Source organism: Cricetulus griseus, chromosome X, assembly GCF_003668045.3.
Source record: "Cricetulus griseus strain 17A/GY chromosome X, alternate assembly CriGri-PICRH-1.0, whole genome shotgun sequence".
NCBI classification, from domain to species: domain Eukaryota; kingdom Metazoa; phylum Chordata; class Mammalia; order Rodentia; family Cricetidae; genus Cricetulus; species Cricetulus griseus.
Window position 1 is genome coordinate 33,717,024 of NC_048604.1, and position 144,179 is coordinate 33,861,202.

Consider the following 144,179-nt stretch of genomic DNA (forward strand, 5'->3'; position numbering starts at 1 on the left):
ATTGGTGGCACCCTATTGCTTGCTCAGTGTTGTCACTCAGGCTTTGATGCCCTCCTGCTCCAGGAACAGATTTTATTTGTGGGAATGAGACATTTGACATTGTGGATCCAATTACTTCAGGTACCAAAACCTAAGATGATATTATGATGGGTAAACGGCAGGGCTGAACAGTTTGTAGTTATCAACTACAGCAGTACTAAACACAATGGTGGTCTCAGTACCAGGATAAAGGCACATGTGACTCATGGCCGCCATATTGCTGGATCATTGAGATAACTATGACACCCTATTACCGCTGGATTTGCACAAATGTTAAATCTTACAACCTTTGAACTATGGTTGAAAAACCAAATATTGTAATTGTTTTTGAACAGACAAAGCATTTCAGTTTTGGAAGTCAGAATGCTAAAGGGAAGACATGTTTTGTAGACGGTAGACTCCAATGAAGCTGTTGGATCTCATGCTGCTGGCCACCAAGATCCAGCCACACTCTTCCATTTGTGAGACAGAAATTGACCAGGAAGAACTCTTTACAAACTGCATCTCAGAGATCTTGTCTGAATCCCAGTGCCGTATATTGATGCTTTCTGGTTTGATTTTCAAGGTCAGAGAGGCTGGTGTTTTCGCTGTCAGTAGAATTCTTTCCTAGCAGGCATAGAGTTAGGTTTGATCCCCAGAATTGCATTAAGCTGGCTGTGGTCTTGCAGACCTGTAGTACCTGTAATCATAGCACTGAACTACGAGATAGAGGCAGGAGGATCAAAAGTTCAAGGTTATCTGTGGATTTATAGCAAGTTTGTAGCTAGACTGGGTTATAGACCTGTCTCCAAACAAAACAACAAAACAAGGGGGGGGGTGTCAACAAGACGGTTCCACGGTGGGTAAAAGCAGTTGGCAGTCCAAACCTGAAGATCTGAGGACCTGTGTTTTATCCCTAGAACCTAGAGGAAGGAGAGAACTGAGCTAGGCCTGGCCATGCATCCACACTCAGCATACACAACACACAAAAGCATGACCAAATAATATTTTTTAAAGGTTAGAGGGGGGCCAGTGAGATGGCTCAGGGCTTAAAAAACTTGCCATGAAAAGACTGGTGACTTGAATTCCATCTCCAGATGCCAAAGTGGAGGGAAATGAACTGAATCCACCAAGTTATCTTTTGACCTCCACGTGAGAGTCATGGCATGCACACCCTTGAGAACATGCAAACACACACACACACACACACACACACACACACACACACACACACACACACACACAAATAATAAAATTTTAACATGTTTAAAAGCATAAGCAACTTCAGTTTCAACCCTCTACATCTCGAAGGATGTCAGACCTCATGCATTAGTCATTTATTAGTAGTAATTCAGAGCATATGTAATTTCTGTTTTTCATAATTTAATAGGCATACGAAAAACATTTCTATTATTTACAAAGGGGCCTCTCTAAATGTAAGATACATGCATAAATGTCATACTCTGTATTTTACTTTTCATTGCCTTCTTGAACAGGGACTTACATTTGGGCCAAGATAATCCCTTGCCATGAAAGACTCTGCTGTGCATTGTAGCACCTTTTTTTTTTTTTTTTGGTAGCGTCTCTGGCCTGTACTCATGAGATGCTCCATCAATCAGTTTTGACAATTAAACAAATATTGCTGACACAGTCACTTGCTCCCTGAGAGGCAAACAGAACCTGACTGACAGATAATCGATATCCTTGAATGTAAGCCTCATGGAAACAATTTTATAATAATTGTTTTGTTTAGTTAGGCACATTTGGATACATCTGTAATCACAGCACCTTTGAGGTGGAGGCAGGGAGAGCAAGAGTTCAAATCTAGCTATGTAACAACCTTGAGGTCAGCTGTGGCTATATGAAGTGCTGTTTCAAAACAATTTATTAAAATGTATTTATTTTACTCCTATATTTCCAATTCCTAACAGAGCAAATGACCTGGAGATGAGAACTTTTTAGTCCCAAGGCTAATTAGAGTAGTGTGGCTTCAAAATGCCCTTAGAATGAAGAAACCTGGTGTAGATTGATCATTTTGCCACTAGCCCCTTTCACCACCCCCACACACACTTGCTCTACTTCTAGCTTCTCCTAGATCCATTCCCTTCTGCCAACTTAATGTTTTTTTGTTTTTTGTTTTTTGTTTAATAGCCCATTGCCGTGGTAAAATCAACTTAGAGAAGAAAAAATGTGTATTTTAACTGGCCTTTTGAGGTTACAGACTGTTATGGTGAGGAAATCACAGCAATGGGAACTTGAAGCAGCTATGAATGCTTGTGTTTAGCCCATTTTCTACTTTTCCCACAGTAGAAATCACAGCCCAGGGAATGGTGCTACCCACAGTGGGTGGGTCTTCCTACTTCAGTTAACGATATTCCCCCCACAGGCATACCCAGAAGCAGTCTCCCAATTGATTCTGGACCTCATCAAGTGGTGAACTGACAGTAACCATCGCACCAGCCTTATACAGAAATACCACATAATTACAGCATCACTTTGTGGAATGTAGAACTATAAGGTTAATTGAACACAGAGGCCGAGAGGTCAAAGTCATACTTTGCTGATTTATCATATCAGGATCATTATTGCTTTGGACTCCAATTATCAGTGGTCAGGAAAAAAAATCATATTTATATTTAAATATTATTTGAGCTGGGGAGACAGCAGAGTAGTAGACCATGGCCTACGATGCTTAAGGCCCCAGGCTCTTTTTTTTTAATTACATTTTTTATTTTGTGTATTTGTGTACAGGCATACATATGGAAGAGGTTAGATGACAACTTGTAGAAGTCAGTTCTCACCTGGGCGTTGGTGGTGCACACCTTTAATACCAGCACTCGGGAGGCGGAGGCAGGCAGAACTCTGTGAGTTCGAGGCCAGCCTGGTCTACAGAGCGAGTTCCATGACAACCTCCAAAGCTACACAGAGAAACCCTGTCTTGAAAGAAAAAACAAAAAACAAGAAAAACAAGAAAAAAAAGGTCACTTCTCTCTTTCTACTACGTGAACACAGGGGTGATCTCATGTGGATGAAGCTTGGTGCCAAGTGCCTTTGCCTGCTGAGCTGTCTCACACTCCCAGGGCCCTAGGCTCTAGTTCTAGCACTGAAATAAATAAATAAAGAAATGCCAATGCTCATACACTTTATTATTTTTCATGTGCTTATAAAACCAACAACAGAAGATGTTAACACTTCACTTTCTGTTACAGTACCAATTTCTATAAAATGTAACAGTACAAAAGTTTTCTATTTTAGCAATACAATAGTTAAAGTTACTAACAGGGATTGGTTTTTGTGTAGAGAACTTTCTTATCAGCTATATAGGTTCCACAGCTTAAGGACTACAGTAAATTATATTTTCTCTCACATTGAAAAAAACCTTATCATTCTAAAGATAGCTGTTTCCTTAAAATGACCCACTTAAACCAGCTTTCTTTTTGCTCATCTCCTTATTCTCTTATGCAAACAGTGCTAAACAATTTTTACTTCCAAGTGCTTAGTATCAACAAAATCCTAGCATCAAACCCTACCTAAGAAAGTACTTCAATAATAAGTCTAAAGTCCAACATTCTAAGAATATATTTATGCTCCTAAGTATGGTTCAGTGCAATTAGCAGCTAACCCCTAATAGGAAAGGACAGTTCAGTCTTCCCGTCTTCCTTGTCCATTGTTCATATTGTTTAATCTGGCACGTCTCAAAGTCCTCAGTATGGTGAATCTAGTATGGAGAGACAGGTTAGTCTGTGAAAGAGACAAAAAGCTTTAAGTTAGTTTAACAAAATACTCTTGACTTGGGTTATTAAAAATAGACTAGGGAGCCAGTCCTGGCGGCACACACCTATATTTCCAGCCCTTGGGAGGTGGGGGCAGGAAGGCCAGGAATTCAAGGTCATCCTCAGCTATAATACAGGAGTCAGCCTGGGCTATGTGCGACCCTTAGTTCAAAAAAAAAAAAAGGAACAGGAGGGGGAGGGAGGGAGAGGGAAAGGGAGGGGGAGAGAGAGAAAGAGAGGGTGGGAGGGAGAGAGAGGAGAGAGAGAGAGAGAGAGAGAGAGAGAGAGAGAGAGAGAGAGAGAGAGAGAGAGAGAGAGAGAACACTAGGCAGCTAGGTCTGCTGGTGAAGGCAGGGTTAAAAGTCTTACTGGGCTACAGAGACAGTTCAAGGTCAACTTGGGCAATTTAGTGAGACCCTGCCTTGAAAAAAATGTACTTCCAGGCACAGTGACACATGAGTCTCAGCACTCAGGAAAACCAGGGTAGGCAGATCTCTATGTATTTGAGGCTAGCCAAATCTACATAGTCAGTTCTAGGCTACCCCGGTCTACTCAGTGAGATACTGTCTCAAAAACAAAAACAAAAAACAAGGTAGTGAGAAGGCAGGAAATATGGCTCCATGACAGAGCTCTTGCCTCATATGTGTGAAGCTCTGGTACCTCAATTCTCTGTATGAGAATAAGTTAAAGGGCAAAGAATCACCCAGGGGGTGGTTTAAGAAGATTCTGTGGGGGTGGGGTGAAATCTGTCTGTTTGAAGAATGTGCACAAGCTCTCCTTGAGACTCTAGAATCATAGGTAGTTTGCCTGATCCTTGGTTTAGTCCTGAGGTCTCTAGTTAGTCCATCCATTCTAAACAGCAGAATCAAACAGCTTTAACGGAAGAGTATGGAAGAGCATATTACCACAAAGACCAAGTAGCAATATGCTTTCACAGTCGAATGAAGGGCAGACTTTCTTCTACATGCTGGAATTCAAATGCATGAAATGCATGCCTCATAATCCAGGGTTTGACAATCTAATATATGACAGCAGTCCTAGGTACAAGCAACTTCCTATTGGTCTTACTGGTCTACAGCTGACTGGAGTACTTCAGAGACTGCCAAGTCAGACTTCATTCCAGTTTCATCTTATATACATAGTCACAAAGCCCAAGTTTCTTTCCTCATTTTTTAAACATACCCTTTTCAACATCACCTCAAAAGCTAAGTCAGAAACAGGGTTAGTATTGTTCTGTGACAGAGACTGTTTTCTGTTTTCCACTTACGATATACACACATGTACACACAGACACCTTTTATCTTGTCTTTGTTTTTCTAAGACTTGATATATAATTCAGCATGTCCTTGATCTCTCAATTCCTACAGTACCATGGCTTATTTATGAGTTACAGACTTCTATGCACAATATAATCAGAGCACAGATGGAATGGTATACTTTGATTGTTTCAGCTGATTGCTAAGTGAGGAATGGCAGAAAATTCTTTTAATTTCATTCCCTTATAAAAGTCTTTAGACATGTATTAGATTGCTTATTTGCTCTAGTACATAGTCTAGTGAATGAATGGTGGGGGATATCCTTTTGTGTATGTTTCTCTTATTGGTTGATGAATAAAATACTGATTGGTCAGTAGAGGCAGGAAGACAGGCGGGGCTAGGAGACGAGAATTCTGGAGAGGCAAGAGAAGTGGCAGTGAGAGACACCATGTAGAGACTGGGAAGATAGGAGGCACCAGGCATTCTCTGGCGGATAAGGCCATATAGAAATACATAGATTAGTAGTTACGGGTTAATAATTAAGAGAGAGCTAGCCAGTAAGAAGCCCTAGCCATTGGCCAACAGATTTTTGTTTTTGTTTTCATTTTCGTTTTCTGAGACAGGGTTTCTCTGTGGCTTTGGAGGCTGTCCTGGAACTAGCTCTTATAGACCAGCCTGGACTCAAACTCACAGAAATCCACTTGCTTCTACTTCCTGAGTGCTGGGACTAAAGGCGTGTGCCACCAACACACAGCTGGCCAACAGTTTTATAATTAATATAGCATCCATGTGTTTATTTGGGGCAAAGTGGTTGTAACCTCCATCTTCAAGTAAACATGGGTGGATGTTTCTTTGTGAGCATCATATTAAGACTTAATACAGCTACGGGAGTAACTGTATAGGAGTGTGGGCTAATTCATGCCATGACTGAGGTTTGTTTGAAAGTCTGGAGAGATGGCTCAGCAGTTAGGACCTGAGTTTATTTTTGAGCACCCACATCAGGTGGCTCATTAATGCCTGTAGCTCTAGTTCCAGAGATCAGCATCTGGCCTACACACACCCACACACATACACACACCCACACACACACACACGGGATGGGGCAGGCAAACAGACAGACGTTAAGTATAAATAATTAAGGTTGGCTTATTTTCCCAACTTTCCTGTTTTTCACAAAGGAAGAAGATAGGAAAAGACTTCTTGTGTATTAAGACATCCACAAGTTTCCTATATGTAAAAGATAACCTTATATATTTTAAGTTGACCTAAAATAAACATGGCTTCCTCAACATCTAGTGAGCAAATAGTTGTGCAATAGTATCGTAAGTACCCGATTATTGCGTGCTCCAATATTGAAGCTCAGTCGTACTCCTTTTGGGTGACGTGGAATAGTCTTAATTGTGGTGTATCTACCATTCAGGAATTCAGCATCAACTTCAGGTCTCCATAAACTGTTAATTAAAGCATAATAATTAACAAGTAGATAGTGGCCACAAAGCATAATAATTAACAAGTAGATAGTGGCCACTAATCAGATGACCAACTTTGAGGCCTTCAACTTAATTGTATGTAGGTCTTATTTCTAGAAGTCTAAAAGAAGGTATGAGCTTTATCACTGAACTATATTCCTAACCTTAGGTATTATTACTATTATTAATTTCCTTCACATCTTTAGAGTTTTTACCTGCTAGATAGGAATCCAGTTTTACTCTTAAGTATACTGTATTTTGTAGGAAGAAAATGGAACTGCAATTGCCTTAGACTAGGATGAGGAGAACATGGGTCTGAATGAAGAGTGACTCATAAACACTATGAAGTTGTAGGGACGACAGTAAAAATGTTCTAAAATCATACAATGAGGAAGACAACACATCTCTTAGTCTACCAAAAGCCACAGAGCTGTGTAGTTTAACTACATAGTATAAAAATTATAACTTAGTAAAATCATTAAAAGCTATGCTTATAATCCCAGCACTCAGTAGGTAGAGGCAGAACAATCAGGAGTTGATGAATATCTTTGGCAATAGAGTTTGAGGCCAGTGTTGGCACTATGAGACTGTCTCAAAAAACCCAAAGAAAACAGCTTCGTTCTATTTTCACCACTAAGACTACCTATTTTTCTGAGTCCCAACTAAGTGTAACATTCCCTTTCCCCATTTCTATTACTTCTTGGATAGTGGATAAAATCCTAAGCCTGTTAGGCCAGTTTGAAGCCTATTCATACCCATGAAGCTAACATTTTTGTAAGGGCTAAGGGTACAGAACAGTGGTAGAACACATGATTAGCATGTGTGAAGCCCTGAGTTCCATTTTCCTCACGGTAAGAATCCCAAGTAAAACAGTGAACAAAAAGTCAATGTGATAGCGCAAACCTAGAATTCCCTAAAGCAGGAGACTGAGGCAGGAGGATCTTGAGTTTAAGGGCAGTCTGGTTATATAGAAGTTAATACAAAAGCCAGTTTTAATTCCTGTAACATTTGTTGCGCCATGTTGCAAAGGTGTGTTCCATAAAGTGCCTCCCGGATGGCTGCTCATGGGTCTGGTTTATCTTTTGTCTTACAATGGCTCTTTGTGTCAGTAAACAGCACAACAAAAAGAAACTTTTTTTTTTTGAGACAGCATCTCATGTAGCCTAATTAGTTGAAAATGACCTTGAACTTTGGAAACTCTTGCTTCCATTTCCTGAGCGTTGGCATTGCAGGCATTGGCCAATAAGCCTGGTGTTATGCCCTTCTAGGGAATGAATCAAGATTCCTACATGTTAGACAAGCAGTACATCTCCAATCCAAGGAGGAATTTCTTAATGGGTAGCTAAAATAGTATCAGGGAATAGGTTGATCATATGTAGTCACACTTTACTATAACACAGCAAATGTCCAAATGCTGTGTAGTTGTCTTGATATTATTACTTGAGTTACTGTAGTCAGCAGTTCTATAGAAACAAGGTACTTTCTGTAACAACTATTAACAATATAAATATTGTTCCTATTAGGCTTTGAGTGGACCAAACACTGTTTTTTTTTTGGGGGGGGGTGAGAGTTCAATGAATAATTACACATACAATAGTTTCCTTTCTCCCTTCATACATCTCTCTCTCTCTCCCTACTGTTGCCTTCCTCCCTTCCTTTTACAGTGAGTGTTAGACATCAAACTCAGGGCTATGTAATTCCAGGCAAGCGCTCTACTGAGTCCTTCAATGTTAACATCCTCAAAAAATTGCTGTTGCATTCTTTCTGGCCTTTTCTTTTTTCCTCTAATACCATGCACCTGGGTTAGCCTAATGCAATCAGAGGACAAGGCCAAAAGTGGAAGTCAGGGTAATTGACAGTGAGGAGGTGATGATTTGGGTGAGATGTATGTGCGGGTTGTGTTGAAGTTGGAACTGGCATCTTACAAGACGGGGAGTGGGGTAGTTCAGGTTTTGTTTTTGAAGAATGGACTCTGGCTGACAAGCAGCAAGAAACTAGATTCTGCCAACCACTAGAATGATCTTGGAAGTAGGTACCTCTCCAGAACCTTCTAGTAAGAGGGCACCCAGGGCAGCACCATGATTTCAGACATGTGAGTCTAGCAGACAAGCAAACCTTGTCATCTGACCTGCCAATCTGGAAGATGATGGATGGGTCCTATTCTAAGCTGCTGTGTGTGGTAAAGATAAATGACAGGCAGGGACATTGTGGGGCAAGTTCCCAAGTGTATGTGGTGGCAGTGTGGTGATAGGGCTACTGATCTTTGAATGCCCTCAGCTCTCAAATCTGTATGTTGAGCAACTGTTTTAGCTAAAGCTCTTAGAGAAACTTTAATCCGTGACTCATTCATTCCAGTTGACCTTGAGTATACTTTACTTATTATTGTGCTAAATTCTCCACCTAGAGGCAGTTGGCAGTGTGTTTTTGTTAAACATATGATATGTGATCTCTGCTTGAGCATGTCGTATGCGTTAGCCTCCAAAACAGCAGTACTAAGAATGTCCTTTTTGGAGGCCAAGAACATCAGAAGTCAGTTCTGTTTCCTGGTTTCTTATTACCTCTTAGGCTTGCCTGGAAGCTCTGCAGGAGGAAATGCCTGAGACGGAGAGGAGGTGCTTAGATGCCACCTATTGGGTGACCTACTGGACTGACCATCATATTTACTTGCTTATACCTCTGAAATGTCCCCAGAGTAGCACCTTGACAGTTCCCTGCCCCTGGAGACCCGTTCTTCCTATAATATGCCCTCTGTGGCTCATGAACTGCACTTGTCAAATTTGTAAGACAAGAATTAGAAAGTCATTGGCTTTGGTGGCTCTTGTGTTTTCCAAAACTCTAGCCCTTCAAAGCTAAGCTCACCAAGAACTGAGAAAGAAAGGCTCTGAACTATCAAATATACCCAATTATTTCCTAAACCACTTACTATTCAAGTAATAAACTTCTTTCCACTCTTGCTCCCTGATTGTGGTTATCCTTTTCCTAAGATTGAATCCACTGCCCACAGCCATTGTATTTGTTTAAGCAACAAAAGAAAGTGAATATTCTAGCATTCCAAGAATTAAACTTCCTCTGTACTTGTAGTTGTGGAAAGGCAATACAGAACAATAAAATCTCATAGGGTTTTTTTTCCCTCAAGAAAGCGTTTCTCAGTGTAGCTCTGACTGTCCTAGAATTTGCTCTATAGACCAGGCTGTCCTTGAACTCACAGAGATCCACTTGCCTCTGCCTCCCTTGTGTTGGAATTAAAAGTGTGAACCACCAGTGCCCAGTCCCATAGGTTTTGTAGAAACACAAACTGTGTTTGAATGTACCTTCACACTTTTGTTACTTGTATAATTTGGGAAAGTTAAAAATCAAAAGAAAAACTACTTTCCTTGGCTGGAGTGGAACTCCACGACACAATGATAAGTCTTTTTACATCCTGTGTGCACATCATCCTAGGTTTGACCACCAGTAGTACCAGAAAAAAACAACTACGCTTTCTTCAGTTTCAATCTATCATTCTGTAATATGGAAATGCTAATACCTTACCACAGAGGAATTCTAGGGCTAAACTAAATTATGAATATAAAACTGCTTACTTAACAACTTTCAGTTATTGCACATGTATCTTTGGTTACACCCATTTCAAAGGTAGCATAGCAACATTTTTCTCCTTCCCACTTGCATAAATTCCCCTACCATCATTGAATGAGTTTTAGACAGCCACCCACAAATACCATCAAAAAAGACCAACTCCTAAATTCCAGTGCAAGAGGCCAAAATACACCATCCATAATTAGCCTTTTCTATAATCATTATATTGAACTAATCCTTTTGAGAAACACAAGAAACATGGGCAGCTGTAGAAACCAAATGAAAAAGTAAAAGTCACCCTTTTATGAGAGAAATGTACATCTTCAAAGGCAATCGCTATTTATAAGCATTTTCCCTTTTTGCCCCACGAAGAGAAGGAAAAGCAATAAATGCAGCTCTTGTTTTCCCTTCTTATCCTGACCATCTCCCTGAGCAGGCCTTTACCTGCATCTTTGTTTGTTTCAGGGAGGATGATATTTAAGTACAAAATTGGCCTTGTTCAAGTCTGCTGTTGTGGTAGGGACCATCACTACTTCCTACACATACAGCAGGTAGTCATGTTAAGAAATGTCTGTTTTGCTTATGTTTGCATTTTGACTGGTTTTTGTTACAGGAGTCTATATCAACTAAGATCTAAGAAAGAGTAAAGGAACACAGAATTCTTGCCTCCCTGAACCATCACAGGATAAGCCTTGCTACTATTGCTGCTAAAACAGGATGTTGATATTCGCCTAGCAGACCCTGTTATTACACAGAAGAGCTTCCAATCTTAAAATTGAAATAATGTCCCAACTTCTGCCTGCCCACTCTGGGAACTCCCGTCCTGGGGTCTGTAGGCAGATCGACTCAGCCCCTGAGGACCAAGGAACCCCGAGTCTGCTGAGATCGCTGGGCTACTCCTGCCCCACTCAGGGCAGAGGTGAGCTGCTTCAGCTCCTGCCTTGGGGCCAACTTCCGGCTGCCCACTCTGGGAACTACCGTCCTGGGGTCTACAGGCAGATTGACGTGGCCCCTGAGGACCAAGCAACCCAGAGTCTGCTGATATCTCTGTGCTAGTCCCGCTCCCACCCACCTGGAGAGCGAGTGCCTCAGACCCTCCTGCACCCACCTTGAGACCCATCAGAATATTGGACCCTCTTGCACCCACCGGAAAAGAACCTTGGACCTATACACACCAGGAAATGAAGAGACACCAATTGCACCCACTGGAAGAAGAGATGAGAAGACAACAATATAAGAACACATCCAACAGAAGGAAAACCAGTATGACACCACCAGAGCCTAAGGAATTTATACCAGCAAGACCTAAACATCCCAACACAAATGAAGCAGAAGGGAGCAACCTTGAAAACAACTTCATGCAGATGATAGAGACCCTAAGAGAGGAAAAGAGAAAATCCTTCAGAGAAATGGAAGGAAAGACAAACCAAAAGATCCAAGAAATCAAGGACATACAATTAAACAGCTGAAGGAAACAGCTCAAGACCTGAAAACTGAAATAGAGACAATAAAGAAAATACAAACTGAGGGAATGCTGGAAGTAGAAAAGCTGAGTAAATAATCAGGAACCACAGATGCCAGCATAACCAACAGAATACAAAAGATGGAAGACAGAATCTCAGACGCTGAAGATAAACTAAAGGACATAAATTCATCAAGCAAAGAAAATCTTTAGTCCAATAAATCTGTAACACAAAATACCCAAGAAATATGGGACACTGTGAAAAGACCAAACCTAAGGATAATAGGTATAGAAGAAGATGAAGAAACCCAACTCAAAGGTGCGGAAAACATATTCAACAAACTCATAGAAGAAAACTTTCCCAACCTAAAGAAAGACATGCCAATGAAAGTACAAGAAGCCTACAGAACACCCAATACAGTGGACCACAAAAGAAAACACCCAGTACAGTGAACCACAAAAGAAAGTCCCCTTGTCACATAATAATTAAAACACCAAACATACAGAATAAAGAAAGAATATTAAGAGCAGCAAAGGAAAAAGGAATATAAAGGCAACCTATCAGAATTACACCGGACTTCTCCATGGAAACTCTGAAAGCCAGAAGGACCTGAATAGATATTCTACCAACTCTAAGGGAACACAGATGCCAGCCCAGATTACTATACTCAGCAAAGCTTTCAATCACTATAAATGAAGAAAACAAGATATTCCATGACAAACCAGATTTAAACAATATGTAACCACTAATCCAGCCCTACAGAAAGTACTGGAAGGAAAACTCCAACCTAAGGAAATTAACTACACTCATAAAAACATAGGCAATAGATAATCCCACTTTACGAAAACCCAAAAGAAAAAGCAGGGTAAATCCACATACAATACCACTACCAACAACAAATGAAAAACAAACAAGAATAAACACTCAACGGTCCTTAATTTTCCTCAATATTAATGGTCTTAACTCGCCTATAAAAAGACAAAGGCTAACAGACTGGATACAAAGACAGAATGCATCCTTCTGCTGCATACAAGAAACATCAACTTCAAAGACAGACATTACTTCAGAGTAAGGGGTTGGGATAAGTTATTCCAATCAAATGGACCCAAGAAACAAGCTGGGGGTAGCTATCCTAGTATCTTAAAAAATTAGACTTCAAACTAAAATTAATCAAAAGAGATGAAGAAGGTCATTTCATATTCATCACAGGAAAAATCCATCAGAAAGAAGTCTCAATTCTAAACATCTATGCCCCAAATACAAAGGTACCAAAAGAAACATTATTAAAACTCAAATCACAAATAAGACCTCACACAGTTATAGTGGGAGACTTTAACACCCCACTCTCACCACTGGACAGCAAACAGAAACTTAACAAAGAGACAAAGAAACTAACAGAAGGTATGACCCAATTAGGATTAACAGACATCTACAGAACATTCCATCTCAACACAAAAGAATATACCTTCTTTTCAGCATCCACCTGTACCATCTCTAAAATTGACCACATACTCGGCACCACCTCAACAGGTACAAAAAAATTGGTTTACCACCTGTGTCTTATCAGACCACCATGCTTTAAAAATAGAATTAAAAAACAACACAAATGCAAAAAACCTACCAACTCATGGAAATTGAACAATGTGCAATTGCACCACTCCTGGGTCAAGGAAGAAATAAGAAAGAAACTAAAGACTTCCTAGAATTCAATGAAAATGAAGATACAACATACCCAATCTTATGGGTCACTTTAAAAGCAGTACTAAGAGGAAAGTTCATAGCTCTAAGTGCTCACATGAAGAAACTAGAGAATAGTCACACCAGAGAGTTGACATCACAGCTGAAAGCTCTAGAACAAATGGAACCAAATTCACCCCTAGGGAATAATCAAACTGAGGGCAGAAATCAATAAAGTGGAAACAAAGAAAACAATTCAAAGAATCAATGTAACTCGAGAAAATCAACAAGATAGACAAACCTTTATTCAAACTAACCAAAAGGCAGAGAGAGATCATGCAAATTAACAAAATCAGAAATGAAAAGGGGGACATAACAAACGGAAACTGAGGAAATCCAGAGAATTTTCAGGTCATACTTTGAAAACCTGTACTCCACAAAAAATTTGAAAATTTAAAGGAAATGGACAATTTTCTGGATAGATATCACTTACCAAAATTGAATCAAGAACAGATAAGCAACTTAAGCAGACCTATAACATCTAAAGAAATAGAAGCAGTCATAAAAGTCCCCCCCCCCCAAAAAAAAAACAGGGCCAGATGGTTTCAATACAGAACTCTACCAGAAATTCAAAGAAGAGCTAATACCAATACTCCTTAAATAGTTCCACACAATAGAAACAGAAGGTTCACTGTCAGACTCTTTTTACAAGGCTACAATTACCTTGCTACGCAAGCCACACAAAGACACAACTAAGAAAGAAAACTACAGACCAATATCTCTCATGAGCATAGGTGCAAAAATATTCAATAAATACTGGCAAACCTAAGTCATCCACCATGATCAAGTAGGCTTCATCCCCCAGATACAGGGTTGGTTCAACATCGAAAATCTCTCAATGTAATCCACCGTATAAACAGACTGAGGAGTCTGGTGGGAGTGCCAGCTCGTACAGCCACTTTAGCAATCAGCATGGCAACTCCTCAGGAAAATGGGAATCAGTCTACCACAAGATCCAGCAATTCCACTATTACGCATATACCCAAAAGAAGCCCATTCATACAACAAAGACATCTGTTCAACGATGTTCATCGCATTATTATTTGTAATAGCCAGAACCTGGAAACAACCTAGATGCCCCTCAACTGAAGAATGGATAGAGAAAATGTGGTATATTTACACAAGAGAGTACTACTCAGCAGAAAAAACAAAACAAAACAAAAAAAAGGAATCTTGAAATTCACAGGCAAATGGATGGAACTAGAAGAAACCATTCTGAGAGAGGCAACCCAGTAACAAAAAGACTGGGAAACCAGCATGGGACTGATCCAGACTCCCTGAATGTGGGTTTCATTGAGGAGACCTTGGAAATCTATGACGCCCCTTGTAGTGGATCAGTACTTATCCCTAGCATAGGATACTCCCTGAGCCTTGATATAAGGGGGTTGGCCTAGGCCCTATCCCAAAGGATATGACAGACTTTGAAGACCCCCTACAGAAGGCCTCACCCTCCCTGGGGAGAAGATATGGTATGGGATAGGTTGGGTATTAGCTGGGCGGGCAATGGAGGAAGGGAGGGAGAGCAACCTGGGATTAACATGTAAAATAATCTTCTTTTTAATTAAAATAAAAAACAAATGGCATGAAATATAAATTAATATATATTAAGTTTAGTAGATGGCTTTTATTTAAAACAACCTTAAGCGTTAAAACACCAATTCATCAAAGACTATAGAAAAAGTATCAAATGTTAGAAGATATTTTCAATGCATACATACAGTAAAGAATTCATTCTAGAGTATGAATAAATCCAAAAATGAGGAAAAATGAGCAGCAAAGTGTATAAACCAACACCTCACACAGATGTTAGCATGGTGAGTACATGTGAAAGAGGTACCTGTTAAAGTATATTTTAGGGAGATTACCAATGCTTATGGTTTTATTTACTTGAGTTTTGGTTACACCAATGTTTATAAGTATACATATTTTTAATGTTTCTGAATGTATTTTATCTCATATAATATGTATAAACTAATCAAAATATGTGGTGCATTACACAGTGGAGTACTACTCAGCAAAAACAAAACAAAATAAAAAAACAGTGGAATCTTGAAATTTGCAGGCAAATGGATGGAACTAAAAAAAATCATTCTGAGCGAGGTAACCCAGTCACAAAAAGACAAACATAGTATGTACTCACTCATATGTGGATTTTAGATATAAAGGAATACCAGCCTACAATCCACACTGCCAGAGAAGCTAGTAAACAAGGAGGACTCTAAGACAGACACATACATGGTCCCCTGGAGAAGGGGAAAGGGACAAAATCTCCTGAGCAAATTGGGAACATGGGGGGAGGGGAGAGGGAACTAGGAGAATGAGAAGGGGAGAAGAAGGGGTGAGGAGAACATGATGGGGCAGGGAGGTTGAGTTGCGGGAAGAACAAAAGAGAGCAAGCTAAGAGATACTATAATAGTGGGAGACATTATACATTTAAAGAGAAATCAGGCACTAGGGAAATGTATGGAGAGCTACAAAGATGACACCACTAACAATATAAGCTACAGAAGAGAGGCTACTTTAAATGCCCTCCCCTGATAATGAGATTGATGACTACCTTATATGCCATCCTAGAGCCTTCATCCAGCAGCTGGTGGAAGTAGAAGCAGAAACCCACAGCTAAATACTGAACTGAACTGTAATCCAGTTGCAGAGAAGGAGGAGTGATGAGCAAAGAGGTCCACACTAGACTGGTAAAACCCTCAGAAACAGCTCGCATGAACAAGGGAGAGCTCTTGGTTCCCAGACTGATAGCTGGGAAACCAGCATGGGACTGATCCAGACCCCGTGAATGTGGCTGTCAGTGAGGAGACCTTGGAAATGTATGGGGCCCCTTGTAGTAGATCAGAACTTATCCCAGCATAGGAATGGTCTTTGGGAGCCCATCCCACATGGAGGGATACTCCCTGAGCCTAGACAAAAGGGGGTGGGCCTAGGCCCTATCCCAAAGGATATGATAGACTCTGAAGACCCCCTGTGGAAGGGCTCACCCTCCCTGGGGTGCAGAAAAGGTATGGGATAGGTGGGGCGTTAGTTGGAGGGGAGGGAGAGGGACCTGGGATTGACATGTAAAATAATCTTTTTTCTAATTAAAATAAAAATTTAAAAAATTGAAATAAAGAAAAAATCCAAATAGTTTTGATTTTTCCAGTGACAATTCCTGTAGAGAGATATATCCAGTTTCGATGCAATTTCAATGATATTGAAGATATATCATCAGAGTATGACATATAAAAGTCTTAAATAAAAATAAAACCAAGCCAGGCTGCTATAATTAAGACTTTTCTAATTCTGACTAGGATTATTTTTTGCAATTTGTTAATTATTTTTTGCAATTTCTCAAGGTCAGATTGTAAGGCTCTAGGATGGATGTTATATTCAATGTCAGTTTTCATATTTTCCTCTTAAGAACTGTACAAAGTTCATCTAAAGTTACCTGTCAGAACTTTCGTCACTTTGATCAGAGCTGTAGCCTTCTTCTATCAGCTAAATGGAAAGAATTGAAACAAATTATTGAAATGACATCAGCACAAGGTGTTTTGTTTTTTAATATAAGTTGCAATTCTTAGCATTTAAACGACAATAATCCCTTTGTTTGATTCTTAATATTGTTAGCTCTGGCCTTTGCCATCTTGTAAACCTTTCCCACCTTGGTTAACTATGACAACTGCCAAACTAAAGTGACTGAATCCCTAGAACTAAATTAAATTGCATTTCTAGATTCTTGCTTACCCTATGCTTTCCAACACCGCCCCCCCCCCCCCCAGATACTGATCCTCTGACATTGTTTAACTGAACACTGACTGGTAACTCAGCAATGGCCAATATCAGGCCAAAAGGGAAGACTTTCCTATACTGTGTACTCATGTCTAAGAGGACCACAGGCTCTCCAGTTTCTTGAACTAGAGATATCCTTGATACATGTGTTTTCCCAAATATAGCCTGTGCAGTTACAGGGTCATGCAGTCCCATTTCTGTCTTTCACTCTTGCTGACCTTACAAGTGTACCATTCAATTTCTGATATTGTACACAGATGCAAGAATGTCAAAGGCAGTGTGCCCTTAGAGATAAATCAGTTTAAGCCTTCTAAATATGCTGGAAAATTGCAGTTGAGAATAATCAAGTGACTTCCCCAAGGCCCTGTAGTAGTGACCTAGAGAAATACTCTTAAATCTTGATGTGGCCTGGGTCCAAACATTATTTATCTGGATCTAAGGTAGTATCAGAGTTCCAAAAAAATCCACAAAGGGTTGTCTCAAAATTTGTATATTCAAACTTGAGACACTGATGGTCTTTGTAACAGCTAAAGTAGAAAACTGTACTATTCCAGTCATTTAGTTTTATTAAGTGTCATTTCTATACCAATTGGGAGCTTCCAGATTTTTGATAAAATTAGATGCTTTAAAACCATCAACTTATGTCTCTTGTTATTATAATTACTTTGTAAGTGATAACAGCTAAATAGAAGAAAGGATAATCACTTCATACAAATGTTAGTTGGCCCAGATCAACCAACAAGTAAATAGGCTGTTTAACAGAGGTCTGAGGTGGTGGTAGAGGTAGGGGTGGGGGAAGAGAACCTGACACTGACCATGATGGCACCTACCTGTTAGCCTTGCACTTAGTGGGCAGAGGCAGGGAGAGCAGAATTAAAGGCTGGGATTACAGGTGTGTGCTGCCATGCTTGAGTTTATGCAGTGTAGGTGATCAAAAGCAGTGACTAACTAGTCCATGCCTGGCAAAAACACTCTTCTAACTGAGCTATGTTCATTTCAGACAGGATCTTGCTATGTAGCACAGGATTGTCTTGAATTTAAGCTCTTTGTGTCTGAACTTCCTGAATGCTAGGATCTTAGGCGTCTTAACATCTTGCAGAAAACTTACAAGCAATTATACTAGAAGATTGGAAAGAATTTTTGTAAGCATATATAATATGATCTATGGATTTCCTTATACATTGATATTGTTAATTTATTTTTAAACTCATGAAAATAATCATTAATATAAATAAATGCCAAATTTTCAAAGAAGCAAAAAAGACACAAGAGGAAATCCTAGTTAAATGAAAATGATACATAAAACCACACAGACTTTTGAGGTAGAAAGTAGAAGGCATTGCACTTACCCCTCCATTCAGATTAATTAGCTCATTTCTGTGCCGTTCCTGATCAAATAAGTATTCAGTCTGTTCTCTTATTGTAGAAGTTCTGGTATTCATCACAAAGGGTAAAAATTCAGAAAAATAATTTTTACTAAAACGTATCACTGACAGATTAGTTAACATTTGTGAATGATTTATTTAATTTTATGTATGTATGTATGTATGTGTGTATGTGTGTGTGTATGTATACATGCATGCATCTCTGTCAGAGTATGACTATGTATTGATACATGTTCCTGTATACACATGGAGATGCCAGAAGAGGGCACAATCATTTTCCACCTATTGTTTTGAGGCAAGTTTTTCCCTGATACTGGGGCTTGCATTTTCTTGGCTAATCTGGAAGCCAGCAAGTCCCACTGAATAGTCTTGTCTCTCCCCATTTCAGCAACTGGGCTACAGGTTTGTATAGGACACCTGGTTTGTTGTGTAGGTTCAGGGACCCGAAGTCTTGTTTTCATGCTAGTACATCAAGTATTCTAAATTCTTAGCTATCTCTCTAGCCCCCTAAGATTTTTAAGGAGACATTTCAAATTAATTCTCTTTATGATATTGAAATGTAGAATAACCAGTTACTAGCTATATGTTGCATCTAGAAAACTTGCAAGTAAATGGATGGGATTAAGAAATATGCCAAGTGGGTAACCCAGACCCTGAAAGACAAATGCTGCATGTTCTCTATTTTTGTGGATATTCTGAATTCTTAGGTGAGAATATATAACCTTGAGTAACCTCAGAAGCCAGGAAAAAAAAACAAAGAAGCCACAGTGGGAGGAAGAGGTGCTCTAGAGAGGACTAGAGTAGGACATTGGTGCTGTGAAAGGGAAAGTGAGAAAACAGGTTGGGGATTTAACTGAAAAGTGGGGAGGAAATACAGAGAGAGAAGGATGGAAAAATAATTAACACTAAGAATATTTAATAAAGTCATAGGAAAACATAGTAATTTTGAGCTCCTGAAGTATATATATATTTAAAATATACATAAACATGTTTAAAAATATGTATGTAGTTTGAATGAAGTTATGCCATTTTAAGTGTCAATGCTCCCCACAAGGATCATAGACAATCTAAAAAAAAACCCCAGGGTTAAGCATAGGAAACCTCCCTTTCAATTGTTGGTCATGGGAGTAGAAGAGACTGCCAAAACAGTATAGGCTATTGATGTTGCCGTTGTTTGCTTTGCATAATTTGAAGGTAAGACCTTATTGCTGAAGACAGCACATACTTTAGATAGTGGGCTTGGAGAAAATGAGCTGCTCAAAGGCACATTTGCTCAGCTGAGGTTGTGGCTCAGAGGTAAATCATTTGCTTAACATGTACAAGGCCTTGGGCATAACAACAACAACAACCCACACACATATATATTATTTGCTAAAGACTTTTATAACTCCTTAGGAAGGAGATTAAGGAAGGAAACAAATTCATTATCATTATATTTTATCAATTTAACATAATTTGTCACTACATTACTTTGCCTACCAGTTTGAAAGATGCAAAGAAAACTAACTAGATACCAAGTAAACAACTTTCTTTATTGGGTAGCCCTCAGAGGAAAGGTCAGAAACTGGAATACAAACTTAGGTACTTCATGTGGATGTCAGTTGACACCATGAGCCACATAATTCGAATAATCTGAATTGGAACAATTTCTGAATTAGGAAAATACATATTTAGTTATTAAGATACAGAAATAGAATGCATGCCTATACATTTCCATATCCTTAAAAACATTGTACTAACATTGATAAATCATGGTTTTGTTTTTACCTGTCAATTTCAGGGTCAGATTCCGGTGATGTTTGGATTCTTCCAAATCTTTCTCTTTGACCACGATATCTCTCTTCAAGACTTCGAGATCTCCATGTACGGTTGTTATGAGCTCTCCTTACACGGCCACGATGAAGTCTCCCTAAGTGGTCATTATTAGCTCTCCCAGCATGGCTGTTACGAACTAGCCCTGTACGGTTGGGACGAGCTCTCCCTCTTTGGCCACGACGAGCTCTTCCTCTGTGACCACTATGAGCTAGCTCTGTGTGGCTTAGATGAGCTCTCTCTGCATGGTTGGGAAGAGCCAGCCCTGTGTGATTAAGATGATCTCTCCCTCTCTGGCCACGGCGAGCTAGCCCTGCACGGCTAAGACGAGCTCTTCCCATGTGGCCAAGACGGGGTCTATCTGAGTGGTCATGATGTGGTCTATCTAAATTGTCATGATAAGGTCTATCTGAGTGGTCATGATGTGGTCTACCTGCATGGTCATGATGGAATCTACCTGAGTGGTCAAGATGGGGTCTATCTGAGTGGTCATGATATGGTCTATCTGAGTATTCATGATGTGGTCTACCTGCATGGTCATGACGGGGTCTATCTGAGTGGTCATTTTGGAGTCTATCCAAGCGGTCAAGATGGGGTCTATCTGAGTGGTCATGATATGGTCTACCTGCCTGGTCATGACGGGGTCTATCTGAGTGGTCATGATATGGTCTACTTGCCTGATCATGACGGGGTCTATCTGAGTGGTCATAATATGGTCTATTTGCATGGTCATGATGGGGTTCATCTGAGAGTTCATCCTCAGGTCTATCCAAGTGGTCATGACGGGGTCTATCTGAGTGGTCATAATATGGTCTATTTGCATGGTCATGACGGGGTCTATCTGAGAGTTCATCCTCAGGTCTATCCAAGTGGTCATGACGGGGTCTACCTGAGTGGTCATGATATGGTCTAATTGCCTGGTCATGACGGGGTCTATCTGCGTGGTCATAATATGGTCTATTTGCATGGTCATGATGGGGTTCATCTGAGAGTTCATCCTCAGGTGTATCCAAGTGGTCATGACGGGGTCTATCTGAGTGGTCATAATATGGTCTATTTGCATGGTCATGACGGGACTCATCTGAGAGTTCATCCTCAGATCTATCTGAGTGGTCATAATATGGTCTATTTGCATGGTCATGATGGGATCCATCTGAGTGTTCATCCTCAGGTCTATCCAAGTAGGCATGACGGGGTCTATCTGAGTGGTCATAATATGGTCTATTTGCATGGTCATGACGGGGTTCATCTGAGAGTTCATCCTCAGGTCTATCCAAGTGGTCATGACGGGGTCTATCTGAGTGGTCATAATATGGTCTATTTGCATGGTCATGACGGGGTTCATCTGAGAGCTCATCCTCAGGTGTATCCAAGTGGTCACGACGGGGTCTATCTGAGTGGTCATAATATGGTCTATTTGCATGGTCATGACGGGGTCCATCTGAGAGTTCATCCTCAGGTCTATCCAAGTGGTCATGATGTGGTCTACCTACATGGTCATGACGGGGTCTATCTAAGTGGTCATCTTGGGGTCTATCCAAGTGGTCAAGATGGAATCTATCTGAGTGGTCATGACGAGGTCTATCTGTATGGTCATGATATGGTCTAGCTCCATGGTCATGACGGGGTCTATCTGAGTGGTCATAATATGGTCTATTTGCATGGTCATGACGGGGTCCATCTAAGTGTTCATCTTGAGGTCTATCCAAGTGGTCATGACGGAGTCTATCTGCGTGGTCATGATGTGGTCTACCTACATGGTCATGACGGGGTCTATCTAAGTGGTCATCTTGGGGTCTATCCAAGTGGTCAAGATGGAGTCTATCTGAGTGGTCATGATACAATCTAACTGAGTAGTCATGACGGGGTCTATCTGAGTGGTCATGTGGTCTACCTGAATGGTCATGACGGGGTCTATCTAAGTGGTCATCTTGAGGTCTATCAAAGTGGTCAAGATGGGGTCTATCTGAGTGGTCATGATATGGTCTATCTGAGTGGACAGGTGCTCTCCTGAAGGGGCTAGGAGATCTGGAGTGTCGGCCATGAGATCTGTTAATGGGGCGACCACGAGATTGGGAGTGGTCATGAAATCTCCTGAAGGAAACTTGATTTCCCTCTATTTGTGGTTGTCTCTCTTCAGATTGGTTTCCATTCCAACCTGATCGATCTTCACTGTTGTCATGTCTCATCTACAAAGGAGCCCAATTACATAACACAAATGAAATATATTGTCCATGGTTTGATTAAGTCATAAGTGTAATTTTCAAAGTCCTCCCTCCCTTCCTTTATTGAGGCATTGTCTAACTATATAGTATAGGTTAGGCTGGAAGTGCAGATTTTCATGAATGCTTGAATAGGCTTGTACTATCACACACGACTTCTCAAGACCATTTCTGTCTTTCTCCTAGAATTATACTATGACTTTACGTTTATATACTAGTTACCAGATGCAACTTAAAGACATGTCTGATGTACCACATCCCTTGCACAAGAGATTATACATATGTAACATAAGAAATATGGAAAACTAGCTATGTTATGAATTTTAATAATGAAACAAACAATGTGACTTTATAATTGAGATGAGAGACATTTTGTTGGGGGGTAAGGAGCTTAAGCTGGACAGAAACTGTATCCAAGCATAACCTTGAACTTCTGAAACTCCTACTCCCACCTCAAGTGCTATGATTAAAGATACATGCCACAACATCTGGTATTATATGGTACTGGGGATTGAATCCAGACCTTTATAAATGTTAAGGCAAGTACGCTACCAACTGAACTACTTCCACAGGCCCAAGAGTAATAAGTGTATTTAATGTTTTGTAACAGAACTTCTTAAGACCAAAGAAAAGCATTCTAAATTATTCTGTTGATTATTTTCCTGCCCAGTGGTCATTAAAAAACTACCTTCAATACAAAAAATTACTTAATTCTAAGAAGAAAAACAAAGAAAGTGGAATGTATGGTATAAACGAAGCAAAGGGTTGGGTTTGATACAGTTCAAATAAATTTATCCGGTAATAACTCAGCTTTTCTATCCTTTCAGTTTTTAAACCAAAAGGGCAGTATAGTGAATCACCAAAAAGGAAATTATGAAAACTTTGAAAAAATGTCTATGATGTCCAGAGTAAAAAAATACCATCATATGGACTGTGCTAAGAAAGCAAGATTTAGTGTATGTTGCTTAGCAAGGAAAACATCCCTTATATTTGGCATTACCATGTACTGCAACAACACTGTTAAATGCTAGTAGTAACTGCTAAGTATGAGGAAGGTATTAGCACAAAGAATATATATATATATATGTATATATATATATATATATATACACACACACACACACACACACATATAGTATATTGTAGTATATTGTGTGTATATATATACACAACTTGAATAAAAGAAAAGTATGAAAAATCAGCAGATTTGATACAGGAAAAATTCACAGCCACTCTTCAGTATTCCTATTGAAAACATGAATAAGTAAATTAGGTAGACTATCATGTTACCCTTTTAATTTTAAGTGACTAGTGTTGGGAGAACAGTGAGTAATCAGGAAAGACAAGATTGAGGCACATCTCCTGAAGACCCTTTTAACAGTGTCCAATAGTTTTATAAATGTTTATGTAAAGAGTATTTTCTGGGCTTGGGTTGTAGTTCAGTGGTACAGTGCATCATAAGCATGAGCAGGACTGTAGTTCCCATCTGTTGTATCCCTAAGAAATTATTTATGCCAAATTAGGTACTATAAGATTCCTAAATTTAAGAAAAGAAATAAATACTCATAAGAAAAGAATGTACACACACACACACACACACACACACGGGTTTATGTGCCCATGGTATATATGGGTGTATGTGCCATGGTGTGCATGTGGAAGTCAGAAGCCAACTTTGTATGAGCCTACTTTTTCCTTTGACTTCTACAAGGGTCCCAGAGATCCAATTGGGTTGGCTAGGCATGTGTGGCAAGCACCTTTACCATTTTCTTCTATTTGCAACCACAAACCTATCAAAAATAATTATAGAGACAAGATGTGGTAGCTGATGCCTATAATCCCAACACTTGAAAGGCTGAGACCACATATGTGTGAGTGCCCAGAGGCCAAAAGAGGGGTTGAAGCCCTTGGAGATGGAGTTACAGGAGGTTGTGAGCCACCTGATACCAGTGCTGAGAATTGAACTTGGATTTTCTGGAAGAGCAGCAAGGGCTCTTATCCACTGAAACATCTCTCTAGTCCTAAATTCTAGTTTACACAATTAATTTTAATACTACTAAAATATTTTTTACTGTAACTTAAGATCAAAAATTATGAGGACAAAAATGAGAATGATTCTGTAGGATAAATGACACAATCGCCAGCTTATGTTTTTACATTTTATAAATTCAAAATTCCTGATGATGATTGAAAATAAAGATAAAATATTTATTGAAATAGTTGTAGGGACAAAAAGTGAACCAATACCAAATTTAAATTAAAAACATGGTAGGAAGGAAAAATACTAAGAAGAAATCCCTGTTCTCAACAGAATTTAAAATTATTCTCATTATTATGAAATATGTTAACTAAGTATGGTGTTTAGAATGAGTGGCCCCCATAGGCTCATATATTCAAATGCTCCATCCCCAATTATTGGAACTGCTTGTGAAAGGACAACAGGATCATAACAATTCTTATAAGGCAAAGGATATCATTGGGGCCTGACTTATAGTTCAGAGGTTTACCGTTGTCATGGTGGGAAGCACGGTGGCACTCAGGCAGACATGGTGCTGGTAGAAGAAGCCTAGAGTTCTACATCTGGAATTGGCAGGCAGCAGGAAGAGAGAGTGACACTGGGTCTGGCTTGAGCATTTGAAACCTCAAAGCTATTGCTTGACACACTTCTTCCAACAAGGCCATAGCTACTCCAACAAAGCCACACCTCCTAATAGTGCTATTCCCTATGAGCTTGTGGAGACCATTTTCATTCAAACCACCAGAAAAATTAGGAGGCATTGTCATGTTGAAGATATGTCACTTGGTGGGGCTTTGAGGTTTCAAAAGTCCGTACCATTTCCAGTTTGTTCTCTCTCTCTGCCTCATGCTTGTGAATCAGATGTAAACTCTTAACTACTGTGTCAATGGCATGCCTGTCTTTCTGATATTACACTCCCCCGCCATGATGATCATGGATGTTAACCCTCTGGAACTGTGAGCTCCAATAAACTCTTATTTTTTCTAAGCTGCCTTGATCATGGTGTTTTGTTACAGGAATAGGAAAGCAATTAAGACACTTGACACGAGTATGGTCCCAGCGCTCTGGAAGACTGAGGCAGGACAACCATCACGAGCTCTTTGCCAGCCTTGGCTACATAGTGAATATTATAGTAGTTTGTCCTATATAGCAAGACCCTGTCTCAAAACAAAAACACACAAACATTTAAAAATCAACAATGTCACATTTCAGACTCTCGATTTCTGTTAACTCTTGGTATTGACTTACCAGAAGAAATGAAGGATGATTTTCTGGAAATCTTCGTCTGAAAAAATTATCGTTTCTTCCTCTACCACCACTTCTGAATCCTGTGTATTATTTTGACAACAGTTATTTTCTGTACCTTCATCAGTGAATTCAGCAACTTTCAGAATCAGCTATTAGAAGCTAGGCCTTGTTTTGGAAAACATTTACTCTTTCATCACTCTTACAGTGTCTGACTGTCACACTGAATTCTACAACAGTTTTTGCCATACTATCTATACTTCAAAGGGGCAATGTTCATTTAACACAATATTTAAGATTCAGTTATATATGGTACCAAAGTTGAGACATCTAAAATTAAAAATAATATGCCAGCATAAAAAAAAGTGTTCTTTTTATTAATCATACCAATATTTGCCTCAGTTATCTAATTTGATTTGGGTATAGAGATAGTTTAAGAAACACTTATAAAATACTTTGTGGGAATGTGGCTCAGTTGGCAGATTTCTTTCTTAGTATGCACAAAATACCTGAATTTGCTCCCCAAAACAACATAAAACTCAGTGTGCCCGCACATATCTGTAGTACTGGCACTTGACAGGTAGAGGCAAGAAGATCAGAAGTTTAAGCTTAGTTTTCCTTGGCTGCACAGTGAGTGGAAAGCTAGTACATAAGACCCTATCTCAGAAACATAAATTCAAAAACTAGGAACATCTGAAAAGCTTATAAAGATAAATTTTATGTTTTATTGTGTAATACATGAAAATATTTTCTTACCTGTCTTAGCTGTATTGCCCCTACAATAACTCCTCTCTCTGTTTCTCATTAGCGACTGAACTACTAAGAGATTCATATGAAGGCTGCAATAAATTTGGGTAAGCTTGAAGAGACTTATAATACACACTGTGTTAAGATGTTGCTAAACTAATGAGTAGATCAGAGAGACCCTCAATTGTTGAAAATATTTCTTTACAATGATAATCTGTATAGTGTGTTTATGTTCAAATGTGTTTATTTCTCCAAGCAATGCTGTTAGGGTATAGGAGATATTCTTCACATTCTACCTCATTCTCTTTACCCAGTAATATTCCTTTATAACAAAATGTGGTTGTGACAGTGGTTAGGCTATTGATCTTAACTCTCCTATATTACCTCCTAAAAGTATAGCAACCAGGCTAATCTAAAACAGTTATTACCTCCATTGTTAATTTCTCACCCTGCTCTCCATTAGAAAAGTAACTCATCACTTAAACATTTCTTTCATTTGACCTAGAATAAATTCCTACCAACCCTATACAAGTCCATGTCTGAGAGAAATGAAGTATGCAACAAAATGCAACATTAGTATACTAAAAGTTTTAGAATGTGCTTTACCTATTCCCCGATGATGCCTACGGATAGCCACTGGCCCTCGGAAGCTTGGTCTCTGTGTATCATCCTGCTCACTGTATTCTTCATCAGAGCTAAGGGCTTCTAGTTGTCTACGGAATCTAATTTCATCTGCATCAGAAATTACAGAAAAAATGAAGAAAATAGAAAGTCAAATGACAATAATTTGTTCTTAGACACATATCTATATCATACTTCATCATATTTCAGAACACACAGAACTGTTAAATGTTAAAAAAAAAAATCCCTAACACTAGTAATACAGTTGGAAAACCACAGTAATAGCAAACAAAATTACAGGCAGTTATGAAGCACCCAGTTTCCATGTGGGAACTGAACTCTAATCCTTTGAAAGAGCAAACACTATTTAAAAACAATTAAATATTTTCTTTCAAAATTAATTATTTGAAAATTTCATACAATCTATTTTGACCATATTTACCCTCCTCCAGAAACTCCTCTCAGACCCACCCCTTATTCCATACCCATTCAACTTTGAGTCTGCCTAATTTTAAAATTCATCAACTCCAATCTAAGATATACTGCTGGGTTATGTGTGAATGACATGCTAGGGCCATACCCTCAAAGCAAACTATCTCTAAGCAGCTATCAATTGCCAATAGAAACTGTCCAACTCTCCATGGCATGCTGGGATTCATCTGGCCTGAGGTACTGTTCATGGTGTCACAATCATTTCTCCAACTGCACAAGACTCAGCAAGTTCTAAATCACTCAGAAAGTCCTTGAAATTGACCAGATATATGTACAAGGTCTGTTCACCCAGTGCTATAAAACAATAGGGACTGCTGAGGAGACCTGGACTGGACTAGACAAGCTACTGTGAAGCTGTTGAGCTGCTTGCAAGTTTGCAGTGAGCTCCAGGGTTCTAGCATTCCTGAACTGTCATCAATGTCTCTTGTTCATACTTCAATTAGGAACTCCAATAAACTTAATGGTTCATTAAACTGAACTTCAGTGGTATCTTTATGTGTGACTATGTTCACCTTTCTCCAGGATTTATGTCACACAACATCATGTGTGTGTGCGTGCCCATGAGCGTGTATATAGGTGCACACATGCCATGGTACATACATGTGTGGAGGTCAGAGAACAACCTCATATGTCTGCACTCACTTTTCACCTTATTTGACATAGGGTCTGTTATTTGTTGTATATGTCAGCCTGGCTGGCCCTTGGAGCTTCTTGGTATTTCTCCATCTCTGCCTCTCATGCTGCTGTGATTATAGATGTGTGCTACTACAACGAGACATGTAGATTATGGACATTTAAAGCTAGGTTCTTATATTTGCAAGGCAAATGTTTATACTATAGAGTCATCTCCCCAGATGTTTTCCTATTTTTCTGCTTGCCTGTTTGAGAAAAGGTTTTGTTTTGTAGACCAAACTAGGCTCAAGGAGCACTTAACTTATCCATGACTCCTTATTGCTGGGGTTATGGGCATGTGCCACCACACTCAACAAGTTTCCTTAAATAATATGGAAGATTTTATGTCAAAGAAATTCATGATAACTTCATTTACAACAAACAAACAAAAAAGGCTATCAGGTCCTATTATCTCAATAGACAGATCATTTATAAGTGCTTTCACCTAGTTTCAGAGAAATAGCATCATTCCTGAGTAAATGCCAATGTAAGACAGTTGTATGTATTTTATCAACTACAACAAGTTGGACATGAGATGATACTTTGTAATCTGTCACCTTATGCACTCAGAGAGAGAACACTTACATAGTTAAAAGATTTCAGTGGTGTCATTTGCCACAGACAACTTAAGGCACCTGAAGTTTTAATCAAAACACACTCCAACTCATATCACTCCCTTTAAATCAGAAGTAAAATATATAAAATTGCTCCTCAAATCTACAAAGATGACACCAACTAACAATCTAAGCAACAGAGGAGAGGCTACCTTAAATGTCCTCTCTTGATACTGAGATTGATGCCTGACTTATATGTCATCCTAGAGCCTTCATCCAGCAGCTGGTAGAAGTAGAAGCAGACACCCACAGCTAAACACTGAACTGAACTGTAATCCAGTTGCAGAGAAGGACGAGTGATGAGCAAAGGAGTCCAGACCAGACTGGTGAAACCCACAGAAACAGCTGACCTGAACAATGGGGAGCTCTTGGTTCCCAGACTGATAACTGGGAAACCAGCATGGTACTGATCCAGCCCCCAGGAACGTGTGTGTCAGTGAGGAGACCTCGGAAATCCATGAGGCCTGCTGTAATACATCAGTACTTATCCCTAGCATAGCTGTGGACTTTGGGAGCCCATTCCACATAGAGGGATACTCCCTGAGCCAAGACACACGGGGGACCTAGGCCCTATGCCAAAGGATATGACAGACTCTGAAGACCCCCTACGGAAGGCCTCACCCTCCCTGAGGTGCAGAAAGGGTATGTGATAGGGAGGGTTTAAGTTGGGGGGGGGTGAGTGGAGGAGGGGAGGGAGAGGGAACTGGGATTGACATGTAAAACAATCTTGTTTCTAATTCAAATAAAAAAATGGAAAAAATGCTCCTCAAATACCAAGTAATCAAATCTGTTTAATTATCAGGTCATCTATAACTTTATAAAAAACAAGTTTAGTCTTTGTGATAATCAGTCAGTACCAAAGTAACCCTATGATTTTAAAAACCCCTTTCTTTTGAACACAGAATGTATGAATTTATTTTCTCATCAGTTTGGCCTAACTTCAAGTAACCCTTGAATCCCTAATACTATGAGTGAACAAACATTAAAACAAGAGAAGAAAATAATAGCGGTGCCATGAGAAGGGAAAAAAAAAACATTTCAAATGAGATGAGCTTTTTTTTTTCACCAACAAAATATTTTTATTCTGGTTATTTGGGAATTTCACATAATGAACCCTGATCCATTCCTCCAAGGTCCACTCCTCCACCCTTGTGCCCTTCCCTCAAAAGAAAACACAAGTACACCAAGTCCAATTTGTGTTAGCCATGCCTTCAATGGAGCATGGCCAGCCTCCCAATGGCCAGCCCTTCAAAGATAATTGAGTTCTCCCCCACCCCACCCCATTAGAAGCCATCAACTGTGAAAAGCTACACTTTAGCAGCTTTATCACAATAAACATTCTTTTCAATGTTTCTTTCCCTTATTTATTTATTTATTTATTTTATTTATTTTTTTTGCGGGGGTGGGGGATGGGGGGTGGGGTAGGGTAGAGGGTGAGGTGGGGGTGTGGGGGGGGTGGTGTTTGCCACAAAAGCCTTCTATGTCTCTCATTCTCAATTATGAGTCTGCAGCCATCAATACCACTGCAAAAGAAGCTTTCTTGCCCATAGCAGCCAAAGGCAGCAAGGATCACTGATTTCCACATGGTTTCTGAGGGTAGCATGGAACAAGGGCCATCAGCAGCAGCACAGATAATGGACAGCAACATGGCCCTTGGGGGCAGCACAGACCATGGACATCCACTTGTCCTCTGTGGTAACACAGACCATGAACATCAACATGGTCTTAGGCAGTGGCCCCACATTGCCTGAGGCCATGTTGATACTTGTGGTTGCTGTTATCACTAGAGCCCACGTTGGAGTCTGTGCTCTGTACAGTCACTGGAGGCCATGTTTGTGTTCATGGTCTGTGCTGCCACCTGAAACCATGTTGATGTTTATGGTCTGTTCTAGTGCTTAAGGCAAGGTCAATGCCAGTGGTCCACGTTGCCACAAGCATCTGGGAGATTCTTTTTCCAATAGGATGACTGCCTGCTGTAGTCTGAATTTGACAAATGGTTAGATGGTTCATATCTACTACCTGGTTAACATCATCAAGATATTTTGACTCATACTCATTGGTGTAGAAGAGAGAAGGCAGATATACACACTGAAATCCTCCCAAATAGACAAAAGACAGAACCTCTTGATTTGATAACACCTTATACTGTCACTTTTTTGTTTTATTTTGTTTTTCGAGACAGGGTTTCTCTGTGGCTTTGGAGGCTGTCCTGGAACTAGCTCATGTAGACCAGGCTGGTCTCGAACTCACAGAGATCCACCTGCCTCTGCCTCCCGAGTGCTGGGATTAAAGGCGTGTGTCACCAACGCCCGGCCACTTATTTATCTTTAATCTAAGGCTATATACTACCTGAAACAATAAAAGGTCATGAGATTTAGGTTTTCTTCAAAATGGCTACTGTTTTCACTTAATTTATATCTATAAGCAATAGTACTACTGGCTTTTCTATAAAGTATCAGCATCATGTAATATGGACTCAGCTTTTTAAAAATTATCTCCGCGCGCGCGCGAGCGTGTGTGTGTGTGTGTGTGTGTGTGTGTGCGCGCGGGCGCGCGCGCGCGCGAGCGTGCAAGTGTGCATTTGTGCCTGTGAAGTGTACACACATGTGTGAATGCGTGCATTCGTGCCTGCCTGTGAAAGTCAAGAGGTCCATGTCTGGTGTCATCCTCAATAATATTCTACCTTGGTTCTTGAGACAGGGTCTCTCATTCAAAATGGAGAACCCCAATATCCTGCTGTATGTGCCCTCCCACACCAGTGCTAGTATGGCAGGTACAGCATCATATCCAGGTTTTTATGTGTGTCCTCATGTGTGTGTACAGTAAGCACTTTACAAACTGACCTCCCAAGCTGCTGGGCACCATTTTAATGTATATATGACGTTAAAAAGAAATTGAATTTCCTCTGGTATTTTTCTATTTTTGTTACATTTATTTCACTATTTAATTACAGGTAAAGAAGTCACTGTGCCAGGAAAGATACACATACAGTGAAAAAGGGAACAGATCCATAGAGTATAGAAAGACAAGCCCCATTATAGACAAAAGCAGTATGTCTGGACAGTCTATCACACAGGGAAATGAAAATGTTAAAAAGATAGAAAGGAGAACATGAAAATTTTAGGCTTGAAAATAATCACTCACAATTTTGTTTCATTTCCACTATCTCCTAAGTTACCTTTCTTGAAATAAAACTAAAATACACAGTTAGCTCAAATGTAGAGTCTGAGGATCACCCTGAATTTGGAATGGAAACATCTAGCAGGAAAAACTAAACCTACCATTTTACAAATGAAAAATCAGAAACTCCAGAGAATACACACCACCAGGTTTATTGGCACGTGCCTGCAATACCAGCACTTGGGAAGTGGAGAACGGAGAATCAGGTATTAGGGGGACAACCTTGGATATATAGGGAGGGCGAGACTACCCCAGACTATATAAAGCTCATGTCTCAAGAAACAAGCAAAGAATACAAAAGTCAAAGAAATAGCCACACCTAGACAAATCCAAGAGAGGAAGTGATATGCAAAATATAGCTAATGACAGAATTAAAATTAGAACATTTTCCCCTGAACATTCAAAATTCATGCTAATGTACAATCATGACAGGGCTGGTAAAGGATTGCAATTTCACCAGGAAACCCCTTCCCGGTGTTCAAATATGTCTACAGATGCAACTACAAGGAGGAGGACTTTCTTCCAGGGAAAGATTCTGGTATTGTACCTCACAGTTAAATATACATAGGCATATGCACTGGCTTCTGTTTCACAATTTATAGAAACTGCAACAGTTACATGTAGTGAAAACAGAGCCCACCCAGTTCTGGCTCAAATTATAAACTATTACAAACTCCTGGAACCTAGATTTTTGTTTTGTTATGATACAAGGGCAAGCAGTGGAGTATGGAGGAGCCTTAGCCAAGACAAAGAGCCCAGACCTTGACATTTCCCTGCCCCACTGGTAGAAGCTGAGCACATTTCAGCAGCTGCAGGGACACATCTGAGTTCCTGGGTGTCTCCCAACTCCTGGTGTCGGCTGTTTATAAACCATGCCTCTATGGTAAAAGGAAAAACCGACTCTGGCTTTTGAGAGTCATCTGCTCATGTTTGAAGAGTATTAGGTTTGCATTTATTCATTTAAAAAATTCTTCTTGCAGATCCTGCCTAATTTTCACTTGACATTTTGGCTCTTCTAATTTATGAAAATTACCAAGTTTCTTGATACCATTTGTTAGAAGAAGTGGTTGTCCTCTATGCTTTTGGCACCCACTTGTAAAGAGGTTTGAGAGAAACCTGGTATAATTTGCTTTGTTATTTGGGGGTTCTTTTTTAGGATTTTATTTATTATGTATACAACATTCTGCTTCCATGTATATCTGCAGACCAGAAGAGGGCACCAGATCTCATAACAAATGGTCATGAGCCACCATGTGATTGCTGGGAATTGAACTCAGGACCTCTGGAAGAGCAGTCAGTGCTCTTAACCTCTGAGCCATCTCTCCAGCCCCTATTTTCGTGTTCTTTTGAGCCATTTGAATGTGTTTGACAGCAAAATTTATATCCCTGTCATATGGGAGTTCTTTTGAGATTTTGGGTTCTTTTTCTTCTGTAATTTGTCTGAGGAGAAAATCTTGTTTCTAGTACCTAGTAGAGAAGGGAAATAAAAATATATCAAGGAGTAGGTTTTCTTGGTTTCTGATTTATAATGTAAGGCAGGAACATATGCCTAAACAGATGTGACCATCAGGATGCCTGATCCCTGGGGGTAATTACTTACAGGAGGTTGAGAGAGATTTCTATTTCAAGAACTCTCCAAACCAATGGCATTATCACTACTGATAGGCCAAGAATAAACACTCCAGCAAACTCAGTTCCTGACAGGGACCTGGACAATGGTAGCTGTGAGCAACTTTCTGGAACTCTTCTGGCATCAGTTTCTGGGCTTTCTTACCTCCCTGTACCCTGGCCTGTATGTGTGTTTGGGAACATGTACATGTGTATACATAGGCCAGAGATTGACACTGGTTGTTTGTAGGGAGAAACCCTGATTAGAGGTACCGCCAACCACACCCACTTGGGCCTGGTCACATTCCACCAAAACAAGGTCTCATGCTGAACCTGTAGTTTTTTGTAAACCAGCTTACGTCTATCTCAGGCTTGAAAGCCACCTTACAGTAAAGACAAACCTATCAAAAACTTTAGCTTTTAGCGTTTTCGCTCAGGGTTCAAAAAATAGGAACTACAAATAAGTGAAGGAACTAAAATCTAAGGGAAAAAGGAATTGACACACAATTGTTCCTCTGCATGCTCCTTTATTCTTTCTCTTTTGTTCTTTCTTTCTCTGTTTGTCAGTCTCTCTCCCCAGTTCTTGGGGATACATATGTTTGCAATAGTAATTTGTTTTACAATACAATGTGAGGTGAGTTTCTCAGGGTCAGCAAGGCAGACAAGATTTACACACAGAGTAATAAACTAAAAAACTGCTAGGAGAAGCTTTTAGCATCAATTGCTTAGGGCTTTAGGTCAAAGAGAGGGTCTAAGTTTAATTTGCAGAAGAAACAAAACCTGGCGCCTTCCAGTAGTGACACAGGCCTTCAGGAAAGTTTATTTTTCCCTGAGAATGAGAGCAAGTGGGTTGATTCCCTTTGTCTTTATCTTCTCAGGGGAAATAGGAGGGAGCAGTAAATCTCTGAGCTAAAATCTTGAGTTAATAAAAGAAGTTAGAGAATCTTTTAGTGCAGGATTAGTTTAGGTTATCACTTCTCTATGTGCCAGTGAGGTAAAACCAGGGAATGCTTATTTTTTCTATCCATCTGGGAAGCTATGAATCAACAACTCTGGGCCTGTAGTAATTTTGTGTCCTTGGATATCTGGGAATGTCTTAGATGGAATATTTTTGCCTGGGCCCTAAACATTGACCAAATGCCTGTCAATAAGGATAATTGCAGGAAGGCAGATCTCTGCAATTACAATAGAGAGGGGAACAAGGACCTGATAGTAGGGAACAGGTCTCACACATAGCTAAGGAATGTAACATTTTACACATAGATAGAGAGTGTAATCAGTAAATTCCACTGCATGGGGGAATGTTACCAGTAAATGATCAGATAGTGCTAAACTGTGGAAATTAAATTCCAAATTTGTTGCAGAAAGGAATAAGCTACAGGAAGAATCTACAGCAAAAAACAGCCAATTCACACAAGACTACAATGCCAAATACAACTTTTGTATTGGTTTCATCCATAAGGAGAATCCTTAATTCTTCTGAGTTTCTCATGAGAGGATGGCTGTATAATTGCTGTGTGATCTTGCAGCTTGTAGCAAGATTAATTACTTTTTATGATTAAATCTGTTTCTCAAGGATTGGGCTATATTCCCTAATCCTCTGTAACCTTAACTACCAATGATTCTGTACTACTTGTTCCAGAAAATCTCAACTAAACCTGTTATCATCCAGGAAAACCTGGCCCTGCCCCTCGGGGACCTGACAGAATGTATCAGCTCTGCATGCATGGCAGGCAGTACACGGACTCTGTATGCAGGTGCAAAGGTCCCTTTAAGAGACAAGATCCGCCCACTCCTGATCTCTTTCCACCTTTTCTCTGAGGAGGCAGAGATCTCTCTCACTTTCTTGCTCTCCTTTCTCATTCTTCTCTCTCCCCTCACTCCCTTCCCTTCCCCTATTAAAAGATCCTCCCTGTGTTAAGTTCTGCCTGCATAATCTTTTTGTTCCTCAACTGCCGTGGGATCCGAAATCCCACCTCACACAGTATATCACAGCAATGCCTTTGTTTCAAAAGGTTATTATGACCACCTGTTGTTATGAACATCTTGTCACGACAACCTGTTTTTATGATCACCAGGTTATGACTAACTTGTAACCATTATCTTGTTTCAGAATGTTATTGTGATCAACTTGTTATGCTTATTTTCTGCTTCTGTAAACCTACCTATTTGCCTGCCAAATCCCCCATTTGGAAAGCCCCTACTCTTGACCTATAAAAATTTTCTCTCACCCATGTCCAATGCTGATGTCTTGAACTCAGCTTTTAGAGAAGTAAAGCCCATGTACATTAATAAAATTAAGCTTGCTTTAATTAATTTAGCCATGTTGATTTGTGTCAGTGGTCTTTCTCCTAGAATCTGTGGGATTACCATTTTACAGTAAGGTGGGAGTAGCTTGAAAGTTAGCTCCAGAATTTTCCTCTTTACCTTCCCAGCTCTGTGGTTTCAGGTGTACATGGGCACATGTAGCTTTTTACATAGGTGCTAGTGATCTGAACTCAGGCCATCATGCTCGAATGACAAAGAGTTTACTGATAGAACCAACCCCAGTCCCAGCTTTTGATTCTAACACCCTGTGATCTGCATGGCAGTATTGCATCTTTGTTACTGTGTGCATCAAACAGACTTCTGAGTATCACCCTAGAAATGCAACTCACCCTTTATAATATTTCTATGGAAGAGATTCTTTGTACATCTAACAAGTGGCACACAAATAAGCTACTAGATCATAACAACCCATTTCCCAGCTGTAAATTGTCTGCATGTGATTAAGTACCAACTGAATAACACAGAAAACAAATGCTTATGAGCAGCCATGAAAAGACAGACTGCTGTGCACTGCAACAGCTGCAAAAGCTTGGTGGCAGAGGCATGTGGGAGGCACAGAATTTGAATGAGGGGAAAGATCTGGGCACTCCAGGAAAGACAAACAACCCCAGAGTTTTCAGGAGGAAGTTCGCCAGGCTAAAACAGAAAATAAGTGCCTGAGAGTGAAGGTGGATAGGGTGGTGAAGTTATAAAAATAAGGAACTCCCCCCTCCCCCCGCCAAATCTCAAGTGTCAGTAAGGGCTAGAAAATATGACTCAAATAGTATTATGAACAGGGATGCGCTTGTAGGGAAGAACATATAATGCATATCACAGGATCATGTTAATTGACCAGATAAACAGCACTTATCAAGAGTATTAGAGTTTGACAATGTATGGAAACTGATGAACACTGTAAAATAATTATGCAATAATTTAGACCATCACTTCAATTATTTAAAAGGAACCCACCATTTTTCTGCCATTTGGGGAGGGGTGTATGTGTGCATGGTGTGTGTGCATGGTGTGTGTGTGTGTGTGTGTGTGTGTGTGTGTTTCCGTGTGCAAATGTATTTTGGAGACATAGGTTGGTGTTATGGTCCTCCTTGATTGTTCTCTACCTAATCAGTGCTGGGATCACACTTATATGCCACTATGTATTGTTTATGCTGTTCTGGGGCTCAAATCTAGGGATTCAAAAATGCTAGGTATATACTCTATGAGTAAAACTATAAGTGCAACCATTCCTTTTACCTCTTTTCAGCTGTGAGAAAGTACTTTACTATGCAGCCCAGGGGAGTCTTGACTTCACAATACTTTTGCCACGGGGATGACAGGAATGTGACACCACACTCAGCCACATTGTACCTGAGGATTCCCTGTAACTCCTAATTTTCCTGCCCCAGGCTCATTACATTTATGTGTTACCATGTATGGCTGTATATTATCTTTTTAATAGTGTTAATTGGGATTTATCTGAGAGTCTCATGGTCACTAGAAATTCACTGTGTCCCAAGCTCTGCCCAGACCATATGCATTAATGCTATATTTGTTTACATTATATAAGTTAAGTACCTGTGATTTCATAAATATTTCATATCATAGTCATATTACAGTCATAGATGATGCAGGTATGGTGCACATCTGACATCTCAGCACTTGTTAGAAGCAGAAGAATGAGGAACTCAAAGTCATCCTACCTACACTGGTAGTCTGAGGCCAGTGTGGACTAAATGAGACTTTTCGTTTTTTGTTTGTTTGTTTTTTGTTGCTTTTCTGAGACAGGGTTTCTTCTCTGTGACTTTAGAGGCTGTCCTGGAACTAGTTCTTGTAGACCAGGCTGGCCTCAAACTCACAGAGATCCACCTGCCTCTGCCTCCCGAGAGCTGGGACTAAAAGGCTGCGTGCACCACCAACACCTGTCTAAATGAGACTTTTCTTAGAAACCAAGCCTAATGAATGAAAACAGTTCCTCCATGAAATGATCCTGGCATAAAGGTTCATATCTATACTCTCAACACTTACAAGGTTGAAACAGGAGCTGGAGAGATGGTTCAGTGGTTAACAACATTGGCAGTTCCAGAGGTCCTGCCTTCAATTCCCAGCAACCACATTGTGGCTCAAAGCAATCTATAATTCAATCTGATGTCCTCTTCTGGCATGCAGGTATACATGCAGGGAGAACACTCACACATAAAATAATACATTAATGAACAAAACTTAAAAAAGGTTGGGGCAGGAGGCTTGACTTTTGATGCCAGCCTGGGCTTCATAGTGAGTTTCAGTACAGCCTGAATCACACAGTATGATTCAGGATAATCTGCCTCAAAATACAAAAGAAAATAAATACAGCAATGTTTAAATTGAAATATAAGAAAAAATATAATAAGACAGGGTATCTATGTTCACAAATTAGGAATGTACCATGAAACTAAAAGAAAAAGATTTAAAATGTATTTCCTAAAAAAAGAAAAAAAGAAAAAAAAAAAGGTTTGGCAATGATAAACCCCTAATCATTCCTATCAAACTATTTGAGTTCCTGTGTACAAAGCTAAAAAATACCCTACTGGTTAGACAAGAAAATGGAAATAGAAATATTGAAAATATTTAGACATTCTGCTAGGAGGGCAGGAGAGTTCTCAGTTTGTAACCATTTTCTATGTAATCTTCAGGGTCTGAGCTAGACTCCCAGAATTTCAGAAAAGATCCCATATGTTAAGAGAAATAGCTAAGAATTTAGAGTATTTGATGTACTAGCATGAAAACAAGAGTTCGGATCCCTGAACCTACACCACAAACCGGGTGTTCTACACAAACCTGTAGCCCAGTTGCTGAAATGGGGAGAAAAAAAGACTATTCATTGGGGATTGCTGGATCAGTGGGCAAGTGAACTTGCTGCCATGTCTGACCATCTAAGTTAGATCCATGGAAAGCACATCCTTAAAGGAGAAAAACAATCTGTGCAAGTTGTATTCTGACCCCCAAATGTGCACTACAGCATGGCACACAACTCTGACTCCCTACACAAATAAATAATAAATACAAAAAATGTTGCGAATACTAGTATATTAATCAGTGTGTGAATGACTCCTCATTAACAACATTGAAGGCTGACCTCTAGCATCCATATGTATGCAGATACCTGTGCACACATAATACAAAAACATACCACCTGTAGATATAAACCCGTACACACACACAAAAAAAAAAAAAAAACTAGGAAAAAAGCAAAAAAAAAAAAATCTATCGAGTAAATTTTAAGTAGTATATTAGTACTTTGAATTGAGTTGGTTTGTAATAATTTGTGACAGGAAAATGTTTACTCAAGTGTCTTCATGTGGCCTGTAAAAGTACTTAGTAGATTCCATTTTGTGCACAAGAATAGCACACAACACATATAGCAGAAAAAAGCAAAATAAGTAACCAACCCTGCCTAGTTGGGTAGCTCACAATAATAAATCCTGGGACTAAAAAAGGTAAAGGCAAGAATAGGCAATTGAAGAGCAGCCTAAACTATACAGCCAGACCCTGCAAAACAGCATCAAAAAGTAATTTTTGAAGCTTTGCTCACAAGTGGGTTCAGCAGCTTAGTTGATAAGAGTTCTTGACAAAACGGTGATTCCCAGATCAGAATAACATCAGGAAAGCACCTGCCTTGAATCCTGGCCATCCCAGGCCACACCACCCAGTGGAGCACAGCTGGGTCAAGTGAGCGCTTGTCTCAAATCTGTATCACATTAATTAAAAATCTTAATTTTAAAACTTTTTGTATGTGGTTTGAGACTATATATCTTTTTCCTAGGACTCAAGTGACCGACCATACTTTTCACCTCTGAGAGATTCCAACATTTTTGAAAAGTGGCGAATTTTCAAAGTAGCAAATTGTACATATTTTTATACTGGTCTTTCCATCTAGATTATTATGCATTTGATAAGAGGCCATTGCTTATTTAAAAAAGTAAATAAATAAAATAAATAAATATAGCCCTGTTTCAGCTAGCCCACTGATGGGTTGGGTTATAAGTGTGAGCGATCACACACAGCTTCATATGATGATTTCAATACGAAATTGTGCTTGAGCTTCAACCCTGGGGTCTCACTGACACAAACTAAGTGCTGTGGCACTGAGACATACACTGCCATCCTACATGTTTTCAAGGGTGGGAATTACGGGTATTACCATCATTTCAAGTTCCAAATGCTCCTGGGAACTTGATAGGCAAGTTCCTTGATAGGCAAGCACTCTATCCAATGAGCTACATTTCCTGCCTTCTCTTTGTAGTTTAGACAGTAAAAAGCCAGAAAAACTTAATCATGGGCCTATGGGAATATGTGTGTCTAAGTATCTGCATGGGTTTTTTTGTTTTCTGGGTTTTTGGTTCTATTTTACTTTTTCTTGGACTTTTGGGTGTGTTTTTTTCCAATTGCTGTTGTTTTATACTTGTTGTTATTTTAGATTCCTGTTTGTGTCATGAGAGAGAGAAAAAGTATAGATTTAAGGATGTGGGAGGATGATGTGGGATGAGCTATGGGAGGGTACAACATAATCAGAATATACTGTATGAAAAGAAATCCATTTTCAACTTTAAAAAATGACATTTGAAGGGATTCTAGGGAGCCTGAGCATGGCAAACATGGCTCTGCCTTGCTAAAAACCATGAGATTACATTCGTAAAGATAGCCACCAAGGTGAATGCCCTTATTTTGCCACTTCGTTGTCCTGAGGCTGACCACCAGGGTGAGGCTATCAATGTATTGAAGTCCAACAACCATAGCTCTCATTAGCACATCTGATTAACATGCTCAATTAAAATTAAACACCTCATCCTAGTATGGAGTTTTCCCTTTTACTTTATCATTTTTTTGAATTTTAAAAAGAATCTTTTCTGATTTTACCTACCAATTTCAGTTCCCACTAACTCAGTTCCTCCTGCTGCCCAATACTTTCTACTATCACACCCACCATCCACTCCTCAGAAAGGGTGAGGCTTCCCATGGGGAGTCAAGGAACTCTGGCACTTTACTTTGAGGCAGAACCAAGGCCCTCTCCCTTTATCTGGGCTAAAGAAAGTATCCTTCCAAAGTGAATGGGCTCCAAAAAGCCAGGTCAAGCACCAGGTATAAATCCGGGGACCACTGTCTATGGACTCATAGACTGCACAAGACACACTACAGTCACCCACACTCAGAGAGCCTAGTTTGGTCCTATGCAGGCTGCCACCCAGCTGTCTGTCCAGAGTCAGCTGCTTCTGTGGGTTTCATAAACTGCCATTTCCCTATGGGCCACACCTGTCTCCTCTTTATTCAGAGGCAGCCTTTATCCCACTTGCCGACTACTCTCACTGGCCTCTAGCCCTTCTCCCTCATGCTCTATATCTCCTGACTTTGTCCCTGTATTCCCTGCCCACTGTCCCTGTGGAGCAAATAAATCTCCTTTTTGCTAAGAACTTGGTGTTGAGGTGTGCTGAGCTGACACCTTTTCCTCTGAATATTCACCCCACTGTCTGAGAAATTCCAACTCTACACACATTCAGGAACCTTAGAAGGATGCAAACTGCACATATTTACTCAATGACCTTTTCATCTAGATCACCATGCCTTTAAAAAGAGGCTGTTGGTTCCAGATAAGGTTACGGCTGCCTCCTTTTCCACAGCACTGCCGATGGCTGTCGTCCTGCTCCCTTCCTCTTCCTAAGCTCTGCTCCCACTTGCTCTTCCACCCTTATCCTTTCGACAGGGGATTGCTGTCTTGCGCAAGCTACCTTCAAAACCTCCCAGGGCCAGCACTGCTCCTGCCTCAGCATCTGAGTGTTAGTATTCAGGCATCTGTACTGGCCTGCCCTTGGGGCTTTGACAGGCTAGACCCTCAGCTGCAGCAACTAAGAGCACCACCTGTGCAGTCACTACTTTCCCTTTTAAAAAGGCCCTGCCCACTTCCTGAATCTCTCTGCTTCTCCCTGTCTCTCCCCCTCATCTCTCTTCTGCTGCTGCTGTGCCCAAAAGGCCTGTCTCTGCTCTGCCCTCTCCCATATCCCATTCCTTAATAAAAAAATAATAAAAAAATCCTCCACTTGACCTCTGTCAAATGTAATCTTTCTGTCTTGCACCACTTTTTAAAATTACAGCACTGAGTATCTCAGAATGCTACTAAGCCTACTGTGTCCCTTCTAAATTCACTTCCTTTCTTCCTCCCTAGGCAAGATGGCCCTCTGCACCACCAGGCTGTTTCTACACTTCCTCTCCTCCTAAGTGCAGCCCCTTCTCCAGAACTGGGATCCCACTTTACTCCCCGGTTCATGCCTCTGTGGGACTCCTCCCGTCTATATACCCGGCCTCCCTTGTTCCGGCTGTTTCCTATTTTGGCACACTCATCTCTGCACTACCTGTCTCTCATTTGTATAGTCCTCGGATATTATACAAGAAGTTCAGCAGGGTACGAGTTCGAGGTTCAGAGAATACGCATGATATGTGGGATAACAATGAGGATCTGGACAAATGGTGAAAAGGGAACGACAGTAAGGAGTAATGGCGAGGGACAGACGTGAAGAAATGGCTTGGGCAGCAGATGGTCACAGTTGTTATAAAAAGGCAAAGAAATCCACCAATCTAATACCCGTTTTCAGTTTCCATTCCTAGAGCCCACAGAAAGCTATCTCTGGACTTGCATACGACAGTCACATGGGACATGACCTAGCAAGAGACTCCACCTCCTCATTTGAAAATACCTGCCATTTTAGTCGCCACCATTTTCACGAACTGTTAATCCGAGTGATTTTTAAGTTTCCCTAATAGAACGGAGGGGGGCATGGAGGACAACGGGCCCAGTACCAGACAGGGTGGAAGGTAGTTCTGAGGGGAAGACGACAGAACAGGGCACTGAATCTCTGCCCGACTGGCAAAGCTGCCATCAGGCGCCATTTTATGCAGCCTGTGTGGCGATGCTGAGGACTCCCCCGAAGCATCCTTCCGGACCAGTGGGGACCCCGAGGAGGGCGAGGGACCCCGAGGAGGGCGAGGGGACCAGAGGCTACATTCGCAGAGACACAACTAGAAAGAACCAGGTACCCTCACGGTTTGCTGTCATGTTGCCACCACCACCACGACCACGACTTGGACTCCAGCCATCTCCAAGAGGAATGTGCCAGGTGCCGAGGGAGGAGGAGTCTCTTCCTGGACCCTCCTCCCGCGCTCCACGGTTGGCTACTGGAGCCCTCCAATCACTGCCCGTCCTTGCCCTGTTGCCAAGGCTCAATGAGCAGACTTTAGTGTATGCCAGGCAACACCAGGCCTCCAATCGGGAGGGCGGGGCGGGGCAAAACCAGCTGCAGCCTGTCCACCAGGGTCCCTTTTTTTTTTTAATTTCCAAAGCAGGGTTTCTCTGTACTACTTTGGAGCCTGTCCTGACACTCGATCTGTAGACCAGGCAGGCCTCAAACTCACAGAGATCAGTCTGTCTCTGCCTCTCTCTGCCTCTGCCTCCCGAGTGCTGGTGTTAAAAGGCTTGTGCTCTAAAAGCCCAGCTACCACAGTGCTCTTGAGTGCCAGTTTGCACAAATCTGAGCAGGAAGAAACACACCGAATAGAAATAATCACTCAGTTTTTATACCTGTTCCTTAAATATTTTCCCTGGTTTATATTAAGACAATGTCATAATTAATCTTTGGCTTCAAACACTATTTTACCTGTAATTTTTTTCACTATTTTTCCTTTCAGATTATGCCTTAGACCCACAACTCAAAGTACCTATAATCTCACTGACCCAAAACATTTTTTGATCAACAAACCAACCATAGGGATAACAGTGCAATCCTATTCAGGAGTTCACATCAACAATTAGGGTTTACGACCTAGATGTTGGATCTGGACATCCAAAAGGTACAGCAGATATTAAAGATTGCTTTGCTCAACAATTAAACGCCTAGTGATCTGAGTTCAGCCCAGAGTAATCCAGGTGGCTTTCTATCTATTTACGTTTTATCCCAGTACCAAAGCATAAGAAATGGGGCCTTCTTAAAACAAGCAACCCAAAACAATTACCGAAATTATCTTACCATAGGACATTCCTATCAACCTGCCCTCCATAAGGGTACATTAGTGTGGAATAGACGGGAAATTGCTTGAAACTTAAAACCTTGTCCTCAGAGTGTCAGATCCACTTTCTAATGGTGCATTTAATCAATGTCTTTATACTCCCAATTCCTATCTGAATTGCAATAGCTTTTCTTTTCAGTTCATGTTCATGATTATCTTGTGTCCATGTTTGTTTGTTACTCAAGTGAGTGCCTGATGCCTGTACAGTCTAAAGGAGGACTAGAATCCCTGGGAACCTGGAGACACAGAGGGTTGTGAGCCAAGTGGTGCTGGGAATCAACTTTATGCCTTGAGGGACCAGCCCAGTGTTCTTAATCACTGAGCTGATTAAGATTCAGACCCCTATGTAGTCTGTGTGTGTGTGTGTGTGTGTGTGTGTGTGTGTGTGTGTACATCTATCTGCCTAGAGTCCATCAGCTCCATAAAGGTGTATTCCTTACATATTTTGGTAACAAATGTGATCATTACTCTTCTATATAAAAATCTACCCACTCTCACCTGTTTTTCTTCTTTTTAAATTACATATTTCCTTATTTGTTCGTGTGTGTGTGTGTGTGTGTGTGTGTGTGTGTGTGTGTGTGTGTGTCTGTGTGTCTGTGTATTTTTTTGTCTCCAAGCTTTCCTTTGAGGTAAATTTACAACTTCCAGTGCCTACATTTAAAGAATGCAGATAAGATTATACAAATAACTCATACACAGAAACTGGGGGAAAAAGAGCAAAGAAAAAAAATCCAAACACGAACTGAAGGGATCCTAGAGATGGAAATCATCGGTAAGCAAAGAGGAACTATAGAAGCAAGCATCACCAAAAGAACACAAGAGATGGAAGAGAAGATCTCTGGTGTAAAAGAGACAATAAAAGAAATTGATACACTGATAAAAGAAAATTTCACATCTAAAAAATTTCTGGCAAAACATGCAGGACATCTAGGATTATATAAAAAGATCAAACCTAAGAACATTAACACAGAAGGAGAAGAAAGCCAGCTCAAAATCCCAGAAATATTTTCAATATTATCATAGTAGAAAATCTTCCTAATCTAAAGGAGATGCTAGTAAAAGTACAAAATACTTACAGGACACCAAATACATTGTACCAAGAAAGAAAGTGCCATACCATAAAATAGTCAAGACACTAAACATAGAGAACAAAGAAACAACATTGAAAGCTGCAAGAAAAAAAAATCGTATAAAGGCCAATCTTTTAGAATTAGACCCAACTTCTCAATGAAAATTGTAAAACCCTGAAGTGCCTAGACAGTTGTCTTGCAGACACCGAGAGACCACTGAGGGAAAAAAAAATAGTATGCCCAGCAGAACTTTCAATAACCATAAATGCAGAAACTACAATTCCCTGATGAAGCCACCTTTAAAGAATACCTATCCACAATCCCAGCACTACATTACATACTAGAAGAAAAACTGTAATTCAAGGATGTTAACTATACTGCTGAAAATACAAGCAATATCCACCAGTGAAACAATAAGGAAAGTACACATAGGCAGGAGCGCTTTCTCTCTCTCTCTCTCTCTCTCTCTCTCTCTCTCTCTCTCTCTCTCTCTCTCTCTCTCTCTCTCAAACAGACACACACATAAACAATCACTACTACCAGCAAAATAGGAGGAATTAACAACCAATAGTCATAAATATGCCTCAAGATCAATGGACTCAGTTTCCCAATATAAAGATAGAAATTAACAGAACAGATACAAAAACAGGACCCATCCTTCTGCAGCATGCAACAAACACACCTCAACAGCAAAGACAGACAGAGTAAAAAGTTGGTAAGAGACTTTTCAAAGAAATGGACACAAGGAGTGAGCTGGTTTAGGCATTCTAGTATCTAACAAAAATGACTTCCAACCAAAATGATCAAAACAGATGCAGCGGGACAGACACTTCATAGTCATCAAAAGAATCTTACACCATGATGATGTCTCAATTCAGAATAACTAAACCTCCCCCCAAAAGGGTACCCAAATTTGTAAAAACAACAGTACTAAAGCTTAAACCACAGACCAAACCACTTACATTAATCGTGGGAGAGTTCAATATCCCAATCTCTACAACAGAAAGACCATCTAAACAGAAACAAAACTGAGAAATAATGAACTAGAAGTTATGACTTAATAGGACCTAACAGATATCTATAGAACATTTCACCATAAAAAAAGAGTACTCTTTCCTGTCAGCACCTCTTGGAACATCCTCCAAAATTGAACACACACTCGGCTATAAAGCAAACCTCAAAACTGACAAAAAATTGAAATAAAGAAATATATTTTATCTAACAATCATGGATTAACGCTGGATATCAACAGTAACAGAAACAAGAGATATCCTATGAACTCAAGGAAATGGAACTCCTAACACTGTAACTGAGTGACTATTGGATCAACACAGAAATAAAGAAATTAAAACACTTCCAGGAATTGAAGGAAAACTAATAAACAACTTGCTCAAACTTACAGAACATAATGAAAGAGGTGCTATGCAAAAAGTTCACAGCACTCCTTGTATTGATGAAGAAATTAGAGGGATCTCACACAAGCAAACTAACAGCACACTTGAAAGCCCTATTTCAAAAAGAGGTAAACACAGCCAAGAATAGATGACAGGAAATAAGCAACAGAGGGCTGAAATCAGTACAATAGACACAACAGAACAATATAATAAACCAATGAGACCATCAGTTGTCCTTTGAGAAAATCAGCAAATAAACCCTTATCCAAACTAATTAAAAGGCACAGAGAAAATGACCAAATAACCAAAATCAGAAACAAAATGGTAGTCATAACAAGAGACACTGAGGAATTATAATCTTTAGGTCACACGTGAAAAACTTGTACTCCACAAAATTGGAAAACCTGGAAGAAATAGATATACTGGAGAGAGCTGGACATCCGTCTCCGGGTAGCTGCGGGTATGGTGCTGATCACCTGGGAGCAAATTAAAAACGGGCAATGTTGAGAAAGGCAAGAAGATTTTTGTTCAGAAGTGTGTCCAGTGCCACACTGTGGAAAATGGAGGCAAACATAAGACTGGACCAAATCTCCATGGTATGATCGGGAGGAAGACAGGTCAGTCTGCTGGATTCTCATACACAGATGCCAACAAGAACAAAGGCATCACCTGGGGAGAGGATACCCTGATGGAGTATTTGGAGAATCCCAAAAAGTACATCCTAGGAACAGAAATGATCTTCACTGGAATTAAGAAGGGAGAGAGGGCATACCTAATAGCTTATCTTAAAAAGGCTACTAATGAGTAATCCTGATGCCTTGTTTATTACAAAACAAATGTCTAATGACTTTTAATGTGTACTATAATTTAATTTACACAAGAATATTCAGATCATCAATGGCTAACTAAGTTTTTGTTGGACAATCCAGATTTAAGTAAAACTTGACTTGTAGTAAAGTGGATACGTTCTGTTTTAAAATAACAATTCCAGTTGCATAAATACTATCACTTCTCTCCCTGTCTCAAGATAGGATTGGACTTAATTATTAAAGTTCTACCTTCCACAAAGATGGGGGTGTCACCTAAACCTATTGAATGGTTTTATACTTAAATATATACAACTGGGCACATCCTTCCCATTTTGTCAATCACATCTCCACACCTTGCATCTGATTTACTGTTCCTGGTAAATATACACAAAGTCCTGTTTGATTATGAGAGTGGCAAGATGGCAGGGGAAATGCGGGAGAAAAGGAAAGGGAACCGGGGAAATGCTTGAGCAGCCAAGTTGTAATAACTTGCAGCCAAGGTTGGGGGTGGGGAGGGGGACCTGGAGTCAATCATGAGGGAGCGACTAATCATTGCTTCTACAAACAACAAACAATGCACCAATCAAATGTCCATTCTGTGTCTTTCTGGCACTTCCATAAATACATCCTAAGAAAACTAACTTCAGGCTGGCAGTGGTGGCACATGCCTTTAATCCCAGCACTGGGGAAGCTGAGGCAGGTGCATCTCTGTCAGTTCCCAGGATAGCCTGATCTACAGATTGAGTTCCAGGATGGAAGGGCTCCAAAGCTACACACAGAAACCCTGTCTCAAGAAAAAAAACAAGGGCTGGAGAGATGGCTTAGAGGTTAACTGCTGGTCCAGAGATTCTGAGTTCAATTCCCAGCAACCACATGGTGACTCACAACCATCCCTTATGAGACCAGGTGCCCTCTTCAGGTCTGCAGATATACAAGGAAGCAGAATATTGTATACATAATAAATAAATAAAATCTTAAAAAAAGGGAAACAAACAACACAAAAACTACTAAAAGATAATGAGCACTTAGTTCACCTATGTGGTCCTGAGGGTCGTGACTCCACAAGAGGCCCCAGGTCCTCATTTGAAAATACCCGCCGTTTTAGTCCCGCCCCCTTTACCAACTGTTAATCCGAGTGATTTTTAAGTTTCCCTAATAGAACGGAGGGGGGCATGGAAGACAACGGGCCCAGGACCAGACAGGGTGGAAGGTAGTTCTGAGGGGAAGACCACAGAACAGGGCACTGAGTCTCTCCCCGACTGGCAAAGCTGCCATCAGGCGCCATTTTATGCAGCCTGTGTGGCGATGCTGAGGACTCCCCGGAAGCATCCTTCCGGACCAGTGGGGACCCCGAGGAGGGCGAGGGACCCCGAGGAGGGCGAGGGGACCAGAGGCTACATTCGCAGAGACACAACTAGAAAGAACCAGGTACCCTCACGGTTTGCCGTCACGTTGCCACCACCACCACGACCACGACTTGGATTCCAAGCCATCTCAAGCCATCTCCAAGAGGAATGTGCCAGGTGCCGAGGGAGGAGGAGTCTCTTCCTGGACCCTCCTCCCGCTCTCCACGGTTGGCTACTGGAGCCCTCCAATCACTGCCCGTCCTTGCCCTGTTGCCAAGGCTCAATGGGCAGACTTTAGTGTATGCCAGGCAACACCAGGCCTCCAATCGGGAGGGCGGGGCGGGGCAAAACCAGCTGCAGCCTGTCCAACAGGGTCCCCCCCTTTTTTTTTAAATTTCCAAAGCAGGGTTTCTCTGTACTACTTTGGAGCCTGTCCTGACACTTGATCTGTAGACCAGGCAGGCCTCAAACTCACAGAGATCAGTCTGCCTCTGCCTCTCTCTGCCTCTGCCTCCCGAGTGCTGGTGTGAAAAGGCTTGTGCTCTAAAAGCCCTGACACACCACAGTGCTCTTGAGTGCCAGTTTGCACAAATCTGAGCAGGTACAAACACATCGAAAAGAAATAATCGCTAAGTTTTTATACCTGTTCCTTAAATATTTTCCCTGGTTTATATTAAGACAATGTCATCATTAATCTTTGGCTTCAAATACCAATTATTTTACCTGTAATTTTTTTCACTATTTTTATTTTCAGATTATAGCTTAGACCCACAAATCAAAGCACCTATAATCTCACTAAATCAAAACATTTTTTTTTTTTTGTCTACAGACCAAGTTACGCTACAGACAACAGTGCAATCCTATTCAGGAGTTCACATCAACAATTAGGTTTACGACCTTGATGTTGGATCAGCACATCCAAATGGTCCACCAGATATTAAAGGTTCCTTTGCTCAGCAACTAAATTCCTATATATTCTGAGTTCAGCCCAGAGTAATCCAGGTTGCTTTCTATTTATTATTTACCCTAGTACCAAAGGCTAGAAATGTGGCCCTCTAAACAAAAGAAACCCAAAACAATTAATGATATTATCTTACCATAGTAGATTCGTATCAACCTGCCCTCTATAAGGATACATTAGGGTGGCAGAGACCAGACATTGCTTAAAATTTAAAACCTTGTTCTCAGAGTCTCAAATCCACTTTCTAACAGCGCATTTAATCAATGTCTTTATACTCCCAATTCCTATCTGAATTGCCATAGCTTTTCTTTTCAGTTCACACTCACGATTATCTTGTGTCCTTGTGTTTGTTTGTTACTCAAGTGAGTGCCTGGTGCCTGTGCAGTCTAGAGGAGGACTGGAATCCATGGGAATCTGGAGACACAGAGGGTTGTGAGCCAAGTGGTGCTGGGAATCAACTGTATGCCTTGAGGGACCAGCCCAGTGTTCTTAATCACAGACCTGATTCTCCAGCCCCTATGGAGAGAGAGAGGGGAGAGAGAGAGAGAGAGACAGAGAGAGAGAGAGAGAGAGAGAGAGACAGAGACAGAGACACAGACAGAGAGAGAGAGAGACAGACAGACAGAGAGAGAGACAGAGAGAGAGACAGAGAGAGAGAGACAGAGAGAGTGTGTGTGTATTTTTTTTTTGTTTCCAAACTTTTCTTTGAGGTAAATTTACAACTTTCAATGCCTCCCTTTAAAGAATGTGGATAAGCTTAAACAAATAACACATACTCAAAAATTGGGGGGGGGGAGTAAAAAGAAAAATCAAAACACAAACTGAAGGGATCCTGGAGATGGAAAACATCAGTAAGCAAAGAGGAACTATAAAAGCAAGCATCACCAACAGAACACAAGAGTTGGATGAAAGGATCTCAGGTGTAAAATAGAAATAAAAGAAATTGATAAAGGAAAATTTCACATCTAAAAGATTTCTGACAGGACATGTAGGATAATATAAAAAGATCACAAAATTTCCCCAATCTAAAGGAGATGCCTGTAAAAGTACAAAATACTTACAGAACACCAAATACATTGGACCAGGAATGAAAGTGCCCTGCCATGAAATGTTAGTCAAGACACTAAACATAGAGAACAAAGAAACAACATTGAAAGCTACAAGAAAAAAATATCATATAAAGGCAGATCTATTAGAACACTCCCAATCCAAACATTACTTCTGAGAGACCTTTGTTGTCCACAGGAAAGTTTCAAATATTTGTGTAATTTCATGTTTTTCTATGTCTTTGAAAGAGATAGTAATCAATGTTTGTTTTATGATAGCTACAAATATATTCAGTGGTTTTAAATGTGTCCTTACAAAAATTCATGAGAGCCAGAGTGGAGGCTTGAAGCAATAGGTACCTTGAGTCCAAACCTGGTTGGCTGAATAGTGAGGTCTTATGAAACAAAACCTAACAATAGCCACAAAATGGCTAAAGAAATTGTGGGAGAAGACTGCAGGACTGTGCACGAGGCAAGAGAGTGAGGGCAGAATGTGGAAAAGGGCAGAGTGAGAGTAAGGGGTTGGGGATACTACAGAGGATGAGGGCTGGGGAACATGACATGGACGGCGTGTGGTAGAGGATAGAGGGAACTAGGTATGAGCAGGGAAGACAGTACTGAAAGGACTAGGTGGAGAAAGGGTGTGGAGGTTTAGGATGTCCTGTTTCCTGGGCAAAGTAGGGATATGGGCATTGAGAATTTTTAAGTGCCTGGTATGGGTACAGTGATTGTCTGGCAAGGGGTCAGGCAATTGAATGGAATAACGATAGAGTAGGGTGTTAAAGGACAGGGTGTAGGAGAAGTTCAGGGTGGGCAGAGCAATGAGGACAAAGCACCTACAGTTTCAGCTACTCTAAAGTACTTCAGCCTCTTAGAGTAGAGACAGAGCCTTGAAGTGGTGATGAAATTAATGAAATATATGGAATGCTGGGAATACAGATGTGTGCTCATATGAAGCCTCTGGGAAAATATCTGAGCCTCTGGAATCAGGCCTAGTTTCAAAAAAATCAAACAAATCCCAAAGAAGAGGTCTTTTACATTAGTAATTATTTTAATATTTCTGTGCATTTCAATGCATCAAGAATCCAAGAATACTCAGATTATAAATCAATAAACTTTCTATCAAAACCATATATAGCTGCCTATAAATACGTGCAACATGTTAATTTAGGCACTATAATTTAATGCCAATGAATATTGACAACCTAAATCTTTTCCAAAATATTTTTATGTAAATGTGTATATTTGTCTGTGTGTGCCTATGCAACGTGAGTGACCCACAGAGGCAAGAAGTGTGTTTCTGATTCTCCGGAGATAAAATTACAGGTAGTCATGAGCTGCCTGATATCGGTGCTAGGAATGAACTCCTGTCCCCTTGAAGAGCACCAAGGGTCTGAATTGTTGAGCCATCTCCCCAGCACCCAAAACACCTAACGTGAAGACTCTCTATGTACAGATATCTGGGGGAATGTATATAGACTGTTAGAAGGAAGCCAGTGTTTAAAATCTAGTAAAGTTAAGAACAGTTGAAGGAAGTGAGACTACTTCTCAGCTAAGTAAATAACACTATCCACCCATTCTGGAATGTCCTCACAATTCCACATGGTAGCATACAGAGTATGGAATCTGAAGAAATCCCAGATTATAGAGTGTGGATCAAATCTCATATCATATATACTACATAAGGACCACCTGGAAAACTTACTAAAACACAACTTGCCTATTATACCATGTCCCAAGCTTGTAATCCCAGGTAGGGAGATCAGAGATTTGAAGCCTGCCTGGGATATAAAGTGAGTCCTTGCCTCAAGAGGGCCAGAAACATCTGTAAAAACAACATTAAAACAAACACACACACACACACACACACACACACACACACAACAAAAATTAATGAAAAAAGATGCTATGAGTTTTAAAGAGAGCAAGTCCAGTCATATGTGAACCTTTAAAGGAGGAAATGTAAAGTTTAGAAGTGAGTTAATTATATCATAGTATCAATAGTGACAGAAGTAATTTAAAAACTGGCTTCTGCATATGAGAGAACACAAGGAAAGCAACTACTTTCAACATGAGCCTTCCATCTATTTAGCTGAATTTCAAAATACCGTATGACACAAATCTTTGGTGTATGTCTAGAAAATTCAAATAAAGGTGATATTCAGTGATAGGAAGGCAGCTGGGTTGGTTTGTAGTGTGCTCACCTAGAATTCACAGAGCCCCAAGTTTGGTGCACAGAACGGAATTAAACTGAGCCAGACTGTGTAGTCTTACCAGAACTTAGGACTTTTAATAGGTTCAAGAGTAATCCTTGGCTACAATGGATGGTCAGCTTTGTGTGCATGAGCCTCTACATAAATAAATTAAAATATACACATAAATAAAAAATTGAAAGTGACTTTTCCGTGTCAGGGTCTCATGAAGCCCAGGCTAACTTCCTACATAGCTGAGGATGATCTGGAACTTCTGATCTTTCTGCCTCTTGTTAGCATGTAGAGGATACAGACATGCATTACCATACCTGGGTTATACAAGGCTGACAATCAAAATCAAGGCTTTGTGCATACTAGGGAAGCAGTCTAACAACTTAACTGTACTTTCAACTCTGAACAGATTTATTTCAAAACTCATATTTGAAGCAATTTCCCTGCTTCAGCATCTCCAAGTCCTGGGATAGTAAGTTACTATGATATTTTACCCACAGTGAATCTCTCTCTCTCTCTCTCTCTCTCTCCTCTCTCTCTCTCTCCTCTCTCTCTCTCTCTCCTGTGTGTGTGTGTGTCTCTCTCTCTCTTTAGATGTGTGTGTGTGTGTCTTTAGATGTGTGTGTGTGTGTGTGTGTGTGTGTGTGTGTGTGTGTTTAGATGTGTGTGTGTGTGTCTTTAGATGTGTGTGTGTGTGTCTTTAGATGTGTGTGTGTGTGTCTGTGTGTGTGTGTTTAGTGTGTGTGTGTGTGTGTCATGTGTGTGTGTGTGTGTGTAGATGTGTGTGTGTGTGTGTGTGTGTGTGTGTGTGTGTGTGTGTGTGTGTCTTGTGTGTGTGTGTGTGTGTGTGTGTGTGTGTGTGTGTGTGTGTGTGTGTGTGTGTGTGTCTTTAGATGTGTGTGTGTGTGTCTTTAGATGTGTGTGTGTGTGTGTGTGTGTGTGTGTGTGTGTGTGTGTGTGTGTGTGTGTGTGTGTGTGTGTGTGTGTGTGAGTGTTGCTTTCCACTTCAGTGTTTGAGATTGGGTCTCTCACTGAATCTGTACATCACTCCTTCATCCAAACTGGCTATCCAGCCAAGTCCTGGGAACCCTTATCACTCACTCTACCACAACCTCAGCTGTTACCACACCAGCACCCTGGGGAATCAAACTCAGATCCTCAAGCTTACCCAGCAAGCTCTTTAGCAACCGAGCAATCATCCCAGCCACATTACTAACAACTTTTGTTTGTTTCTTAGTTAATTTATTGAACTAGTTCATATTTTATATTTTTGTCATGTTTCAGAGAGTGTCTCATGGAGCCCAGTGTGTCCCTGAACTCACTAGTAGCTGAGGCTGACACTGAATTTCTCATTCTGCTGATGTGGTTAGGTTAATATTTTAAAAACAGCATTTTTTTTTTTTTTTTTTTTTTTTTGGTGAAAGCAGTAACTCTCCTTCCCTTGTCTACTGAAAGAGAGAATGAAACAGGAATGGTGGATACTTTAACATTAAGTTGTATTTTTTCTGGTATTGGGGACTAAACCCAGGGCTTTTGGTATGTTAATTAAGTACTCTATGACTGAGCTACATACCTAGGCCTTTTAAAATTTTAATTCTTCTGAGACAGGGTATTATTTAGCTCAAGCTTGCCTCAAACTTGCTCCATAGACGAAGACAGCTTTTTATGTTTGATCCTCTTCACTGTCTCCTGAATACTGGGGTCACAAATGTATGATACCATGGCTGATTAATGCTGCCTTGGGGATTATAATTTAGAAAAGCAGTGCCATGCCACAGGGTTCAAGCAGAGGGTTTTTTTATTGGAGGAAAGTGATCATAAAAAGGGGACAGGAGCAGCAGGAGAGAGGAAAGAGAGGCAGAGAAGGAGAGAGAGGGAGGTGGGAGGTGGGCAGGGCCCTTTTAGAAGGGAACATAACGAATGTGCACTTGTGGTACACAGGTGCAGCTGAGGGTGTATCCTGTCAGAACCCCAAGGGCAGGCCAGTACAGATGCCTGAATACCAACACTGTGGATTGAACTTGGGAGTTTTATGAATGCTAGGTACCTACTCTATGAACAAAACTATAACCTCATTCCCACCCTTTTTCTTTTTTTTAACTTTGAAAAAGTACCTTACTATGCAGCCTAAGGGGGTCTTGAACTCTCAATTCTCTTGCCACAGCCTCCAGAGAAGCAAGGATTACAGGAATGCAATACAGTCACACTAAATGTTTAAAAACAAGCATGTTTGTTACTTTCCTGTTGGAATAATCTTTTTGTATGCAGTGTAAAGATGTGTCTCTGTCCTTCCTCACCTGCCTAAGGCACCTTTTGATTGGTTTAATAAAGAGCTGCATAGCTGGCAGGAGATGATAGGCAGGACTTCTGGGCAGAGAAGGGAACTCTGGAAAAGAATCAGAGGCAAGGGATATTTGCCAACCAGATGTGGAGGAAGTTGGACATACCATATTGATGAGAGGTAATGAGCCATATGGTAGATCGTAGATTAATATAAATGAGTTAATTTAAGTTTTAAGAGCTAGTTGGGAATAAGTCTAAGCTAAGGCTGAGTTTTCATAATTAAAAAGTAGTCTCTGTGTTATTATTTTGGAGCTGGCGGTCCAAAGAAAGATCAGCTACAGTTTCCATGTCAGCTTCTGTGTGGTTCCCAGTGGCATGGAAATCTCTGCATAATATACCTCTTGGTATGCTAATAATCCAACATACATCATTTTGATTTTATATTTTAGTGGTGTGTGTGTGTGTGTGTGTGTGTGTGTGTGTATGTATGTATGTATGTATGTATGTATGTATGTATGTGTAAGTCTCTGTGGAGCCCATTCATTCTCTTTTTACTAATGTGAGACCTAGGTTGTCAGGCTTGATACTAGGTATACTGACAACTGAGTAGTATCACCTGTCCCCCTAACAATGTTTTGTTTTCTACTTGGAACACAGATATGAGAAAACTTCATATGACCTGATGCTTCTATCAATAATATGGGGCCCAGACTTCAGTGTTTAAAATATAAACACTAATAAAATTAGGTGAGTAGGAAATTTTAATTTAAATGTACTTCAGATTCAAAAGGGAAGGGAAAAGGGAGGGGGGAGGAAACTATATATTTGAAGTACATTATTGTTTTGTTGTTTCATTACAGGCTGTCCTGGAAATCACTGTATAGCTGAGGAGTCCCTGTTACTCCTAATCTTCCTATACCAGCCTCATTATATGCATGTGTCACTATGTCTGACTGTATATCATCTTTTTAAATGTGTTACCCTGGGGTTTAAATTCATTACCTCGAGCTTGAAAAGCATGCACTGTGTTAGCAGCTCAGATTAGCCCACATCCATTTAATGCTACATTACATTACCCTTTCTTTAAAACCAAACCAAATCACACAAGTGAAAAAAATCATGAAAGAGTGTGGCATTATGAATCATATCTAGAAACCTCAGTAGTTATTAGGTCAAGACGAGAGGAGTAACTTTGGAGGCCAGGCCATGCTACTTATTGAGCTTCAAGAGAGCCTGGTCACATAGTATGTTTCAAGTCAGCCTTGTCTCAAACAATAGAAAAAAACCAGTGCAGCAATCTTTAAACTGTATTATATGCAAATGACAGCTATCTGGGCCCACAAATAATAAATGTGCTATGAGACTGAAAAAGATTTAATGTATTACCCGAAAATATGAATAATTTTAGCAATGATATTCCTCTAATTCTTTCTACAAAATGATTTCCAAAGTTTCTACATGCCCAGCTATAATATCTTCCTAGTTAGATTAGACAATATTTATGTTTCTTATACATTCTGCTAGGAGGGCAGGAGAGATATCTCAGTTGGTAAATGCTTGCCATGCAACCTTTACATCTTGCATTGCTTATACAAATCCCATATTTGAGGGTCAGTAATATGAATAGAGAAAAGCAACTCCTGTAACTTGTCTTGTAATCCACACCTGTGCAGTGTAACAGATCATATACCATATGATCCCACAGAAATTAAATAGTAAACGTAAAGAAAATGGTTAGCATAGTGGTATGTATCTATAGTCCCAGAGATGAGGAGACAGATGTCAGACAATCCCTGGGACTCACTCGTCAGCCAACCTAGTCTACTCAGTCATCCTCAGGACCCAATGACAGAACTGTCTCAAAACGTGTGAATGGCTACATATGTGCAATCCTCAGGATTGACTGCTAAACTGCTGTATGCACATCCACATTCATTTACACCTACACAAACATGTGCCCTGTGCACATACAGACACACAGACACACACAAGTACACACATGAACACATAGAGGGAAGGAGGAAGGGGGGAGAGAGAGGGAGAGAGAGTGTGTGTGTGTTTAAGGGAAAAGAAAATGAAATTGTTAGAAAATGAAATAGTGAGTATTTAATACCTTAAATTGACATTTGGATTGGTATGTAATAATTTGTGACAATAAAAAGTTTTCTCTGAGTCAGACGGTGGTGGTGCACACCTTTAATCCCAGTACTTGGGAGGCAGAGGCAGTCGGATCTCTGTGAGTACGAGACCAGCCTGGTGTACAGAGTGAGTGCCAGGACAGGTTCCTACACAGAGAAACCCAGTCTCTAAAAAACAAAACAAAACAAAACAAAGTTTTCTCTAGTGTTTTCATGTGGTCTGTAAAAAGTACTTAATGGATCTATTTGGGGCACAGAAGTAGGACACAAAAAAAATTCAAAGCAGGAAAAAGCAAAGCAAAGGATCTGTCTGGTTTGGAAGCTCATAATAATAAATCCTGACACTAGAGGGCAGCAAAGGCAGACTAGGAAACTGAAGACCAGCCTGTGCTATACAGCCAGACCTGTCGAAAAACACAAGTCAAAGATCATAACTAGTTCAAAAGTGGAGAAGGCAACTGAGGGTTTGTAGCCAGTCCAATAATGGCAGACATGGCTCTGGTAGGCCTTACCCTTCTCCTCCATTTACTCCGCCTTGCTAAAAATTATTAGATTACATTCAAAAGGCTAGCCACCAGTGTCTATTTGGCCACTTCTTCCTCCTGAGGCTGACTACCAATCAAGGTCCAGCTATCAAAAGCCCCCTATAGCTCACCTAATTAACATGCTCAATTAAAATTAAACACCTCATCCTAACTCGGGGTTTCCCTTTTAACTTTTTAAACTGTCATTTGCCTATCTGTCTCCTCTTTATCCAGAGGGGGTCTTTATTTATTTTTTGGGGGGGGGGGGTTGAGACAGGGTTTCTCTGTGGCTTTGGAGGCTGTCCTGGAACTAGTTCTTGTAGTCCAGGCTGGTCTCAAACTCACAGAGATCCGCCTGCCTCTGCCTCCCAAGTGCTGGGACTAAAGGCGTGTGCCACCACTGCAGGACAAACATCCCTGCCCTTCTTCTCTCTCATCCTCTATCTCCTGTCTTTATCTCTTATTCCCTGTCCTCTGAGGCAATTAAATTTCCTTTGTGCTGACAAGTTGGTCTTGCAGTATCTTGAACTGCTGTTGAGGTTCCCTACAAAATGATTCCGAGACTCCGATAGGTATATGCCCCCCCACCCCCTGTGATCCAGTTCTTGAATATTCAGACCTCCTGATGCCCTATCTCTTCATTCAACAGTGGCTGACTGATAAATCTCCCACCCTTGCTGACCTAAACATTCCTCAGGCTATCAGACGACAGCTGTGGAGTATCTGGTGTCTCTGCTCTGCCCTGTGGGATTGGAGAGACTGCACCCCACTATGACCTTCACTGGTTTATGGTAAACTCCCTTGGACAGATGATAGGCACACTCTGTTAGCCTTAGATGGAAGTTTTCCTTTCACTTTTGGTGGCCACAGCACTGGAATCTAGTGTCTTAAGGGTCCAAAAAATCCTGTCTGACAGGTCCTGGATTTCTCCTCTCACTATTGTCCACCCCCCCAATGACAGAGCTTGAGTGATGACCCCTCCCTCCCAGAGGTCTCCTTAGGTATTCAAGACCAGTGGACGCCCTACCTCTCAGCCCTGGCCCAAGGCCACCCTTAGGAATGAAAATCCATTCTTTCCATCCTGACTGAAAACTCCAACACACTCAAAATTACTAATGCATCCTAACACTCAAAAATAGCCCTAATATTTCCTAAGAACCAAAAAAAATGACAACCTTTACACTTTGATGGGCATAAGGACTGAAACAAGAAGACATAGGACCCCCTTTCCCTCTCTTGAGACATAGCTTGTTTCCAACTATCCCTGTCTTTCCTTTCTAAAACATCCTATGCTGTCCCTGCTTATGTCTCAAACCTGCCTGTCCTGACTTGCTGGTGGCCACGTCAGAGGAGCAGCCAGGGGCAACTGAAATTTGAGGTGTCAGGCCACCAGGAGGCGAATCCTTGAAGGGTTAATCTCCGATAGGCAAGGTCCTGAGACCACAGACTTCAGAATGTCTTTTGCTTCTTCTGTGCCTTTTCATGTTTGCCGCTGCCATCTTTTTCTGGTGTCTGACATGGTGTGAGTGGGTGTGGAGAGATCCCCACTGCCTGTAATGTAGCATGTTTATCCCATTCTACTGTGCATTTTTACCTGTGGATTATTATGAAGATGATTTCCTTCTAAGCTGTACTGTTTAACTGAAGCAATGATTTTATACAGTAACTGTGCTAATTTAAGTAAGATTTTGATGATTGAGTGAGGGTTTTTAATAAATATAGTATGGAATTATGATAGAGGTTAGTTTAATGAAAAAATACAGGTAAAGGTAGGGTAAAATGTTGCCCCATGCCTCTGATAAAGCAGAGGCTGCAGAGGCTAAAAAATAAAACAAGGAAGTGTCACACAGCTAGAACACACGAGTTTCTATTGAGGAGCCTTACAGACTGTGGCTTAGGTTAATGACTAAGGAAAACAATTGAGTCCCAGTAGCCCAGCTACTTTAAATTCTGTTAATCTTAATGCTGGGAGATGTGTTCATAGGTTTTGGAGTTCATCATAGCTGAAACAAAGCTCTGAAAATAACTTAAAGTTAGACTAAGATGTTTTTGTCAAATAGCTTTGAGGTGAAAAATCCAAGAAAACAATCTGCAATTTCAGAAAGGCACATAGAAAAACATTTTTTACATGTATTCATTATAAGCATTCACTTGAAAAATACATGTAACCACACTGTAATTTTTATATTGCTTGCAAGATTTTGAAGGGGTATATAAGCTGTAAGGGAAAGAATGACAATAGAGTTAGAAGGAAACCACCAAGAATGAGAATTAGGAGGAAAACATCAAGCTAGTGAGAAGGAAAAACACCAAGATTGACAGAAGGAGCATTTGTGGATATAGATAAGAAAAGAGAATATAGGGCTGAAGAAATGGCTCAGCGGTTAAGAGCACCGACTGCTCTTTCAGAGGTCCTGAGTTCAATTCCCAGCAACCACATGGTGGCTCACAACCATCTGTTATAAGATCTGGTGCCGTCTTCTGGTGTGTAGATGTATATGGGAGCAGAATGTTGTATACATAATGAATAAATAAAATCTTTAAAAAAAGAAAAGAGAATATAGAATACAGAACAAGAATAAAGAAGAGAACCATCAATAGAGTGTGGGAGTGTTTTTCCCTTACCCCTCAGATAAAAATTCACAATATACTGACTCCATGGATTTCCTTTTGAGTCCTGTGCTACTGGAGGCCGGTCCCCCAAGTAGTGAAATCAACTGCTTCTCTGCCTGCTCCTAACCACAGCTCAGCAATCTGTACCTGTACCCCTTGCAGTCAAAACAGCAGAATCCTGCCTGCCAACTCTTTCCCTGGGACCATGGGAAAGCCCCGCCCTCTGCCTCAGGTGGCCAGCAGCCTTTTTAGAGACATGGCTGTCCTTTGCAGATTCCCTCTCCCAGACTGCTTTCTTCCCCAGTCACCTCCAGTCAAGGTGCTCTGCCACCATGGCCAATCTGCCCAGCCCAGTTCAGCCTGGCCAGTACGGGAAGAGTCAATGCCCCAATTCAGCCTTTCCAAGTCTCTTTAGCAACTGGTAACCCAAACAAAATGGCTGTGTCAATCAGCCTCACCTCCTCCTGTTCCCTTGCTTGCTTTTCCCATTCCAAAAAGACCCCATCATTATGCACCCCACACACACCTGACACTATGTCCCTGCCTAGTCCATTCCCAGCTCTTTGTCACTGGCTCCTATGCCAGCATACTTATATTGTTAAGGCCAGCCAAACTGCCATCCTACCACTTTCTCAGCGTAATGCTTTTCTGGCCTGAAACTCCTCCTGAAGCTTACACAAACACACATTCCTCAAATCTCTTATCTCTTAATTCTGTCCCACACTGCCAAAACTTCCCTTCAACAAAATTTCATTCTTCCACCCTCCCTCCTCAAACTACACACATCTAATACAAGGTTAAGACTAAAATCAGGTAAACTTAAAACCTCAAACTCCTCAGACATCTGCTTAATATGGCATTTAAAATGTTCAACGAAAAACTTCCCACAATAAATAGAGACCCTCATCCTAACAAGAAAACTTTAAGGTCTCCAAAGAAAACAGATGGGTTACCACACCAGCAACTCCACCTTGGACCCAAGTAATACAAACCACTGAGAAAAACTTACCCATGCCTCACCTGCTGCCAGGAACCTGCACAAACTGTGGATACTTTTGGACTAACTGCTGTACTCTGCCTCTTAAAGTAAGGTCAATTTTCCCAAATTCTTCCTCTATGGGAAAATTTCCTCAGACCTGAGTCTGACAGCCAAAGGCTTGTTGTTTGCTTGACATCCACTTTCTTTCCTCAGGCTTCAAAGATCATGGCTATAGATCCCAACCCTGTCTTCATCACTTCTTCTGAAGCTGCAAGACTGCTACCCCCTACCCGCCCCTTCCACAGAGGCACTGGAGCTACTGGAGCTTTCTCTTGTCTGGCAACCGAAGACCAATTACACAATCCTCAAATGACTAACTAAGGAAGTCTGTCATTTTAATGAATGCAAAACCCATTTAAATTATACTTCCTACTCAAATTTACCCTTTTCAGATCTCTGAAAACTGTGATGGCTGACTGGAGCTTTAACAATAAATGCCCAGTCGGTCCATTTCATATGTACAGTTTACCTTGCTGACTGGATTAACACTAACAAAGATTAGAGTTTCTAAAGGTTATTAAAATAAATGGACGAGTAGCCTGGCGTTGGTGGTGCATGCCTTTAGTCCCAGCACTAGGGAGGCAGAGGCAGGTGGATCTCTGTGAGTTTGCAAACAGCCTGGTCTACAAGAGCTAGTTCCAGGACAGGCTCCAAAGCCACAGAGAAACCCTGTCTTGAACCACCCCCCCCAAAAAAACCCAAAACAAACAAATAAAAAGAGGACAAGTTACAAATGATACAAGTTATGAAGGTCTAAAAAGTAATTTATAAAATATATAGATATGAAGTTATGACAGTCCAAAAATGTGTTACAGTCTGAAAATATGAAAGTTTAAGTAAACTGTAAAGGCTTAATCAAGTCATTTATGAGTCCAAGATAGTAATTGAACTATATGAAAAGTTGTTTCAGATTTTTCTTTTTTGTGGTTTTGTTTTTTGAGATGGGGGTATCTCTGTGGAACAGCCCTGGCTGTCCTGGAACTCCCTTTGTAGAACATGCAGGCCTCGAACTAACAGAGATCTGCCAGGATCTGCTGGGGTTAAAGTGGTGCACCCTCTCCCCCTTCAGACATTTTATTTCTCTCTGTACTTTTGAGTCCCATTCACCCCCCTCCCTCATCTATAGTCAGAATACACAGCCAGTCCTGCAAGACCCCTCCAGACTTCTCCCTTAACTTGCTCCTTTCAAGTTTTTCCCACTCCATTCCCTCATGTCCTCTTCCCTAACCATGAAAGGCTATCTCTCCAGAACTGACATGAATTTTGCCTTTTTCTTCACAACAGCTCCCATCCACTTCCTTTGCTCAGGCTTCAAAGATCATGGCTATAGATCCCAACCCTGTCTTCATCACTTCTTCTGAAGCTGCAAGACTGCTACCCCCTACCCCCCCTTCCACAGAGGCACTGGAGCTACAGGTCATGCCCCTCAGGCCCTAACCACACCTCTGCACCTTGGGGACACACGTAACTGTTGATAACATGTCATGCCACCACTCCCTGTTATTAGCCACACCCTTTCCTCTCACAAAGAACTAGATGAACAGCTGTCCTTTTCAGATTCTCTCTCCCAGCCTGCTTTTCTCCTCAGTCACCTCCAGTCAGGGTCCTCTGCCACCATGGCCAATCTTCCCAGTCCACTCTGCACAGTGGAGTCCATACTGGCTAGAGCTTTCAGGTAATACTTGTTCCCCAATTAAAATTATATAGCCAATCTAAATTTTCCTGGCACCTCGGAACTCTCAAACAGAATCCAGATAAGTTCTCCTGCCTAAATCCCACACCTGAGGGTGTGATCTCTTCCGTTTCCTTGTCTTGGGACTATTCTTACAAACTACTAGGACGATGAACATAAAAGTTCCAAAGTACATCCAAAATATTTTTTCAATAAATCCCTCAACTTTACCTGTCTGAACAAATTTCAGATCATCTATAGACAGCTCCAGGTACTCCAGTGCCAGCCACAGCTCTTTCCTTAACCTCAGCATCTTGCATACCCTCATACACTATAGTTCCCTAGCCTCAGTTGGTCCTGCAAAGCGTGGACGCTGACTGACACTGACTATTTTTCCTGACCTTGACCAACAACCCAGCTTCCTTGGTTCCCCTAAAAATATTATCCAATGTCAGGAGGAAGCATCCAAAGAGATGATATCCACTTACCCAACACCCAGCAACCCAATCATAAAACAGAAAAGCACCGCAAACTTGTCACTGGAAGGCCTTGCCCTTTTCCCCCATTCCCTCTGCCTTGCTAAAAATCATGAGATTACATTCCTAAAGATAGCCACCAAGGTGAATGCCCTTATTGAGACACTTCCTCCTGAGACCAACCACCAAGGTGAGGCTATCAAATTTATTGGGAGTCCACAATCAAAAACCCCCTTTGGAACACTTAATTAACATGCGCAATTAAAATTAAACACCTCATCCTAGTATGGGGTTTATCCTTTTATCATTTTTAAATGATAAAAACAATCTTTTCTCAAGCTGGGCGTTGGTGGCCCACGCCTTTAGTCTCAGCCCTCAGGAGGTAGAGGCAGGCGGATCTCTGTGAGTTAGAGACCAACCTACACGAGCTAGTTCCAGAAAGCCTACAAAGCCACAGAGAAACCTTGCCACCATTCTCAGTCCCCACTACCTTGCCTCTTCTTGCTGGCCCCTATCATACAATACACCTTATCCACATCTCACAGAGGGTGAGGCTTCCCATGGGGAGTCAAGGAACTCTGGCACTTTACTTTGAGGCAGAACCAAGGCCCTCTCCCTTTATCTGGGCTAAAGAAAGTATCCTTCCAAAGTGAATGGGCTCCAAAAAGCCAGGTCAAGCACCAGGTATAAATCCGGGGACCACTGTCTATGGACTCATAGACTGCACAAGACACACTACAGTCACCCACACTCAGAGAGCCTAGTTTGGTCCTATGCAGGCTGCCACCCAGCTGTCTGTCCAGAGTCAGCTGCTTCTGTGGGTTTCATAAACTGCCATTTCCCTATGGGCCACACCTGTCTCCTCTTTATTCAGAGGCAGCCTTTATCCCACTTGCCGACTACTCTCACTGGCCTCTAGCCCTTCTCCCTCATGCTCTATATCTCCTGACTTTGTCCCTGTATTCCCTGCCCACTGTCCCTGTGGAGCAAATAAATCTCCTTTTTGCTAAGAACTTGGTGTTGAGGTGTGCTGAGCTGACACCTTTTCCTCTGAATATTCACCCCACTGTCTGAGAAATTCCAACTCTACACACATTCAGGAACCTTAGAAGGATGCAAACTGCACATATTTACTCAATGACCTTTTCATCTAGATCACCATGCCTTTAAAAAGAGGCTGTTGGTTCCAGATAAGGTTACGGCTGCCTCCTTTTCCACAGCACTGCCGATGGCTGTCGTCCTGCTCCCTTCCTCTTCCTAAGCTCTGCTCCCACTTGCTCTTCCACCCTTATCCTTTCGACAGGGGATTGCTGTCTTGCGCAAGCTACCCTCAAAACCTCCCAGGGCCAGCACTGCTCCTGCCTCAGCATCTGAGTGTTAGTATTCAGGCATCTGTACTGGCCTGCCCTTGGGGCTTTGACAGGCTAGACCCTCAGCTGCAGCAACTAAGAGCACCACCTGTGCAGTCACTACTTTCCCTTTTAAAAAGGCCCTGCCCACTTCCTGAATCTCTCTGCTTCTCCCTGTCTCTCCCCCTCATCTCTCTTCTGCTGCTGCTGTGCCCAAAAGGCCTGTCTCTGCTCTGCCCTCTCCCATATCCCATTCCTTAATAAAAAAATAATAAAAAAAATCCTCCACTTGACCTCTGTCAAATGTAATCTTTCTGTCTTGCACCACTTTTTAAAATTACAGCACTGAGTATCTCAGAATGCTACTAAGCCTACTGTGTCCCTTCTAAATTCACTTCCTTTCTTCCTCCCTAGGCAAGATGGCCCTCTGCACCACCAGGCTGTTTCTACACTTCCTCTCCTCCTAAGTGCAGCCCCTTCTCCAGAACTGGGATCCCACTTTACTCCCCGGTTCATGCCTCTGTGGGACTCCTCCCGTCTATATACCCGGCCTCCCTTGTTCCGGCTGTTTCCTATTTTGGCACACTCATCTCTGCACTACCTGTCTCTCATTTGTATAGTCCTCAGATATTATATAAGAAGTCCTGCAGGGTACGAGTTCAAGGCTCAGAGAATAGCGATGACACGTGCAATGACAAAGAGGATATGGACAAAGGGCCAGAAGGGGACAACAGTGATTAGTAATGGGTAGGGACATAGGTAAAGCAATGGCAAGGGCCGGAGTTGGTCATAGTTGCTACAAAAAGACGAAGAAATCCACCAATCTAATTCCCGCTTTCAGTTACCATTACTAAAGCCCACAGAAAGCTATCTCTGGACTTGCATATGACAGTCACATGGGTCATGACCTAGCAAGAGACTCCACCTCCTCATTTGAAAATCCCCACCATTTTAGTTCCCGCCCCCTTCACCAACTGTTAATGCCAGTGATTTTTAAGTTTCCCGTCTAGAACGGAGGGGGGCATGTAGGACAACGGACCCAGGACCAGACAGGGTGGAAGGTAGTGCTGAGGGGAAGAAGACAGGAGAACAGGGCACTGAGTCCCCGACTGGCAAAGCTGCCATCAGGCGCCAATTAATGCAGCCTGTGTGGCCATGCTGAGGAGTCCCCGGAAGCATCCTTCCAGACCAGTGGGGACCCCGAGGAGGGTTCGGGACCCCAAGGAGGGCGAGGGGACCAGGGGCTACATTCGCAGAGACACAACTAGAAAGAACCAGGTACCCTCACGGTTTCCCGTCACGTTGCCACTGCCACGACCGCGCCTTGGATTCCAAGCCATCTCCAAGAGGAATGTGCCAGGTGCCGAGGGAGGAAGAGTCTCTTCCTGGACCCTCCTCCCGCTCTCCACGGTTGGCTACTGGAGCCCTCCAATCACTGCCAGGACTTGCCCTGTTGCCAAGATACAAAGGGCAGAGTTTAGTGTGTGCCAGTTAGCACCAGGTCTAGAATAGGGAGGGCAGGGCAGGGCAGGGCAAAAAAGAGCTGCAGCATGATTTCCAAGGTGCTGTATTGGTTTTATTTTGTTGTTTTACGAAACAGAAATTCTCTGTGTAACTTTGGAACCTGCGCTGGCACTCGCTCTGTAGAAAATGCGAACTTCAAACTCACACAGATCCTCCTGCCTCTCCCTCTGCCTCCCGATTGCTGGCTGTAAAGGCTTGTGCTCCAAAAGCCCAGCTTCCACAGCGCTCTTGAGTGCCAGTTTGCACAAAACATAGCAGGTAGAAACCCAGCGAAAAGAAATATTCGCTCAGTTTTTATACCTGTTCCTTAAATATGTACCCTGGTTTATATTAAGACAATGAATGCCATCATTATTATTTGGCTTCAAATACTAATTATTTTACAAGTAATTTTTTCACTACTTTTCTATAAGCATAAAAGCTTAGACACACCAGACAAACCACCTATAATCTCATTGACCCAAAACATTTTTTGATCAAAAGACCAAGTTACCCTAGGAATAACAGTGCAATTCTATTCAGGAGTTCACATCAACAATTTAGGGTTTATGACCAAGATCTTAGATCAGGACATCCAAATGATCCAGGAGATAAAAAAAATGCATTTGCTCAACGATTAAAGTCAAATGTGATCTCCATTCACCCCAGATTAATCCACATTGCTTTCTATCTATTTACGTTTTATCCAGGTTGCTTTCTATTTATCATTTATCGCAGTACCAAAGGCTAAGACATGGGGCCTATTTAACACAAGCAACCCAAAACAATTAATGAAATTATCTTATCATAGTACATAGATATCAACCTGCCCTCGATAAGGGTACATTAGGGTGGCAGAGACCAGAAATTTCTTAAAATTTAAAACCTTGTTCTCAGAGTGTCAAATCGACTTTGTAATGGTGCATTTAATCAATGCCTTAATATTCCCAATTCCTATCTGAATTGCCACAGCTTTCCTTTCCATTTCCCCTTCCTGATTATCTTCTGTCCAAGTTTGTTTGTTACTCAAGTGACTGCCTGATGCCTGTACAGACTAGAGGAGGACTGGAACCCCTAGGAACCAGGAGACACAGAGGGTTGTGAGCCAAGTGGTGCTGGGAATCAACTGTGTGCCTTTAGGGATCAGCCCAGTGTTCTTAATCACTGAGCTGATTCTCCAGACACCTAAGTTGTGTGTGTGTGTGTGTGTGTGTGTGTGTGTGTGTGTGTGTGTATGTGTGTGTATGTGTGTGTATGTGTGTTTTGTCTCCAAAATTTCCTTTGAGGTAAATTTACACCTGCAGTACCTCCCTTTAAATAATCTGGATAAACTTATACGAATAACTCATACTCAAAAATAGGGAGGAAAAGAAAACAGAAAAGATGCAAACACAAATTGAACGGATCCTAGAGATGGAAAACATCAGGAAGCAAAGAGGAACTATAAAAGCAAGCATCACCAACAGAACACAAGAGTTGGAAGAAAGGATCTCAGCTGTAAAACAGCCAATAAAAGAAATTGATACACTGATAAAGGAAAATATCACATCTAAAAAATTTCTGACAGGACATGTAGGATTATAAAAAAGATCAAACTTAAGAATATCAAAACAGAAGGAGAAGAAAGCCAGCTCAAAATCCCAGAAATATTTTCAATATTATCATAGTAGAAAAGTTTCCATATATAAAGCAGATGCCTGTAAAAGTACAAAAAGCTTACAGGACACCAAATACATTTTCCCAGGAAAGAAACTGCCCTGCCATGAAATAGTCAAGACACTAAACATAGAGAACAAAGAAACAACATTGAAAGCTGCAAGAAAAAAAAAATATCGTATAAAGGCCGATCTTTTAGAATTACACGCGACTTCTCAATGGAACTTGTAACAGCCTGAAGTGCCTGGACAGTTGTCTTGCAGACACCGAGAGACCACTGAGGGAAAACAAAATTAGTATGCCCAGCAGAACTTTCAATCACCATGAATGCAAAAACTACAATTCTCTGATGAAGCCACCTTTAAAGAATACCTATCCACAATCCCAGCACTACATTACATACTAGAAGAAAAACGGCAATTCAAGGATGTAAACTACACTCCTGAAAACACATGCAATAATTAATATCAACTAGTGAAACCATAAGAAAAGTACACACAGATAAGAGCGTTTCCTCCCCACCCCCATCTCAATGGATGCAAAAACAGGATCCATCCATCTGCATCATAGGAGAAACATACCTCAACAGCAAAGACAGACAGAGTAAAGAGTTTGAAAAAGAATTTTCAAGCAAATGGACCCAAGGAGTGAGGTTCGTTGGCCACTCGAATATCTATCAAAACTGACATCCAAACAAAATCATCAAAAACAAATGCAGAAGGACACTTAATAGTCATCAATAGAAGCTTACAGCATGATGTCTCAAAGTATACCCCCCAAAAGAAGGGTACCCAAATTTGTAAAAGCAACCGTACTAAAGCTTAAACCAAATACCAAACCCCATACATTAATCCTGGGAGAGTTCAATATCCCAATCTCACCAATAGAAAGACCATCTAGAGGGAAACTAAAGAGAGAAATGATGGAACTAGAAATTGTGGCTTAATGGACCTAACAGATATCTACAAAACATTTCACCAAACAAAGAAGAATACTCTTTCCTCTCAGCACCTCATGGAACTGTCTCCAAAATTGAACACAGCCACGGCTATAAAGCCAACCTCAAACTTCTCCAGATAATTGAAATAAAGCCATATATAATTTCTAACCATCATGGATTAAAGCTGGATATCAACAATAACAGAAATAAGAGATATCCTATGAACGCAAGGAAATGGAACTCCTAACACTGTACTGAGTGACTAATGGATCAACACAGACATAAAGAAATTAAAGACTCCCAGGAATTGAAGGAAAACTAATGCACAACTTACCCAAACTAACAGAACACAATGAAAGAGATGCTATACAAAAAGATCACAGCAATCAGTGTATTGATGAAGAAATTAGAGGGATCTCCCACAGGCAACCTAACAGCACACTTGAAAGCCCTATTTCAAAAAGAGGTACACACACCCAAGAATAGTAGATGGAGGGAAATAAGCAACAGAGGGCTGAAATCAGTACAATAGACACAACAGAACAATATAATGAACCAATGAGACCATCAGTTGTCCTTTGAGAAAATCAGCAAAATAAACAAACCCTTATCCAAACTAATTAAAAGCCACAGAGAAAATGCCCAAATTAACAAAATCAGAAACAAAACGGGGTCCTAACAACAGACACCGAGGAATTATAAAGAATATGCAGGTCACACTTGAAAAACCTCTACTCCACAAAACTGGAAAAACTAAAATAAACAGATATACTGAACCTAACAGAAAAGAGTAGGTGATAGTCTGGAGTGTGTGGCACAGGAATCAATTTTCCTGAACGACAGTGCAGGCTCTACGATCAACAATTGAAAAAAATGAGACCCCAAAAAACTGAAAAGGTTCTGTAAGACAAGTGACACTGTCAATATGAGAAAAAGCCCGCCGAGGGAATGAAAAAAATAACAAGGGCACTTGGGAGGTAGAAGGCAGTGGATCTCAGCCAGTTTGAATCCACCCTGATCTAAGAAGTACCAGGACAGCCAGAACTGGTGCAGGGAACCCCTGTTTTTTTTTTTTTTTTAAAGGGGGGAGGGGTAGGCGGCGGGAAATGATCTTCACCATCCCCATATCACAAGGGGCTAGTCTTAGCCAGACTGGTTATGGACTGTTCTGTTCATATCTTGGGAGGCCTACCCTTTTGTGAAGGGAGTGGGGATGCCCAGGGAAGGGATTGGGAGGAGGGAAGGGAGGAAAAACTGTGGTCAGAATCATAGGGGAAAAGGGCTAGCCAAAGAAACACACCCTGACTAGACCCAAAGACACACTGGCCCTGCAACCAGAACAAAAAGAAAAATGCACCCTGACCATGCAACCGATGCCAAACAACACATTTTGTGCCTGGAATCAGAGCCACTGAAAGAAATACACAATGGCCCTAGCTTTGTCATCTCTAGCTCTGTTCTCTACTGTCTGCCTGCTCTGTTCCTCTCCCTTTAGGTTATGCTAGGTTTCTGTGTCCATCCCTTTTTGTAGTTGGGTGCTTTCACTATGCTGCACCCTTCACACTGTGTGCTGCTCCTCCCATTTCTATACCCTGCCCTCCTTGCACCTCTATTCTTCCCATTTTGGCATTCACATCTCCTCTGCACCTTGCGTCTGATTTACTGGGCCTGGTAAATGTACACAATGTCCTGTTTGATTATGACACTGGCAGGAAGGCAGGTGAAACCCAGGACATAAGAGAAGGGAGCCTGGGGGAAATGCTTGAGCAGCCGAGTTGCAATCACTTGCAGCCTAGGATGGGGGCGGGCAGGGGGACTGGAGTCAATCCTGGGGCAGCGGCTAATCATTGCTTCTACAAACAACAATGCACCAATGCAATGTCCATTCTCTGTCTTTCTGGCACTTCCATACATACTGCCTTAGAAAACTATCTCCAGGCTGGTGGTTGTGGCACGGGCCTTTAATCCCAGCACTCGGGAAGCAGAGGCACGTGGATGTCTATCAGTTCCAAGGAGAGCCTGCTCTACAGATTGAGTTCCAGGATGGAAGGGCTCCAAAGCTACACAAAGAAATGCTGTCTCGAGAAACGAAACAACAAAATATAAAAGATAATTGGCACTTGGCTTAACCTATGTGGTCCTGGGGGTCGTGACTCCACAAGAGGCCCCAGGTCCTCATTTTAAAATACCCGCCGTTTTAGTCCCCGCCCCCTTTACCAACTGTTAATCCGAGTGATTTTTAAGTTTCCCTAATAGAACGGAGGGGGGCATGGAGGACAACGGGCCCAGGACTAGACAGGGTGGAAGGTAGTTCTGAGGGGAAGACGACAGAACAGGGCACTGAGTCTCTCCCCGACTGGTAAAGCTGCCATCAGGCGCCATTTTATGCAGCCTGTGTGGCGATGCTGAGGACTCCCCGGAAGCATCCTTCCGGACCAGTGGGGACCCCGAGGAGGGCGAGGGGACCAGAGGCTACATTCGCAGAGACACAACTAGAAAGAACCAGGTACCCTCACGTTTTGCCGTCACGTTGCCACCACCACCACCACGACCACGACTTGGACTCCAGCCATCTCCAAGAGGAATGTGCCAGGTGCCAAGGGAGGAGGAGTCTCTTCCTGGACCCTCCTCCCGCTCCCCACGGTTGGCCTCTGGAGCCCTCCAATCACTGCCCGTCCTTGCCCTGTTGCCAAGGCTCAATGGGCAGACTTTAGTGTATGCCAGGCAACACCAGGCCTCCAATCGGGAGGGCGGGGCGGGGCAAAACCAGCTGCAGCCTGTCCACCAGGGTCCCTTTTTTTGTTTGTTTGTTTTAGTTTCCAAAGCAGGGTTTCTCTGGACTACTTTGGAGCCTGTCCTGACACTCGATCTCTAGACCAGGCAGGCATCAAACTCATAGAGATCAGTCTGCCTCTGCCTCTGCCTCTGCCTCTACGTCTGCCTCGGCCTCCCGAGTGCTGGTGTGAAAAGGCTTGTGCTCTAAAAGCCCAGCGCTACCACAGTGCTCTTGAATGCCAGTTTGCACAAATCTGAGCAGGAAGAAACACACCGAATAGAAATAATCGCTCAGTTTTTATACCTGTTCCTTAAATATTTTCCCTGGTTTATATTAAGACAATGTCATCATTAATCTTTGGCTTCAAATACTAATTATTTTAACTGTAATTTTTTCACTATTTTTCTTTTCAGATTATAGCTTAGACCCACAATCAAAGCACCTATAATCTCACTGAACTAAAACATTTTTTTTTTTGTCAACAGACCAAGTTACCCTACGGATAACAGTGCAATCCTATAGAGGAGTTCACATCAACAATTTGTGTTCGCGACCTAGATGTTGGATCAGGACATCCAAATGGTGCAGCAGATATTAAAGATTCCTTAGTTCAATAATTAAACTCCTATGTAAACTGAGTTCAGCCCAGAGTAATCCAGGTTGCTTTCTATTTATCATTTATCCCAGTACCAAAGGCTAGGAAATGGGGCCTTCTTAACAAAAGCAACCTAAAACAATTAATGATATTATCTTACCATAGGAGATACGTATCAACCTGCCCTCATTAGGGTGGCAGACACCAGAAATTGCTTAAAATTGAAAACCTTGTTCTCAGAGTGTCAAATCCAGGTTCTAACAGTGCATTTAATCAATGTCTTTATACTCCCAATTCCTATCTACATTGCCATAGCTTTTCTTTTCAGTTCACACTCACGATTATCTTGTGTCCTTGACTGTTTGTTACTCAAGTGAGTGTCTGGTGTCTGTGCAGTCTAGTGGAGGAATGGAATCCATGGGAATCTGGAGACACAGAGGGTTGTGAGCCAAGTGGTGCTGGGAATCAACTGTGTGCCTTGAGGGAAAAGCCCAGTGTTCTTAATCACTGAGCTGTTTCTCCAGACCCCTATGTGGGGTGTGTGTTTGTGTGTGTGTGTGTGTGTGTTTGTGTACATATCTATCTCCCCAGAGTCCATCAGATCCATAAAGGTGTATTCCTTATATATTTTGGTAAAAAATATGATCATTACTCTTCCCTATAAAATCTACTCACTCTCACCACTTTCTGCTTTTTAAATTACATATTTCCTTGTTTGTTCACGTGTGTGTGTGTGTGTTTTGTCTCCAAACTTTCCTTTGAGGTAAATTTACAACTTTCAGTACCTCCCTTTAAAGAATCTGGATAAACATATGCAAATAACTCACACTCAAAAATAGGGGGGGAAAGAAAAAGAAAAACACAAACACCAATTGAAGGGATCCTAGAGATGGAAAACATCAGGAAGCAAAGAGGAACTATAAAAGCAAGCATCACCAACAGAACACATGTGTTGGATGAAAGGATCTCAGCTGTAAAAGAGACAATAAAAGAAATTGATACACAGATAAAGGAAAATTTCACATCTAAAAAATTTCTGACAGGACATGTAGGATTATAAAAAAGATGAAACCTAAGAATATCAAAACAGAAGGAGAAGAAAGCCAGCCCAAATCCCAGAAATATTTTCAATATTATCATAGTAGAAAATTTTCATAATCTAAAGGAGATGCCTGTAAAAGAACAAAATACTTACAGGACACCAAATACATTGTACCAGGAAAGAAAGTGCCCTGCCATGAAATAGTCAAGACACTAAACATAGAGAACAAAGAAACAACATTGAAAGCTGCAAGAAAAAAAAAATATCGTATAAAGGCCGATCTTTTAGAATTACACCCGACTTCTCAATGGAACTTGTAACAGCCTGAAGTGCCTGGACAGTTGTCTTGCAGACACCGAGAGACCACTGAGGGAAAAAAAAAATTAGTATGCCCAGCAGAACTTTCAATCACCATGAATGCAAAAACTACAATTCTCTGATGAAGCCACCTTTAAAGAATACCTATCCACAATCCCAGCACTACATTACATACTAGAAGAAAAACGGCAATTCAAGGATGTTAACTACACTCCTGAAAATGCAGGCAATAATATCAACTAGTGAAACCATAAGAGAAGCACACACAGGCAGGAGCGTTTTTCTCTTTCTCTTTCTCTCTCTCTCTCTCTCTCTCTCTCTCTCTCACATACACACACACACACACCACACACACAGACACACAGACACACACACACATAGAGAGAGACATGCACACACATACACACACACACACACACACACACACACACACACACACAGAGCCAATGATTGCTACCAGCAAAATAGAAAGGAATTAACCAATAGTCGAGAATACGCCTGAAGATCAATGGACTCAGTTACCCAATAAAACGATAGAAACTAACAGAATGGATGCAAACTGGATCCATCCATCTGCATCATGCGAGAAACACACCTCAACAGCAAAGACAGACAGAGTAAAAAGTTTGAAAAAGACTTTTTAAGCAAATGGACCCAAGGAGTGAGATTCCGTGGCCATTCGAATATCTAACAAAACTGACATCCAAACAAAATCATCAAAAACAATTGCAGAAGGACACTTAATAGTCATCAATAGAAGCTTACAGCATGATGTCTCAACTCAGAATAAGTATACCCCCAAAAAAGGGTACCCAAATTTGTAAAAGCAACCGTACTAAACTTAAACCTCATACCAAACCCCATACATTAATCCTGGGAGAGTTCAATATCCCAATCTCACCAATAGAAAGACCATCTAGACGGAAACTAAATAGAGAAATGATGGAACTAGAAACTGTGCCTTAATGGACCTAACAGATATCTACAAAACATTTCACCAAACAAACAAGAATACTCTTTCCTCTCATCACCTCATGGAACTGCCTCCAAAATTCAACACAGCCACGGCTATAAAGCCAACCTCAAACTTCTCCAGATTATTGAAATAAAGCCATGTATCTTTTCTAACCATCATGGATTAAAGCTGCATATCAACAATAACAGAAACAAGAGATATCCTTTTAGGATCAAGGACATGGAACTCCTAACACTGTACTGAGTGACTATTGCATCAAAACAGAAATAAAGAAATTAAACACTCCCAGGAATTGAAGGAAAACTAATGCACAACTTACCCAAACATACAGGACACAATGAAAGAGGTGCTATACAAAAAGATCACAGCAATCAGTGTATTGATGAAGAAATTAGAGGGATCTACCACGGGCAACCTAACAGCACACTTGAAAGCCCTATTTCAAAAAGAGGTACACACACCCAAGAATAGTAGATGGAGGGAAATAAGCGACAGAGGGCTGAAATCAGCACAATAGACGCAACAGCACAATACAACGAACCAATGAGACCATCAGTTGTCCTTTGAGAAAATCAGCAAGATAAACAAACCCTTATCCAAACTAATTAAAAGCCACAGAGAAAATGCCCAAATTAACAAAATCAGAAACAAAATGGGGTCCTAACAACAGACACCGAGGAATTACAAAGAATATGCAGGTCACACTTGAAAAACCTCTACTCCACAAAACTGGAAAAACTAAAATAAACAGATATACTGAACCTAACAGAAAAGAGTAGGTGATAGTCTGGAGTGTGTGGCACAGGAATCAATTTTCCTGAACGACAGTGCAGGCTCTACGATCAACAATTGAAAAAAATGAGACCCCAAAAATCTGAAAAGGTTCTGTAAGACAAGTGACACTGTCAATATGAGAAAAAGCCCGCCGAGGGAATGAAAAAAATAACAAGGGCACTTGGGAGGTAGAAGGCAGTGGATCTCAGCCAGTTTGAATCCACCCTGATCTAAGAAGTACCAGGACAGCCAGAACTGGTGCAGGGAACCCCTGTTTTTTTTTTTTTAAGGGGGGGAGGGGTAGGCGGCGGGAAATGATCTTCACCATCCCCATATCACAAGGGGCTAGTCTTAGCCAGACTGGTTATGGACTGTTCTGTTCATATCTTGGGAGGCCTACCCTTTTGTGAAGGGAGTGGGGATGCCCAGGGAAGGGATTGGGAGGAGGGAAGGGAGGAAAAACTGTGGTCAGAATCATAGGGGAAAAGGGCTAGCCAAAGAAACACACCCTGACTAGACCCAAAGACACACTGGCCCTGCAACCAGAACGAAAAGAAAAATGCACCCTGACCATGCAACCGATGCCAAACAACACATTTTGTGCCTGGAATCAGAGCCACTGAAAGAAATACACAATGGCCCTAGCTCTGTCATCTCTAGCTCTGTTCTCTACTGTCTGCCTGCTCTGTTCCTCTCCCTTTAGGTTATGCTAGGTTTCTGTGTCCACCCCTTTTTGTAGTTGGGTGCTTTCACTATGCTCCACCCTTCACACTGTGTGCTGCTCCTCCCATTTCTATACCCTGCCCTCCTTGCACCTCTATTCTTCCCATTTTGGCATTCACATCTCCTCTGCACCTTGCGTCTGATTTACTGGTCCTGATAAATGTATACAATGTCCTGTTTGTTTTTGAGACTGGCAGGAAGGCAGGTGAAACCCAGGACATAAGAGAAGGGAGCCTGGGGGAAATGCTTGAGCAGCCGAGTTGCAATCACTTGCAGCCTAGGATGGGGGCGGGCAGGGGGACTGGAGTCAATCCTGGGGCAGCGGCTAATCATTGCTTCTACAAACAACAATGCACCAATGCAATGTCCATTCTCTGTCTTTCTGGCACTTCCATACATCCTGCCTTACAAAGCTATCTCCAGGCTGGTGGTTTTGGCACGGGCCTTTAATCCCAGCACTCGGGAAGCTGAGGCACGTGGATGTCTATCAGTTCCAAGGAGAGCCTGCTCTACAGATTGAGTTCCAGGATGGAAGGGCTCCAAAGCTACACAAAGAAATGCTGTCTCGAGAAACGAAACAACAAAATATAAAAGATAATTGGCACTTGGCTTAACCTATGTGGTCCTGGGGGTCGTGACTCCACAAGAGGCCACAGGTCCTCATTTTAAAATACCCGCCGTTTTAGTCCCGCCCCCTTACCAACTGTTAATCCGAGTGATTTTTAAGTTTCCCTAATAGAACGGAGGGGGGCATGGAGGACAACGGGCCCAGGACTAGACAGGGTGGAAGGTAGTTCTGAGGGGAAGACGACAGAACAGGGCACTGAGTCTCTCCCCGACTGGCAAAGCTGCCATCAGGCGCCATTTTATGCAGCCTGTGTGGCGATGCTGAGGACTCCCCGGAAGCATCCTTCCGGACCAGTGGGGACCCCGAGGAGGGCGAGGGACCCCGAGGAGGGCGAGGGGACCAGAGGCTACATTCGCAGAGACACAACTAGAAAGAACCAGGTACCCTCACGTTTTGCCGTCACGTTGCCACCACCACCACGACCACGACTTGGACTCCAGCCATCTCCAAGAGGAATGTGCCAGGTGCCGAGGGAGGAGGAGTCTCTTCCTGGACCCTCCTCCCGCTCTCCACGGTTGGCTACTGGAGCCCTCCAATCACTGCCCGTCCTTGCCCTGTTGCCAAGGCTCAATGGGCAGACTTTAGTGTATGCCAGGCAACACCAGGCCTCCAATCGGGAGGGCGGGGCGGGGCAAAACCAGCTGCAGCCTGTCCACCAGGGTCCCTTTTTTTGTTTGTTTGTTTTAGTTTCCAAAGCAGGGTTTCTCTGGACTACTTTGGAGCCTGTCCTGACACTCGATCTCTAGACCAGGCAGGCATCAAACTCATAGAGATCAGTCTGCCTCTGCCTCTGCCTCTGCCTCTACGTCTGCCTCGGCCTCCCGAGTGCTGGTGTTAAAAGGCTTGTGCTCTAAAAGCCCTGACACACCACAGTGCTCTTGAGTGCCAGTTTGCACAAATCTGAGCAGGAAGAAACACACCGAATAGAAATAATTGCTCAGTTTTTATACCTGTTCCTTAAATATTTTCCCTGGTTTATATTAAGACAATGTCATCATTAATCTTTGGCTTCAAATACTAATTATTTTAACTGTAATTTTTTCACTATTTTTCTTTTCAGATTATAGCTTAGACCCACAATCAAAGCACCTATAATCTCACTGAACTAAAACATTTTTTTTTTGTCAACAGACCAAGTTACCCTACAGATAACAGTGCAATCCTGTAGAGGAGTTCCCATCAACAATTTGCGGTCGCGTCCTAGATGTTGGATCAGGACATCCAAATGGTGCAGCAGATATTAAAGATTCCTTAGTTCAACAATTAAACTCCTATGTAAACTGAGTTCAGCCCAGAGTAATCGAGGTTGCTTTCTATTTAAAATTTATCCCAGTACCAAAGGCTAGGAAATGGGGCCTTCTTAACAAAAGCAACCTAAAACAATTAAATGATATTATCTTACCATAGGAGATACGTATCAACCTGCCCTCATTAGGGTGGCAGACACCAGAAATTGCTTAAAATTGAAAACCTTGTTCTCAGAGTGTGAAATCCACGTTCTAACAGTGCATTTAATCAATGTCTTTATACTCCCAATTCCTATCTACATTGCCATAGCTTTTCTTTTCAGGCACACTCACGATTATCTTGTGTCCTTGATTGTTTGTTACTCAAGTGAGTGCCTGGTGTCTGTGCAGTCTAGTGGAGGAATGCAATCCATGGGAATCTGGAGACACAGAGGGTTGTGAGCCAAGTGGTGCTGGGAATCAACTGTGTGCCTTGAGGGAAAAGCCCAGTGTTCTTAATCACTGAGCTGTTTCTCCAGACCCCTATGTGTGTGTGTGTGTGTGTGTGTGTGTGTGTGTGTGTGTGTGTGTGTGTGTGTGTTTGTGTACATATCTATCTCCCCAGAGTCCATCAGATCCATAAAGGTGTATTCCTTAAATATATTTTGGTTAAAAATATGATCATTACTCTTCCCTATAAAATCTACTCACTCTCACCACTTTCTGCTTTTTAAATTGCATATTTCCTTGTTTGTTCACGTGTGTGTGTGTGTGTGTGTGTGTGTGTGTGTGTGTGTGAGTGTGTTTTGTCTCCAAACTTTCCTTTGAGGTAAATTTACAACTTTCAGCACCTCCCTTTAAAGAATCTGGATAAACTTATACAAATAACTCATACTCAAAAATATGGGGGGAAAGAAAAAAGAAAAATGCAAACACCAATTGAAGGGATCCTAGAGATGGAAAACATCAGGAAGCAAAGAGGAACTATAAAAGCAAGTATCACCAACAGAACACAAGAGTTGGATGAAAGGATCTCACCTGTAAAAGACACACTAAAAGAAATTGATACACAGATGAAGGAAAATTTCACATCTAAAAAATTTCTGACAGGACATGTAGGATTATAAAAAAGATGAAACCTAAGAATATCAAAACAGAAGGAGAAGAAAGCCAGCTCAAAATCAAAGAAATATTTTCAATATTATCATAGTAGAAAATTTTCATAATCTAAAGGAGATGCCTGTAAAAGAACAAAATACTTACAGGACACCAAATACATTGTACCTTGAAAGAAAGTGCCCTGCCATGAAATAGTCAAGACACTAAACATAGAGAACAAAGAAACAACATTGAAAGCTGCAAGAAAAAAAAAATATCGTATAAAGGCCGATCTTTTAGAATTACACGCGACTTCTCAATGGAACTTGTAACAGCCTGAAGTGCCTGGACAGTTGTCTTGCAGACACCGAGAGACCACTGAGGGAAAAAAATTAGTATGTCCAGCAGAACTTTCAAAAACCATAAATTCAAAAACTACAATTCTCTGATGAAGCCACCTTTAAAGAATACCTATCCACAATCCCAGCACTACTTTACATACTAGAAGAAAAATGGCAATTCAAGGATGTTAACTACACTCCTGAAAATGCAGGCAATAATATCAACTAGTGAAACCATAAGAGAAGTACACACAGGCAGGAGCGTTTTCTCTCTCTCTCTCTCTCTCTCTCTCTCTCTCTCTCTCTCTCTCTCTCTCTCTCACACACACACACACACACACACACACAGAGCCAATGATTGCTACCAGCAAAATAGAAAGGAATTAACCAATAGTCGAGAATACGCCTGAAGATCAATGGACTCAGTTACCCAATAAAACGATAGAAACTAACAGAATGGATGCAAACTGGATCCATCCATCTGCATCATGCGAGAAAAACACCTCAACAGCAAAGACAGACAGAGTAAAAAGTTTGAAAAAGACTTTTTAAGCAAATGGACCCAAGGAGTGAGATTCCCTGGCCATTCGAATATCTAACAAAACTGACATCCAAACAAATTCATCAAAAACAAATGCAGAAGGACACTTAATAGTCATCAATAGAAGTTTACAGCATGATGTCTCAACTCAGAATAAGTATATCCCCCAAAAGAAGGGTACCCAAATTTGTAAAAGCAACCGTACTAAAGCTTAAACCACATACCAAACCCCATACATTAATCCTGGGAGAGTTCAATATCCCAATCTCACCAATAGAAAGACCATCTAGACGGAAACTCAATAGAGAAATGATGGAACTAGAAATGGTGCCTTAATGGACCTAACAGATATCTACAAAACATTTCACCAAACAAACAAGAATACTCTTTCCTCTCAGCACCTCATGGAACTGCCTCCAAAATTCAACAAAGCCACGGCTATAAAGCCAACCTCAAACTTCTCCAGATAATTGAAATAAAGCCATATACCTTTCCTAACCATCATGGATTAAAGCTGCATATCAACAATAACAGAAACAAGAGATATCCTTTTAGGATCAAGGACATGGAACTCCTAACACTGTACTGAGTGACTATTGCATCAAAACAGAAATAAAGAAATTAAACACTCCCAGGAATTAAAGGAAAACTAATGCACAACTTACCCAAACATACAGAACACAATGAAAGAGGTGCTATACAAAAAGATCACAGCAATCAGTGTATTGATGAAGAAATTAGAGGGATCTCCCACGGGCAACCTAACAGCACACTTGAAAGCCCTATTTCAAAAAGAGGTACACACACCCAAGAATAGTAGATGGAGGGAAATAAGCGACAGAGGGCTGAAATCAGCACAATAGACGCAACAGCACAATACAACGAACCAATGAGACCATCAGTTGTCCTTTGAGAAAATCAGCAAGATAAACAAACCCTTATCCAAACTAATTAAAAGCCACAGAGAAAATGCCCAAATTAACAAATCAGAAACAAAATGGGGTCCTAACAACAGACACCGAGGAATTACAAAGAATATGCAGGTCACACTTGAAAATGCTCTACTCCACAAAACTGGAAAAACTAAAATAAACAGATATACTGAACCTAACAGAAAAGAGTAGGTGATAGTCTGGAGTGTGTGGCACAGGAATCAATTTTCCTGAACGACAGTGCAGGCTCTACGATCAACAATTGAAAAAAATGAGACCCCAAAAAACTGAAAAGGTTCTGTAAGACAAGTGACACTGTCGATATGAGAAAAAGCCCGCCGAGGGAATGAAAAAAATAACAAGGGCACTTGGGAGGTAGAAGGCAGTGGATCTCAGCCAGTTTGAATCCACCCTGATCTAAGAAGTACCAGGACAGCCAGAACTGGTGCAGGGAACCCCTGTTTTTTTTTTTTTTTTAAAGGGGGGAGGGGTAGGCGGCGGGAAATGATCTTCACCATCCCCATATCACAAGGGGCTAGTCTTAGCCAGACTGGTTATGGACTGTTCTGTTCATATCTTGGGAGGCCTACCCTTTTGTGAAAGGAGTGGGGATGCCTAGGGAAGGGATTGGGAGGAGGGAAGGGAGGAAAAACTGTGGTCAGAATCATAGGGGAAAAGGGCTAGCCAAAGAAACACACCCTGACTAGACCCAAAGACACACTGGCCCTGCAACCAGAACAAAAAGAAAAATGCACCCTGACCATGCAACCGATGCCAAACAACACATTTTGTGCCTGGAATCAGAGCCACTGAAAGAAATACACAATGGCCCTAGCTCTGTCATCTCTAGCTCTGTTCTCTACTGTCTGCCTGCTCTGTTCCTCTCCCTTTAGGTTATGCTAGGTTTCTGTGTCCACCCCTTTTTGTAGTTGGGTGCTTTCACTATGCTGCACCCTTCACACTGTGTGCTGCTCCTCCCATTTCTATACCCTGCCCTCCTTGCACCTCTATTCTTCCCATTTTGGCATTCACATCTCCTCTGCACCTTGCGTCTGATTTACTGGTCCTGGTAAATGTACACAATGTCCTGTTTGATTATGACACTGGCAGGAAGGCAGGTGAAACGCAGGACATAAGAGAAGGGAGCCTGGGGGAAATGCTTGAGCAGCCGAGTTGCAATCACTTGTAGCCTAGGTTGGGGGCGGGCAGGGGGAATGGAGTCAATCCTGGGGCAGCGGCTAATCATTGCTTCTACAAACAACAATGCACTAATGCAATGTCCATTCTCTGTCTTTCTGGCACTTCCATACATCCTGCCTTACAAAGCTATCTCCAGGCTGGTGGTTTTGGCACGGGCCTTTAATCCCAGCACTCGGGAAGGTGAGGCACGTGGATGTCTATCAGTTCCAAGGAGAGCCTGCTCTACAGATTGAGTTCCAGGATGGAAGGGCTCCAAAGCTACACAAAGAAATGCTGTCTCGAGAAACGAAACAACAAAATATAAAAGATAATTGGCACTTGGCTTAACCTATGTGGTCCTGGGGGTCGTGACTCCACAAGAGGCCACAGGTCCTCATTTTAAAATACCCGCCGTTTTAGTCCCGCCCCCTTACCAACTGTTAATCCGAGTGATTTTTAAGTTTCCCTAATAGAACGGAGGGGGGCATGGAGGACAACGGGCCCAGGACTAGACAGGGTGGAAGGTAGTTCTGAGGGGAAGACGACAGAACAGGGCACTGAGTCTCTCCCCGACTGGCAAAGCTGCCATCAGGCGCCATTTTATGCAGCCTGTGTGGCGATGCTGAGGACTCCCCGGAAGCATCCTTCCGGACCAGTGGGGACCCCGAGGAGGGCGAGGGACCCCGAGGAGGGCGAGGGGACCAGAGGCTACATTCGCAGAGACACAACTAGAAAGAACCAGGTACCCTCACGTTTTGCTGTCACGTTGCCACCACCACCACGACCACGACTTGGACTCCAGCCATCTCCAAGAGGAATGTGCCAGGTGCCGAGGGAGGAGGAGTCTCTTCCTGGACCCTCCTCCCGCTCTCCACGGTTGGCTACTGGAGCCCTCCAATCACTGCCCGTCCTTGCCCTGTTGCCAAGGCTCAATGGGCAGACTTTAGTGTATGCCAGGCAACACCAGGCCTCCAATCGGGAGGGCGGGGCGGGGCAAAACCAGCTGCAGCCTGTCCACCAGGGTCCCTTTTTTTGTTTGTTTGTTTTAGTTTCCAAAGCAGGGTTTCTCTGGACTACTTTGGAGCCTGTCCTGACACTCGATCTCTAGACCAGGCAGGCATCAAACTCATAGAGATCAGTCTGCCTCTGCCTCTGCCTCTGCCTCTACGTCTGCCTCGGCCTCCCGAGTGCTGGTGTGAAAAGGCTTGTGCTCTAAAAGCCCAGCGCTACCACAGTGCTCTTGAATGCCAGTTTGCACAAATCTGAGCAGGAAGAAACACACCGAATAGAAATAATCGCTCAGTTTTTATACCTGTTCCTTAAATATTTTCCCTGGTTTATATTAAGACAATGTCATCATTAATCTTTGGCTTCAAATACTAATTATTTTAACTGTAATTTTTTCACTATTTTTCTTTTCAGATTATAGCTTAGACCCACAATCAAAGCACCTATAATCTCACTGAACTAAAACATTTTTTTTTTGTCAACAGACCAAGTTACCCTACGGATAACAGTGCAATCCTATAGAGGAGTTCCCATCAACAATTTGTGTTCGCGACCTAGATGTTGGATCAGGACATCCAAATGGTGCAGCAGATATTAAAGATTCCTTAGTTCAATAATTAAACTCCTATGTAAACTGAGTTCAGCCCAGAGTAATCCAGGTTGCTTTCTATTTATCATTTATCCCAGTACCAAAGGCTAGGAAATGGGGCCTTCTTAACAAAAGCAACCTAAAACAATTAATGATATTATCTTACCATACGAGATACTTATCAACATGCCCTCATTAGAGGGGCAGACACCAGAAATTGCTTAAAATTGAAAACCTTGTTCTCAGAGTGTCAAATCCAAGTTCTAACAGTGCATTTAATCAATGTCTTTATACACCCAATTCCTATCTACATTGCCATAGCTTTTCTTTTCAGTCCACACTCACGATTTTCTTGTGTCCTTGTTTGTTTGTTACTCAAGTGAGTGCCTGGTTTCTGTGAAGTCTAGAGGAGGAATGGAATCCATGGGAATCTGGAGACACAGAGGGTTGTGAGCCAAGTGGTGCTGGGAATCAACTGTGTGCCTTGAGGGAAAAGCCCAGTGTTCTTAATCACTGAGCTGTTTCTCCAGACCCCTATGTGGTGTGTGTGTGTGTGTGTGTGTGTATGTGTGTGTGTGTGTGTGTGTGTGTGTGTGAGTGTGTGTGTGTACACATCTATCTCCCCAGAGTCCATCAGATCCATAAAGGTGTATTCCTTAAATATATTTTGGTAAAAAATATGATCATTACTCTTCCCTATAAAATCTACTCACTCTCACCACTTTCTGCTTTTTAAATTACATATTTCCTTGTTTGTTCACGTGTGTGTGTGTGTGTGTGTGTATGTGTGTGTGTGTGTGTGTGTGTGTGTTTTGTCTCCAAACTTTCCTTTGAGGTAAATTTACAACTTTCAGTACCTCCCTTAAAGAATCTGGATAAACATATGCAAATAACTCACACTCAAAAATAGGGGGGGAAATAAAAAGAAAAACGCAAGCACCAATTGAAGGGATCCTAGAGATGGAAAACATCAGGAAGCAAAGAGGAACTATAAAAGCAAGCATCAACAACAGAACACAAGTGTTGGATGAAAGGATCTCAGCTGTAAAAGAGACAATAAAAGAAATTGATACACAGATAAAGGAAAATTTCACATCTAAAAAATTTCTGACAGGACATGTAGGATTATAAAAAAGATGAAACCTAAGAATATCAAAACAGAAGGAGAAGAAAGCCAGCCCAAATCCCAGAAATATTTTCAATATTATCATAGTAGAAAATTTTCATAATCTAAAGGAGATGCCTGTAAAAGAACAAAATACTTACAGGACACCAAATACATTGTACCAGGAAAGAAAGTGCCCTGCCATGAAATAGTCAAGACACTAAACATAGAGAACAAAGAAACAACATTGAAAGCTGCAAGAAAAAAAAATATCGTATAAAGGCCGATCTTTTAGAATTACACGCGACTTCTCAATGGAACTTGTAACAGCCTGAAGTGCCTGGACAGTTGTCTTGCAGACACCGAGAGACCACTGAGGGAAAACAAAATTAGTATGCCCAGCAGAACTTTCAATCACCATGAATGCAAAAACTACAATTCTCTGATGAAGCCACCTTTAAAGAATACCTATCCACAATCCCAGCACTACATTACATACTAGAAGAAAAACGGCAATTCAAGGATGTTAAGTACACTCCTGAAAATGCAGGCAATAATATCAACTAGTGAAACCATAAGAGAAGCACACACAGGCAGGAGCGTTTTTCTCTCTCTCTCTCTCTCTCTCTCTCTCTCTCTCTCTCTCTCTCTCTCTCTCTCTCACATACACACACACACACACCACACACACAGACACACAGACACACACACACATAGAGAGAGACATGCACACACACACACACACACACACACAGAGCCAATCATTGCTACCAGCAAAATAGAAAGGAATTAACCAATAGTCGAGAATACGTCTGAAGATCAATGGACTCAGTTACCCAATAAAACGATAGAAACTAACAGAATGGATGCAAACTGGATCCATCCATCTGCATCATGCGAGAAACACACCTCAACAGCAAAGACAGACAGAGTAAAAAGTTTGAAAAAGACTTTTTAAGCAAATGGACCCAAGGAGTGAGATTCCCTGGCCATTCGAATATCTAACAAAACTGACATCCAAACAAAATCATCAAAAACAAATGCAGAAGGACACTTAATAGTCATCAATAGAAGCTTACAGCATGATGTCTCAACTCAGAATAAGTATACCCCCCAAAAAAGGGTACCCAAATTTGTAAAAGCAACCGTACTAAAGCTTAAACCACATACCAAACCCCATACATTAATCCTGGGAGAGTTCAATATCCCAATCTCACCAATAGAAAGACCATCTAGACGGAAACTCAATAGAGAAATGATGGAACTAGAAATGGTGCCTTAATGGACCTAACAGATATCTACAAAACATTTCACCAAACAAACAAGAATACTCTTTCCTCTCAGCACCTCATGGAACTGCCTCCAAAATTCAACAAAGCCACGGCTATAAAGCCAACCTCAAACTTCTCCAGATTATTGAAATAAAGCCATGTATCTTTTCTAACCATCATGGATTAAAGCTGCATATCAACAATAACAGAAACAAGAGATATCCTTTTACGATCAAGGACATGGAACTCCTAACACTGTACTGAGTGACTATTGCATCAAAACAGAAATAAAGAAATTAAACACTCCCAGGAATTGAAGGAAAACTAATGCACAACTTACCCAAACATACAGAACACAATGAAAGAGGTGCTATACAAAAAGATCACAGCAATCAGTGTATTGATGAAGAAATTAGAGGGATCTCCCACGGGCAACCTAACAGCACACTTGAAAGCCCTATTTCAAAAAGAGGTACACACACCCAAGAATAGTAGATGGAGGGAAATAAGCGACAGAGGGCTGAAATCAGCACAATAGACGCAACAGCACAATACAACGAACCAATGAGACCATCAGTTGTCCTTTGAGAAAATCAGCAAGATAAACAAACCCTTATCCAAACTAATTAAAAGCCACAGAGAAAATGCCCAAATTAACAAAATCAGAAACAAAACGGGGTCCTAACAACAGACACCGAGGAATTACAAAGAATATGCAGGTCACACTTGAAAATGCTCTACTCCACAAAACTGGAAAAACTAAAATAACCAGATATACTGAACCTAACAGAAAAGAGTAGGTGATAGTCTGGAGTGTGTGGCACAGGAATCAATTTTCCTGAACGACAGTGCAGGCTCTATGATCAACAATTGAAAAAAATGAGACCCCAAAAAACTGAAAAGGTTCTGTAAGACAAGTGACACTGTCAATATGAGAAAAAGCCCGCCGAGGGAATGAAAAAACTAACAAAGGCACTTGGGAGGTAGAAGGCAGTGGATCTCAGCCAGTTTGAAGCCACCCTGATCTAAGAAGTACCAGGACAGCCAGAACTGGTGCAGGGAACCCCTGTTTTTTTTTTTTAAAGGGGGGAGGGGTAGGCGGCGGGAAATGATCTTCACCATCCCCATATCACAAGGGGCTAGTCTTAGCCAGACTGGTTATGGACTGTTCTGTTCATATCTTGGGAGGCCTACCCTTTTGTGAAGGGAGTGGGGATGCCCAGGGAAGGGATTGGGAGGAGGGAAGGGAGGAAAAACTGTGGTCAGAATCATAGGGGAAAAGGGCTAGCCAAAGAAACACACCCTGACTAGACCCAAAGACACACTGGCCCTGCAACCAGAACTAAAAGAAAAATGCACCCTGACCATGCAACCGATGCCAAACAACACATTTTGTGCCTGGAATCAGAGCCACTGAAAGAAATACACAATGGCCCTAGCTCTGTCATCTCTAGCTCTGTTCTCTACTGTCTGCCTGCTCTGTTCCTCTCCCTTTAGGTTCTGCTAGGTTTCTATGTCCACCCCTTTTTGTAGTTGGGTGCTTTCACTATGCTGCACCCTTCACACTGTGTGCTGCTCCTCCCATTTCTATACCCTGCCCTCCTTGCACCTCTATTCTTCCCATTTTGGCATTCACATCTCCTCTGCACCTTGCGTCTGATTTACTGGGCCTGGTAAATGTACACAATGTCCTGTTTGATTATGACACTGGCAGGAAGGCAGGTGAAACGCAGGACATAAGAGAAGGGAGCCTGGGGGAAATGCTTGAGCAGCCGAGTTGCAATCACTTGCAGCCTAGGATGGGGGCGGGCAGGGGGACTGGAGTCAATCCTGGGCCAGCAGCTAATCATTGCTTCTACAAACAACAATGCACCAATGCAATGTCCATTCTCTGTCTTTCTGGCACTTCCATACATACTGCCTTAGAAAACTATCTCCAGGCTGGTGGTTGTGGCACGGGCCTTTAATCCCAGCACTCGGGAAGCAGAGGCACGTGGATGTCTATCAGTTCCAAGGAGAGCCTGCTCTACAGATTGAGTTCCAGGATGGAAGGGCTCCAAAGCTACACAAAGAAATGCTGTCTCGAGAAACGAAACAACAAAATATAAAAGATAATTGGCACTTGGCTTAACCTATGTGGTCCTGGGGGTCGTGACTCCACAAGAGGCCCCAGGTCCTCATTTGAAAATACCCGCCGTTTTAGTCCCCGCCCCCTTTACCAACTGTTAATCCGAGTGATTTTTAAGTTTCCCTAATAGTACGGAGGGGGGCATGGAGGACAACGGGCCCAGGACCAGACAGGGTGGAAGGTAGTTCTGAGGGGAAGACGACAGAACAGGGCACTGAGTCTCTCCCCGACTGGCAAAGCTGCCATCAGGCGCCATTTTATGCAGCCTGTGTGGCGATGCTGAGGACTCCCCGGAAGCATCCTTCCGGACCAGTGGGGACCCCGAGGAGGGCGAGGGACCCCGAGGAGGGCGAGGGGACCAGAGGCTACATTCGCAGAGACACAACTAGAAAGAACCAGGTACCCTCACGTTTTGCCGTCACGTTGCCACCACCACCACGACCACGACTTGGACTCCAGCCATCTCCAAGAGGAATGTGCCAGGTGCCGAGGGAGGAGGAGTCTCTTCCTGGACCCTCCTCCCGCTCTCCACGGTTGGCTACTGGAGCCCTCCAATCACTGCCCGTCCTTGCCCTGTTGCCAAGGCTCAATGGGCAGACTTTAGTGTATGCCAGGCAACACCAGGCCTCCAATCGGGAGGGCGGGGCGGGGCAAAACCAGCTGCAGCCTGTCCACCAGGGTCCCTTTTTTGTTTGTTTGTTTTAGTTTCCAAAGCAGGGTTTCTCTGTACTACTTTGGAGCCTGTCCTGACACTCGATCTGTAGACCAGGCAGGCCTCAAACTCGTAGAGATCAGTCTGCCTCTGCCTCTGCCTCTGCCTCTGCCTCTGCCTCCCGAGTGCTGGTGTGAAAAGGCTTGTGCTCTAAAAGCCCAGCTACCACAGTGCTCTTGAGTGCCAGTTTGCACAAATCTGAGCAGGAAGAAACACACCGAATTGAAATAATCGCTCAGTTTTTAAACCTGTTCCTTAAATATTTTCCCTGGTTTATATTAAGACAATGTCATCATTAATCTTTGGCTTCAAATACTAATTATTTTAACTGTAATTTTTTTCACTATTTTTCTTTTCAGATTATAGCTTAGACCCACAATCAAAGCACCTATAATCTCACTGAACTAAAACATTTTTTTTTGTCAACAGTCTAAGTTACCCTACGGATAACAGTGCAATCCTATAGAGGAGTTCCCATCAACAATTTGCGTTCACAACCTACATGTTGGATCAGGACATCCAAATGGTGCAGCAGATATTAAAGATTCCTTTGTTCAACAATTAAACTCCTATGTAAACTGAGTTCAGCCCAGAGTAATCCAGGTTGCTTTCTATTTATCATTTATCCCAGTACCAAAGGCTAGGAAATGGGGCCTTCTTAACAAAAGCAACCTAAAACAATTAATGATATTATCTTACCATACGAGATACTTATCAACCTGCCCTCATTAGAGGGGCAGACACCAGAAATTGCTTAAAATTGAAAACCTTGTTCTCAGAGTGTCAAATCCAAGTTCTAACAGTGCATTTAATCAATGTCTTTATACACCCAATTCCTATCTACATTGCCATAGCTTTTCTTTTCAGTCCACACTCACGATTTTCTTGTGTCCTTGTTTGTTTGTTACTCAAGTGAGTGCCTGGTTTCTGTGAAGTCTAGAGGAGGAATGGAATCCATGGGAATCTGGAGACACAGAGGGTTGTGAGCCAAGTGGTGCTGGGAATCAACTGTGTGCCTTGAGGGAAAAGCCCAGTGTTCTTAATCACTGAGCTGTTTCTCCAGATGTGTGTGTGTGTGTGTGTGTGTGTGTGTGTGTGTGTGTGTGTGTGTGTGTGTGTGTGTGTGTGTGTGTGTGAGTGTGTGTGTGTACACATCTATCTCCCCAGAGTCCATCAGATCCATAAAGGTGTATTCCTTAAATATATTTTGGTAAAAAATATGATCATTACTCTTCCCTATAAAATCTACTCACTCTCACCACTTTCTGCTTTTTAAATTACATATTTCCTTGTTTGTTCACGTGTGTGTGTGTGTGTGTGTGTATGTGTGTGTGTGTGTGTGTGTGTGTGTTTTGTCTCCAAACTTTCCTTTGAGGTAAATTTACAACTTTCAGTACCTCCCCTTAAAGAATCTGGATAAACATATGCAAATAACTCACACTCAAAAATAGGGGGGGGAAAGAAAAAGAAAAACGCAAACACCAATTGAAGGGATTCTAGAGATGGAAAACATCAGGAAGCAAAGAGGAACTATAAAAGCAAGCATCACCAACAGAACACAAGTGTTGGATGAAAGGATCTCAGCTGTAAAAGAGACAATAAAAGAAATTGATACACAGATAAAGGAAAATTTCACATCTAAAAAATTTCTGACAGGACATGTAGGATTATAAAAAAGATGAAACCTAAGAATATCAAAACAGAAGGAGAAGAAAGCCAGCCCAAATCCCAGAAATATTTTCAATATTATCATAGTAGAAAATTTTCATAATCTAAAGGAGATGCCTGTAAAAGAACAAAATACTTACAGGACACCAAATACATTGTACCAGGAAAGAAAGTGCCCTGCCATGAAATAGTCAAGACACTAAACATAGAGAACAAAGAAACAACATTGAAAGCTGCAAGAAAAAAAAATATCGTATAAAGGCCGATCTTTTAGAATTACACGCGACTTCTCAATGGAACTTGTAACAGCCTGAAGTGCCTGGACAGTTGTCTTGCAGACACCGAGAGACCACTGAGGGAAAACAAAATTAGTATGCCCAGCAGAACTTTCAATCACCATGAATGCAAAAACTACAATTCTCTGATGAAGCCACCTTTAAAGAATACCTATCCACAATCCCAGCACTACATTACATACTAGAAGAAAAACGGCAATTCAAGGATGTTAAGTACACTCCTGAAAATGCAGGCAATAATATCAACTAGTGAAACCATAAGAGAAGCACACACAGGCAGGAGCGTCTCTCTCTCTCTCTCTCTCTCTCTCTCTCTCTCTCTCTCTCTCTCTCTCTCTCTCTCTCACATACACACACACACACACCACACACACAGACACACAGACACACACACACACACACACACACATAGAGAGAGACATGCACACACACACACACACACACACACACACACACACACACACACAGAGCCAATCATTGCTACCAGCAAAATAGAAAGGAATTAACCAATAGTCGAGAATACGTCTGAAGATCAATGGACTCAGTTACCCAATAAAACGATAGAAACTAACAGAATGGATGCAAACTGGATCCATCCATCTGCATCATGCGAGAAACACACCTCAACAGCAAAGACAGACAGAGTAAAAAGTTTGAAAAAGACTTTTTAAGCAAATGGACCCAAGGAGTGAGATTCCCTGGCCATTCGAATATCTAACAAAACTGACATCCAAACAAAATCATCAAAAACAAATGCAGAAGGACACTTAATAGTCATCAATAGAAGCTTACAGCATGATGTCTCAACTCAGAATAAGTATACCCCCCAAAAAAGGGTACCCAAGTTTGTAAAAGCAACCGTACTAAACTTAAACCACATACCAAACCCCATACATTAATCCTGGGAGAGTTCAATATCCCAATCTCACCAATAGAAAGACCATCTAGACGGAAACTAAATAGAGAAATGATGGAACTAGAAATGGTGCCTTAATGGACCTAACAGATATCTACAAAACATTTCACCAAACAAACAAGAATACTCTTTCCTCTCAGCACCTCATGGAACTGCCTCCAAAATTCAACACAGCCACGGCTATAAAGCCAACCTCAAACTTCTCCAGATTATTGAAATAAAGCCATGTATCTTTTCTAACCATCATGGATTAAAGCTGCATATCAACAATAACAGAAACAAGAGATATCCTTTTAGGATCAAGGACATGGAACTCCTAACACTGTACTGAGTGACTATTGCATCAAAACAGAAATAAAGAAATTAAACACTCCCAGGAATTGAAGGAAAACTAATGCACAACTTACCCAAACATACAGAACACAATGAAAGAGGTGCTATACAAAAAGATCACAGCAATCAGTGTATTGATGAAGAAATTAGAGGGATCTCCCACGGGCAACCTAACAGCACACTTGAAAGCCCTATTTCAAAAAGAGGTACACACACCCAAGAATAGTAGATGGAGGGAAATAAGCGACAGAGGGCTGAAATCAGCACAATAGACGCAACAGCACAATACAACGAACCAATGAGACCATCAGTTGTCCTTTGAGAAAATCAGCAAGATAAACAAACCCTTATCCAAACTAATTAAAAGCCACAGAGAAAATGCCCAAATTAACAAATTAGAAACAAAATGGGGTCCTAACAACAGACACCGAGGAATTACAAAGAATATGCAGGTCACACTTGAAAATGCTCTACTCCACAAAACTGGAAAAACTAAATTAAACAGATATACTGAACCTAACAGAAAAGAGTAGGTGATAGTCTGGAGTGTGTGGCCAGGAATCAATTTTCCTGAACGACAGTGCAGGCTCTACGATCAACAATTGAAAAAAATGAGACCCCAAAAAACTGAAAAGGTTCTGTAAGACAAGTGACACTGTCAATATGAGAAAAAGCCCGCCGAGGGAATGAAAAAACTAACAAGGGAACTTGGGAGGTAGAAGGCAGTGGATCTCAGCCAGTTTGAAGCCACCCTGATCTAAGAAGTACCAGGACAGCCAGAACTGGTGCAGGGAACCCCTGTTTTTTTTTTTTTTTTAAAGGGGGGAGGGGTAGGCGGCGGGAAATGATCTTCACCATCCCCATATCACAAGGGGCTAGTCTTAGCCAGACTGGTTATGGACTGTTCTGTTCATATCTTGGGAGGCCTACCCTTTTGTGAAGGGAGTGGGGATGCCCAGGGAAGGGATTGGGAGGAGGGAAGGGAGGAAAAACTGTGGTCAGAATCATAGGGGAAAAGGGCTAGCCAAAGAAACACACCCTGACTAGACCCAAAGACACACTGGCCCTGCAACCAGAACTAAAAGAAAAATGCACCCTGACCATGCAACCGATGCCAAACAACACATTTTGTGCCTGGAATCAGAGCCACTGAAAGAAATACACAATGGCCCTAGCTCTGTCATCTCTAGCTCTGTTCTCTACTGTCTGCCTGCTCTGTTCCTCTCCCTTTAGGTTATGCTAGGTTTCTATGTCCACCCCTTTTTGTAGTTGGGTGCTTTCACTATGCTGCACCCTTCACACTGTGTGCTGCTCCTCCCATTTCTATACCCTGCCCTCCTTGCACCTCTATTCTTCCCATTTTGGCATTCACATCTCCTCTGCACCTTGCGTCTGATTTACTGGGCCTGGTAAATGTACACAATGTCCTGTTTGATTATGACACTGGCAGGAAGGCAGGTGAAACGCAGGACATAAGAGAAGGGAGCCTGGGGGAAATGCTTGAGCAGCCGAGTTGCAATCACTTGCAGCCTAGGATGGGGGCGGGGAGGGGGACTGGAGTCAATCCTGGGGCAGCGGCTAATCATTGCTTCTACAAACAACAATGCACCAATGCAATGTCCATTCTCTGTCTTTCTGGCACTTCCATACATACTGCCTTACAAAGCTATCTCCAGGCTGGTGGTTGTGGCACGGGCCTTTAATCCCAGCACTCGGGAAGCTGAGGCACGTGGATGTCTATCAGTTCCAAAGAGAGCCTGCTCTACAGATTGAGTTCCAGGATGGAAGGGCTCCAAAGCTACACAAAGAAATGCTGTCTCGAGAAACGAAACAACAAAATATAAAAGATAATTGGCACTTGGCTTAACCTATGTGGTCCTGGGGGTCGTGACTCCACAAGAGGCCCCAGGTCCTCATTTGAAAATACCCGCCGTTTTAGTCCCCGCCCCCTTTACCAACTGTTAATCCGAGTGATTTTTAAGTTTCCCTAATAGAACGGAGGGGGGCATGGAGGACAACGGGCCCAGGACTAGACAGGGTGGAAGGTAGTTCTGAGGGGAAGACGACAGAACAGGGCACTGAGTCTCTCCCCGACTGGCAAAGCTGCCATCAGGCGCCATTTTATGCAGCCTGTGTGGCGATGCTGAGGACTCCCCGGAAGCATCTTTCCGGACCAATGGGGACCCCGAGGAGGGCGAGGGACCCCGAGGAGGGCGAGGGGACCAGAGGCTACATTCGCAGAGACACAACTAGAAAGAACCAGGTACCCTCACGGTTTGCCGTCACGTTGCCACCACCACCACGACCACGACTTGGACTCCAGCCATCTCCAAGAGGAATGTGCCAGGTGCCGAGGGAGGAGGAGTCTCTTCCTGGACCCTCCTCCCGCTCTCCACGGTTGGCTACTGGAGCCCTCCAATCACTGCCCGTCCTTGCCCTGTTGCCAAGGCTCAATGGGCAGACTTTAGTGTATGCCAGGCAACACCAGGCCTCCAATCGGGAGGGCGGGGCGGGGCAAAACCAGCTGCAGCCTGTCCACCAGGGTCCCTTTTTTTGTTTGTTTTTTTGAATTTCCAAAGCAGGGTTTCTCTGGACTACTTTGGAGCCTGTCCTGACACTCGATCTGTAGACCAGGCAGGCCTCAAACTCACAGAGATCAGTCTGCCTCTGCCTCGGCCTCCCGAGTGCTGGTGTTAAAAGGCTTGTGCTCTAAAAGCCCTGACACACCACAGTGCTCTTGAGTGCCAGTTTGCACAAATCTGAGCAGGAAGAAACACACCGAATAGAAATAATCGCTCAGTTTTTATACCTGTTCCTTAAATATTTTCCCTGGTTTATATTAAGACAATGTCATCATTAATCTTTGGCTTCAAATACTAATTATTTTAACTGTAATTTTTTTCACTATTTTTCTTTTCAGATTATAGCTTAGACCCACAATCAAAGCACCTATAATCTCACTGAACTAAAACATTTTTTTTGTCAACAGACCAAGTTACCCTACGGATAACAGTGCAATCCTATAGAGGAATTCCCATCAACAATTTGCGATCACAACCTACATGTTGGATCAGGACATCCAAATGGTGCAGCAGATATTAAAGATTCCTTAGTTCAACAATTAAACTCCTATGTAAACTGAGTTCAGCCCAGAGTAATCCAGGTTGCTTTCTATTTATCATTTATCCCAGTACCAAAGGCTAGGAAAAGGGGCCTTCTTAACAAAAGCAACCTAAAACAATTAATGATATTATCTTACCATAGGAGATACGTATCAACCTGCCCTCATTAGGGTGGCAGACACCAGAAATTGCTTAAAATTGAAAACCTTGTTCTCAGAGTGTGAAATCCACGTTCTAACAGTGCATTTAATCAATGTCTTTATACTCCCAATTCCTATCTACATTGCCATAGATTTTCTCTTCAGTTCACACTCACGATTATCTTGTGTCCTTGACTGTTTGTTACTCAAGTGAGTGCCTGGTGTCTGTGCAGTCTAGTGGAGGAATGCAATCCATGGGAATCTGGAGACACAGAGGGTTGTGAGCCAAGTGGTGCTGGGAATCAACTGTGTGCCTTGAGGGAAAAGCCCAGTGTTCTGAATCACTGAGCTGTTTCTCCAGACCCCTATGTGGTGTGTGTGTGTGTGTGTGTGTGTGTGTGTGTGTGTGTGTGTGTGTGTTTGTGTACATATCTATCTCCCCAGAGTCCATCAGATCCATAAAGGTGTATTCCTTATATATTTTGGTAAAAAATATGATCATTACTCTTCCCTATAAAATCTACTCACTCTCACCACTTTCTGCTTTTTAAATTGCATATTTCCTTGTTTGTTCACGTGTGTGTGTGTGTGAGTGTGTTTTGTCTCCAAACTTTCCTTTGAGGTAAATTTACAACTTTCAGTACCTCCCTTTAAAGAATCTGGATAAACATATGCAAATAACTCACACTCAAAAATAGGGGGGGAAATAAAAAGAAAAACGCAAACACCAATTGAAGGGATCCTAGAGATGGAAAACATCAGGAAGCAAAGAGGAACTATAAAAGCAAGCATCACCAACAGAACACAAGTGTTGAATGAAAGGATCTCAGCTGTAAAAGAGACAATAAAAGAAATTGATACACAGATAAAGGAAAATTTCACATCTAAAAAATTTCTGACAGGACATGTAGGATTATAAAAAAGATGAAACCTAAGAATATCAAAACAGAAGGAGAAGAAAGCCAGCCCAAATCCCAGAAATATTTTCAATATTATCATAGTAGAAAATTTTCATAATCTAAAGGAGATGCCTGTAAAAGAACAAAATACTTACAGGACACCAAATACATTGTACCAGGAAAGAAAGTGCCCTGCCATGAAATAGTCAAGACACTAAACATAGAGAACAAAGAAACAACATTGAAAGCTGCAAGAAAAAAAAATATCGTATAAAGGCCGATCTTTTAGAATTACACGCGACTTCTCAATGGAACTTGTAACAGCCTGAAGTGCCTGGACAGTTGTCTTGCAGACACCGAGAGACCACTGAGGGAAAAAAAGTTAGTATGCCCAGCAGAACTTTCAAATACCATAAATGCAAAAACTACAATTCTCTGATGAAGCCACCTTTAAAGAATACCTATCCACAATCCCAGCACTACATTACATACTACAAGAAAAACGGCAATTCAAGGATGTTAACTCCACTCCTGAAAATGCAGGCAATAATATCAACTAGTGAAACCATAAGGGAAGTACACACAGGCAGGATCGTTTCTCTCTCTCTCTCTCTCTCTCTCTCTCTCTCTCTCTCTCTCTCTCTCTCTCTCTCACACACACACACACACACACACACACACACAGAGCCAATCATTGCTACCAGCAAAATAGAAAGGAATTAACCAATAGTCGAGAATACGCCTGAAGATCAATGGACTCAGTTACCCAATAAAACGATAGAAGCTAACAGAATGGATGCAAACTGGATCCATCCATCTGCATCATGCGAGAAAAACACCTCAACAGCAAAGACAGACAGAGTAAAAAGTTTGAAAAAGACTTTTTAAGCAAATGGACCCAAGGAGTGAGATTCCCTGGCCATTCGAATATCTAACAAAACTGACATCCAAACAAAATCATCAAAAACAAATGCAGAAGGACACTTAATAGTCATCAATAGAAGCTTACAGCATGATGTCTCAACTCAGAATAAGTATACCCCCCAAAAGAAGGGTACCCAAATTTGTAAAAGCAACCGTACTAAAGCTTAAACCACATACCAAACCCCATACATTAATCCTGGGAGAGTTCAATATCCCAATCTCACCAATAGAAAGACCATCTAGACGGAAACTCAATAGAGAAATGATGGAACTAGAAATGGTGCCTTAATGGACCTAACAGATATCTACAAAACATTTCACCAAACAAACAAGAATACTCTTTCCTCTCAGCACCTCATGGAACTGCCTCCAAAATTCAACAAAGCCACGGCTATAAAGCCAACCTCAAACTTCTCCAGATAATTGAAATAAAGCCATATATCTTTCCTAACCATCATGGATTAAAGCTGGATATCAACAATAACAGAAACAAGAGATATCCTATGAACTCAAGGACATGGAACTCCTAACACTGTACTGAGTGACTATTGCATCAAAACAGAAATAAAGAAATTAAACACTCCCAGGTATTGAAGGAAAACTAATGCACAACTTACCCAAACATACAGGACACAATGAAAGAGGTGCTATACAAAAAGATCACAGCAATCAGTGTATTGATGAAGAAATTAGAGGGATCTCCCACGGGCAACCTAACAGCACACTTGAAAGCCCTATTTCAAAAAGAGGTACACACACCCAAGAATAGTAGATGGAGGGAAATAAGCGACAGAGGGCTGAAATCAGCACAATAGACACAACAGCACAATACAACGAACCAATGAGACCATCAGTTGTCCTTTGAGAAAATCAGCAAGATAAAAAAACCCTTATCCAAACTAATTAAAAGGCACAGAGAAAATGCCCAAATTAACAAATCAGAAACAAAATGGGGTCCTAACAACAGACACCGAAGAATTACAAAGAAAATGCAGGTCACAATTGAAAATGCTCTACTCCACAAAACTGGAAAAACTAAAATAAATAGATATACTGAACCTAACAGAAAAGAGTAGGTGATAGTCTGGAGTGTGTGGCACAGGAATTAATTTTCCTGAACGACAGTGCAGGCTCTACGATCAACAACTGAAAAAATGAGACCCACCAAAAACTGAAAAGGTTCTGTAAGACAAATGACACTGTCAATATGAGAAACAGCCCGCCGAGGGAATGAAAAAAATAAGAAGGGCACTTGGGAGGCAGAAGGCAGTGGATCTCACCCAGCTTGAAGCCACCCTGATCTAAGAAGTACCAGGAAAGGCAGAACAGGTGCAGAGAACCCCCTTTTAAAAAAAAAAAAAGGGGGGAGGGATAGGCGGCGGGAAATGATCTTCACCATCCCCAAATCACAAGGGTCAAGTCTTAGCCAGACTGGTTATGGACTGTTCTGTTCATATCTTGGGAGGCCTACCCTTTTGTGAAGGGAGTGGGGATGCCCAGGGAAGGGATTGGGAGGAGGGAAGGGAGGAAAAACTGTGGTCAGAATCATAGGGGAAAAGGGCTAGCCAAAGAAACACACCCTGACTAGACCCAAAGACACACTGGCCCTGCAACCAGAACAAAAAGAAAAATGCACCCTCACCATGCAACTGATGCCAAACAACACATTTTGTGCCTGGAATCAGAGCCACTGAAAGAAATACACAATGGCCCTAGCTCTGTCATCTCTAGCTCTGTTCTCTACTGTCTGCCTGCTCTGTTCCTCTCCCTTTAGGTTATGCTAGGTTTCTGTGTCCACCCCTTTTTGTAGTTGGGTGCTTTCACCATGCTCCACCCTTCACACTGTGTGCTGCTCCTCCCATTTCTATACCCTGCCCTCCTTGCACCTCTATTCTTCCCATTTTGGCATTCACATCTCCTCTGCACCTTGCGTCTGATTTACTGGGCCTGGTAAATGTACACAATGTCCTGTTTGATTATGACACTGGCAGGAAGGCAGGTGAAACCCAGGACATAAGAGAAGGGAGCCTGGGGGAAATGCTTGAGCAGCCGAGTTGCAATCACTTGCAGCCTAGGATGGGGGCGGGCAGGGGGACTGGAGTCAATCCTGGGCCAGCAGCTAATCATTGCTTCTACAAACAACAATGCACCAATGCAATGTCCATTCTCTGTCTTTCTGGCACTTCCATACATACTGCCTTACAAAGCTATCTCCAGGCTGGTGGTTGTGGCACGGGCCTTTAATCCCAGCACTGGGGAAGCTGAGGCACGTGGATGTCTATCAGTTCCAAAGAGAGCCTGCTCTACAGATTGAGTTCCAGGATGGAAGGGCTCCAAAGCTACACAAAGAAATGCTGTCTCGAGAAACGAAACAACAAAATATAAAAGATAATTGGCACTTGGCTTAACCTATGTGGTCCTGGGGGTCGTGACTCCACAAGAGGCCCCAGGTCCTCATTTGAAAATACCCGCCGTTTTAGTCCCCGCCCCCTTTACCAACTGTTAATCCGAGTGATTTTTAAGTTTCCCTAATAGAACGGAGGGGGGCATGGAGGACAACGGGCCCAGGACTAGACAGGGTGGAAGGTAGTTCTGAGGGGAAGACGACAGAACAGGGCACTGAGTCTCTCCCCGACTGGCAAAGCTGCCATCAGGCGCCATTTTATGCAGCCTGTGTGGCGATGCTGAGGACTCCCCGGAAGCATCCTTCCGGACCAGTGGGGACCCCGAGGAGGGCGAGGGACCCCGAGGAGGGCGAGGGGACCAGAGGCTACATTCGCAGAGACACAACTAGAAAGAACCAGGTACCCTCACGGTTTGCCGTCACGTTGCCACCACCACCACCACGACCACGACTTGGACTCCAGCCATCTCCAAGAGGAATGTGCCAGGTGCCAAGGGAGGAGGAGTCTCTTCCTGGACCCTCCTCCCGCTCCCCACGGTTGGCTACTGGAGCCCTCCAATCACTGCCCGTCCTTGCCCTGTTGCCAAGGCTCAATGGGCAGACTTTAGTGTATGCCAGGCAACACCAGGCCTCCAATCGGGAGGGCGGGGCGGGGCGGGGCAAAACCAGCTGCAGCCTGTCCACCAGGGTCCCTTTTTTTGTTTGTTTGTTTGAATTTCCAAAGCAGGGTATCTCTGGACTACTTTGGAGCCTGTCCTGACACTCGATCTGTAGACCAGGGAGGCCTCAAACTCATAGAGATCAGTCTGCCTCTGCCTCTGCCTCTGCCTCTGCCTCTGCCTCTGCCTCTGCCTCTGCCTCCCGAGTGCTGGTGTGAAAAGGCTTGTGCTCTAAAAGCCCAGCGCTAACACAGTGCTCTTGAATGCCAGTTTGCACAAATCTGAGCAGGAAGAAACACACCGAATAGAAATAATCGCTCAGTTTTTATACCTGTTCCTTAAATATTTTCCCTGGTTTATATTGAGACAATGTCATCATTAATCTTTGGCTTCAAATACTAAATATGTTAACGGTAATTTTTTTCACTATTTTTCTTTTCAGATTATAGCTTAGACCCACAATCAAAGCACCTATAATCTCACTGAACTAAAACATTTTTTTTTTTTTGTCAACAGACCAAGTTACCCTACGGATAACAGTGCAATCCTATAGAGGAGTTCCCATCAACAATTTGCGTTCGCGACCTAGATGTTGGATCAGGACATCCAAATGGTGCAGCAGATATTAAAGATTCCTTTGTTCAACAATTAAACGCCTATGTAAACTGAGTTCAGCCCAGAGTAATCCAGGTTGCTTTCTATTTATCATTTATCCCAGTACCAAAGGCTAGGAAATGGGGCCTTCTTAACAAAAGCAACCTAAAACAATTAATGATATTATCTTACCATACGAGATACTTATCAACCTGCCCTCATTAGAGTGGCAGACACCAGAAATTGCTTAAAATTGAAAACCTTGTTCTCAGAGTGTCAAATCCAGGTTCTAACAGTGCATTTAATCAATGTCTTTATACTCCCAATTCCTATCTACACTGCCATAGCTTTTCTTTTCAGTTCACACTCACGATTATCTTGTGTCCTTGACTGTTTGTTACTCAAGTGAGTGTCTGGTATCTGTGCAGTCTAGTGGAGGAATGCAATCCATGGGAATCTGGAGACACAGACGGTTGTGAGCCAAGTGGTGCTGGGAATCAACTGTGTGCCTTGAGGGAAAAGCCTAGTGTTCTTAATCACAGAGCTGTTTCTCCAGACCCCTATGTGGGGTGTGTGTGTGTGTGTGTGTGTGTGTGTGTTTGTGTACATATCTATCTCCCCAGAGTCCATCAGATCCATAAAGGTGTATTCCTTATATATTTTGGTAAAAAATATGATCATTACTCTTCCCTATAAAATCTACTCACTCTCACCACTTTCTGCTTTTTAAATTGCATATTTCCTTGTTTGTTCACGTGTGTGTGTGTGTGTGTGTTTGTGTGTGTGTGTGTGTGTGTGTGTTTTGTCTCCAAACTTTCCTTTGAGGTAAATTTACAACTTTCAGTACCTCCCTTTAAAGAATCTGGATAAACTTATACAAATAACTCATACTCAAAAATAGGGGGGAAAAGAAAAAGAAAAACGCAAACACCAATTGAAGGGATCCTAGAAATGGAAAACATCAGGAAGCAAAGAGGAACTATAAAAGCAAGCATCACCAACAGAACACAAGAGTTGGATGAAAGGATCTCACCTGTAAAAGACACACTAAAAGAAATTGATACACAGATGAAGGAAAATTTCACTTCTAAAAAATTTCTGACAGGACATGTAGGATTATAAAAAACATCAAACCTAAGAATATCAAAACAGAAGGAGAAGAAAGCCAGCTCAAAATCCCAGAAATATTTTCAATATTATCATAGTAGAAAATTTTCATAATCTAAAGGAGATGCCTGTAAAAGTACAAAATACTTACAGGACACCAAATACATTGTACCTTGAAAGAAAGTGCCCTGCCATGAAATAGTCAAGACACTAAACATAGAGAACAAAGAAACAACATTGAAAGCTGCAAGAAAAAAAATATCGTATAAAGGCCGATCTTTTAGAATTACACCCGACTTCTCAATAGAACTTGTAACAGCCTGAAGTGCCTGGACAGTTGTCTTGCAGACACCGAGAGACCACTGAGGGAAAACAAAATTAGTATGCCCAGCAGAACTTTCAATCACCATAAATGCAAAACGACAATTCTCTGATGAAGCCACCTTTAAAGAATACCTATCCACAATCCCAGCACTACATTACATACTAGAAGAAAAATGGCAATTCAAGAATGTTAACTACACTCCTGAAAATGCAGGCAATAATATCAACTAGTGAAACCATAAGAGAAGTACACACAGGCAGGAGCGTTCTCTCTCTGTCTCTCTCTCTCTCTCTCTCTCTCTCTCTCTCTCTCTCTCTCTCTCTCTCTCTCTCTCTCACACACACACACACACACACACACACACACAGAGCCAATCATTGCTACCAGCAAAATAGAAAGGATTTTCTTGTGTCCTTGTTTGTTTGTTACTCGAGTGAGTGCCTGGTGTCTGTGCAGTCTAGAGGAGGAATGGAATCCATGGGAATCTGGAGACACAGAGGGTTGTGAGCCAAGTGGTGCTGGGAATCAACTGTGTGCCTTGAGGGAAAAGCCCAGTGTTCTTAATCACTGAGCTGTTTCTCCAGACCCCGTGTGTGTGTGTGTGTGTGTGTGTGTGTGTGTGTGTGTGTGTGTGTGTGTGTGTGTGTGTGTGTGTGTGTGTGTGTACACATCTATCTCCCCAGAGTCCATCAGATCCATAAAGGTGTATTCCTTATATATATTTTGGTAAAAAATATGATCATTACTCTTCCCTATAAAATCTACTCACTCTCACCACTTTCTGCTTTTTAAATTGCATATTTCCTTGTTTGGTCACGTGTGTGTGTGTGTGTGTGTGTGTGTGTGTGTGTGTGTGTGTGTTTTGTCTCCAAACTTTCCTTTGAGGTAAATTTACAACTTCAAGTACCTCCCTTTAAAGAATCTGGATAAACATATGCAAATAACTCATACTCAAAAATAGGGGGGAAAAGAAAAAGAAAAACGCAAGCACCAATTGAAGGGATCCTAGAGATGGAAAACATCAGGAAGCAAAGAGGAACTATAAAAACAAGCATCACCAACAGAACACTAGTGGTGGATGAAAGGATTTCAGCTGTAAAAGACACAATAAAAGAAATTGATACACAGATAAAGGAAAATTTCACATCTAAAAAATTTCTGACAGGACATGTAGGATTATAAAAAAGATGAAACCTAAGAATATCAAAACAGAAGGAGAAGAAAGCCAGCCCAAATCCCAGAAATATTTTCAATATTATCATAGTAGAAAATTTTCATATTCTAAAGGAGATGCCTGTAGAAGTACAAAATACTTACAGGACACCAAATACATTGTACCTTGAAAGAAAGTGCCCTGCCATGAAATAGTCAAGACACTAAACATAGAGAACAAAGAAACAACATTGAAAGCTGCAAGAAAAAAAATATCGTATAAAGGCCGATCTTTTAGAATTACACCCGACTTCTCAATAGAACTTGTAACAGCCTGAAGTGCCTGGACAGTTGTCTTGCAGACACCGAGAGACCACTGAGGGAAAACAAAATTAGTATGCCCAGCAGAACTTTCAATCACCATAAATGCAAAACGACAATTCTCTGATGAAGCCACCTTTAAAGAATACCTATCCACAATCCCAGCACTACATTACATACTAGAAGAAAAATGGCAATTCAAGAATGTTAACTACACTCCTGAAAATGCAGGCAATAATATCAACTAGTGAAACCATAAGAGAAGTACACACAGGCAGGAGCGTTCTCTCTCTTCTCTCTCTCTCTCTCTCTCTCTCTCTCTCTCTCTCTCTCTCTCTCTCTCTCTCTCTCACACACACACACACACACACACACACACACACACACACACACACACACACACACACACACACACACACACACACACACACATAGAGAGAGACATGCACACACACACACACACACACACACACACACACACACACACACACACAGAGCCAATCATTGCTACCAGCAAAATAGAAAGGAATTATCCAATAGTCGAGAATATGCCTGAAGATCAATGGACTCAGTTACCCAATAAAACGATAGAAACTAACAGAATGGATGCAAACTGGATCCATCCATTTGCATCATGCGAGAAAAACACCTCAACAGCAAAGACAGACAGAGTAAAAAGTTTGAAAAAGACTTTTTAAGCAAATGGACCCAAGGAGTGAGATTCCCTGGCCATTCGAATATCTAACAAAACTGACATCCAAACAAAATCATCAAAAACAAATGCAGAAGGACACTTAATATTCATCAATAGAAGCTTACAGCATGATGTCTCAACTCAGAATAAGTATACCCCCAAAAAAAGGGTACCCAAATTTGTAAAAGCAACCGTACTAAACTTAAACCACATACCAAACCCCATACATTAATCCTGGGAGAGTTCAATATCTCAATCTCACCAATAGAAAGACCATCTAGACGGAAACTCAATAGAGAAATGATGGAACTAGAAATGGTGCCTTAATGGACCTAACAGATATCTACAAAACATTTCACCAACAAACAAGAATACTCTTTCCTCTCAGCATCTCATGGAACTGCCTCCAAAATTCAACACAGCCACGGCTATAAAGCCAAACTCAAACTTCTCCAGATAATTGAAATAAAGCCATATATCTTTCCTAACCATCATGGATTAAAGCTGCATATCAACAATAACAGAAACAAGAGATATCCTTTTAGGATCAAGGACATGGAACTCCTAACACTGTACTGAGTGACTATTGCATCAAAACAGAAATAAAGAAATTAAACACTCCCAGGTATTGAAGGAAAACTAATGCACAACTTACCCAAACATACAGAACACAATGAAAGAGGTGCTATACAAAAAGATCACAGCAATCAGTGTATTGATGAAGAAATTAGAGGGATCTCCCACGGGCAACCTAACAGCACACTTGAAAGCCCTATTTCAAAAAGAGGTACACACACCCAAGAATAGTAGATGGAGGGAAATAAGCGACAGAGGGCTGAAATCAGCACATAGACGCAACTGCACAATACAACGAACCAATGAGACCATCAGTTGTCCTTTGAGAAAATCAGCAAGATAAACAAACCCTTATCCAAACTAATTTAAAGGCACAGAGAAAATGCCCAAATTAACAAATCAGAAACGAAATGGGGTCCTAACAACAGACACCGAGGAATTACAAAGAATATGCAGGTCACACTTGAAAATCCTCTACTCCACAAAACTGGAAAAACTAAAATAAACAGATATACTGAACCTAACAGAAAAGAGTAGGTGATAGTCTGGAGTGTGTGGCACAGGAATCAATTTTCCTGAACGACAGTGCAGGCTCTACGATCAACAATTGAAAAAAATGAGACCCCAAAAAACTGAAAAGGTTCTGTAAGACAAGTGACACTGTCAATATGAGAAAAAGCCCGCCGAGGGAATGAAAAAAATAACAAGGGCACTTGGGAGGTAGAAGGCAGTGGATCTCAGCCAGTTTGAAGCCACCCTGATCTAAGAAGTACCAGGACAGCCAGAACTGGTGCAGAGAACCCCTTTTTTTTTTTTTAAAGGGGGGAGGGGTAGGCGGCGGGAAATGATCTTCACCATCCCCATATCACAAGGGGCTAGTCTTAGCCAGACTGGTTATGGACTGTTCTGTTCATATCTTGGGAGGCCTACCCTTTTGTGAAGGGAGTGGGGATGCCCAGGGAAGGGATTGGGAGGAGGGAAGGGAGGAAAAACTGTGGTCAGAATCATAGGGGAAAAGGGCTAGCCAAAGAAACACACCCTGACTAGACCCAAAGACACACTGGCCCTGCAACCAGAACTAAAAGAAAAATGCACCCTGACCATGCAACCGATGCCAAACAACACATTTTGTGCCTGGAATCAGAGCCACTGAAAGAAATACACAATGGCCCTAGCTCTGTCATCTCTAGCTCTGTTCTCTACTGTCTGCCTGCTCTGTTCCTCTCCCTTTAGGTTCTGCTAGGTTTCTATGTCCACCCCTTTTTGTAGTTGGGTGCTTTCACTATGCTGCACCCTTCACACTGTGTGCTGCTCCTCCCATTTCTATACCCTGCCCTCCTTGCACCTCTATTCTTCCCATTTTGGCATTCACATCTCCTCTGCACCTTGCGTCTGATTTACTGGGCCTGGTAAATGTACACAATGTCCTGTTTGATTATGACACTGGCAGGAAGGCAGGTGAAACGCAGGACATAAGAGAAGGGAGCCTGGGGGAAATGCTTGAGCAGCCGAGTTGCAATCACTTGCAGCCTAGGTTGGGGGCGGAGAGGGGGACTGGAGTCAATCCTGGGGCAGCGGCTAATCATTGCTTCTACAAACAACAATGCACTAATGCAATGTCCATTCTCTGTCTTTCTGGCACTTCCATACATACTGCCTTACAAAGCTATCTCCAGGCTGGTGGTTGTGGCACGGGCCTTTAATCCCAGCACTCGGGAAGCAGAGGCACGTGGATGTCTATCAGTTCCAAGGAGAGCCTGCTCTACAGATTGAGTTCCAGGATGGAAGGGCTCCAAAGCTACACAAAGAAATGCTGTCTCGAGAAACGAAACAACAAAATATAAAAGATAATTGGCACTTGGCTTAACCTATGTGGTCCTGGGGGTCGTGACTCCACAAGAGGCCCCAGGTCCTCATTTGAAAATACCCGCCGTTTTAGTCCCCGCCCCCTTTACCAACTGTTAATCCGAGTGATTTTTAAGTTTCCCTAATAGTACGGAGGGGGGTATGGAGGACAACGGGCCCAGGACCAGACAGGGTGGAAGGTAGTTCTGAGGGGAAGACGACAGAACAGGGCACTGAGTCTCTCCCCGACTGGCAAAGCTGCCATCAGGCGCCATTTTATGCAGCCTGTGTGGCGATGCTGAGGACTCCCCGGAAGCATCCTTCCGGACCAGTGGGGACCCCGAGGAGGGCGAGGGACCCCGAGGAGGGCGAGGGACCCCGAGGAGGGCGAGGGACCCCGAGGAGGGCGAGGGGACCATAGGCTACATTCGCAGAGACACAACTAGAAAGAACCAGGTACCCTCACGGTTTGCCGTCACGTTGCCACCACCACCACGACCACGACTTGGACTCCAGCCATCTCCAAGAGGAATGTGCCAGGTGCCAAGGGAGGAGGAGTCTCTTCCTGGACCCTCCTCCCGCGCTCCACGGTTGGCTACTGGATCCCTCCAATCACTGCCCGTCCTTGCCCTGTTGCCAAGGCTCAATGGGCAGACTTTAGTGTATGCCAGGCAACACCAGGCCTCCAATCGGGAGGGCGGGGCGGGGCAAAACCAGCTGCAGCCTGTCTACCAGGGTCCCTTTTTTTTTTTTTTTATTTTCCAAGGCAGGGTTCTCTGTACTACTTTGGAGCCTGTCCTGACACTCGATTTGTACACCAGGCAGGCCTCAAACTCACAGAGATCAGTCTGCCTCTGCCTCCCCGGAGTGCTGGTGTTAAAAGGCTTGTGCTCCAAAAGCCCAGTTACCACAGTGCTCGAGTGCCAGTTTGCACAAATCTGAGCAGGTAGAAACCCGCCGATAAGAAATAATTGCTCAGTTTTTATACCACTTCCTTAAATTTATTCCCTGGTAAGACTATGTCATCATTATTATTTTTTCCTTCAAATACTAATTATTTTACCTGTAATTTTTTCTCTATTTTTCTTTTCAGATTATAGCTGAGACCCACAAGACAAAGTACCTATAATCTCATTGACCCATACATATTTTGATCAAAGGATCAAGTTACCCTAGGAATAACAGTGCAATCCTATACAGGAGTTCACATCAACAATTAGCGTTTACAACCTAGATGTTGGATCAGCACATCCAAATGGTGCAGCAGATGTTAAAGGTTCCTTTGCTCAACAATTAAACTCCTATGTGACCTGAGTTCAGCACAGAGTATTCCAGGTTGCTTCCTATCTTTTTACATTTTATCCCTGTACCAAAGCATATAACTGGGGCCTTCTTAACACAAGCAACCCAAAACAATTAATGATATTATCCTACTACATAGATTCGTATCAACCTGCCCTAGATAACGGTACATTAGGGTTTCAGAGACCGGAAATTGCTTAAAACCTTGTTTTCAGAGTGTCAGATCCACTTTCTAATGGTGCATTTAATCAATGTCTTTGTACTCCCAATTCCTATCTGAATTGTCCTAGCTTTTCTCTTCAGTTCCCGTTCATGATTATTTTGTGTCCATGTTTGTTTGTTACTCAAGTGAGTGCCTGATGCCTGTGCAGTCTAGAGGAGGACTGGAATCCCTGGGAACCTGGAAACACAGAGGGTTGTGAGCCAAATGGTGCTGGTATCTTCTGTGTGCCTTGAGGGACCAGCCGAATGTTCTTAATCACTGAGCTGACTCTTCAGACCCCTATGTAGTGTGTGTGTGTGGGGGGGGGGTGTTTGTGGGTGCATGTGTGTGTGTTTTTGTGTACATATCTATCTGCCCAGAGTCCATCAGCTCCATAAAGGTGTGTTCCTTGTATATTTTGGTAAAAAATGTGATCATTACTCTTCCCTATAAAATCTACTCACTCTCACCTGTTTTTCTTCTTTTTAATTTGCATATTTCCTTGTTTGTTCTCGGGGGTGTGTGTTTGTGTGTGTCTGTGTGTGTGTGTGTGTGTGTGTGTGTTTGTGTGTATTTTTTGTCTCCTAGCTTTCCTTTGAGGTAAATTTACAACTTTCAGTGCCTACACAAAAATTCAGTACACAAAAATTGAGGGAAAGAGCTAAGAAAATCCAAATGGCAAAAAGTAATAAAAATGGGGGGGGGATTAATGAAATAGAAAAAAAAGAAAGCAATACAAAGAAAAAAGTATGTAAAAAATGGTCTTTTGAGAACATAAACTGGATTGATAGACTCTTGGTCCAACTAAACAACTAATCAGCAATGAACAGCGAAACACTGCAACAGACTCTAAGGAACTGCAGTGTACTACAAAGGAATATTTAAAACATGTACTGCATTTAGTTGCAAACTTAAATAAAAGAAGTTCTAGGTCGAGCCATTCCACAAAATAAACTTTCCCCTAAACTCTCTTTATCTCCTGTCTGTCTTAGCAGATTCCAAATCCACTCCAGAATACTGCAGCAACTAGCCAGTCCCAGGTGTTCCCTGGGAATCTGCATCCTAGACATTTCTAAAGTAGCTACCCTCAGAATGTACAGCCTCATCAATCCTTCCAGGTTGCCTAGCCTTCCTTGTCCCTGATGATCCCGTTGAGCCTGGACATCAAATGACACATCCTGCCCTTCCAGTCTTGACCAACATTCCAGCTTCCATGGGTCCCTAACAACGATACCCCAATATCAGCAGTAAGCAGCCCCAGGAAGGACACCCACTTAACAGAAACCCAAGGACACAACCATAAAACAACAAGATGGGAATGAAGGGATCTCTAACAAGCCCAAGCATTACAAACATGGAGATGACATGTTTGGACCTTTCCTTTTCTCACTTTCTTGCTAATCTATCAGATTGCATTCCTAAAGCTGGCAGGTGCTCCAGTGGTACAATGGGTTAGCCCGAGGGACTTAGACATTGCTAAAGCTAGACACCAAGGTCTATTCCCTTATTTGGCCACTGCCTCATTCCTGAGACTGGTCATCAGGGTCCAACTATCAAAATACCAAGGTCCATCCAGCAATTAAAATTCATTATTTGGCTACAATGGCTAACAAGTCCAATCAGGACTTACCAACTCTTCCTATCACACTCACCCTTTCTCATTAAAAACTACTTCTGCAGTGAGACACCTGCTGCTGTCTTTATCAGATACAGAGGTACACCCAACCCTCCACTAGTTTGTCCATCCAGGTAAATAAATCTTCTTTGTATTGAGAACTTGGTGTCTGTGTGTCTTCTATGCCAACTCCACAGCCCCCCATACAGGGGGTTTTATCAGTTATGTTAAAATGGATAAACCATGAAAATGACAGAACATTATTTAAAGGAATATGTTAGATCTCTTAGAAATGACAGGAAAACATCAACAACAAAAGAGAAAAATAAGTGATTTTTTTTTGTCATTAAAAGCTTCATGGCTGTAATGATATGTACAAAGTAAAAAGAAAAAAGCTAATCCTCAGGAGAACATGTTCATAACTTCAACATAAACATCAAGAACTACAGTATAGTATCAAGTCTCAGAATTCAATGACAAAAACAATTTGTTTTCATTTAAAGCATGGCATCTCTGTTCCCTGCTCTCCCACATCATTGCTAGGCTGATCTTATCTTTCTGTCAGTCTGGGTTTTTTTTGCATTTTTTATTTAAATTAGCAGCAATCCTGTTTTACATGTCAATTCCAATTCCTTCTCCCTCCCCTCCTCCCCTAACCCCAATACCTCCCAATCTGAACCCCTTTCTGCTCCCCATGAGGCCTTCCATGGGGATGTTCAGAGTCTGTCATATCATTTGGAGCAGGGTCTAGGCCCTCCCCTGTGTATGTATGCTGAGGGAGTATCCCTCTACGTGGCTCCCAAAGTGGGCTCCCAAAGTCCATTCATATGTTAGGGATAAATAATGATTCACTGCCAGAGGCCCCATAGATTGCTGAAGACTCCTGTCAGTCTTAATATGTTTCTAGTTAATCCACACATTATATCTTTGGATCCTGTCCTGGAACTCACTCTGTAGAGCAGGCTGGCCTCAAACTCACAGAGATACACCTGCCTCTGCCTTCCTAGTGCTGGGATTAAATTCATGAACCACCACAACCAGCTTGAATTAACTGTTTTGTGCTCAAAAGATTGGGACTGAATATTTTTGATGACCTGTTGACCTACAGCTATCTATGGAGGCAGATGGTCATCCAGAAAGCTTATCTCAAACTCGATCCCATTGTTTTTGGGGGGTTGGAGTCTTGGGGTTTGGGCGGGGGACACTAGTTCTTTATGGCATGCTGACCTCCGTGCTAACTCTGTCAGATACAGCACTACATACTAGGCCTTTTAAATATAGGAACCACCCTCATGGTCTCATGTGCTTTGTAAAGGAACTTCTAAATAGTCACATCGTAAGCTTTATTGAGTACTGGGAATTAGAAGGACTCTTGCCTGGAAACCTAGAATGGGAATGATTGCTGCCTGGACACTTTCCCCTTTATTGTATTGTGTTGTAAATATGCTGACAATAAAGCTCCTGACATCTGGTTCCTCAAGGTTGATGAAGTCAATCTGAGCTGAGTTTTCATTCTCACCTCTTCACATTTTGCTTCCCTGCCTTGATACCTGCAGGGTTCCCCTCATTTTAAGAGGAAATTGTTAGAATGTTAACTACTGTAATGCTGTGTTTGTGTGTGTGTGTGTGTGTGTGTGTGTGTGTGTGTGTGTGTGTGTGTGTGTAGATCTCTGTAGATTCCACTCAATCTCTCTTTCTACAATGTGGGATGTAGTTCGTTAACCTTGTCACCAGGTGTCCTTACCACTGAGTTATCTCACCAAACAAATGAAATTATTTGATTCACAAATGTGCTTTATGGTGGCTTACATGTGTATTCTCAGCCCTTAGAAATTGAGGCAGAAGGATTTCCTTTGGATGCCAGTCTTGGTTAGATACTGAGTTTCAGGACAGCCTCAGATTCATTGTGAGATCTTACATCAACAAGCAAAAGGTACCCCTACCCCCTACTGCTGAGGCCCTGTCCCCATGCTAGCAGATATATACTGCACAAATACAGGCCATGACAGTCAGAACAGGTAGTAGCCCCACCTGCTGACTCCACACTCCTACTCCCCAGGATAGGAGCCTAAAGACTCAAGCCACTGATACTCACTCCCACACTTACCCAATGGCTTCACCTCTGCTGCTGTGTCCTAACTTCTATACAGGTGGGTACCTGCTGTGCAAGTGCAGGCCACACCCTTTAGAAGAACAGAAATCACCTACTAGAACAAGTCCATATTAGCTACCAGACTTCCAGCCCTCAACTCTGTAGCAGATTCCCTGATACATAAGAGGTCATGCTGTCCACAATGTATACAGACCACAAAGACCAGAAGACCAAAGAAGAAACAAAAACCAAGGAACAAAACACATATGCAAAAAAAATGACAACTCAGAAATTGACCTCTATATCTATAATCATGCCCAAACCAGATGCCTAGTTCCCAGTGCAAGAACACAATGAGTCAGGGTAATATGGCATCACCAAAGCTCAGCTATCATAGGACAGCAAACCCGTAATATTGCAACATAGCTGAAGCATAAGAAAACAACCTGAAATCCAGTATCAAGGAAATGACAGACATCCTTAATGAGGAAATTAATAAATCTCCTAAAAAAAATCCAGGAAAACACAAACCAATACCTGGAGGAATACAATGAACCCCTTAAAGACCCTAGGAAAACAAACAGGTAAAGGAAATGAATAAAACTGTTCAATACCTGAAAATGGAAATAGAAGCAATAAAGAAAGCACAAACTGAAGGGATCCTAGAGAGGGCAAACATAGGCAAGCAAAGAGGAACTACAGAATCAAGTATCATCAAAGAACACAAGAGATGGATGAGAGGATCTCAGGTGTAAAAGAGACAATAAAAGAAACTGATACACTGATAAAAGAAAATTTCACATCTAAAAAATTTCTGACACCCGAGCGGTTGGTGGTGAATGCCTTTAATCCCAGCACTCGGGAGGCAGAGGCAGGCGGATCTATGTGATTCGAGGACAGGCTGGTCTCCAGAGCCACTGCCAAAATAGGCTCCAAAGATACACAAAGAAACCCTGTCCGAAAAACAAAACAAACAAACAAACAAACAAAAACAAAAAAACAAACAAACAAAAAACTAACAAAACATCCAGGATAATATAAAAAGATCAAACCTAAGAACATTAACACAAAAGGAGAAGAAAGCCATCTCAAGATCGCAGAAATATTTTCAATATTATCATAGTAGAAAATTTTCCTAATCTAAAAGAGATGCCTGCAAAAGTACAAAATACAGAACACCAAATACATTGGACCAGGAAAGAAAGTGCCCTGCCACGAAATAGTCAAGACACTAAACAGAGAACAAAGAAACAACATTGAAAGCTGCAAGAAAAAAAAAATATCGTATAAAGGCCGATCTATTAGAATTACACCCGACTTCTCAATGAAAATTGTAAAACCCTGAAGTGCCTGGACAGGTGTCTTGCAGACACCGAGAGACCACTGAGGCAAACACAAATAATATACCCAGCAGAACTTTCAATCACCATAAATGGAAAAAACAACAATTTCCCTGATGAAGCCACCGTCAAAGAATACCTATCCACAATCCCAGCACTACATTACATACTAGAAGAAAAACCGCAATTCAAGGATGTTAACTACACTCCTGAAAATACAGGCAATAATTAATATCAACCAGTGAAACCATAAGGGAAGTACACAAAGGCAGGAGCGCTTGTGCTCTCTCTCTCTCTCTCTCTCTCTCTCTCTCTCTCTCTCTCTCTCTCTCTCTCTCACACACACACACACACACACACACACACACACACACAGACAATCACTACTACCGGCTAAATAGGAGCAATTAACAACCAATAGACATCAATATGCCTCAAGATCAATGGACTCAGTTACCCAATAAAACGATAGAAACTAACAAAATGGATGCAAAAACAGTATCCATCCATCTGCAGCATACAACAACACACCTCAACAGCAAAGACAGACAGAGTAAAAATTGGAAAAACACTTTTCAAGAAAATGGACCCAAGAGTGACCTGTTTTAGCCATTCTAATATCTAACAAAACAGACTTCCAACCAAAATCATCAAAAAACGTGCAGAAGGGCACTTCACAGTCATCAAAAGAATCTTACACCATGATAATGTCTCAATTCAGAATAAGCATACCACCCAAAAAAGAGTACCCAAATTTATAAAAGCAACAATGCTTAAGCTTAAACCTCAGACCAAACCACAAACATTAATCATACGAGAGGTCAATATCCCAATCTCACCAATAATAAGACCATCTAGACAGAAACTAAACAGAGAAATGATAGAACTAGAAATTATGCCTTAATAGGACCTAACAGATATCTACAAAACATTTCACCAAACAAAAACAGAATACTCTTTCCTCTCAGCACCTCATGGAACTTCCTCCAAAATTGAACACACACTCGGTTATAAAGCAAACCTCAAAACTGACAAGATAATTGAAATAAAGCCATATATCTTATCTAAACATCATGGATTAAAGCTGGATATCAACAATAACAGAAATAAGAGATATCCTATGAACTCAAGGAAATGGAACTCCTAACACTGTACTGAGTGACTAATGGATCAACACAGACATAAAGAAATTAAAGACTCCCAGGAATTGAAGGAAAACTAATGCACAACTTACCCAAACTTACAGAACACAATGAAAGAGATGCTATACAAAAAGATCACAGCAATCAGTGTATTGATGAAGAAATTAGAGGGATCTCCCACGGGCAACCTAACAGCACACTTGAAAGCCCTATTTCAAAAAGAGGTACACACACCCAAGAATAGTAGATGGAGGGAAATAAGCAACAGAGGGCTGAAATCAGTACAATAGACACAACAGAACAATATAATGAACCAATGAGACCATCAGTTGTCCTTTGAGAAAATCAGCAAAATAAACAAACCCTTATCCAAACTAATTAAAAGCCACAGAGAAAATGCCCAAATTAACAAAATCAGAAACAAAACGGGGTCCTAACAACAGACACCGAGGAATTACAAAGAATATGCAGGTCACACTTGAAAAACCTCTACTCCACAAAACTGGAAAAACTAAAATAAACAGATATACTGAACCTAACAGAAAAGAGTAGGTGATAGTCTGGAGTGTGTGGCACAGGAATCAATTTTCCTGAACGACAGTGCAGGCTCTACGATCAACAACTGAAAAAATGAGACCCCCAAAAACTGAAAAGGTTCTGTAAGACAAGTGACACTGTTAATATGAGAAAAAGGCCGCCCAGGGAATGAAAAAAATAACAAGGGCACTTGGGAGGCAGAAGGCAGTGGATCTCAGCCAGTTTGAGGCCAGCGTGATGTACAATGTGAGTAGCAGGACAGTCAGGATTGTTACACAGAGAAATTCTGTCTTCACAAAAAAAGGAGGGTGGGAATGATCTTCACCATCCCCACATCAGACAGAGGGGGGTAGTCTTAGTGAAACTGGTTATGGAGTGTTCTGTTCATATCTCTTGGAGGCTTGCCATTTTGTGAAGGGAAATGTAGGAGGGATGGATCTAGGGGAGTGGGGATGCCCAGGGAAGGGATTGGGAGGAGGGAAGGGAGGAAAAACTGTGGTCAGAATCATAGGGGAAAAGGGCTAGCCAAAGAAACACACCCTGACTAGACCCAAAGACACACTGGCCCTGCAACCAGAACAAAAAGAAAAATGCACCCTGACCATGCAACCGATGCCAAACAACACATTTTGTGCCTGGAATCAGAGCCACTGAAAGAAATACACAATGGCCCTAGCTCTGTCATCTCTAGCTCTGTTCTCTACTGTCTGCCTGCTCTGTTCCTCTCCCTTTAGGTTCTGCTAGGTTTCTGTGTCCACCCCTTTTTGTAGTTGGGTGCTTTCACTATGCTCCACCCTTCACACTGTGTGCTGCTCCTCCCATTTCTATACCCTGCCCTCCTTGCACCTCTATTCTTCCCATTTTGGCATTCACATCTCCTCTGCACCTTGCGTCTGATTTACTGGTCCTGGTAAATGTACACAATGTCCTGTTTGATTATGAGACTGGCAGGAAGGCAGGTGAAACCCAGGACATAAGAGAAGGGAGCCTGGGGGAAATGCTTGAGCAGCCGAGTTGCAATCACTTGCAGCCTAGGATGGGGGCGGGCAGGGGGACTGGAGTCAATCCTGGGGCAGCGGCTAATCATTGCTTCTACAAACAACAATGCACTAATGCAATGTCCATTCTCTGTCTTTTTGGCACTTCCATACATCCTGCCTTACAAAGCTATCTCCAGGCTGGTGGTTGTGGCACGGGCCTTTAATCCCAGCACTCGGGAAGCTGAGGCACGTGGATGTCTATCAGTTCCAAGGAGAGCCTGCTCTACAGATTGAGTTCCAGGATGGAAGGGCTCCAAAGCTACACAAAGAAATGCTGTCTCGAGAAACGAAACAACAAAATATAAAAGATAATTGGCACTTGGCTTAACCTATGTGGTCCTGGGGGTCGTGACTCCACAAGAGGCCCCAGGTCCTCATTTGAAAATACCCGCCGTTTTAGTCCCCGCCCCCTTTACCAACTGTTAATCCGAGTGATTTTTAAGTTTCCCTAATAGAACGGAGGGGGGCATGGAGGACAACGGGCCCAGGACTAGACAGGGTGGAAGGTAGTTCTGAGGGGAAGACGACAGAACAGGGCACTGAGTCTCTCCCCGACTGGCAAAGCTGCCATCAGGCGCCATTTTATGCAGCCTGTGTGGCGATGCTGAGGACTCCCCGGAAGCATCCTTCCGGACCAGTGGGGACCCCGAGGAGGGCGAGGGACCCCGAGGAGGGCGAGGGGACCAGAGGCTACATTCGCAGAGACACAACTAGAAAGAACCAGGTACCCTCACGGTTTGCCGTCACCTTGCCACCACCACGACTTGGATTCCAAGCCATCTCCAAGAGGAATGTGCCCCGTGCCGAGGGAGGAGGAGTCTCTTCCTGGTCCCTCCTCCCGCTCTCCACGGTTGGCTACTGGAGCCCTCCAATCACTGCCCGTCCTTGCCCTGTTGCCAAGCAACAAAGGGCAGACTTTAGTGTTGCCAGTTAGCAACAGGCGTCCAATCCGGAGGGTGGGACGGCGCGCGGCGGGGCGGGGCGAAGCGGCGCGGGGCGGGGCGGGGCGGGGCCACACCAGTTTCAGCATGGTTACCGGGGTCTTGTTGCTTTTGGTTTTTCGAGAAAGGGTTTCTCTGTGTAGCTTTGGAGCCTGTCTTAGCACTCGCTCTGTAGACCATGCTGACCTTAAACTCACAGAGATCCGCGTTCCTCTGCCTCCCGAGTGCTGGGGTTAAAGGCTTTCGCCCCACCCCCCACCACCACCACAGTGCTCTTGAGTGCCAGTTTGCACAAATCTTAGCAGGTAGAAAGGAAGCGAAAAGAAATAATCGCTCAGTTTTTATACCAGTTCTTTAAATGTGTTCCCTTGTTTATAGTAAGATAATGTCATCATTATTATTGGCTTTCAATACTAATTATTTTACCTGTAATTGTTTGCACTATTTTTCTTTTCAGATTATACCTTAGACCCACAATCAAAGCATCTATAATCTCACTGAACTAAAACATTTTTTTGTCAACAGACCAAGTTACCCTACGGATAACCGTGCAATCCTATAGAGGAGTTCCCATCAACAATTTGCGTTCGCGACCTAGATGTTGGATCAGGACATCCAAATGGTGCAGCAGATATTAAAGATTCCTTTGTTCAACAATAAAACTCCTATGTAAACTGAGTTCAGCCCAGAGTAATCCAGGTTGCTTTCTATTTATCATTTATCCCAGTACCAAAGGCTAAGAAATGGGGCCTTCTTAACAAAAGCAACCTAAAACAATTAATGATATTATGTTACCATAGTAGATTCCTATCAACCTGCCCTCATTAGGGTGGCAGACACCAGAAATTGCTTAAAATTGAAAACCTTGTTCTCAGATTGTCAAATCCACGTTCTAACAGTGCATTTAATCAATGTCTTTATACTCCCAATTCCTATCTGAATTGCCATAGCTTTTCTTTTCAGTTCACAGTCACGATTATCTTGTGTCCTTGTTTGTTTGTTACTCAAGTGAGTGCCTGGTGTCTGTGCAGTCTAGAGGAGGAATGGAATCCATGGGAATCTGGAGACACAGAGGGTTGTGAGCCAAGTGGTGCTGGGAATCAACTGTGTGCCTTGAGGGACCAGCCCAGTGTTCTTAATCAATGACCTGATAAGAGAGAGAGAGGGGAGAGAGAGAGAGAGACAGACAGAGAGAGAGAGAGAGAGAGAGAGAGAGAGAGAGAGAGAGAGAGAGAGAGAGAGCTCTGAGTCCAGTCTTTCTCTGAATTCTGTTGGATCTGGTGATCAAACTCAGCTTGTCCTGTTCCTTTAGCGTGTGACTCTTTTCAGCTGCCCTTTATGCTCTTTCCCCATGTACTTAGAATGCACACACAATATCACTTTACTATAATATCATAATGCCCAGTGTGTCTGTCAAATAATATACAGACATGAATTTGGGTTTTAAAATGTAAGTAGTAAGAAAAATTGACAGAGTAGGTAAATTAATCTAAGGTGTACTTCAGATTCAAAATGAGAAGGACGAAGAGAAGTTCATTGTATAATCGAAGTCCATTTTTCATTTCCATTTTAAAAAAATGATTCCTTGAGTCTCTATGGCAAGCAATGCGATATCATATAATGTTACAACTACCCAAACACTCAAAAAATGAAGAGGAAATATTTCTTTTTCTTTGATACTCTGTTAGGATTGCTGGAGAGACAGCTCTGTAGGGAAAGCATTTTCCCAAGAAGTTTTAGGGCCTGAACTGTATACCCAGCTCCTGGGCAACATATCTTCCTATGTGGGAGCCAGCCAGATGGCTCAGTGGTTAAATTGACTTGTTGCCAGGCCTGAATGAATAAGATGAATCTCTGTGACTACCCTTGTGATAGGAGAGGACCAACAACTGTAAGTTTTTCTCTGACCTCCACATGTGCTCTATAGCTGGTCATATGACCCCTGAACACACACAAATTAAACAACTTTAAAAACTGTTCGAACCATATGGGTATATACCTATAACCCAGTGTCAAGGTTCAGAAAAAGACTGGAGAATCCTTGGGACTCACTGGCCAGCCAATCTAGCCTAATGGGTAATACCCAGGCCACACATTTTTAATCCCTGTAGCCACAGGACTTGGGATTAAGAGATAGACAGATCTCTGTGAGTCTAAGGCCATCCACTTCTTCACAATAGTGAATCAGTATAATAGAGTATTATAGCTTACACCTTTAATCCTAACATTAGGGAAGTATACAAGACAGAATTAAGGTCAGTATGAGGCATTCATTCCCCAGCCACCTTGAGGGGAATTTCCAGTCTGAGGCTTGGTGAGATCTCCTGGAGACAACACCAGCCCATTTAGCCTGAGCTGGAGGTGAGAGCTAGTAGCCAGCTGCTTCACTTTTCTGTTATTCAGGTTGAAGCTTGAACCCCAATATCTGGGGCTTTTATTTTTCGTGCAACATGCACACACAGAAATCTCTTAGGAAAACAGCAAAAGAAAAATTTCTCAGGTACACAGTGAGTAATTAATTACTACATTCAATTAAATTGAATTGGTATGCAATTGTTTACTTACAGGAAAAGATTTTCTCAGGTGTCTCCATGTCCTGTCACAAGTCCTCACTGGATCCTATTTGTGGCCCAGGAACAATGAAACACAACCCATTCCATAAAGGAAAAAGCAAAGGACAGAACCAAAGCCACCCTGCCTGGATTGGAGACCCACAATAATAAATGCTGCCAGTAGAGGGCAGCAAAGGCAGGTTAGGAAATTGAAGGTCAGCCTGTCTTAAACAATGAGAACAGTCAAAGGTCTGCTTTTGTACAATGTTGTTCAAAAGTGGGGAGGCCAACTTAGTTTTCAGAGTGCTTGACCTCCATGCACACAGCCCTCAGTTTGATCCTCAGCACAGCAGACCATCGGGAGAGACAGCACCTGCCTTGTATCCCAGTCATCCTGGCTGCATCACCAAGGAGAGAACAGATTTGTGTTGGCAGGATGCTGTTTCAAAACCTTACCATGTTCACTAAAAACAAAACTTATTTTTTAAAAGTTTTGCACATTGTTTTTGAGACAAGGTTTCACCTTCTTGCTCATACTTCCCTAAGAAAGAAAGAGAGAAAGAGAGAGAGAGAGAGAGAGAGAGGAAGGAAGGAAGGAAGGAAGGAAGGAAGGAAGGAAGGAAGGAAGGAAGGAAGGACAAACTCTGCTTCAAATGTTTCCCTCCTCTGGATACAGATGTGAGCCACTGTTCAATGCCTCATATGAAGAATTGAGGGAAAATGTGTTTGTTTTTATCCGAATTATCAAAGCTAGGTTCATTTTGTTTTGTAGAGAAAGGGTTTCCCTGTGAAACAATACAGGCTGTCCTGGAACTCGCTCTTTGGACCAGGCTGGCCTGGAACTCACAGAGATCTGCCTGCCTCTGCCTCCTGAGTGCTGGGATTAAAGGAGTGTTACCACCACCACCTGCCAGTCAAAGCCAGTATCTTATGAATAGCAAATATTTTCTGTTGCATTGAGGCATACAACCTCATTTTCCAATATTTGAGGGAGGGGATTATAGACATGGCCCACCACATTCAGTTTATACACTCTGGGAACCGAAGCCAGGGCAAGTAATCTATCAACTGAACTACATGTTCAGTTCTGTAATCTATCTTTTTAGACAGGAAAAAAATCTCATATAAATTTTATCAAAGCCCCAAGCCCAGAAATGTGAGATTTTGCAATTTAATTCTCATAAATATTATGTTAATATTTTTAACTGAAAGCATTTCTTTTAATAATATTATTTTCTAGCTACTAAATTTTTAAAAACAGACAAGTTTTATACACACTGAATCACAACTTTAAGAGTATTTTAAATAGTAGACACCTCAAAGAATGTGATAGTGAAGGTATAGGTATAATTCAGCTGCTGCGTATGGGAGGCTATAACGATTGATTACAAATACATAGCCCATAATGATCAGGATATATTTATTAAGTAAATGCCTAACTTACAGAGTTCCCCATCCAACCAGCAGGAAAACAGTGCAAGCCAAAGCAGCAGGAAAAAGACAGCTACCATGTGCGTTCCCTAACCCTTTAAACTTCTCCCATGTCACCCTGACATCACCTTGACCACAACCTGACGGGCTTGGTTCAGCACACCTGTAGCCAGCCCTTAGGAGGCGAGGTTATGGTGTCTCCCTACAGGAGGCCTTGGGTTTTAACACCAACAGTGGGTGGAGGTCAATTAATTTACATGTTCTTCACTTTCTGGGGGTTTCCAGCTATATACACTTCCAGAAGCAATAACAATGGAAATTGTTTGCATTTGCTTAGTAGCCTAATTAGATTATTGGACATTTGAGAAGTTGCCTTTGCTTTTTTTATTAAAGTACAAAATACCAAATTTATAATGCACAGTCCATTAATACTTGTGTATTTACATTGGAGCACATCTGCAATAAAACATCGTGACCAAAATATCTCTGGGAGGAATAGGCTTATTTGGTGCACTTTCACAGCATTGTTCAACACTGGAGGAAGTCAGGACAGGAACTCAAGCAGAGCAGGAACCAGGAGGCGGTAGCTGATGCAGATACCATGGAGGGGAGCTGCTTACAGGCTTGCTCCTCATGGCTTGCTGAGCCTACTTTCTTGTAGAATCCAGAACCACCAGCCCAGGCTTGGTGCCTACCAACCACTAGTTAAGAAAATGTCCTACAGATTGATGTTACGGAAGCATTTACTCAATTGAGGATCCAGCTTCTCTGATGACTGTAACTTGTGTCCGATTGACATAAAAAGTAGCCAATATAACTAACCCCGTCAGGCCGGGGCCTTCACCTGCTCTAGGGCTGCACCTTCACCCATGGCTTCTCCTGGCTTCTTACAGTGCCAAGCCTCAGCTGCTTTGCATGACCCCTTTATGGCTTCAAAACCAGTACTACCTGGGTGACACTTAGCCTACCAAGTTCAGTTGCCAGCACAAGGTTCGACCTTGGCTACCACTGGAACCCAGCTTCTTTATGCTTTCAGGAAACAATTCCCAGAAGATTTCACCTTAACCATGCTGGCCTTTTCTTAACTACTGCTGATTTCTCAGCTCTAGTTGTCCAGCACCGAATATTCCCTTTAGTAGTTATGGTATCTTGTTAACCACAGCTGATCCTTCAACAGCAGCTAGCCAGAACCACAGAATCTAAATAACAGATGGCCCAGATAGAGACTTTTAAACTTCCCTCTGAAGTTTCACAAGCCAGGCCCCATCTTCTGCGTTGCCATCAACATTCTTATCTTCTAAGCTCCTACAGAACAGCTCACTAAGCATTAAATACTTCATGGCTTTTCTTGCTCCGAGTTCCAAGTCCTTCCACATCCTCCCCAAAACAGTGTGGTCAGGTCTGTCACATCAATACCCCACCACATTCCAGGAATCAAGGGTTGAAAAAGTGAATAGCTCCATTCACTATCACCCCTAGTGACCCACTAGGGATGTTTTTGCTTCCTGTTCCTGGGACCTTAAGCTCTTGCTGGCCTAAGAAGTTCTGGTTCCAGAGGGGAGAGCACTCCTGCCAGGAGCCACAATAAACATTCCACTGGACTGGAAGCTCACCAGCACAAAATTAGTTTTTGTGGACTTTTAAAACATACTTTCAACTAGTTGGACAGTTCTACTTGTAGTTCTGACAAATATCCCCAAATTCACATATATCTAAGAATCAGATAATGGCCATTGCCGTTCTCCTGTCCTGTCATCTTTCATGATCATCCTGTCTTCTGTCTTCTGTAAAGAAGCCTCCTATCCCTCTGACTCTGGATTTGTTCCCACTACAAATCTTCATTTACATCCCTTTCGAAGCTTGTATTGAGGCACACAATGCCACCACTTTTTAAGCAAGAATTTATTATAAGGAAGTTAATGTTGTTCAACACACACACACACACACACACACACACACACACACACACACACACACACACAAAAGTACACAACATATAAGAATACATCCATGTGAAGCGTCCTGAGTTGAGCATGTGGCTCATTCCTGTGATCTCAGCATTCAGGAGGTGAAAGGCAGGAGCATCAGATGTTCCAAGTGTGAAAGAATTCGGTAGGTGGAATGTGAATGTAACACACAGAGTTCAGGAGTTGGAATGTGAAATGTAGCAGGGGATGCAAGAAAAACATGGGCAGACTTTTCTGGGTTTGCCTTCAAGGTCTATAACCTCTAGATTAAATCATTTTCTCCAATTGCGTTTCTTCGACTGTCCTTTCTTCAATAAACCTAAACATAAATAGTTTTTGTAGGGGCTTTGTTTCCTCATTTCTGAAGGCCCCTGACCTTTCTGTCCTTAAACCTGTCTAATAGAAGGGTGCGATGCTTCTGACGGAGACGAACAGTATCGCTCGTCTCTTCTACTATTTGACCGGGTCGTTGGCTCTTTTCTGAGCCCTGCATAGCTATGCTTCCTCTCCTAGATCTCACACCCAGCATAGCTGAACTGTTTTGTTCCTCCAGTCAAATATAGTAATAAAAGTTTCTAGAAATTTTAACAGTCTGCAATACCAAAAATTTAAAAAGTCTGTATTCCATTGTATAGATATAATGAAAGTTTGTATGAAAATGAAAAATATAACAAATATCACATTCCAAATACTTATTACTTAACAATTTCATTTATTCTCAAGGTTTCTCTTTTTCTTTAATGCACACACACACACACACACACACACACACACACACACTCACACACACTCACATACACAGACATTTCCACTTACTGCTTTTTATGGTTAAGCATAAACATATAGCTAAGTTTGGCATAGTTAGAAAAAATAGATTTTTGTTATAAATAATATATAAGGCATTAATAAGATTTTTAAAAAATGAAGTTACCCAAAGGCATTGGTGGTGCACGCCTTTAATCCCAGCCCTTGGGAGGGAGAGGCAGGCAGATCTCTATGATTTCATGGCTAGCCTGCTTTACAGAGGAGTTCCAGGAAAGGTTCCAAAGCCACACAGAGAAACCCCATCTGGAAAAACCAAAAAAGAAAAAGAAAATGAAGTTAGAAAATAATACTTGAATACAAGTTTACAAAATGGGAGAATCTTTGTAGATCAGGTATAATTTTGTCATATAATACAATTAAATTAGTACTGTTTGTGAAATATAGTTTTCTTGGTTAACACATATAACATCACTTTTTGGCCTTCTGGGATAATTTGTTAAATAGGCATGATGCTTTTCCTGTGTGCAGATTTATAGGTTATGATTTCTTTTACTTTGTTTAATTTGAGTTAAAAGCATAACTTTTAGATAATAGTATGCCTTATGATATAAGTCAGGAGATAAATTAAGTGCTGGGGAGATGGATAATTAAGTGATTAGAAGTCATGATGACTGAATTCAGATTCCCAGAAGCTATGTAAGGAGCTGGGCATGGCAGCACCTGACTATTATCTCAACCCCTAGAGTTAGAGACAGTATCGACCTGTGGGTTTCCTGGCCAGATTGTCTAGCAAATCTATGACCTCCATTTTCTATGAAAGTGCCTGACTCGAAAACTAAAGTGGAGATTAATAGAGGAAGTCATTCAGTGTCAACTTCTGGCCTCCACACATGTACACACGCATTTAACACATTAGTGATAAGCTCAGTAACCAATAATGTGTCACTGTCACATTAAGGAAAGAAATCAAAGCAATTCCCCTTGATGTCATTTAACCGTGACTGAGCCCAGATTTGATTTATCTACTTCACATTCCCAGAATCCTCTTCTGTCCTGTGTCCATCTGTTGTAGGAGTCTAAATCTATGCCTGCCTGAAGGCTGTCTTGTGAATCTGTCCCTGTGTTTTTATCTGTGTCTGTTTCTCTTCCTGGCAAAGGGCTTTGCTCTGTCTGTATTAAGCAACACAGAAAGCATCACATAGAGAAGGAATGAGGGATACTTTACAGAAAACTTTAACAGAGTTTCACGAGGGATTAAGTCACTGACTCCAGCTGACCCCAACTAGTCTGATAGCATACAGTATTGAAAACATCATCATTTATCAAGCAATATTCAAATGATGTGTTCAACATGTATAGTGGATATCCGTGCTAAAATATTGCTTTCAACCTCTGTATATGCTACTTTTAGCAAGTGATACACATGTATAACTCTGAGTCAGGGGCATAGAAAAGTACATAACTTAAGATTAGAGTTATGCATTAGCTTAGGTTATAAAATCTGATTACATGAAAAATCAAAGGCAAATAAGATTATCTTACAGTGTTCTCTTAAAGGCAGGTTTAAACAAACAGGCTGAATACATTGTAGGTTAACAGTCTTAAGTGACTTTAAGGTCCTATGTGAGGTCAAGCAAAATTTCTAGTCCCTTAGTAGGTAAAAATTCTTTTTTATATTATTGCAACAATATACAAACACAAGAAATTCATAGACAATTTTATATACTGTTATTGAAATCAGTTATTAGTTTCTTCTTTTTTCTCTTCTTTCTTTCTTCTTTCTTTCTTTCTTTCTTTCTTTCTTTCTTTCTTTCTTCCTTTCTTTCCACAGTATCTCATGTAGCCCAGAGAGGCCTCACATTTGCTATACACAGACAAATATGGCTTTGAATTTCCAGTTTTCCTGCCTCTAGCTCCCAAATACTGGAACTGGAAGTGTGAGCTACAGCTGTGTGGTGGTGGCTCATGCCTTTAATCCCAGCACTTGGGAGGTAGAGGCAGGTGAATCTCTGTGAGTTCAAGGCCAGCATGGTCTCCAAAGCGAGTTGGAGTTCCAGGACAGCCAGGACTGCCACACAGAGAAACCTTGTCTTGAAAAACCAAAATAAATAAATAAATAATTAAATAAGTATGATCTACTACCTTGTTTATGCAGATATACCCCTAGCCTAGCAATGAACATCAATTTCTAAAATTAAAATGTTAGGTATAGTGGTACACACCTGTAAACTGAGGACTCAGGATAATAAGTGTGGCTATTTGAAAGAAAATGACCCCCAAAGAGAGTGGCACTAGTAGGAGGTATGGCTTTTTGGAGTGGGTGTGGCCTTGTTGGAGGAAGTGTGTCACTGTGGAAATGGGCTTTGAGGTCTCACATATGCTCAAGGCACATCCAATGTCTCAGACCACTTCCTGCTGCCTGTAAGTCAAGCTTTAAGAACTCTCAGTTCCTTCTCTAGCACCATGTTTGCCTTCATACCACCTTGCTTCCCACCATGACGGGATTGTAAGTGAGCCACCACAATTAAATGTTTTCCTTTATAAGAGTTGCTGTGGTCATGGTGTCTCTTCACAGCAATAGAAACTCTAAGATACTATAGAAACCCTAAGGTGGGAGTATCAGTAGCCTGAAGGTCAGTTTGGGTTATATAGCAAGTTCTCGGCCATAGCCTTCCCCATCCTGTCTCAAATAAACAAAACTTCAAAGAAAATAAATCAAAATAAATAAACATATGGATACAATTGAATAATTAAAAAAAACACATCAACCTGCTTTTAGACATCATCTTGGATTTAACACTTGAGACACTGAAAAATATACAGTGTGATAATATAATGCATAAGCATCATAATTGAACAATACACACAACTCTAGGCCTGTGAGACACTGAAAATGTTCCTTTGCTGGAAACCTGTAGTAGGAATTCTGTACTGAATAGGACTACAAATTAACATCTAGTTTGCCTTCTAAGTGCATTTGATTGTCCTTCTCTTTTGCATGCTAGACAGGTAATCCAAGGTTCTATGGCTGGCTACATAATGCTTTACTCAGAGTAACATCTCAACTCCCTGTGTATATTTGGATGTTGTGTTGTACTTTTAAAAGAAGTGATCACTTAGGAGACTATTTTAATTTAAATTCCCTCCAACCAGAGTTGTACTGAATGTTAATCATACTACAAAATGATATAATTATACACTACAATGTGAGTCTTTTTTTTTAAAGATTTTTTTTTTACTTATTATGTATACAACATTCTGCCTCCATGTTTATCTGCACACCAGAAGAGGGCACCAGATCTCATAACGGATGGTTGTGAGCCACCATGTGGTTGTTGGGAATTGAACTCAGGACCTCTGGAAGAGCAGTCGTGCTCTTAACCTCTAAGTCATCTCTCCAGCCTACAATATGAGTCTTAAGAAACCATGTCTTTTAATTTATGTGCATTTGGATAACTCAAGTCTTTAAATTTGTATTGTTCACTAAAATTAATTGTTTTCTTTGGTTTTTGGTTTTGTTTTTGTTGTTGTTGTTGTTGTTTTGTTTTGTTTTTGATTTTTCAAGACAAGGTTTCACTGTGTAGTTTTGTAGACCAGGCTGACCTCAAACTCACAAGATCAGCCTGCCTCTGCCTTCCAAGTGCTGGAATTAAAAACGTGTGCCACCACCGCCCAGCCTAATTTTGGTTTCTAAAGCCTCCTTTGTTTCAGTTCTCTTTTGTTCTATGTGAAGTAGGCCTTACTTATAAATAAAAATAATAATTATAAAATGGTAGAAAATTTTACTGTAGAAAAACAAGCCAAACATAGTTTAATCTAACTCTGCCACTTTAAGAATACAAAACATAGCTTCAGATCTAAATTGCAATCTTCTCTGCCTGAGGGCTATCTACATATTGGTAGAAAGGTCAGGAGAGCAGCTGGGCCTTTGCAGGAATGTTCCTCCAGGGGCTTTAGCTTCTACATTATCGACTGAGTTAAAACAATAACTTAGACAGTTTTGGTTTTCCTTGAGAGGAATACATTCATTTCAAAGATAAGTATGCAAACATGAGACCCAAAATAGCTACTATCTAAGAAATGTCTAAGAATGCTATATCCCACAGTATAATAGTGATTACCCCTAAGTGAAAGGGAAAGGATGTAATGAGGAAGGGATACACAAGTGACTTCAAATGTGTTGATAAAATTTAATTTCTTTAGTTTTGACTTGACCTTTCTTTTTCTTTTTTCCTCCATTCCCTCTCCTCTACTCTTTTTTTAAAATCTTTTTCCTTTCCTTTCCCTTCCATTTCTCTTTCCCCTTTCCTTCATATTACTTTCTGGATAGAGTTTTATTACCCAAAATATGCTGGATTCAAAATTACTATGTGAATTTAAAAATGAAATAAAAGGAGTACGGAGAAGTTTTTTTTTATTGTAGATGTAAAGGAGAAAAAGGTACAGGTAGAGGTCCAGGCTGAACATGGCCAGCAGACTAAACCGCACTGAAAGGAGAGAGGGAAAACAAAAGAGTAGCTTCTGACAAAGTAAGCCTTACCAGGGCCAAGAGGCCAAGAGATCAGTATAGCCAAAATGGCTGAGTTAGATAGGGATCAGGCTGGTGGAAGGGAAGCAGAACGCAGCCCCTTGGAAGGAGAGGTTTAGCATAAGGGGCAAGGTGACAAGGCTGGGAGGAGCCACAGGTGCTGAGTGATGCCAGGAGAGCTAGGAGCCAATTGAGTGATTCTGGGACAGCTGGCCTGCTCTGCTTTGATATGGTAAATAGGCACTGCAGTTAGCCATTTGCCTCTGGTTTAGGAGACCTAGCACTAGGTATTTTGGGCTGGCCTTGAAACTTCTATGATTCTCCTGTCTCAGTTTCACCAGTGCTGTGATTACAAGCATATGGTACTATTTCCTAGTTTATCATTTTTCTTTAACACCTTGTTTGTGTGCCTGAATCAATACAAAGCAAATAAATACTTTTTTTCTTTTAAAAAGGTGAGCAAAAGAAAATCAAAGAAACCGTCCCAAAGAATGGGTAAGCAAGACAAGAGAACTGACTTCCTGAGTTACATGAAATTGCCTTTCAAAGAATCCTTGGGGGATAAAGATGATCAGATTGGCTACTTTAACCTTTTAATTTAATTAACTTTTAAAGTATATTTCAAGCATCTTAAAATTTATAAAATATGTCAAAGGAATTTCACATTGGAGAAATTTGCTATGACTATGTACCCTGAAATAAATGAGAGTGCACATAAATGTATGAAAACATGAAATAGGGCAAACAACTACTTAGGACTTTTTATTATCTTTTATGTTGATTCTGGACATTAAAATATGCACATCTAAGACTTGGCCTAAAGCTGTCATTAGCATCATGCTTTACATGTTCTTTTTATTATTATTATTCTCTCATATATCACGTCCTGACCGAAGTTTCCCCTTCCTCCCCTCCCCATAGTTTCTCCCTCCCCCCTTCCCACAGTTCCATCCTTATCTGCCTCCTCTCAGAAAAGAACAGGCCTCCCAGGGACATCCACTAAACATGGCATAACAAGCTCCAATAAAGACCAGGCACATGCCATCAAATCAAGGCTGGACAAGGCAATGCAGTTGAAGGAAAAGGGTCACACAGCAGATAAGAGTCAGAGACAGGCCTGACTTCCACAGTTAGTAATCCCACATGAACACCCAGCTACTCAGCCATAACATATATTCAGAGGACCTACGTCAGACTCCTACAGGCTCCCTGATTTCTGTGAGGCCCTAAGAGTCCCAGTCAGCTGATTTTGTAAGCCATGTTCTCTTGGTGTCCTTGACCACTCTGGTTCTTTGGTCCTTCCCCGTCCTCCTCCACAGGACTCCTTGGAGTCAGCTCAGTTTGGCTATGGGACTTTGTATCTGCTCCCATCAGCTGCTGGATGAAGTCTCTCTGATGACAATTCTGTTAGGTTCAGGTCCCAGAACACTCTGAAAACAGGACAAGCTGTAGGTGGAAAGTTTTGTGGCTGGGTTGGTGTCCCAATCCCTCCACTTGAGGCCTTGCCTGGCTACAGAAGATGGAAGGTTCAGGCTCCGTGTCCCCCATTACTCTTTGTTAGGGTTACTTTCATAGGTTCCATGGAGTTTCCATTGTACTAGGTTTTCACCTTGCCCCCAAATGCTCCCAAATTCTAGTCGCTTCTCCCAGTATTGCCCACAAATCCCTCCTGCTCCCAACCCCCCACACACATATTCTTATCTGTTTCCAGCTATTGTCTTTGAGTCTTTTCTGTTTCCACTACATTGGACAGCAATCTGACCCTTCACTGTCTCCCCCACCCCCACCAGGCTTCTTCTTTTCCTTTTTTCTCATTAGGGTTGCCAGTTTAATGGGTTCCATTACCTAAGCTTATACAGAGAGAACAGATGTAATTGAGGTCCTTCCCAAAGAGTGCTCCTTCATCTTTTTCATGAAATGAGTAAGAACAGTTTGTGACAGATCCTACTGTGTTCATACCCTCTGATACACAGCTGGGGAATTGTTTAGCTCTCAGCTTGTAGCCTGGCATGCATAAACAGCTAGACCCCAGGTCTGCAGTACAGGTTCTTTTGTAGCTGTGAACAGAAAACTGGCACAGCTCAACGTGGACAGTGAAAAGAACGGTTAAACATGCTTTAATATGACATAAGGTAATTTTTAGGAATTCCTTATGAGATTATTTGTGGGAAATATTACAGTCCAAGTATCCACTTAACTCCAACTGCTTTTTCATTAACCAATTAATGAATTAAATTAATCTACTTGGAAGAGAATATAAAATATCACAGTAAACTTATTTTTGAACATTTAAAAAAATGCTGACAACATGATCAAACATGCACATTTTTTTCATCTTGTATAAATAGGCTACTGGGGGTGATAATTTGTTGAACATAATAATATAAAAATATATCATATGTCCATATGTCAAGAAAGCTTAAATTTTGGTGCGCACATTAATCCAACAAAGAGAATATTATTTAGAATATTTTCATTTAATTAAAAACTTGAGCAAAAGTAATTTAGCACAGTCTAAATTTAATCAGAAAACCTATTTGGTTAAACATCTTATTCTCTGAGTGTTTTGCAATATATTACTTATCTCAAAATTTCCACTAGATGTGGTATCTAAAGAATTTCATTTGTGTTAAACTGAAGAAACAGTTTTGCATAGTAAAGGTGATGTTCAGTTCCATCATATTTTTTATTGTGATGTCAAATATCTTGTGTTTAGTAGGTTGAAAATAAGCACACACTCAGTTAGAGAGTTACAGCCCTCGTTACTGTGACCAACCACTCCATTATCTGGGCTGAATACTGTCTATTTCTCTTATAGACAGATATTCAAGTAAATTCTCTACTTTCCTCAATGAGGCCTTAACATCTGTGTATTAGGCATATTCAGCGACGGATATTTTCTTAAGACTATATGAGCTCTAAACATGTTAATACCCTTCTGCAAAAACAAACAAACAAACAAACAAAAAACCAAGAAGGAACACTTCGCTGTTTCCCTGCTTTTATATAAAGAACCACATAATAATGATAACAACTATCTTCTTTCTTTCATTAAACATCCCACTGAAAATCCATTCATGCTCAAGTGCTTTCTGTTAAATAACATTACCATTTGTTCTGATTTTTGGTACAAGGATTTTTGCCATAATTATAGTCTTTTATATTGAGCTGATGTTTTCCAATAGACATGGCATCTGCTGATTTTTGTATTCCAGACCCATAAAAAGAAGTAAAAATAAATGCTCAAAGCATGTTTAAAATAAAGCAAATGCATGCCTTTACCTTTAGTTTTTGAATTTCATGTTCAGGTCCTTTGACTTTATCCTTTCCTTTTGAACCGACTGGTGCTTGCTTGTTCCCCACATATTGTCATCTCTCCAGGTTCGTGAATCAATAATTCTGTAGTATTCTATATATTGCTAAGTATAGACTTCAGTAATGTTACTTGCATATAGAAAATTAACCCCCTTCACCTGGAAATTTTCAGGCAGCCTTTCCTTTCCCCCTAAATCTGATAAAGTGTTTATAGCTACCTCAGTTGATTTTGTGCAGAAGTCAGGGAGTATATTTAACTCTGTATGAGTTTGATCTGTCTATGAATCATATGCTCAACTTGAAATTGAGTGTTCCTTTTGTGTACAAATAAAAAGTCTCTGCCATGTATACACATGTACCACATCTGTGTACATCAAGTTTTTTAGTGAAAAAAAAAGTAGTGATAGAATTGTATACCCAATGAACGGAAGTTTGCCTTTGTGTCAGTTGAATTTTTCATAACAGTGTCAAAATACTCCTATGTAAATAACTTCAGAGGATGAAATCCATAGTCATTTGGTCCATGGGCTTTGACAGAATATTATGTTGCTGAAAGCATGTAGTGGAGGATCTTCATCGTTTCATGGTGGGCAAGATACAGAAAAAGAGGGTGCCCGTTCTCTGAAGCTTTCCCCTTCCCTCTTTTCCCACATCTAGGTACTCAGTTTGTGAGATGGTTCCACCTACAGTCATGGTGAGTCCTCCCCCTTAATTAATCTTCCCTCATAGACTCAACTAGAAGCATGCTTTAGTAACCCCCTAGACACTCCTCAATACAAACAAGTTGACAGTTAAAATTAAGCATCACAGGCTCTTAGTTATCACAAGGACTTCATCATTTCTCCAAATCCTAGAGACAACAGAGGAAGGTTTTCAGATTGTGGACACTTAGAGATCAGAAACAATTGACCTGAGCAAGTAGGAGCCCGCGGATCCCAGTCTGGCAGCTGGGGAGCCAGCATAAGACCGAACCAAGCCACCTGAACGTGGCTGTCAGTTGGGAGGCCTGGGCAGTTTATTTAGGGCCTCTGGCAGTGGAACCAGTATTTATCCCTAGTACATGGACTTTTGGAGTCCATTCCACATAGAGGGATACTCTCTCACCATAGATACCTGGGGGAGGACCTAGGCCCTGTTCCAAATGATGTGACAGGCTTTGATGATCCCGCATGGGAGGCCCACTCTCCCTGGAGAGTGGATGGAGGTTGGGAAGGGGGGTTGATTGGGGGCATAGAAGGACGGGAGGGAGAGGGAACTGGGATTGGTATGTAAAATAAGATTCCTTTTAATTTAAATAAAAAATTAAAAAGAAAGTAGCATTGACCCACATTCCCCTGAAGGTCCGGGTGCAAAAGTATTTTGCAAAAATATAATCATGCAATTTATTTAATCTGTTATTGCTATAGAAAGGTAAAATGCAGGAGCATCTAGTGCAACACAGATAAAAGCATGCAGATTTCCATCAGGAGCAAATGCATTAACTGAGTGATCACTGTACTTAGTGTCTAATTACACTTTTAATTTCTGGCTGCAATTGTTGCAAATGTTTGGGCCATTTTCAGGAATATGTTTAAGAACAATGCTTGTTCTCTTAATTCCCACCCCCTCCTCCCTTGCTCCCAATTTGCTCAGGAGATCTTGTCCCTTTCCCCTTCTCCAGGGGACCATGGATTTCTCTCTTTGGGTCCTTCTTGTATACTAGCTTATCCGGCAATGTGGATTGTAGGCTGGTATGGGGAGAAGAGGAGGGGTGAGGAGGTCATGAGGGAGCAAAAAGTTTGAGTCGGGGGGAAGAACAGAAGAAAACAAGAAAGGAGATATCATAATAGAGGGAGACATTTTAGGTTTACAGAAAAATCAGGCACTAGGGAAATGTCTGGAGATCTACAAAGATGACACCAGATAACAATGTAAGCAACAGAGGAGAGGCTACCTTAAATGCCCTACCCTGACAATGAGATTGATGACTGTCTTATATGCCATCCTATAGCCTTCACCCAGCAGCTAGTGGAAGTAGAAGCAGACACCCACAACTAATCACTGAACTGAACTGGAATCCAGTTGCAGAGAAGGATGAGTGATGAGCAAAGGGGTCGAGACCAGGCTGGTGAAACCCACAGAAACAGCTGACCTGAACATCGGGGAGCTCTTGGTCCCCATAGTGATAGCTGGGATACCAGCATGGGACTGATCCAGACCCCAGGAACATGGGTTTAAGTGAGGAGACCTCAGAAATCTACAGGACCTCCTGTAGGAGGATAAGTTCAGGACTTATCCCTAGCATAGGTGTGGACATTGGGAGACTAATCCACATAGAGGGATACCCCCCAGCCAATACACACGGGGGTTGGCCTAGGCCCTATCCCAAAGGATATGACAGACTCTGATGACACCCTATGCAAGGCCTCACCCTCCCTGGGGAGCAGAAAGGATATGTGACAGGTAGGGTTTTAGTGGGGGAGAGTGGTAGGGGAGGAGGGGAGGGAGTGGGAACTGGGATTGACATGTAAAACAATCTTGTTTCTAATTCAAATAAAAAATGGAAAAAATTAAAAAGATCAAACTAGGCCCTCTGGAAAAAATAATTGTAATATTGAATTAAATAAAATGCTGTACCACATTGTGGAGATGCCTGATAAAAACAAACAAACAAACAGACAAACAAAAAAGAACAATGCTTGATGCATCTCAAGCAGGGTGTATGCTTAATAGGTGGGAAACTCTGGATTTAACTCGTGGCATTAAGATGGTAGAAAAATGCAATGCATAGTGGTAAACAGCAAGAATAATCTAGAAAGTGTTAGCTCCATAATATGTAGTAAATCATTTAACTATACACACATGTATATTTGTATGCATACATACACACATATGGAAGAGAGATTTCATATACATATACGGAGAGAGAGAGAGAGAGAGAGAGAGAGAGAGAGAGAGAGAGAGAGAGAGAGAGAGACTAAATACTATGTTTCTGGTCAGAAGCATAATCCCATTTAGCCATCACATACTTAGCAGGGTTTTAGGTCATGTGGATACTACAATGACTAAAGAACAAAAAATATGTCCTCCTGGACCTTTCATTTTAGGTAGAAGAGACAAATTATAAATAAAATATCAATGATAAGTACTGTGTAGAAAATAGCAGTGAAGGGGGAAAAGAAGACTTTTGTGTTGTAGAGAGGTTGCATTCTTCAATAGGATGGTCAGAAAAGACCTTGATGAGGAGTAACATTTGCCAAATACTGATGAGGACATCAGCTGTGGAGAAATCTGGTAGAATATAGCCACTGCTGTGTGACACTATTCCCAAGAAGATATGAATAAGTGATTAGTCACACACAATGGGGAAAAAAACAGGTGAAAGAAAAACCACCATCATAGTCCACCTTAGAGGCACAATGATTTTTTTTTTGAGGCAGGGTTTCTCTGTGGCTTTGGAGGCTGTCCTGGAACTTGCTCTTGTAGACCAGGCTGGTCTCAAACTCACAGAGATCTGCCTGCCTCTACCTCTCGAGTGCTGGGACTAAAGACTTGTGCCACCACCGCCTGGCTCACAATGAATTTTAATGGTGTTTCTTACAGGAATATTAGTGACAATTACTTTCAGGAACACAAATGACTCCAAGACAGCCACTTTATCAATAGCCGTCCCAGCACGAGTGGAGGCTCACTGCATGATTTTTCAGGCAGCTCAACAAGTTAGGGAATGCCTCTTTCAAGGAGCACAGTGGGTCTGAGTGTGTTCTAGGCAACCAAGCTTGTCACAGAGTATCTATAAACCGTCCTTGGAGCTTATATATATTTGGGAAGTGAGGGGCCTAGTAAATCTGGTCAGTTTTAGGGACTCTTTGAACCTTTGGAATTGTTACTTCCTGAGATCAAAATCTTCCCTGCAGGATGTACTATTCTGCCTCTTTTTAGAATACTGTATGTCTTCATGCGTGTCCCTCAATATTGTAATTTTTTTATCTCAGAGGAAACTGCCATATAACAACCACATGCAATCCTTGAGATTGGGAGAACTGTCAGTATGCTAGAAGAATTAAGTAGCCGGAGGCCAGTGAGAGAGTCAGAAAGAGGGGTATGAGGTCAGAACTTTAAGTGGGAAAAGAAATATGTAGGGGTTGTCATGAGGTTTAAAACAACTTAAAACTTTATTTATTTATTTATTTATTTATTTATTTGTTTGTTTGTTTGCTAATTCATTGCTTGTAGGGAATGAGTGTGTGGCATAGCATAACTGTGGAAGTTAGAGGATAACCTGTGGGAATCAGTTCTCCATTTCCAGCATATGGGTTTTTAGGGATTAAACTCAAGTTGTCAAGCTTGGTGGCTGTACTGTTAGCTGCTAAGTCATCATGTCAGCCCCATCAAAAGTACAAACAGAGAAGTGACATGATTTATCTTCTTTTCTTTAGTTTGTCATTTTTCTGACACAGGATTCCACTATGTTGCCCAGGCTGGCATGGACTGGTGACCTCAAGCTATCCATCTGCCTCGGCTTCCTGTGTAAATGGGGACACAGATGAGTGGTACCACACTTTGCTTAGACTTGTGTTGTATTTTATTATTTAATTTAGCTTTATCACGCTGAGGGGAGATTATAGGCCTTTGTGCATAACAGGAAGGCTATCACTGAGCTACACACCCAACCTTATGTCTTAAGTGCATTATTCTGATGGATGTGTTGAAACTGAAGTGTAGCAGGCAAGAGTGACCATACAATGTAGGTCAGTTATGCACCATTTGAATATGCAGGCAAGAGATAGTGGTAATTTGGAAACAGTGAGCAGTGGTTCAATGTGGAATATTTTAAAGAAGCACTAATGAATATAGAACTTCAGAAAAATACATCGAGATAATCAAATGTTTTATCTATCCATCCATCCATCCATCCATCCATCCATCTATCTATCTATCTATCCATCCACACCTTATTTTTAAGTGTGTGTGTGTGTGTGTGTGTGTGTGTGTGTGTGTGTGTGTGTGTGTGTGTGTGTGTGTGTGTGTGCATATGATTGCAGGTGCCCCAGGAGGCCAGAAGAGGGCATCAGCTTTCCTGAAGCTGGAGTTAAGAGTTACAGGTGATTGTAAATTGCTCAATGAGTCAGTCCTGGGAGACAAACTTGGGTCCTTTCTTTGCAGGAGATTTACAAACTCTTAACTTCTGAACCATGTCTCCAGCTCACTCTCTTATAATTTTAAGATTAATCTTTAAGGATTGGAAACATTTTTCAAAAAGTATTTATAACTGGCTCACATGTAAAACTTACCAAAGTAATTTATTTAAGAGAAACAGTGAACCCACCCATACAAAGGTTTAAAAATAACGTGTCTACCTTCTAATTCCCATGTTCTCTGTGTCAGTTTTTATACATGTCACAGAGTTTTCTAAAGCAGAATACATCTGTTTTTACATAAAGTATTCTTGATTTCTGCCATAATTTTGTAAAGCAAATTCTCCCTCTTTTTCTTTTATGAGCGAGAGTTATCACTTGCCAGCTATCTCAGACTGGTCTTGAATTCATGGTCCTCCTGCTTTAGTCTCTTGAATAGTTGGGATTACAGGCACGCACTACCCTGTGATGCCAGGGTAGGAACATTTCTGAAAATGAAATTATCAAAGTCTGTAATTCGTGGTAGTGTAACCCTTCAAATATATTTGTGTTTTCTATAAAATGGCATGCAGAGAGCCTGGCTGGTTGCTTCTGCTGAAACATATAGGAAGTTAGTCCCAAAACAGAGTGTATTCATTAGAAATTTTGGTATCAGTGCTCACAGTGAAAAATATTCCTGGTAGGAAAACAATCTCCCTTACTTCAGAGACAGGATAATGCACTACATGATCTGAATGGGCTGGCGCAATCCAACTATAATTAGATGCATCCAGTGCCTCTGATGGAGCTGCCAGAGACAGAATCCTTTCTCCTGCATGTCACTCAAGAAAAAGGACAAATTGTTACTTTCAGTCCCTTGAAAACAGCTCTTAATCAGTCACCAAAACTATCTTTTTCCGTTTAGATTCTCCATCATTTATGTTGATTACAGATCACTGCTATAGTTAAAATGGTTACATGCTTTTTAAGGCAGTGTTTCTGACTTAAGGAATCCATAGTTCATTGACAGCATACTTGGAAATCATGCCTTACAAATTGGCTAATGTCCTGGGAATATTTGGCCAGAGGATTATTTTTCTTTGTCTCATCTTCTTTTTGTTTGTAAGTGCACAGCCTCATGTGTCTCAGTCTGGCCTCCAGCGTGCTTTGAAACTTGCTGAGGATGACCTTGAATTTTTAGTTGCCCCTGTCTCTACATTCTTGTCCTAGGCAAGTACTCTACCAACAGAGTTGTTATACATTCCCAGCCCTCTGTTTGTATTTGGTGCTTTTCATTTTCAAGTTCAGACTGTGATATTTTCTGACCCCATCTAAACATTCTGAAGATACATTGTATTTTGAGGCTATGGCTTTGTTGACTGAGTATAGTTTACATGGAGACATTTATTCTTTCACAATCTGTGCAAGATTCATTTAAAACCATTAAGACTTTCACATTTTCAATTTGACCTAAATGCATCCTGAATTTCTGCCAGGTCTCACCCACATGAAGGTATATTCAAAAGCTGTTCATCTGAGATTAGTCTCATCTCACTGACCTAACAAATGTGTAAGGGCCAGTTGCTTTCAGGCAAACAATCAGGTCTTTCCATGCATTTAACCCATTTCTCAAAACCATTAATATGAAATCTGCCAAAGAAGGATTTTAAACAGGAACCAAAATAGATTTCTTTGGTTTCAACCCACGAAATTCAGTCTTGTCCTAACCCAGTCTAGCCATTTTCTTCTTGTTGAAAGGGGTAACCAAAAACGTGTTAGCAATATTCATGTAAAAATACAGCAATATTGCTACTCAAAGATATCAGCAATTCTGTCCCAGTTTCCTTTAGTCATACTTTTTGTGATTACAATATGAGATATACTGATATGTTTTGAGAGCATTTTGCAAATGCTTCCATGTTCTTCATTTTATGTCATATACTTTGTAGAACTAAATAATTATATAGCTGTGGATTAATTTATTTTGGTTAGCTTATATGTATAAAAATTCTCTGACAATATATTGCTAAAGTGTTAATTGGTTTAAGCTTGTTTGGCAGTTCAGAAATCTAGCATTGCCTAAGTAAGTGGTTGGTCCCCCATTATTTAATGTACAAGCCTTTTAATGATGAATCTCCTAGCCACTCTGTGGGAGTTACCATGGACACTAAGAGGCACTCTACAGCCAAATCAGGTGGAGAGAAAAACATGGTTCTTTTCATATATTTCAGGTATCTGCAGACTTCAGAACTGGTTCTATCACTAAATACATGGCATTTAGCTTTAATTTAGCAGAGAGTTTTCTGAGAGCATTTCAGCTACAGGTTTTTGTTTTGTTCTCTTCTGTACTCAGCTGTATTTCATCTCTGTGAAAGACCTTACAGTGCAGATGCATGGTAATTTCCTACATGTTAGTTAGCTCTGACTGTGAAGCCTGTATGGGACTGATTGGACTGGCAGATAAGGAGAGATTTTCGTAGACTATCTCCCCCTCAGCAAGATGCATTAAATCTAGAAGAGAAAGATTTATTTCTGTCTACAACCTTTCATTTGGTAAGTATAATCTTGCTTGTGTTTTTCTTGCATTTTGTGGTTGTTGCTGTACATACTTAAAAGCAGTTCTTGGGAGGATCTTCTTTTGTAGGGATTATTGTACTCCTGTTGAGAGACTTTTGAGGGAGGCCTGTTTTTCTATGAGACCTCTAATGTACTGGGGAGATAGGATTATGTATTTAAAAAACAATACTTTTATCCTCTAAGATCTTTTAATTAAAGGGTATTGTGAGTCTAGTTTTAAGGAAAGGGCAACATTAAGGTTAGTGCTTTATAATTATACAATAATTTCATATGTTCTTATATTTCTTAAACATATATGTAAATTTGTCTTCACAAGTTACAATTTTGCATATTTAATAGACTTCTACAGTTGCTCCATGGCATGACTAACCAAGATATTGTAAAAAATGAAAAAAGATTAAAATATATCTTTCTCTAGTTCTAGTCATATATATCCTTACCTTTGAACGAATTAAAAATTTTACCAGTAGAAAGCTTACACAACCTTCTCTATGTCTTTTTACATTTGTCATTAAATATACATAACCAGCAATATGTTGTATGATATTATCCTTTTCCTACTATAATAATTATCTTTATTCAAGCCACTTGTTTATAATTCCACCTACATTGGCAAGACTATTATTTGTTTTCATCTCTAGAGCAAATGCCCAGCAGATACATTAGGAAAGTAGGTAGACAGCTGGTAAACAGACTGATTCTCTGCCTCAGGGCTTGCAAAGCAGTTCACCAAATCCATCTTTCCCTCATTCATTTCCTACCATCCGAACTTGTAAATCGGCTGTTTTTGCCTTCAAAGTGCTTGAATGGCTCAAGTGTTGAAAAGAAGATAGATGAAATCAAACTGGCTCCTCAGCAGCTTTCATACCAGCTAATAGGTTTTCTTTTACTGTATTCTATAGCACATTTTTAAAAAAATTCTTGAATTGGAAAATTGTAACTGAAAAAAGTTTCAAGTTTATAGAGACCAATCTAATGATATTTTCATTTATGTATATATTTTGATATGTCTGAACCATGTTGATTAATATATCTATTACCTCATTTTTACATTTTTTTGTGGTGAGATCATTTAAACACCACTAAAATTTGATTGGCTTGTCTTTTACTTTTATTTTTAATATTTTGAAACACTATTGTATTTGTTAGCATACTGAATTATTATTTTCAGCATTTAATTTCAGTATAATTTTGGAATTTCAGTAATGAGTTTTCTGGGTATTCCTCCCTTGGACCCCCTCCCATTTTGGGGAGTTCGTTTTCACTTTTCCATAATAAATCTATATTTATTCTGCTAAAGTTGTATTTCTACATTATTATTGCTATTATTATTATTATTATTGGTTTGGGATAAAACATAATCATAGTTGTAGAAACATAAGCTGAGTTCAAACTAGTTTCGAGCACTGAATCAAGGGAGAGTTTCTTTTTGCAAAGAAGAAAACCAGCCAGGGCCAACAGTGTCCATTTAGAACTGCAAACTAGAAAACTATTATTATATGGAGATAAGGTGATATTCTTGAACCAAAAAATATAATATGCCATGAGGATCAAGATGGCCACTGTTTGTGAGCCCTCATTATGTTCTAGGTACTGTATATGTGGAGTAAACTGGCACTGGTGGAAGTTGGAGCAAGTGACTGTTACAAACACTAGAGAAATTTTCTGAAAAAAATCATTTGCTTTTTTTAGCTAGACTCCGTGGGCACATAACAAGGTTCTGTTACAAGCATAAGCTTGAAATCCAGTTTTGATTCTGGCCTCTCACTGAGTGTTCGTAATGTGTTACTAAGTCCTATTGATGATAGCTTTTCAGTGTTTTTCAAGCAACTTTCTTCTCTCAATCTTTAATGTCCTTCCATACATAGTTTTTAGAATTTGAAAATTTGATCATTGTGTTTTTTTTTCTTATAAACCTCCAGGGAAGACTTCCAGGCATGGTGACACATGCCACACCACCACTTGGGATGTTGAGGCAGAATGATCAGGAGTTTAAGACTAACCTTTGTACATAGTGATTTCGAGGTCGGCCTGGGGTAAATGAGACCCTGCCTTAAAAAAATACATTCACCAAACCACCCCCAAACAAAACTTTTACTGGAAACAAATGTGGTGTCATACATGCATAATGCCATTATTTAGAAGGTTAAGGCAAGAAGTCAGTGAATTCCAGTGGCATAAATAATTATCTCTCTCTCTCTCTCTCTCTCTCTCTCTCTCTCTCTCTCTCTCTCTCTCTCTCTCTCTCTCTCCTCTCTCTCTCTCTCTCTCTCTCTTCTCTCTCTCTCTCACACACACACACACACATACACACACACACACACACACACACAAATAATCTAAAAGCCATCAATGGCTGGACATTCTCCTTGATATCAAATCCAAATTCTTTATTTTGGTCTGTGTGGCTAAGGAAGATTTTTTCATATTTTTTTAAACTATTTTGACCTCATTTTGTGCCTCCCAGCACTTTCCTTTAGGCTATTTATTGTGAGCTTCCTTTGTTTATTTGAATGAGTGTGCTTGTCTGGAGCCTTTTGCTCAAGGCCTCATTCTTTTTTTCCTGCCAACACTTGATAATTCTTTACTTCCCAGTGTAGATAATTCCTTTCTCAAGAGCTTTCTCTGACTCCAAGTCTAGCTAGGTCAGTCCCTCTCTGTATTCCTTTCTATTTTCTCAACAATTCCTGGCATTCTACAGTTGTACTTATCCCGTTTCCCCCACTACCATAAGAATTCTGTCATGGCAGGAACACTGTTGTTGCCTGCTGCCCATTGTTTCTCACTCACTTTTCACAGAGTAGTTACTCACTTTTCACTTTAGCACAGCGTAGTTACTTAGGGATGTGTGCTAATTAAAGAAAAAATATTGATTAAACAAGAATATAAGCTTTGAAACTTATGGAATGATTTATCAATGTGAAATTTTGGGAATAAAAAAAACAGACCACCCTCCCACATCATGTTATAATCCCTACTGTATCCCTCCCTGTGAAGCTCTCTATGTTCTCTTTATGAAAACTTGCAGGGAAAATTTGAAAGACATTTTGGATGTCTCAATATAATTATGTATTTATTTATGTGCTGTAGTTAAATATTGGGTCTTGTGTTTGTTGAATCTATGTTCCACCACTGTGTTGTACCCCACACTGATATATATGTATATATGTGCATGTATATATATATATATGTCTTATATGTACATATACACACATATATATGAAAATGTCTTCCTTGAATTTGAATCAGTTACTGTTACAACTTTCAATCACTTTTTAACTTTCTGACTTTCATCCAAGCTTGGCCTTCTTGAACAAGACAAAAACCAATGTTTGTTTCCCCTTTCCATAAAAGCAAACCCTCAAATGGGAAGGGTATCCTTAAGTACTTCCCAAACAATGAGTTCTGAAACTAAATATGCAGCAGCGGTTTTTAAGGAATGTGTTCATGTAGACTTCTGTTGCCATTCCCTGAGACTCTGACTCCATAGTTGTAGGGTTGATTATATGGATCAGAAATGTTAACAAGAACCCTAGAAAATTTTGATGCAGTAACCCATACACTGCTTGTCAGAAAAAAATGCTGTGTAAAAATAGTTTTAAATCACTCAATTAATGGTATTTATAAAATCTGACTCTCAGCGTTTCCATCTGTCTGTGGTTTCTTTTTTTGTTTTTCTTTTCTTTTTTTTTTTTCCAAGACAGGGTTTCCCTGTGGCTTTGGAGGCTGTCCTGGAACTAGGTCTTGTAGACCAGGCTGGTCTCAAACTCACAGAGATCCGCCTGCTTCTGCCTCTGCCTCTCAAGTGCTGGGATTAAAGGTGTGAACCACCAATGCCCAACATCTGTGGTTTCTTTAGTGTAGTCATTTCAATGGAGTACAATATCCATGGTTCCATTGTTGTTGTGGCTTATTTTCTGGACAGTCTCACGAATCCAATGCTGACTTTGAATTCAACCGAGCCTAAACTTGAACTCCTGATTCTTTTTTTTTTTCCATTTCCCACGAGCTGGAATTACAGGTCTGGGCCAACCTGCATAGCTCCAGTAACAGTTTCCATAATATAAAGTGGAATTATGCTATGTCATTTAGCCTTATTTATGTTCCGCAGATATTTTCCACAAGTTTTTAGGAGACATCAAACATTATTGACTCTCTCTCTCTCTCTCTCTCTCTCTCTCTCTCTCTCTCTCTCTCTCTCTGTGTGTGTTGTGTGTGTGTGTGTGTGTGTGTGTGTGTGTGTGTGTGTGTTTGGCATTCAGGACAGAACCTAGGGCTTCAGATGGCTAAAACGCCACCTCTTGTGATTGTGTTGTTAAGTAAAACCTGTTAGAGCAAGAATAAATGATGGGAAAGCCTTGACCCCAAGCTTACAGATAAGCAAGCAAGAACAAATGGGTTGAGATAACAGTACATGAAGGCATACCTTCAAAAGGAGTAACAGTGTGTCCCAGACCTATAATGTAACCTTTTTAGTATGTCATTTTCCTTGTCTCACTAAGGAAGAGAGTTTTCCCATAATTATTCATTCATGAGAACTGCTGCTCACTGTCACCTACAGATTTTCTCTCTGAAGTAGAGAAATGATCTGCTTCATCCCTTATTAGGAAGTTGGTAGACCTGCTGTCTGTCTCCTTAACTCACAAGAAGAGTCAGCATTCTGGAACCACCATTCCCTGCTTCAGATGATGGAAG

The 144,179-nt window shown here is 41.5% G+C and overlaps 2 protein-coding genes across 7 annotated transcripts; one reads left to right on the forward strand and one right to left on the reverse strand.

Moving 5' to 3' along the window:
- Positions 1 to 3,143: 3,143 nt before the first annotated feature.
- Positions 3,144 to 117,190, reverse strand: LOC100756984 (sarcoplasmic reticulum histidine-rich calcium-binding protein). 6 transcript variants are annotated; one of them, XM_027433612.2, is made up of 10 exons: positions 117,060 to 117,190; positions 66,289 to 66,456; positions 27,104 to 27,229; positions 25,754 to 25,833; positions 22,056 to 22,455; positions 20,222 to 21,791; positions 18,419 to 18,500; positions 16,729 to 16,778; positions 6,378 to 6,498; positions 3,144 to 3,759 (listed from the first exon to the last, which is right to left on the reverse strand). In XM_027433612.2, exons 2-10 carry the CDS (start codon positions 66,344 to 66,346, stop codon positions 3,661 to 3,663), a joined length of 2,586 nt encoding a protein of 861 aa, XP_027289413.1. In that variant the 5' UTR covers positions 66,347 to 66,456; positions 117,060 to 117,190; the 3' UTR covers positions 3,144 to 3,660. The 6 variants fall into 6 exon arrangements, with proteins under 6 accessions (XP_027289413.1, XP_027289409.1, XP_027289410.1 ...); XM_027433608.2 differs by having other exon boundaries at positions 20,222 to 22,455; XM_027433609.2 differs by having other exon boundaries at positions 20,222 to 22,455; positions 117,041 to 117,151.
- On the forward strand, positions 43,128 to 47,354 carry LOC100757274 (cytochrome c, somatic-like). The gene is made up of 2 exons (XM_035450087.1): positions 43,128 to 43,258; positions 47,030 to 47,354. Exons 1-2 carry the CDS (start codon positions 43,128 to 43,130, stop codon positions 47,352 to 47,354), a joined length of 456 nt encoding a protein of 151 aa, XP_035305978.1.
- Positions 117,191 to 144,179: the final 26,989 nt, after the last annotated feature.

Bases quoted from the DNA above. Each gene is read 5' to 3' on its own strand.
- LOC100757274 (XM_035450087.1), top strand. From the start codon at position 43,128: ATGTGCCAGGTGCCGAGGGAGGAGGAGTCTCTTCCTGGACCCTCCTCC. The intron at 43,259-47,029 runs GTATGCCAGGCA...ATCACCTGGGAG, and splicing joins CTCAATGAGCAGACTTTAGT to CAAATTAAAAACGGGCAATG.
- LOC100756984 (XM_027433608.2), bottom strand. From the start codon at position 66,346: ATGGCTTGGAATCCAAGGCGCGGTCGTGGCAGTGGCAACGTGACGGGA. The intron at 18,501-20,221 runs GTAAAAACAAAA...GATGAATACCAG, and splicing joins TCTGACCCTGAAATTGACAG to AACTTCTACAATAAGAGAAC. The intron at 3,760-6,377 runs GTACTTACGATA...TCTCTTTCACAG, and splicing joins TTGGAGCACGCAATAATCGG to ACTAACCTGTCTCTCCATAC.